This window comes from Phascolarctos cinereus, unplaced genomic scaffold (assembly GCF_003287225.1).
Source record: "Phascolarctos cinereus isolate Bilbo 61053 unplaced genomic scaffold, phaCin_HiC Scaffold_726;HRSCAF=1367, whole genome shotgun sequence".
Classification (NCBI taxonomy): domain Eukaryota; kingdom Metazoa; phylum Chordata; class Mammalia; order Diprotodontia; family Phascolarctidae; genus Phascolarctos; species Phascolarctos cinereus.
In genome coordinates this window covers 37400087-37544265 of record NW_027556098.1, presented here as the reverse complement: position 1 = coordinate 37544265, position 144179 = coordinate 37400087, and the positions used below count along the sequence as shown (strand labels likewise).

Here is a 144179-nt window from a genome sequence, read left to right as displayed (position 1 = left end):
TCAAAGCTCCCACATCCAAATCCTCCAAGAAAAATATGAATTGGTCCCTGACCATGGAAGAGCTAGAAAGGGATTTTTGAGAAGCAAGTAAGAGCAGTAGAGGAAAAATTGGGAAGAGAAATGAGAGTGATGCAAGAAAAGCATGAAAAATCATGAGTCAACAGCTTGCTAAAGGAGACCTCAAAAAATACTGAAGAAAATAACACTTAAAAAAGAAACTAGACCAAATGGCAAAAGAGGTCCAAAAAGTCAATGATGAGAAAAATGCCTTCAAAAGCAGAATTGGCCAAATGGAAAAGGAGGTCCAAAAGCTCCCTGAAGAAAATAATTTCTTAAAAATTAGAATGGAGCAAATGGAAGCTATGACTGTGAAAAATCAAGAAATCATAAAACAAAACCAAAATGAATGGAAAAATAGAAGGCAATGTGAAATATCTCATTGGAAAAAACAACTGACCTAGAAAATAGATCCAGGAGAGATAGTTTAAAAATCATTGGACTACTTAAAAGCCATGATAAAACAGAACCTAGACATCATCTTTCAAGAAATTTTTAAGGAAAACTGCCCTGATATTCTAGAACTAGATGGTAAGATATAAATTGAAAGAACACACCAATCACCTCCTGAAAGAAATCTGAAAATGAAAACTCCCAGGAGTATTATAGCCAAATTCCAGAATTCCCAAGTCAAGTAGAAAATATTGCAAGCCGGAAAGAAACAATTCAAATATGGTAGAGCCACAATCTGGATAACACAAGATTTAGTAGCTTCTATGTTAAAGCATCTTAGGGCTTAGAATATGACATTCTAGAGAGCAAAGGAACTAGGATTAAAACTAAGACTTGCCTACCCAGCAAAACTGAGTATAATACAGGAAGGGAAAAAGTGTACATTCAATAAGATAGAGGAATTTCATGCATTCTTGAGAAAAGACCAAAGCTAAATAGAAAATTTTACTTTTAAATACAAGACTCAAAAGAAGCATGAAAAGGTAAACAGGAAAGAGAAATCATAAGGGACTTACTAAAGTTAAACTGTTTACATTCCTACATGGAAAGATGATATTTGTAACTCATAAGGCCTTTCTCATTATTAGAGTAGTTAGAAGTTGTATAAATTGACAAGAGAACACAGGTGTGGGTTGAATATGAAGAGATGATATATAAAAAAATAAAAATGGGGGTGGAGCCAAGATGGCAGAGTGAAAGCAGTGACTTGCTTGAGCTGTCTCCAAAACCCCTCCAAATACCTATAAAAATGACTCAAAACAAATTCTAGAGCAGTAGAACCCACAAAAAGATAGAATGAAACAAATTTCTAGCCCAAGACAACCTGGATGGTTGATAGGAAAGATCTCTTGTGCTGGACTGGGAGAGGAGTGCAATTCAGTGTAGGCCACACAAAACAGGCCTCAGGAGATTGAATCACAGGCAGCTGTGGCACTGTCCAGACTTCTCCCAAGTCACAAATGCCAAAGATAATTTAGAAGGTCAGTGGGAAAGGTCTGTTGGACCTGAGTGAGAGAGGAGCATGGTCCAGTGTCCTGGTTCTAACTGGGGCCGCAGCAGCAGCAGCTGTGTCTGGAGCTCTCAGCCCACAGATGGTAGGGGGACTGAGCAGCTCCAGAGGGGCATTGCAGGGATCTTTCTGCTGGCACTGAAGCTGGATTCTTTTGCTTTGGCTTTGCTGGGATCTGGATCACAGTCCTGGGTGGTGGTCCTGGGGCAAGGAGAAGCTCTGGCACAGTGAAGGTTGTGGCAGCAGTGTACAGAGAATCCTCCTCACAATTCCAAGGCAGAGAAGAGTGCTTGTGGTCACTCACAGACCAGAGCACAGGCCAGGAAAGGAGTAAAAACCTCTCCTTTGATCATACCACCTTGGAAGCACTGAAAATGTACAGGTCCCTAGAAATATCTCTGAAAACAGCTGCACAAAACCCCTGAAGCTTGGGACAGTACACCCTCCACACTGGAAGCAGAGCTTTACCTTAATAAAGAATTTAGAAGTCAAATAATTGGCTGGGAACATGAGCAAACAGAGGGAAAAACTCAGACTATAGAATCTTACTTTGATGACAAAGAAGATCAAAACATACAACCAGAAGAAGACAACGAAGTCAAAGCTCCCACATCCAAAGCCTCCAAGAAAAATATGAATTGGTCCTAGGCCATGGAGGAGCTCAAAAGGGATTTTGAGAAGCAAGTAAGAGGAGTAGAAGAAAAATTGGGAAGAGAAATGAGAGGATGCAAGAAAATCATGAAAAATGAGTCAACAGCTTGCTAAAGAAAACCCCAAAATACTGAAGAAAATAACACCTTAAAAAATAGACAAATGGAAACAACACCATATAGTTAATATCAAACAATATAAGGAAAACTGGGCAAAGGGCGGGGGGTGAAGAATATTTCCTCTCTAGTGATAGAGATGGAGGCCTGTGCACTTCACTATATCAACTCCCCTAACAAGAATCTTTTGTAGCCTATAAGGAAGGTGGATGTCACCTGGTCACTTACAGTACTGTAAGAGGTTGAATAAGGTTGCCATGACCATTGTTGTAGCCGTTTCTCAATTTATCATTATACTGAAGCAGGAAGGCAAGCCAAGCCAAGCACAATTAATGATATTAGGTTATTAACCTTGCTAATACTTTTTACTCTATTTCTGTGGCTAAGAATATTCAGTTATAGTTTGCTTTCACCTGGGAAGAAATCAACATAATTTGATTTTCCTTTCTCATGGCTACATGATCTCTCCCTCCTACTATAAATCTGCTGGGTAGAGAAATGAAAGAAGCTTTCCTTCCTGAGGGTATTGATGTTTACAACTACATTGATGACATAATCCTAAAGTTGCCTGATATATTGACAGATGAAACCACAGTTGCTGAGGACCTGGATAAGATGGTGAACTTTATGAGGGATAAGGAGTGAGAAATTAACCTCAACAAAATCCCAGTCAAGTTTGGGAGAATACAGGGGATGGAAAGAAATCACGATGATTCTGGACATGGTTTAGAAAAAGCTACTGACTATAAGCAACTTACTGATAATCTGTGAATGGAAGCCTAGAGATTTTTTGGACTTTGGGAGTTCTAGCAAACCCACGTTCCCCTCTTGAGTATACAGATGCCCCCATTGACTGAGTCACCTGTGAGTCTGCCTCTTTTGAGTGGGGCCATGAACAAGTTAAGCCTTAAGCAGGCCATCCAGCAGTCTCTCTGCTAGGACCCTTATGGTTAAATCATGCAAGGACTGTGTTTTTGATAGTTCTGGGGGTTTAGTGGTGATTTTTGGTGGTCTGCGTTTTTGATAGTTCTGGGGGTTTAGTGGTGATTTTTGGTGGTCTGCCTTTGGCAGGCACCTAAGGGTACCATATCAATCAACTTTTAGTTTTTTGGAGACACAAGCCCCCCAAAGCAGCCACTTGCTTTGAAAAGCAATTAGTCTCCTGCTCTTAGACCCTAGTTGTTACTGAATGGATGACACAAGATCATACCAGCACCCAGCACCCCAAGTTGCCCATTATATATTGGGTGATATAATATGGGTTCTCAAATAAAGTGAGTATGGTGTAGGAAGTCTCTATTGATGAATGAAAATGGCTCATTCAAGATTGAGCTTATCTGAGACCCTCAGGTATTAGTGCATTTCATGAGTGGGTTGCTACTTTGCAAGAGACTGAGACCTCCAGCCTAAGTGTTGACTTTCTATCTCTTCCATTAGCCCAATGGGACCTCACTTATGAAAATTTGTTTCTGGAAGAATGCTGTCTTATCTGATTTAATGATGGCTCTGCCCATTTCAAGACAGAAAAAGAACCTAGATCTCATTTGGCATGGATCAAGTAACAAGCAATACCCTGATGGGTGGGAGTCCTGGCAACTCAACTCAATGGACTGAGCTAAATGATATGTAGACTGGCATGTGAGAGGGATGAACCAGATAAAAGGGGTGTGTGTATATGTGTGTATTGTATATATGCATGCATGTATGAAAGTGTACATGTGTGTCTATACACATATACCTATATACACACAAACATATGTATTAGATATGTGTACACACACACACACACACATACATATATATATATATATATATATATATATATATATATATATATATATATATAGGCAGACATATATACATATAGGTATATGTATGTGCATACACACATTCTACACTTGTTCCTGGGCAGTGTTTGTGTGTCTAGACAAGTAGTCTAGAGCTTAGAAGTAAGAGGACTGGAAATCAAAAATTCTCCCTTTTGAGATAGACCAATACAGATCCTCCATGGACCAATGGAGGAATTTCCCTTATTCCTCTTTCCACATACAATTGTGTAAGAGGCATTTAAATGCCAAAAGCTAAACTGAATAAACAGGATAATGCCCTACTGTAGTGGGCTTTGTGGGTAGTGGGGTGTCTGGGCTGTTCAGAGAGAACAAGTACCTCTGCTATGGGGGTTTGCAAACCCTGCTCATACACTTTTGGTGTCTACCTTTCACTCAGCTTTCACCTATGGCTTGAAGAAGCTGTAGCCTATGCAGTGACCACACCCCAGTAAACAGTCTTGGCAGATGGACTAAACCAGGGTAATTGACAAGCCTCAAACCCATCGGTGAATTAGGGGGATGTCTACCCCAAGCATGTGAAGGCTTCCCCTGTATGGGGTTGACTTCCCCAGAATGGGTGGATGATAATAATTTGTTCCAATGGCCATGAAGGCAACTGAAGCAAATGTTGTGGAACACTTAGAACTTGGTCAGGCATTGAAGACACCAAGGTTGTCCATTACATCCTGGGCCATGACTTGATGATCATCATGATACCTTGACTACTGTGGTTAGGTGGTAAACATCGAATATCTTTAACAATCTAATACTACCCTAGGAAGAGGAAGTCCTCTTCAGTTCATGGACATGTTAGTCATAAATGTGATTGGCCCTTTCGAGTCCTTCATTGTTCCACTCTGTTCATGAAATTGCCCATCTTTGGGGACCCTGTTGCTTCTGGGGGCTCTGTACAGTTTCAGGAAATAGTTCAAGTCCTTGTCAATGGACTCTTTTACCTCAGGATGTTTTGGAGAGCACCTTTCCATAGATGACTTGTAGAGCTACGAGGTGTAAATTTTGGGAGGTAAACTACTTTCTAATGACATGGGGAAGGTGAAACTTTCTCTGCATAACTGGTGATTTTGAACTTATATGTCCACTAGATATAACACACGAGTGTGTTGTTGTTATTTGTCCTTGATGTCTTGACTTGCACAAAAATTGGATTTAAGTGAGGCGGTTGCACAAAGACTCTCTTCCAGAGTCTTTGAAGACCAGTGACAAGACAAAAGTCAGGGTGATTGACAATGGACCAGGATGCAGTGGATGACCTTGGCATCTCCAATGTCTGGCCAAGCTCTAAGAGCCCCACAGTGCATGCTTTAGTTGTCTTCATCACCACTGGAACAAATTGTTCTCATCTACCCATTCTACCAGGGAAAGTCCTCACATACTGGGGGTAGACATCTCCCTAATTCACCATCAGATTTGAGGCCTGTTGGTTACCCTCAACCTGGGTTTAGTCTGTCTGTTGAAATGGTCTACCAGGGTGTGGCTGTTGTGCATGCTACAGCTTCTTGGAGCCACAGGTGAGAGGTGGGTGAATCAGGTGGACACCAAAGGTAGATGAACAGCCCTGAAAAGGGTTCAGCAAAACCTGACATGAGGCGCTAGTCCTTCTGAGCAACTTCCACGTATACACACACACAGACACACACACACACACACACACACACACACACAAATATTCATATATACATATACATATATACATATACATGTATATACACATATAATATGTATATAATATCATTTTAAAGGGTAATTTATTTCTATGTTTTCTATTTTTAAACAGAAATAGTACATATATACATGTATAGATGCTACTATAGATTATATATTTATTTATATGTTGTGTTTATATATTATGCTTATATATATTTTAACAGAAATAGTATGGTATATACACATGTGTATATTTATGTATAACTATGGGCTACAATTACTATAAGACAGGTAAAGCAATATACTTTCTAACAAATTCAGGGGTGAAATAAAGATATCTGTTGTCACTGTTTCTTTTTTTTTTAATTTTTTTTTTAAAGGCAGTTGGGGTTAAGTGACTTGCCCAGGATCACACAGCTAGTGAGTGTCAAGTGTTTGGTCTGAGGCCGAATTTGAACTCAGGTCCTCCTGACTTCAGGGCCGGTGCTCTGTCCACTGCACCACCTAACTGCTCCAAAAGTTTGCTCTTTTTTTGTTGTTTGTTTGATGAGGTAATTGTTGTTAAGTGACTTGCCCAGGGTCACACAGATAGTGTCAAGTGTCTGAGGCCAGACTTGAACTCAGATCCTCCTGACTCCAAGGCTGGAGCTTTACCCACTACGCCATTGAGCTGTCCCCTGTTGCCACTGTTTCTATTAGAGTACTAGATAAGCTGGCTACAGCCACAGGACAAGGAAGAGAAAATGAGGCAATAACTATGGGTCTACTGGCTTATTTCCTACTGCCTATAAACATGCCCATATCTCCCCTATCCTGAAAAAACCCTCACTTGATCTTTCCTTCCTTGCTGACTTTTTACCATATATTTCTTCTGCTCTTTATACCTGACTACAATACATGCCTCCACTTTCTCTCCTATCATTCTCTTCTTAATCCCTTACATCCAGCTTCCTACCTTATCATTCCACCAAAAACTGTTCTCTCCAAAGTTATTAATGATTTCTTAGTTGCCAAATCCAATGGCCTTTTCTCAATCCTCATTCTCCTTGACCTTTCTGTAGGCTTTGACACTGTTGATCATTCTTTCTTGGTACTCTCTTTTCTTTAAGTTTTTACCACTCTCTCCTGTTTCTCTTCCTACCTATCTGACTAATTCTCCTGTCTCTTTTGCTGAATCCTTTGTCCCTCAAGGTTCTATTCTGGTCCCTCTCCTCTTCTTCCTCCACTCTACTTCACTTGGTGATCACATTAGCTTTTATGGATTTAATTACCATCTCTATGCTGATGATTCTCAAATCTGCCTATTCCATCTCAAACTCTTCTGACTTCTAATCTTGTATCTCCAACTGTTTTTCAGACATCTCAAACTGGATATGCACTAGACATCCTAAACTAAATATATCTAAAATGGAAATCATTATCTTTCCACCTAAATTCTCCCCTACCCTTTACCTTTCCTCTTACAGTAGACAGCAACATCATCCTCCCAATCCATAAATTCGGCAAATAAGGAATTCATTTTGCCTTTGCAACATCTTTCCTACATGCTCTCTTCTCTCCTCTGACTGCCACCACTCTGGTTCAGGCCCTCATGACTTCATGCCTGGATTATTGCAGTAGTCTGATGGTGTGTCTGCATGCTTCAAGGTTCTCCCCACTCTATTCCATCCTCCATTCTGCCAATAAAGTGATTTTCCTAAAGCATAAGTATGATCACGTCACTCTCCTACTCAATAAACTCCAGTGGTTCCCCCATTGCCTCTAGAATCAAATCACAAAATATTCTATTTAGTATTCAAAGCCTTTCATAACCAACCCCCTCCTGCCTTTCCAGTCTTTTTATACCTTACCCCTAATCTATACTCTTCAATCCAGTGACAATGGACTCCTCACTGTTCCATAAATAAGATATTCCATCGCCCAGCTCCATTTTTCTCTGGCTTTCCCCCCATAACTGGGAAGTTGTCCTCTGCTCTGACTACTTATCTCCCTGGCTTCCTTTAAGTCCCAACTAAAATCCCATCTTTCACTGGAAAGCTTCTCCAACCTTTCTAAACTCTAATGGCTTCTCTCTTTTAGTTATTCCTATTTATCCTTTATGCAGCTTGCTTTGTATACATTTGTTTCTGTGCTATTGTCTCCCCTATTAGATTGTAAGCTTCTTGAGGGCAAGGACTGTCTTTTGCTTCTTTTTGTATCTCTAGTGCTTAGCGAAATGCCTGGCATATAGAAAACATTTAATAAATGTTTATTTATTGATGGAACAATCACCCATTTTTATAGATAATATTATGGTGTACTTAACCCTAAAGAGTAAACTAAAAAATAATTGAAACAATTAATTGCTTTAGCAAATTTGTAGGATATAAAATTATCAGCATTTCTATATGACATTAATAGAATTCATCAAGAAGAGATATAAAGAGAAATATCATTTAAAATTATTGCAGAACATAAAAAATTCTTGTGTCTGTATTCCAGGATATACACAAGAATTATATAAACACAAATAAAAATAATTGTTTGCAAAAAGACTTAAATAATTAGAAAAAAGATTTCTTCCTCATGGGAAGTATGAACTAATATAATAAAAATGACAATACTACCTAAATTAATTTACTTCTTTCATGTCATACTAATCAAACTAGCAAAAGGATTACTTTATAGAACTAGAAAAATTAATAACAAAATCCACCCTGAGGGGAATAATGGGGGCCTGCCAGTGTCAGATCTCAAACAAAGGAACTATTATTTTTTAAAATATTTTTATTCATTTTGTTAAATACTTCCTAATCACATGTGAAAAAAAAACTTCAACAATTGTATTTTAAACTTTTGAGTTCCAAATTTTCTTCCCCTCAACATGCCTTCCCCCTCCTTGAGAAAGCAAGTACTTCAATTTAGATTATACATGTGGGATCATACAAAATATATCCATATTAGCCATGTTGCAAAAAACACAAACAAAATAAATAATAATAAAATAATAAATATAACCAAGATAACAAAATAATAAATAAACATAATGAAATAAAATAAACAATAAATATAATGAAATAATAAAAATGAAGCTTTTAAAAAGTATGCTTCAATCTGTATTCAGAATTCTCAGTTCTCTCTGGAGGTGGATAGCATTTTTCATCAGGAGTCCTTTGGAATTGTTTCAGATCATTGTCTTGATCAGATTAGCTAAGAGGTGGAGCCAAGATGGCAGAGAAAAGGCAGTGACTCTCCCCAGAATCTCACCAAGCATCTAATAATGCCCTAAAACAAATTCTGGAGCAGAAGAACCCACAAAAGGGCAGGGTGAAATAATTTTCCAGCCAAAGACAACTAAGAAGGTTGGCAGCAGAGAAAATCTGCCACACCAGGGTGACAGTGGAGCATATTCCAGTGCAGGCTGCTGCTGGCACAACCTGGGCCCCAGCAAACTGGGAGCTGGCCTTGGGAGGCTTACTGAATCAGCAGCAGCAGCTGCTGCTTCCAGAACTCTCAGCCCACAGATGGTGAGGGGGTTGAACAACTGGTCAGAATTAGATTACAGGGGTCTCTTTGCAGGCACTGAGGGCAGGACTCTATTGCTTACCCTTATGAAGATCTGGGTCACAGTCCTGGGTAGCAATCCCAGGGTGAGGAGGAGTACTAGCACACCAGAGCTTGCAGCCTCAGTGGAGCAGGCACCCTCATCATAGTTCCAGGGGAGAAAAGCCTTCCTGTGGTCACTAACAGACCAGAACACAGGCCAGGAGAGTAGTAAACACACAGATCCTTAGATCATACCACCTTAGAAGAACTGAAAACTTACAGGTCCCTAGAAGTACCTCTGAAAACAGCAGCACAAAACCCTTGAAGCTTGGAATAGTGGACCCTCAGCCCTGGAAGCAGACACCCATTGTAGCAAAGAGTTAAAAGTCAATAAATGGGCTGGAAAAATGATTAAACATAGAAAAAAATTCTGACCATAGAAAGTTACTGTGGTGACAGGGAAGATCAAAAGACACACTCCAAATAAGACAACAAAGTAAAAACTCCCACATCCAAAGCCTCCAAGAAAAATATGAATTGGTCTCAAGCCATGGATGAGCTCAAAAAGGATTTTAAAAATCAAGTAAGAGAGGTAAATGAAAAATTGGTAAGAGAAATCAGAGTGATGCAAGAAAATAATGAAATAAGACTCATTGACTTGTTAAAGGAGGCACAAAAATACTGGAAAAAATAACACCTTAAAAAACAGACTAAGCCAAATGGGAAAAGAGGTACAAAAATCCAATATTTCTGATGAAAAGACCAGAGTTGAATTGAAATTTTGACTTCCAAATACAAAACTCAAGAGAAGCATAAAAAAGGTAAACAAGAAAGGGAAATCATAAGGTACTTAATAAGGTTAAACTGCTTACATTCCTACATGGGAAGATGACATATGTAACGCATAAGAAATTTCTCATCATTAGAGCAGTTAGAAAGAGTATATATAGACAGAAGGCACAGGTGTGAGTTGAATATGATGGGATGATATCCAAAAAAATAAAATTAAGGAGTGAGAAAGAGGAATATACTGGGACAAAGGGAAAGGGAGATGTAGAAGGGGATTATTATCTCCTATAAAAGAGGCAATAAACAGCTTTTACAGTAGAGGGGATGATTTTACAGTAGAGAGGAGTTGGCAGGGAACTCTTGGACCTTACTCTCATCAGAATTGACTCAGAGGGAATAACACATACACTCAATTGGGTATAGAATTCAGTCTTATTCTACATGAAAGGAGAGAGGGATAAGAGGGGGTTGGTACACACAGAAGGAAGGGTAGATTGAGGGAGGCAGTGGTTAGATCAGAGTAGCTAAGTCTTTCACTGTTGATCATCTTTACAACTTTGCTGTTACTGTGTACAGTATTGTACTGATTCTGCTCACTTTTCTTAGCTATAACCACTGTACAGAACTTTGAAAACTCGGTATTCCTCTGCAGGCAGACAAACGGAGTTTTCAGAGCCTAAATGTAGGAATATGGGGAAAATACAGTCCAGCATTATTTCTTTTGTGTGGAGAGATAGGGAAACTGAATTTAGCATGGCCGCAGCAATGTAAGCAGGGAGGTTTAAATTAATATAAAAAGACAAAAGCTGACAACATGACTTAGATTGGAGTTAAGGGAACCAGAGTATATGAAGAGAGAATTGAAGTTGGATAACAATACTTTATATACAATGCCTAAGAGGTAGGGTGGTAACTGCTTCTGCCTTCCAGGAAACTGATGAAATATATGTTCAAACTCTTTCTGGGAGACTGAGAAAAACAGTGACTTAAAGCAACCTAATTTAACTACTTTCTCATTTCCGGCCCCCACCCACCCACCCACCTGTGGTAACAGATATATACACCAAACTTTACTTGTTCTTTAAGTTTGAATAATGCATCATTAAATTAATAATTAAATGCAAGCTTCCTCTAGGTAAAATCCAATTATTCCTAACTACATGTGTTTGTGTGATTCATTATTGGTAAAGTTGAGGGAGAGAGAAAGGAGGCAATAAATGGCTCTTGGTATATGGGGATTTTGTTTTGTTATTAGGAGTTAGGTTAAAATCTTGAGGCCCAGGGGCAGCTAGGCGGCACAGTGGATAGAGCACCGGCCCTGAAGTCAAGAGGACCTGAGTTCAAATCCAGCCTCAGACCAAACACTTGACATTTACTATTTACTGTCTGTGTGACCCTGGGCAAGTCACTTAACCCCAATTGCCTAAAAAAAAAAATCTTGAGGTCCAAAGTGATAAGCTTTCTCCTAGATATGGGTTTACTTAGAAATATCAATGCTTTTCAGAACTTCACTAATGTAGTTGTCAGTTGAGAACAAATCCAAAAACCTGAAAAAGTTTTAGAAAGAATTTTATTAAGTCATTTAGCAGAGGAGAGAGAGCCAGAAAGATCTGTGGCTCCCCACTCTAAAGTTTCTGAGTTTTACATTTTACAGAGTTCAAGCAAGAGTATGAGGAAAAGTAGTTGGGTGGCCAGCATGTAGACAAGATATATATACATACATACATACACACATATGTATGTATATGTACAGATAGATTAGTATAAACATTCATTAAAATTTGATGTAGCCTAAAACTGTTTGGCTGACCCAAAACAGAAGATTTTTGGGTGCACCCAAAAAAGACCTGGGTTGGAATTAAGCATTCCTTGCACCATTCTCTGATTTCCCTGGAGTATCTTTGAGGTCAGCCTGACCTCTATGGTAAGCTTTGGATTAGACAACTCATAGATACATGAAGCTAAGTGTAAACAATATTAATAAATAGTATTTTCCCCACATGGTATCACTTTTATAATACTATCTTCTGCAACTTGTAACATGACCTGCCAGTTTTCCTGATATGTGCATGGAGGATTGTTATTGTTGTTGTTGTTGTTTTCCTTTGTTCTTGAAGAGGACCAAAATGACACACTATGTGTGAGTCAATTCATAATGTGTCCAACTGTGACTGACCAGACCAAACAGGTTTGGAATTCTCTACCACAGCATGGGCACAAATAGTCCATATGAATGTTTGAGGTTGGAGATGTCTCTAAATTTGTGCATCTCACATTTCTTTCAAGCTATTACAATTGTACTTCACTTGTAGAGCACAGTACCTTCTTTGCTGCAGGCATGCCATGCTGTTGTGATCCTGTGCCAGCATCTCCCATGTCACACAATTGATTCTAGAGTTCCTCTGAGAGACCTTACAAATATCCTTGTATTGCTTCTACCGACCACCATGTGAGCACCTTTTTTGCGTGAATTGTCTGTAAAATAGTCTTTTAGGCAAGTGTACATTTGGCATTTGGCATTCCACTGAGGAAGTCTTCTCATGCTTGGGGTAGACATCCTCCTCACTCACCAATGAGCGTGAGGGTTATCCTCCATCTGGTTTAGCCTATCTGCCAAGAGAGTTTACTGGAGCATGGCCACTGTACATACTACAGCTTCTTGGAGCCCTAGATGAGAGTTGAGTGGCATGTAGATAACAAAAGTGGATGAACAACCCTGAAAAGCGCTTTGCAAGAGCTTACATGAGAAGTGTTAGTCCTTGAACACCCATACTCCTCATACAAAAGGTTTCAACAGACAATCTCATTTGGTCTTACCTGCCAGCTTTTGAGTAGTTCACAGCAGGCTTCTGTGAACTGCTAGGTGGGAGAGGGGAAGTAGCAACCTGTATTCATCCATATAGCTGGCATATGGTTCTAAACATATAGCACTTCTATGTGAGTGTGTGTGTGTGTGTGTGTGTGTGGGTGTGTGTGTGGGTGTGTGGATGTGGGTGTGGGTGTGTGGATGTATGTTTATTCTTTCTTGATCTTAGGTGAATGGCTATCCCGAGATAGGGATACCCAGGTTACCCTAAGATGAGATAAGATGAGGAGATACATCAAAGCCACCAAAGGAACCTCAGACAAGCAGTCTGAGATGAAAGCCATAGTAGAAAAATATGAAGAGACATAGTAGCTGAGTAACCAAGGGTAAAGCAATCAATGGCCTGGTCAGCTGAAGCCTCAACCTAGTAGGAGCCAGCCCAGCTGATCAAGGAAGTTGACACCACACCAGAAAGTAAACTTGCTGGGTGCTCCTTTCTCAAAGAGAGAAAATAATTCTTATGATTGATAGTCACAAGATATCATTCATCTCTATGTTAACTACATATACATTTATACATTAAGTTTGAGACCACCAGGGACTATATGTGTACTGAGGGGATAGTGTGCCCTTAGATGGATTTTTTTTTTATTTCTATCCTCATGATGTCTTCCCAATAAGCACTATTTGTAAAAGCTAATTGATATGACCTGGTTGGGTGGTAATGGACAGCTCTCAGAAACAAAGGCTCCTGAATGACAATATTGGAAATCCTACTCAACCGCCCTCTGCCCAATTAATGCAGAGCAGAAATTGCACAAGTAATCAAAAGAGCTTGCCTGCCACATTAGCAATATTTTATAAGCTTCCCACTAGCAGACAAGGTTTAAGCCTTGTGAATCTGGACCATCCATGCTAGGGAACAGCTGAGCCACGAGTAAACCTATTGAAGTCCTTGGAATGAAACTTGCTAAACAGGATACTTTGGTCAGAAGCAATTAGCCTCAGGCAACTTGATTCCCCAGCCTTCCTCATCTCCATAATCCTTTTTCAAACAGTTCAAAATATCCTGTGGGCTCCTAAGTGAAAAGTAAAGAGGAGGCATTAATTGACTAAGGTCTGGCTAGGCAAGACTTAAAAAAGAATGGTTCCAGCAGCATTCTGAAGGTGGGACTAGCTTAAGAGAGAGTAGCTGCTTTGCCTGAGGTGTTAACTATCTCTAACTGCTCTAGACAATTCCCCCCCATCATCATAGAATTTATTCTCCCGCAGTATTTAAAAGTCAATATAAAGACATTCATAGGACTGGCATAAAGTGATTTATGTAGTGGTCACTACCAGTTTAAGAACCATAAAAGGAAAGGTGAATTTATTAAGAAATATTCTTAATGATAGGCATCAAAGGAATACCAAGGAATAAGAGAAGAGAACAATCTATACTAGATCTCTGGAAAGCACTGGAAGATTTTCACAACACGTATCTGGCACATATAGAAGATTTGAACATTGTATTGCTAAATTAAAGGCAACAGAGAAGATACTGGGGAAAGGCATCTAGAAGACAAAAGTGCACCTGAAGCTTTAGATTCCCTTAATTAGCCACTGGAAACAAATTTGGCCAGGAGATAAAGAACAAAGTAAGCAGTGTAGCAACATTGAAATACTTTGTTGGAGAGAAGTAAAGAATTCCGGGACAAAATAGAACCAGTAAAAACACACACACACACACACACACACACACACACACACACACACACACACACACACACACAAAACCCAGCAGATTGTTGAAAATTTTTGGTTGCCTACATAGCTGTAAGAAGTCCAACACAATTAAAATGTGAGCTGAATCAAACAAGAAACAGAAAAGCTAGGCACCATCACTATGAAGCCGGCGAAATAGCTATGCCAAGGGAGGTGATGGAAACTCTAGCCTTTTTGCAAAAACTTTAGACAGGATACATTACTATTGGCTCAAATGCTTTAGAGTGGTGAATAATTACTGGTGAAGCACTTTACCAACTTTCTCTTCAACGTAAACCTGAACCCAATTTTTAAACAGAAGGCATTCCATATCTTTTATCAAAGGATGAGAACACTAGCAATCCCTCCAAATATAAAGCAATAATATGGTTGTAAACTTTATACAAAGTATTCATAACTGTCACACAAAAAGATTGTAAGTACAAAAAATCAGCATGTTTCCTAAAAAGCAAAGAAGGTATGCCAAAAAGTCCTAATGGTATGAAGAGAAATTTATTACTTCATGAATTATTAAACAAGCTGCCCCCTAACTCCATATCATGTTGATTGTTTTTGTTGGTTATTTTAAAACCTTTGGCTCAATTCTGTACATATAGCTTCTTAAAATGTGGCAAATATACAAAGCAGATCCAAGTAGATAGTGAGAATGCTAGAACATTTAAAGGCCACATGGAAAAATTTCCAGTTAAAATACAATAATAATACAATAATGTCAAGAACAATTCATATAAAATGTGCCATTTTTCACAAACACTGATTAAGCCCATTATGCTTAGGGCTAGACCTAAGTCTTTAAGTTCCTTATCATCTCCTAAATAGAACTATATTGGGCAGGGACAGCTACATGGTCCAGTCCTAGAGTCAGGAGGACCTGAATTCAAATCTGGCCTCAGACACTTACACTTACTTGCTGTGTGACCCTGGGCAAATTATTTAACCCTTACTGCCTCACAAAAAAAAAAAAAGAATTATATTGGGCTTCTGCAGATACTTCATATTTCTGTCAAATCTGTAATCTTTCTCCAGTTATATTAAAATATCATTTGGATTCAGTAAGTGCAAAATCATTAATGTATACCAAGGAAAGGAAGCAACTGCTTCCATCTTGACTCTGGAGATCATATTAACCCAATAGATGAAGGTGAATAAATTCCTTGGTCTTTTCTAGGCAAATCACATAAAGCACAGCATAAAGGTATCAAATGGGTGTGAGGGGGACGGCTATACCTGTGGCTAACCACATTCAAGGATTGCCATTCTGCAATCAAAGCTGAATGACAGGACCATGTTCAAAGCAATACACACTGATACAACCTCAGGCTAAATGTAGACTTTTAGAATTGTAGATTGGACTTTAAAAGATATGAAAAGTACCCTCAGAAAATTTTATACAATATTAATAGAAAGTAGAGCCCACAACGCTATAGAAAGACAAATATTTCCACACCTAAAAGGAGGAATAGGATTGGCAGGCACTTAAAAACATATGATAAACAGGGAAAAAACCTGTAGAAATACTTTTCAAACAGTAGACATCATGTCACTGAGCAGTAGTAAAGACTCCTAACAGGTACTCTCCAAAGGGTTTGTCAGATATGACAAAAAACCATGACTGAGTCAAAGATTCTGCGATAATAAATAAAAACATTATAAGTAATGTTTATGATGTTATACCGAGAAATGAGCGAGTTGACCACCCAAGCTAATTTTAAATTGTGGATTTTATTAGCGCGCGGCTGCCAGGGATATTCACATCCAAATCAAGCAGCCCCCATCAGGGGTTGAGCTAGGGTTTATATAGGGAGTATACAGGACAGGGAGGGGGATGGATCTTTGAAGTCTGGCTGGTCAAGGACACCCTTCTCCCTCTGTGTAGATATGATAATGCTCTGCAAACTCTCCTGAGCAGCCAGATAAGGGTCTTGCTAAGGAATTTGGAGTTTTCCAGAGATATGATCTGAGGGCTAGGACCTGAGCAGCCAGATAAGGATCTTGCTGAGGCCCATGCATGAATACTGCTAGGCACAGCGTCCTTGGGCTGGGGAGTGGTTGTTAGAGATAGTGTTTCTGAGACTAGGGAGGCATTTTGGGGCAAAAGTATAAGCACAAGCACCCGAGCACCCCATCATTACAGGTCAGGGATCACACAAACCAGACCAGGTGTCCTGGTTTCTGGTATAAACATAATTATCTAAAGCCATTGTATTGCAAGTTTTCTTATCCATTTGCTTTGGAGGTATGGGCTGTGCTTAAGCCATGCAGGAGTACATTTCACTATTGTTTAGATTTAGGAGGAAAGAGGTCTGGGGCAAGATTAAGCAGCAACTTCTGCTTTCCATTGCCTAAAGGGCCCTACTACCTAAATGGTAAAATAATGTTCTGCATTACAATGATTGATGATGATCAAAATCATATAGGAACAGGATAAGTATATATCATTCTTGTCATCCTGTATGCCACTTGAATCTTACAAAATATACTTTCAATGAACCTACAGAATATGAGTTTGTATTTTAGTATTTTTATTTAACTTAAAAAAGCAGTTATTTTATGCATGTATAAAATAATCATCAGAACAGTAAGTATCAATAATAGTAATCACACAAGATAGTGACTAGTCATTGGTTCATTTTTATCTGAATTTTATTAAAAATTATTGTTACACCTGATTATCACTCTCCAAGTGACTGGATGCTCTAGCTATTCTCTAAGGGTTCCCTGACCATTATTAGGTATACAGTTTCATAGCGCAAAGATCTTCAGTTAATTGTTGCATTGATAGAAATAGTTAAACCTCTCTCTAAGGATGGTGATTTCCCAGATAGCTGTTTCCTCCCATGAAACTGACACATTTACCTTTTTGTTAAGTCACAATCTTGGAGTTGCTCCTATGCTCCCAGTAATTTCTCAAGAAGCAGAATGGCATAGATCTGAGTTCAAAGCTCTCTGATTTATACTAGCTGTAGGTTAAATCACAACTTCTTAGTCTTCCAGGAAATGTGTAAGAATATAAATTACAAATGAGTTGTTGATCTGTATCTATCATTCTCTGGGGATGCAGGTACTGAGAATAAAGGGACATGTTGAGTGAGTGGGTGAGGAGACAATAGCTTCCCCACATTCAGTGGCTCTAGGAGATCTCCAATACAGCATTCAAAAATTTGCATTACCCTGCCCTGTTCTCTCTTGAATCCCTCTTTCAAAATCTCTCCATGGTAAGTCTCAGCTCAAAGGTCTCTTAGCCAATCAAGGGTCACATTTACCTCTTAATTTGCAACACTCAATTGTCAAAGGGGTAGCTTAAGAAATGAGCTCAGATAGGGGTAGTTAGGTGGCACAGTGGACAGAGCACCAGCCCTAGAGTCAGGAGGATCTGAGTTCAAATCCAGACACTTGACATTTACTAGCTCTGTGACCCTGGACAAGTCACTTAACCCCACTGCCTAACAAAAACCAAAACAACAACAACAACAAAAAGAAATGGGCTTAGAGTTCAGAAAAGAGTGGGGTGACATTTATTATACAAAGCCTGGGCAACAGCATAAGCTGAAAAGTATTTACGTGATATACAAGTTTTATCATTGAATGCTATAGATAATACTGCTCTCTAGGAGTTAGAAATTAACTGTGCAAAGTTAAGTCAAGAAGTGAAATTTCAAGAAGTCTCTGAAAATGAAGAGAAAGGCTAGAGAGGAGCACATAGCACAGTGCCTGACACATAGGCACTATATCAATATTAGTTATTATTATTTTTAATTATTAAAGAGAACTTTCACTTTGACAGAGAAGAAAATATTCTTGAAGTGAAAAGCATGAAAAAGTGGTTTTTTTCAGTGGTTAGAATATTAGACTCGGAGTCAGAAAGACCTAAATTCAATTCTTGCCTCAGACACTTATGAACTGCATAACCCTCGGCAAATTTCTTAACCACTCAGCAATTCAGTTTCTTCATCTGTAAAATAGGGATAATAATAGTACCTACTTTATCATCGGTTGTAGTAAGTAGAAAACTAGATTATATTAAAAAATAATAGAAAAGCACTTTGAAAAACTTAAAGTACTATATAAATGCTAACTCTTACTATTATTAGAGTGCTTTCAAATCTCAGGAATTATGTGAAATAATAGGTTCTGGGCTTGGGAATGCCAAAGAATGTTTGTTGATCCTCTTCATCCCCATTCCAGGCATAGCTCAGTCACTGAGAGAAAGGAGGGGGAATGTAGAGCAAAGATAACCCACATCTCTGGATTACTTGGGAAACTGTTTCACACCCATTATACAATAGAATACAATCCAATAAACATTTATTAAATGCCTGCTATGTTCCAGGTAGCGTGCTAAACGATGGGCACACGAGTAAGACAGTTCTTGCCTTCAAGGAGCTTATGATATCTTGGGCAAAGACAACTTACAAAAGGAGCTAAAAAGCTGTTGGGGGGAGCACAAGGAGCAGGGAATGATGCTGGAGTGAAATCCAAAGAGTTCAGTTGATGGGAAATAGAGTTCGTTTATCTTGTGAACATTCTTTATATGGAGGCTTTGCAAGTTTTTTGCTCCAACCATCTAATTAGAGGACAAAGGCTATTGAGGGTCCTAATGAGGTTTGAATAGCAAATCTGAAATGTTCAACATGGTGATGAATTTCCTGGTGATGAGCTTTTCCTGGGATAGGCAGGGGCTAATGGTTAGGATGATGGTAGAGTTGAATCCAAAGTATATAGTTGATGGGAAAAAAAGAGATTAACAATAACAAATATCCACTTCCTGACACCAACTGTATTCTACACTAAACTCCTGAGATCCTGTCTGAGCTCTCTACTGCCAATTTGGGAATCCTAGTACAAATATAAAATGATTAGAAGTTTAAGGTGGCCTGTTCTGACATAGTTATAGTTATATAACTTATAGTTAACCAGCTTAAAATAAACAATATAACAAGATGTACTTATGTGACATCACTCTGTGGGATGCCAAGGCGGATATGAAAAGAGCAAAGAACAAATAACAGGTTAAGTGAAAAAGGAAGGAATGGAATTTATTGACATAAACAATAGTTAATGGGCTAGATGTCCCCAAACTCTTGGAGATTAGGCCAAGTTTGTGGCTTACTATGTACCTATCTGGCTAGGGAGAATGGGAGTCAAAAAAGCCTAAGTGATTTCTAACTGGGTGTCTCCCTTCAGGGAAAACAAAATGCAATAAGAAATGGTTCTGGTTACCATTGTGCTACCAGGGTATACAATGTGTGGGAACATCTAAGATCTAAACTTTTTCATAGGAATGTTGTAAGACCAGCTTGTAAAATTATCAATCTATACTTATGACAAAGGAGAAAGTAGTAATTTAAGGTCATTAAGGAATTGTTGAAAAGCAAAAAAAAAAATTGACAAAATCCTTTTTAAAAATTGTGACATAGTTTCAATGGCTCTACCAAATGAAATGACAGTTCCCATCAAAAATATATAATTCTCAGATAACCAGAATGTATCACCTTCCCACCTCCCCTCCCCACAAAAGGAACAACCTACTATGCTAGATGCTAGGCAAAGAAATAAGGAAAAACAGCCTCTGCCCTCAAGAAGCTTACATTTAGGGACAGCTAGATGGCACAGTGGATAGAGCTCTGGCCCTGAAGTCAGGAGGATCTGAGTTCAAATCCAACCTCAGACCAAATGCTTGACACTTACTAGCTGTGTGACCCTGGGCAAGTCACTTAACCCCAATTGCCAAAAAAAAAGCAAATAAAAAAAAGAAGCTTACATTTATAAGGGTCGAATTGAGTGCTACTTAATCAAGTCATCCCATCTCCAAAGATGCTCAATGAAACTAAATCATAGGCTTGAGACTAATTATCTTTGAAAGCCAGTAGATAAAATGAAAAGATGGCAGATAGAAAATGTGTTCCAATTGGGCAAAAGATTTCATCACAACCTCTGAACCCCACAGAATAGCACTAAGTTAGCTAGCATTGGAACAAAGTTCCACAAGTGGTAAGCAGAGCGAAAAACAGCAAACCCCTGAGGAGAAGCTGCCAAAAGTGGAAGCAGAGGCTTTGGGTTCAGCTTTGGCTTCAGAAAGACCTTGCCAACTTTGAAGGGTCCAGAGGATTTTGTACATTTTGTCCAACATCTTCATGGGACAGCAATGGCTGGAGACAGTGTTGGCATCAGGAGCCACGTGCAGACTGGATAGGGATTCATCGTGCTTAAGAGGAATTTTTGAGCACTCTACAAATAGGAGAAAAGCCCTTGCAACAACCAAGAGCCGGGAGTTACCCTTGCTACACATACGCTAAGCCTCAGCACACTTTGCTTTGGACTTTCTATGTCCTTATGATGCTGTGCCAAAGAATTCTGGACAGGAGAGAGAGGAGATGTTTTTGTACCATCTGTTCTTAAAGGGTGGAACCAAGGGTAGAGTTGCTCCTTAGTACACATACTTTATTAAATAACTATTTCCAAAATTTTCTTAAGGCTGGCTGAATAAAATGATTCTTAACTGACAAGGTTGGGAATTGAAGAATCACTCCAACTCCTTCAACGTATCCTAAGATTCTGAGAAGGAGATTTAGCCTCTTTCTTGGTCCAAAGACTTATTTGTGAAAATAGCATTTGGAATAAGAATTGTCAGAATTAATATGAGTTACACATACTTCTGGGAGATGGGCGGGCAGATATAATATTATATGTATGTATGTATATGTGTGTGCATGAGTGTGTGTGTGTGTGTGTGTGTGTGTATAAATAAGATAAGTAAATACAAGGTAATTATAAGAAGTGCAGCATACAACAAAGGAGGTGGAATCTGTTCAGAGAGTGGCTGACCAGAGGCTTAAAGCAAAATAAGTTATCCATAAGGTGGAGGAGGAAGAGGGTGTGCATTCTAAATATAACACCACAATATTGTTACCAGGCCCAGAAGGGCTAAGCATTCACCTTGTCCCTCTGATGAGAATCGTAAACCTGGACCCATGCTCACAGACTGAGTCAAATGCTAGGAGAATGTGGCACCTAAGAGAGCAGTCAGGTTCTTTTTTCTAGAATTCTCTCCCTTTTTATACCCCCCACCTTAGAGACCTAGGGAGAATCACTGAAAGTGCAGATTTAGTTCATCTCTTTACCCTCCCTATAAAAGAGAGTCAAAAAGTTTCAGCACATAATATAGATGAGGTATGTGACATAAATTTATTTTCTCTATATAATACAAATAAACTCAACTTATAACTACTATTATGCTCTCCAAGGTTAATGCTGAAAGCATTAAAACATGAAGTTGTTAGTAGGATCATTAAGTAAGCATTTAACCTTCCATTTGGCTTTGTACCCTCTGAATAACTCTCTTCTCACAAGCCAAACCAGGGATCATACACATCCTCCTACAGGTAGTTACTTTTTTCTTCCAAGAATAATTAGCCAACACAACTCTCAAACTCCCCCCAATACCATAGCTTTTGGGGCACTTAGGCGAGAGAGAGAGAGAGAGAGAGAGAGAGAGAGAGAGGAGAGAGAGAGAGAGAGAGAGACAGGCCTGAGATCAATTTGGACTATTTTATATCAAATGTGGCTCTAGCAGCCACTGATAGCAGTCACCATTTCTTCCAGGGTAGTAAATAGTGCCCCAGTCCTACCTCATGGGAAGTCAGGGGGGAGGAGGAAGGAAGAAAGGGGAAAAGAGAGAAGGGGAAGGAAGAAGGAGAAATTAATTTCAAACGACATGTTTTAGAAGAAGAAAGAACACATAACAGAGGGTAGAGCTGTTCCTTTTAAGGTATCATGAATGGATAACTCTTCTTGCCCCTGTGGGCAATTCTTTTTGAGGTAGTCCCTCTCCTTACTGCTTTCCTAAGAAAGGAGGGAAAGGAGGGGTAAGGTATTGCTATATCATTCCAAACCATTAAACCTTTTGTCAATAAGCCTATGCTCTGTGATCCACTAGAAAAGACCAGGACAAAAATTGTACGGAAGGCTCTAGGCAAGCTCCTTGAGATATAAACTAACTAAAACCATTGAGAAGTTTCTCTTACTACACCGGTTTCATAGATGGATAGCTTCTGCAAAGGCATTAAAGTGGGAAATAGGAGATTAAGATTGGAGAACACATAGTTGACTAGTTTGTGTGGAAACTCAATTATATGAAAGGAAGTAATTTGCAATAAGGCTTAAAATATAAGTTAAATCCAGCTTACACATGCCCTTAAGTGCCAGGCTAAGGGGTTTGTAGTTTATTCCACATGTAACAGGGAGTCAATATAGGTTTTTAAGCAGGGAAATTACATGATTACCTGTTCATCTTTTTTAAAAAATTAAACATTTTTATTTAAAGTTTTGAGTTACAAATTCTATCTCTCCCTCCCCTTTCTCTGAGATGATAAGCAATCAGATATATATAACTGTTCAATTAGGTAATGTATTACAATATTAATCATTTTGTACAAAAAGACCCAAATAAAAGGAAAAAATGAAAGAAAGTGAAAAACAGTATTCTTCAATCTGTACTCAAACAACATCAGTTCGTTCTCTGGAGACAGATGGTGTGCTTCATCATTAGTCCCTTAGGATTGTCTTGGATCATTGTATTGCTGAGAATAGCTAAGTCATTCATAGTTCTTCATCAAACAATATTGCTGTTACTGTGTACAATGTTGTCTTCATTCTGTTCATTTCACTATGCATTAGTTCATGCAAGCCTTTCTAAGTTTTTCTGAAATCTTCCTGTTTGCCATTTTTGTTTTTAAATTTTCACATTAGTGATGTTGTAAGTAAGAATTAAAACCAATAGGAGGAACCGCCAGAAAGAGGAAACAAAACTCAACAGAAGAAAAGAATAGCAAATAGTATGCTTTGATCTGCATTCAAACTCCATAGTTCAAGAGGCCTCTGGAGTTGTCTTAGATCCTCGTATTGATGTGAAGGGTTAAGTTTGTCAATATTAGTCATTGTACCACGTGGCTATTATTGTGTACAACATTCTCTTGGTTTTCTGCATTTCACTCAGCATCAGACCATACGAGTCTTTCCAGGTTTTTCTGAAGTCAGCCTGTGCCTCATTTCTTATAGCACAATAGTATTCCATTACATTCATATACCACAACTTGCTTAGCCATTCCGCAACTAATGGGTACCCTCTCAATTTCCAATTCTTTGCTACCACAAAAAGAGCTGCTATAAATATTTTTGCACATATGAGTCCTTTTCCCATTTGTGTGATCTCTTTGGGATATAGCCCTAGAAGTGCTATTGCTGGGTCAAAGGGTATGCACATTTTTATAGCCCTTTGGACATAGTTCCAAATTGCTCTCCAGAATGGTTGGATCATCTCACAACTCCACCAACAATGCATTAGTGTTCCAATTTTCCCATATCTTCTCCAGTATTTATCATTTTCCTCTTTTGTCATGTTAGCTAATCTGATGGGTGTGATGTGGTACCTCAGAGTTGTTTTGATTTGCATTTCTCTAAACAATAGTGATTTAGAGCATTTTTTCATATGGCTATAGATGGCTTTAATTTCTTCATCGGAGAACTACCTGTTCATATGCTTTGACTATTTGTCAATTGAGGAATAACTTGTATGTTTGTAAATTTGACTTAATTCTCTATATATTTTAGAAATTAGGCCCTTATCAGAGAGACTGGTTGTAAAAATTCTTTCCCAATTTTCTATCTTCTTTCTAATCTTAATTGTGTTGGCTTTGTTTGTGCAAAAACTTTTCAATTTAATATAATCAAAGTCACCCATTTTGCTTTTCACAATGTTCTCTATCTCCTGCTTGGTCATGAATTCGTCTGTTTTCCATAAATCTGATAGGTAAACTATTCCTTGTTCTCCCAGTTTGTTTACAGTATTAGCCTTTATATCTAAATCATGAACCCATTTTGACTTTATTTTGGTATATGGTGTAAGATTTTGATAATGCCTAGTTTCTGCCATACTCTTTTCCAGTTTTCTCAGTTTTTTTTTAAAGAGTGGGTTCTTGCCCCCAGAAGCTGGGGTCTTTGGGTTTATCAAATAATAGATTACTATAGTCATTGACTACTGTGTCTTGCATACTTAACCTATTCCACTGATCCACCACTCTATTTCTTAACCAGTACCACTGCTTGTCATTTCTAATAGCACAATAATATGCCATTACAATCATATACCATGGCTGGTTTAGTCATTCTCCAACTGATGGATATCCATTCAATTTCTAGTTCTGAGCCATCACAAAAAGAGTTATTAAAATATTTCTGTACAAATCGGTCCTTCTCGCCCCCCCCCTTTATTTTGTTTGATGCCTTTAGGATATAGACCTAGCAGTGGCATTGCTGGATCAAAGGGTATGCAGAGTTTTACAGCCATTTGGAGAGTTCCAATTTGCTCTCCAGAATGCTTGGATCAGTTTGCAACTCCCCCAATAGTGCATTAATGGCCCAATTTTCCCATATCCACTCCAACATCAAACACTTTCCTTTTTTTTCATATTAGCCAATCCGATAGATGTGAGGTGGTACCTCAGAGTTATTTTAATTTCCATTTCTCTAATCAATAGTGATTTAGAGGAGGGCTTCTTAAACTTTTTCCACTCACAACCCCTTTTAACCTTTTGGCAGCATTAGTTGGCATTGCGTAGCCTAAGGGCATGCATAGTGCAAAGTTCACATGCTTGTGTTCAGAACCAAGGCTGCAATAAAGTTGCACAATGGAACATGGGCAAGCACTGCCAGAAAACACCTCGGATTCATTATATGTTTGATTTTTAGTTAATTTTTGGTCATTACACATTCAGAAAACTTTTACTCTTGCCAAATTTTTCCTGAACCAACACTTTAAGAAGTAGGGACTTAGGAGTGGAGCCAAGATGGCAGAGTAAAAGCAGTGCCTTGCTTGGGCTCTCCCCCAAAACTCTCCAAATACCTGTAAAAAATGGCTCTAAATAAATTCTAGAGCAGCAGAACTCACAAAAAGACAGAGTGAAACAAATTCCCAGCCCAAGACCACCTGGATGGTTAATTGGAAAGGTCTATTGCGCAGGCTGGAAGAGGAGCACAGGTCAGTGTGGGCCACGCAGGCAAAGACCAGGCTTCGGTGAACCTGGAGCAGTCTTCAGGGAATTGAATCAAGGGGAACTGTGGCATTTTCCAGAGTTCTCAACCAACAAACACAAGACAACTTAGAAGGTCAGTAGAAAAGGTCTGTCGGACCTCAGTGAAAGAGGAGCTCAGTCCCAGACCCAGGCCTAGCACAGTCCTGGGACAGCGGCTTCTTCCAGGAGCTCTCAGTCCACAAATAGAGGGGAAATCCAGTGGCTGATTAGAGGGGGATTGCAGGGATCTCTTGCTTTGCTCAGGCTTGGATCTGGGTCACAGTTCTGGGTGGCAGTCCTGGGGCAAGGAGGAGCACTGGTGTGGTGAAGCTGGTGGCGGTGGTGCAGAAGGAACCCTCCTCATAGTTCCAAGGCAGAAAAGAATACTTGTGGTCACTCATAGACCAGAGCACAGACAACAAAAGGAGTAAACACCTCACTCTTGATCATACCACATTCCTTTCAGGGGAAAAAATGGACATTCAGTGAAATAGAGGACTTTCAAGCATTCTTGATGAAAAGGCCAGAGCGGAATAGAAAATTCAATTTTCAAATACAAGACTCAAGAGAAGCACAAAGAAGTAAACAGGAAAGTAAGGTTGAACTGTTTACATTCCTAGATGGAAAGATGATATTTGTAACTCATGAGACTTTTGTCAGAATTAGGGTAGTTGGAGGGGAAAAAAATATATATGTATAGACAGATAATTGGATAGATAGATAGATTAGATAGATAGATAGATAGATAGATAGATAGATAGATAGATAAATGGCACAGGGTGAATTGAAGATGAAGGGGTGATATCTGGAGAATAAAATTAAGGAGTAAGAGAGAATTATTCTGGGAGAAGAAGAAAGGGAGAGGTAGAATGGGGTAAATTATCTCACATAAAACAGACAAGAAAAAGCTTTTGCAGTGGAGGGGAAGTGAGAGAAGGTGAGAGGGAATGAGTAAATTTTATTCTCATTGGATCTGGATTAAGAAGGAAATAACATACACACTCAATTGGGTATGGAAATCTATCTTACCTACAGGAAAATAGGGGGGAAGGGGATAAGAGAGCAGAGGGGTGATAGAAGGGAGGGCAGATGGGAGGAGGCAGTAATCAGAAGCAAACATTTCTGAGGAGGTTCGGGGTTATAAGAAAGAATAGAATAAATGGGGGGGCAAGGCTGGATAGGATGAAAGGAAATATGGTTACTTTTCCAAAGTATGACTACTGTGGAAGTGTTTTGCATGACTACATATGTATAACCTGTATTGAGTTGCTTGCCTTCTCAATGAGGGTGGGTGGGGAGAGAGGAAGGGAGAAAATTTGTAATCCAAAGTGTTAAAAGTAAATGTTAAAAATTGTTTTCACGTGCAACTGGGAAATAAGGTATACAGCCAATGGGGTATAGAAATATATCCTGCCTTACGGGAAAATAGAAGGGGAAAGTGATAAGAGAAGGGGGGGATGATAGAAGGGAGGGCAGATTAGGGGAAGATATATTCAGAATGTATGTCATCTTGGGGTGGGGGGAGGGAGAAGATGGGGAGAAAATTTGAAACTTAAAATCTTGTGAAAGTGAATGTTGAAAACCAAAAATTAATTAATGAATTAATGTTTAACATAAAAAATAAGAAAGAAGTACTGATTTAGAGCATTTTTTTCATAAATTATAAATAGTTTTGATTTCTTTGTCTGAAAACTGCCTGTTCACATCCTTTGAGCATTTATCAATTGAAGCATCATTTGTATTTTTTATAAATTTGACTCAGTTCTCTATATACTTGAGAAATGAGGCCTTTATCAAAGATAATTTTTGCAAAACTTTCCCTATGTTTTCTGCTCTCCATATAATTTTGGTTGTATTGGTTTTGTTCGTGCAAAACATTTTTAATTTCATATAATCAAAATTATCTTTTTTATATGTTGTAATATTCTATTTAACTTTTGGGGTCCTAAATTCTCCTCTTATCCATAAATCTGACACATAAACTACTATTTCATGCTCTCTTAATAGGTTTATGCTGTTACCCTTTATGTGTACCCATTTATGTACCCATTCTGATCTTATCTTGGCATATAGTGTGAGATGTTGGTCTATACCTAGTTTCTGCCATAGTGTTTTCCAGTTTTCCCAGGAGTTTTTGTCAAATAATGAGCTTTTGTTCCAAAATCTTGGATCTTTGGGTTTATTATATACTAGATTAATAATGTCGTTTACTATAATGTAATTTGTACCTAATCTATTCTATAAATCCACCATCCTATTTCTTAGCCAGTACCAGATTTTTCTGATAATTACTGCTTTACAATACAGTTTATGATCTGGTATGGCTAAACCACCTTCTTTAGAATTTTTTTCGTTGATTCCCTTGATATTCTTGAGCTTTTGCTCTCCCAGATTAATTTTTATTATTTTTTCTAGCTCTATAAAATTTTTGATAGTTTGATTAGTATGATACTAAATAAATAGATTAATTTAGGTAGAATTGTCATTTTTATTAATATTGGCTCAGCCTACCCATAAGCAATTAATATTTTTCTAGTTATTTAGAACTGACTTTGTTTGAAAAGTGTTTTACAGTTGTATTCATTTAGTTCCTGGGCTTGTCTTGGCAGGAGGACTTCCAAATATTTTATATTGTCTACAGTTTTTAAAATTGAATTTCTTTTTCTATCTCTTTCTATCTGGACTTTGTTGGTAATATATAGAAATGCTGATGATTTCTGTGGGTTTATTTGGTGTCCTGCAACTTTGCTAAAGCTGTTAATCATTTCAACCAGTTTTTCAGTTGATTCTCTGGGTTTCTTTAAGTATACCATTATGTTGTCTGCAAAGAGTGAGAGTTTTGTTTCCTCGTTGCCTGTTCTAATTTCTTTAATTTATTTTTCTTCTCTTATTACCATAGCTAACATTACTACTACAGTATTAAATAATAGTGGTGATAATGGACATCCTTACTTCATCCTTGATCTTATTGGGAAGGCTTCTAGCTTATCCCTATTACAAATAATAGACATTACCTCTCCTGGATTGATTTTCCAGGTCAGTTATTTTTCTAATGAGGTATTTTACATTTTCTTCCATTTTCCTCTTCTTTTGACTTTGTTTGATTGATTCTTGATGTATCTAGAGTCCTTAGCTTCTACTTGTCCAATGCTAATTTTTATTTAATTATTTTCCTCAGTTAGCTGGTGTACCTCCTTTTCCATCTGGCTAATTGTACTTTTTTTTTAGTTTTTTTTTTTTTTAGGCATTTGGGGTTAAGTGACTTGCCCAGGTCACACAGCTAGTAAGTGTCAAGTGTTTGGTCTGAGGCCGGATTTGAACTCAGGTCTTCCTGACTTCAGGGCTGGTGCTCTATCCACTGCGCCACCTAGCTGCCCCAGGCCAATTGTACTTTTTAAGGAATTCTTTTCTTCAGTGGATTTTTGTATCTCCTTTTCCATTCGGTCAATTCTACTTTTTAAGGAGTTGTTTTCTTTTTCCAATCTATTGATTCTTTTTTTCATAATTCTCTTGCATCACTTTCATTTCTTTCCTCAGTTTTTTTCTACCTCTTTTATTTGATTTTTAAGCTCCATTTTGAGCTCTTCCATGAGTTCTTTCTGAGCTTAAGACCAATACCCATTTTTCTTTGGAGCTTTGCCTACAGTTGTTTTGACATTGTTGTCTTCTTCTGAGTTTGTTTCTTGATCTTCCTCATCATCATAATAACTTGCTATGGTCAGATTCTCTTTTTGTTGTTGTTTTCTCATCTTTTCCAGCCTTTTCCCTTACTTTTAAATTTGAACTCTGCTCTTGAAGTGGAAGGAGCACTGCATCACACTTCTCATGTCAGGGGCTGAAGGCTCAGGGTTCATTTAGGGTCACTATTTTATGGTTGTTTAGAGGTGGATTTGGGAGACTTAAAGCAATCTCCTGCTTATTCCACCATCTTGGCTCCCAGAAGTCCCAGTAATACACTTTTAAGATTAATCTGCATCATTAACATTTTCCATTACTTTCTTATGTCTAGACTAGAGGTATCAACCTTATGGCTTATAGTTGCAAGCTGCCCTCAAAATTCCCAAGTGAGAGATTAAAATGTAATTGGGAAACATTTAATGAAATAAATAAAAATATAATACAATATAGCTAAGGTTATTTAGTGGTTTCCTAAGAGTATTCACCTCATGGGAATCCATTTCTATTTCAGTTTGACATTACTGGTCTAGACCATCAAAAAAACCATAAATCAAACCCTGATTTATTGAATTTTCTAATTGTAAAAGTGTAAAAGAGCACACCAAAAATTTAAATATCCATACAATAACACAATTTAACAATTTGCTCTTATGAGCCAATTCTGAGCTGGCTACAATAACATCTCTAGTAAGACTTGGAATCTCTGGGTCAGAGTATGGACATTTTAATAATGTCATTTGCATAATTATACATTGTTTTCCAAAATTGTTTTATTGATTAATTGCAACACCAACAATGTACTAATATGTCTATCTTCCCACAACCCCTCCAACACTGACCATTCAAGTCATCTGTTATCCTTGCCAATTTTAGGATGTGAAATGACACTCCAAGGTTGTTTTTTATTTACATTACTCTTATTATTAATGATTGGAACATTCTTCATTTGGTTTTTAACAGTTTGTAATTTTTCTTTTGAGAACTATTTGTTTGTATCTTTCAGCCATTTGTCTAATAAGCAATGTCTTTTGTTTTTTATATGTGTGTAGAAAGATTGTGTATGTGTGCATGTGTGTGTGCATAAATATGGTAATTGATTGTTTATATATTTTGGTTACCAAACCCACACCACATAAATTTGACATGAAGATATTTTTTCCCATTCTACAGCTTCCCTTTTTAAATAAGATCATAAAATTTTCTATTCAGAAGCTTTTCAATTTATATCAGGTTCCTATTTTATCTTTTTTAATTGCCTCTATCGCTTGTTTGGTTAAGAAGATATCTCCCACTTTTAATGTCATGATCTTTAACATTAAGGTCATGGATCCATTTAAAACGTATTGTGGAATATGGTAGAAGGTATTGTTCTATGTTTAATTTCTTCCACACTGCTTTCCAATTTTCCAGTTAGTGAGTTGTTTCTTAAATAACTTATGTTTTCTGGTTTATTGAATACTTGGTTACGTTTCATTGTTTCTGATTTTTCATTGTCTGTGTTCCATTGATCTATTTCCTGATTTTTAACCAACACCAGATAGTTTGGATCAGTACTAGTTTATGATATAGTCTGAGGTATGGAAGTGCATATTGCCTCTTCATCTATATCCCTTTCTATTATTTCCCCTGATGTCCCAGATCTTTTATTTTTCCAAGTTAATTTTATTGAGTTCTGTAAAGCATCTTAATTCTGATTGATATGAAAAGTATAAATTTACTTTAACAATATTCATTTATTTAATTCAGATTATCAGTTAGGTTGGCATCTAATTGGACAAAATAATCCCTAATACTTTCTTTTATTTCTACTCCGTTGGATTTGAATTCATTTTTTTTACTTTTATGCTAGTAATTTGGTTTTCTTTGGTTTTCTTTTGCTTTTTTGTGAGGCTATTGGGGTTAAGTGACTTGCCCAGGGTCACACAGCTAGTAAGTGTCATGTCTGTGGTCTGAGACCAGATTTGAACTCAGGTTCTCCTGACTCAAGGGCTGGTGCTCTATCCATTGTGCCACCTAGCTGTCCCTCTTTTCTTTTTCAAAATCAAGTTTAACTGTTATATCATTTTCTTTAAGTTGGCAGTGTTTTTTTCTTATTATTGCGATATTTTTGCTTTCAATTTTGTTAATCTCTTCTTGATTTTTAGGAGTTCTACTATAGTGTCCAATTGGTGACTTTATTTTGTTGATTTTTTTAGGATTTTTTTTTATTGCTTGACTAAATTGTTGATAAGTTCTTTTTCTGCTTTATTGATTAAAGTGTTTGGAAATATAAAATTTCCTCTAATGATTACTTTGATTATATGCCTCAAATTTTAGAACATTGTCTCATTTTTGTCATTATCTTTAAATAAATTATTATTTCTATGGGTTGTTCTCTGACCCAACCATTCTTTAGCATTGCTATTCAGTCTACAATTAATTTTTAAGTATTTTTTCAATGATACCTTGTTGAATATGATGTCAATGCATTTCAGTCTGTAAAAGATTCATTTAACCTTGCTGCTTTTCTGCATTTGTTTGTGAGGTTTCTACATCCTAAGACACGTTTAATTTTTGTGAAGGTGCCACACACATCTGAGAAATACATGTTTATATTCCCATTCAACAAATTCCAGCTGTCTCTCATATCTAATTTTTCTGAAATTCTATTCAGTTCTTCCAATTTTTTTTAGATTTATACAAGTTTGAAAAGGGTGATTTGAGGTTCCTTACCATTATAGCATTGCTTCCTATTTCTTCTTATAGCTCACTTAACTTCTACTTTAAGTCTTAAGGTGTTATTGCATCAGTTGCAGAGGTGTTTAATGTTGATATTAATTCATTATCTCTGGTGCCTTTCAACAAAATATTTCTCTTTTAAACCTATTGTTTCTAATGCTTTTTTTCTGACATCATGCTTGCTACCCTAGAGATTTTTAATTCACCTAACTCATGGCAGATTTTGTTCTATCTCCTTATTTTAAACTTGTATGTAACTTTCTGCAAACAATATATTGTATTCTGCTGCCTAATCTATTCAGCTGTCATCTTTTTTTTTCTTTAGCAAAATGAAGTTTTCTTGTTTTCTTTTTCCTGAAGCTTTCTTCTTTTAATTAAATCGATTTTTCTGTTGCCTTATCTGAGATTATGATTGCTACCCATCTCTTTTAATTCAGCTATGGTTTATATTTATTTTGTCATTGTCCTTTTTTTTAAACTGAGTCAATTAACTCTTTTCTCTCATGTAGTTTTTCATTTATGATACCTTGAAATATAGCTCTGAAAAACCAAGTATTTTTAAAGCCCATTCTGATTCAAATAGAGTTACTTGACTATGCCTTTAAATCCAAATCACTCTGGCTTTCACTGACTGGCCAATAATAGGTCCAATGGGTCCTCTTAAAGAACTGATGATGAACAACGACAATTCAGTTGTCTGTAGCCTTTCATTTTAATTGTATGGATCTTTTTAAAGTGTGTTTCTTTTCCAGCCCAAGACAATTTAGGAGGTCAATGAAATGGACAATGAAAAATAATTAAATTATTCATTGTTTGTATGATTTATTTAACCCACTAATTCTTTAGGATTACATTATTTAGTTTCCCATTAATTTTAAATCTATGTTTCAATGGACTTTTATCAAATGTACTTTTTACTGCATTATGATCTGAAAAGGATGCAATTGATATGTCACTTTTCTGTATTTGATTGCGAGGTTTTTATGCTCTAATATGTGGTCAGTTCTTGTGAAGGTGCCATGCACAGTTGAGACAAAGGTATATTCTTTTCTATTCACATCTAATCTTCTCCAGAGAGCTATCATATCTAACTTTTCTAAAATTCTATTTCTTTGTAATTTTTTTTGTTTATTTTTAATTAGATTTACCTAGTTGTGAAAGGGAAAAGTTGAGGTCCCCCCCTCAGTATAGTATTTCTGTCTACTTTTTCCTGTAACTCACTTAGCTTGTTCCTTTAAGAATTTGGATGCAATACCATTTGGTACACCTATGTTTAGTATTGGTATTATTTCATTGTCTATGGTACCTTTCACCAAGACACAGTGTCCTTCTTTATCTCTTTTATTTAGATCTATTTTTGCTTTTGCTTTGTCCAAGATGATTGCTATCCCTGCTTTTTTAAACTCTGGCTAAAGTATAATAGATTCTGCTCCAGCTCCTTACCTTTACTCTGATTGTGTCTCTATGCTTCAAGTGTATTTCTAATAAACAAAATATTTTCAGATTCTGGATTAAAAACCATTCTGCTATCTGCTTCTGTTTTATGGGTGAGCTCATCCCATTCACATTCACAGTTATGATTACTAACTGCTTATTTTCCTCCATCTCATTTTTCCTCCTTTTTGTCCTTTTTGCTCTTTCCTTACACCCAGTTCCTCTTCAAAGGTGTTTTGCTTCTTACTATCATCTCCCCCAATTTATTGTAAATGCACTTCCTTTTGTACTTCTTTTATGTAAGACAATTACTCCATTATATCTCTCCCCCTTCTTCAAGTGGATCTCTCTTTCCCAAACCTTAATTTTTGTTTTGTTTTGTTTTTTAAATCATCTCATGGCACAAACACCTGCGTCTGAGGCTGGGTTTGAATGCTGGTCGAGTATGAAGAGAAAAAAGACACATTAGCAGGTGGGTGGTGCAGAGAACAGACTCTACTTATTAATCTGAGAGTTAGGGTTTTTATACTTCACTCGTGGGAACAGTACCGAGAGTAGCAAAGTCAAAGTATCAAAATTATTTTTCTCATGGGAACAGTAATCAGGGGGAGTCCCCCCTTGAACCGTTTCCTCGCCTCCTGTAATCTTCAAGGTCAAGACAGAGCAAGGGGGTTGGAGAGCCCACATTCCTGACTTAGGGAGCCATTGGATAGAGGAAAACAACAGGTAAAACCTGGATTGGCCTGAATCCTCTGACTTGTCAGTACTGGCCCTCAACAATCTCATAGTCAACACATACTTGTGTCCTCTATGTATACTCATTCTAACTGCCCTAAAAATGATAAAGTTAGGAGTTACAAATATCATCTTCACATATAGGAATGTAAACAACTTAATTTTATGGAATCCCTTATAATTTCTCTTTCATGCTTACCTTTTTCTTTTCTTTTTTTTTTGCCTCTCTTGAGTTCTATATTTGAAAGTCATATTTTCTAGATTTTTCATCAGAAATGTTTGAAAGTTATTTATTTCACTAACTATTACTTTCACACTGAAGGATTATACTAGGTAGGTTATTTTGCTAGGTAGGTTGTTCTTTGCTGTAATCCCAATTTTCAAGTCCTCTGATCCTTTAATGTAGAAGCTGCTAAATCCTAAATTATCCTGATTGTGTCTCCACATTATCTGAATTGTTTCCTTTTGACTGCTTGCAAAATTTCTCATCATCTTTGGAGCCTGGAATTTCACTATAAGATCCCTAGGAGTTTTCATTTTGGGATCTCTTTCCTGAGGTGTTCAGTTGATTTTTTTTTATTTTTGTTTTGCCCTCTGGTTCTAGCATATCATGGCAGTTTCCTCTAATAGTTTCTTGGAATATGATGTCTAAGCTGATTTTTTAATCATAGTTTCAAGTAGTTTAATAATTTTTAAATTAACTCTCCTGGCTCTATTTTCCAAGTCAGTTCTTCCAATTAGAAATTTCAATTTTTTCCTATTTTTTTCATCCTTTTGATTTTGATTGATTCTTGATTTTTCATGGAAGTCATTAGTTTTCACGTGCCCGTTTCTACTTTTTAAGGAATTATTGTCTTCACTGAGCTTTTGTTTTCCATTTGGCCAAATCTCCTTTATAAGGATTTCTTCTATTCAATGTATTCCTGTGTCTCTTTTATCATTTGGCTAATTCTATATTTTATCTTATTTTCTTCAGGGGTGTGTGTGTGTGTGTGTGTGTGTGTGTAGGCCTCTTTTGCCAAGCTATTGACTTTCTTTTCATAATTTTCTTGCATCACTTTCATTTCTTTTCCCATTTTTCCCTCAGCCTCTCTTACTTGATTTTTTAAATCACTTTTGAGTTCTTACAGAAGTTCTTTTTTGGATGTGTTTCCAATTCACATTTTCTTTGTGGTTCTGCATGTATCTGTTTTGAATTTGTTGTCTTCTGCATTAATGTCTTGGTCTTCCCTGTAACTATAGTAACTTTTTATAATTAGGTTCTTTTCTTTTCTCATTTTTCTATCTTATTTCTTGATTTTTAACTTAAAGTTAGACTCTGTTCTTAGGGTAGAGGGGGTGCTGTCCCAAGTTTCAGGGTTTTTTGTGCTGCTGTTTTTAGATTTAGTATTCAGCATGTCTAAGTTTTTATTTCTTCCATGCTGGTATGATCTAAGGAGAGGTGTGACCACTGCTCTCTTTGTCTGCACTTTGGTCTGTGACTGACCACAAGCATTCTTCTCTGCCCTGGGACTGTGACCAGGGCCTCTCCTTCCTTACAGTCCCAACTGATATCATTCTTTATGTCCCTGCTAATGTGACTCAGGTCCATGTTTTTCTGTGGCTGCAAGTGTTAGTGCTCCTTTGTTCCTTGGACCTGAGACCAGAGCCCCTGCTCCATTTTGAGCAACCACAAGCACTCTTCTCTACCCTGAAACTGTGACCAGGGTCCCTATTCCCCTGAAGCCACAAGCACTAGTAGGCTAGTGCTCTTCTTCACTCTGGGACTGTAACCCAGAAATGTGTATGGACAGTGCAAAAGGGTCTGCACCCAGTGCCAGCAATCTCCTCTCTGACCCTCTTAAAGTCTAGGAGCTGAGAGCTTCTGAAGCTGCTGCTTTCACTGATGCAGCTGCCTCCAAGGCCTGATGCTGTCTTGTCTGCTGCACTATGCTTCAGACCCAACTACCATCCTGTGAGGTAAATCTTTCTGGATGACCTCCTAAATTGTCTTGGACTGGAAAATTGTTCCAGAGAGAAGTTTTGTCTCTCTGTATCTCCAGAATTTATTTTGAAGTGTTATCTTAAAGTTTTTGGAGAGGAATTTGGTACTATTTGGGTAAGTTCCTGCCTTTACTCTGCCATTTTGATTCCATCTCCTTTCACCTCTTTCTAAAAAGGATTTCTTTCACTTTATTCATTGTCCATCTCTTTTCTTTGTTTGTTTGTTTATTTTAGAGCCCTATTCTCTGATTCTTAACTCCTATAATTATCTTATCTCTTTTTAAGCTTCATGCAAACAAATCCATTCTAGGCTCCCCTCTAGAGGTACTTTCTACCATTGGCTTGTAGGGCTTAGCCCATGCATTTCCCTTTTCCATGGTACCTTAATTCCAGAACAATACCATTTATCACAGGTCTTAGAGAGGACACTACCACTACCTCCTCTAGTGACCTATACCCTCTTTTGTTGACCTATTTTTTATTGTTACATTTGCCTGGAAATCTCCAACTGTGTCCATGCTCTCCCATTCTTCCAGGTATCTGTTGCCTGCAAGGGTTCCAACCCTCCCCCTCCCCCTGTCCCAATGTTAGACAAGTAGATTTTTCAAGCACCAAATACCCCAGGCTTCATCTCTCTTCACCCATAGAAGAATTTATTAAGATAACTCTCTTCTATCTCCACAGTAAAGCATCCTTTCTCCACCCATTTTCCTCCCACTCCCTGGCAGTGATTGGTGGGCAGGGTGTTGTCATGTTCTATCCATAATACCTCAGGCTTGCCTCTTAAGTGTTACCTCCATTAACTTTAATCTTCATCTCTATCTCCCTGTGCACATTTAGAAAGTATTATTAGTCTCTCTGCTGTAACTGTTGCTGTTGTTGTCTTTGGGTGCTGCTTTTATTCTTTCCTAGTCATAAATGGAGTGAAACGAGGCTATGTTCTTGCTCCCATGCTTTTTAGCAGGATGTTGCCAAATGCCTTCAATGAGGACGAACATGGCACCAAGGCCAGCTACCACACTGATGGGTAAATTCTTCAACTTGTAAAGGCTGCAAGCCAAGACCAAAGTGGAGGCAGTGTTGGTGCATGATTTTCTGTTTGCAGATGACTGTGCTGTCAGTGCAGCCTCTGAAGCTGAGCTGCAACAAAGTATGGATTGATTCTCTGCTGCTTGTGTTAATTTTGGCCTCGCAATTAATACCAAGAAAACACCAGTTTTCCATCAGCCACCACTACACCATCCATATATGGAACCATCAGTTACAGCAAATGGAGAAGTTTTGAATGCTGTGGATAAGTTCACTTAGGTTGGTAGTGTACTTTCCAGGGATGTACACATTGATAATGAGGTTGATGCACACATTGCCAGAGCTGGCTCAGCTCAGTTTGGGAGGCTCTGAAGGAAAGTGTGGGAGAGAAACGGTATTAGACTGACCACCAAACTGAAGGTCTACAGAGCTGTTTTGCTGACCTCATTATTGTATGCCTATAAAACCTGGACAGTATACCAGCACAATGAGAGGAAACTGAGTCACTTCCATTTGATTTGTCTTAGGAAGATTCTGAAGATCATCTAACAAGATAAGATATTAGACACTGAGGCCCTTTCTCCAACTAAACTGCTAAGCATTCAAACTCTACTTCAGAAAGTGAAACTCCAATGGGCTGAACATGTCGCTTGAGTGTTGCTAAAAAGATTATTTTATGAAGAACTCACACGGGGCAAGTGCTCACATGGTGGTCAGAAGAAGTGATACAAGGACACTCTCAAGGTGTCTCTTAAGAACTTTGGTATTGATTGTATGACAAGGGAGACACTGGCACAGGACCACTCAGTATGACATGCCTTCATCAGAGAAGGTGCTGTGCTGTATAAGCAAAACAGAATTGAAGTAATTCAAGAGAAACACAAGATGTGCAAATTTAGAGAATCCACCCCAAATGTTCACATGGACTATTTGTGCTCGACCTGTGGTAGAACATTTTGATCTCCTATTGGTCTGATCAACCACAGTGACTCTAGTATAGTGATGTCATTTTGGTGCCCTTCGAGAATGAAGGACAACAGCCAAGCAATCGATCTATTCCACTTATTTTTCCCTATTACTTTCTGAGTCTCTGACTCATTTCCATCAGATTCTGGTTTCCTTTGAGTCTGAATTTCAATGCAATTTGTGGTTAATCTGTCTAGGTCTTTGCTCCAAGTGACTTTCAGGTGGACAGAACTGGCTAATGCTGGATGCTGATTACTTTCCCTCAGACTTAGGGGAATGGCACAGCTACACTGTGTCCTATTTGCATTCCCTCTGTTCTTCAGTTCTTCTGCCCAGCACCAGCAGTTCAGAGAGCTGCCACACCGGCACAATGAGGTTGACTTTAGGAGTTTGTGTCTCTGAGCCTCTTGAAAGATTGGCAGAGGGAAGGGATATGGCATTGAGCTGTACTTGTAGTTCAGACTCGCGTCCTGCCCCTTTCCTTCTGTTCCTGGATCTCCTGTAATGATCACAGAATGTTGTGTCTCTGCACTCCATGCTGACTATGCAGCCCCAGCAAGCTTTGGTAGTGGTGCGCTGGCTATATGTCCTGGCCTGAGCAGACTTCTGCAGCCTGGCATTGGTGTATCCATAGCACTGGAAAGAGGGAAGGGAGACTGAGTCATGGGATTGGGTGTTATAGCAAGCTTAAGTGATCAGCTAGTGTATTTTCACTATTAGTAGACTCAATGGTGCTGAGTGAGCTCAGTATAGAAATAATTTCATGGCTTTTTTTTTAAACCTTCTTTTGGATTCTGGGTGTCCTAAATCATGTACACAGCTAAAGTTTCCTTTGGCACATAATTTCTATTTTGGAGAAGTCTGAGAGTTTGAGGGATTCAGAAAAAAAATGTCTTCTGTCTTGTTTATCATAGTCTGATTGATGCTTAAATTATCTTTGTTTGCCAGGTCAGTTATGTTGCCATAGGATTTCCTTATTTTTTAAAAAACAGGCTTTGTTTTATTTGTTGTCTTATTTGCTTCTATTTGGTCAATTCTAATTTTCAGTGATCTTTTTTTCTGGGTTAGGTTTTGTGCCTCTTGCTCCAAACTGTAATTCTCTTTCCAATTCTTTTTCCCTTTTTTGCTCTAATTTCATTATTAATGTCATTTTTTGCTCTTTCTTCTATAAATTCAAGTTGAACCTGTGCTTAAGTTGTGCTTTGAATAAGCTTTCTTTGGGGCTTTGTTTGTTTTGCAGTGATTCTTTTCTTTTGGATTTGAGTCTCAAGCATTGTTGTCATGATAATAGCTCTTTACGGTGGGATTCTTTTGTTTCTTTGCTTGTTCTTCCAGCTTATTTCATGATTTTATGTTAGGCCTGGCACTTCTTGGAGAAATGTCTGGGCTAAGCTTTGTCCGCTTTAATCATGCTGTTGTTTTCTTGGGGGTATTGATTACTATATTTTTTCCAGGATCACATTGATAGATCAGAATAAGGAACAGCAAACTTTCAGTGCTCTAAAAGTGGTATAGGCTATGGCAGTCTGATGACTGCCTTCCTGGTTTGAGGTCTGAAAATTTCTAACATAGGTTTGGATCTATGCCATGTTCCTCTTGGCTTGCCATTGGTTGAAAGGTCCAGGAAATTACTTCTGGACCTAGCCATTACCAGTAGTTGGAAAGTTCCCTTGGTTAGAGTGACAGAATTGTGTATTACATTTCATCTGGACTTCCTAACCAGTTTATTCTGTTACAGGCTTCAGACTAGGCTAGAAGTTGGAAATGAGACCCCACTCAGCACCTAGGGTCAAATCCACATAGGAACTGTTTACTTCTGAACTTGTTTCTCATTCAGAACACTGACTATAGCCCCTGACACTTCTCACAGTGGATTAGTTTACCCTGGATGTGTGACCCAGAACTGGATAGTGAATGACAGAGCTATCAGTTAGAAGTAGTTCCCACATCCAATCCCAAACACAAGTCTCTCTGTGTCAGAGACCTCTTTTTGTCTCTTGTGCACACCCTTGATCTTTCAGTTCCTGTGTCATGGAATGATCCATGAGGCATTCCCTCTAGTCATATTCTTTCCCCAATGTCCACAAAACTCTTTGCCTCCCTATTCTGACTTGTAAATATGACTCACTGTGATTTTTTTTTTACTATTCCCAAGTCAGGACCTATTAATGGTGCATTTTTAAGATCTGTGTGGAGGAGTGGTGTTAGGGAAGCTCACCATTACTTCTTGCTACTCTGCCATTTTGGCTATGCCCCCTCCATTGAGTGCACTGTTAATTTCAGTTAAAGGATTATTTTTTTAAATCATCAAGAAATTCATTTTGTCTAAGAATTTGTACATTTCATTTTTTAATGAGTGAGATACAAATTCTGACTTTTTTAGAGACAGAGCAATTTTAACTTCTGTGTTCCTCATTTTGAGGTTTACATAAATTTTTCCTAAGTTTGACATTCAATCCAACTTACCTGAGTGGAATGTCTGTCTTCAATGTTTGATGGTTCAGAGTCTGATTTTCTGATATTCCTTCTCATGGAATTTGCTTCCTTTTTTTGTATATATTTTTAAAAATATATTTAAAATTTTATTTTCCTTTATTTACATGTAAAAACAATTTCTAACATTCATTTTTTTTAAAATTTGGAGATTCAAATTCTCTCCCTCTCTCCTCCCCCTATCCCCTCCCTGAAATAACAAGCAATTTGATATTGGTTATACATGTGCAGTCATGCAAAACATATTTCCATATTAGTCATATTGTGAAAGAAAATACAGACCAAAAAAAAAAAGCAAGAAAAAGAAAGCTTAAAGAAAAACATGCTTGGATCTGCATTCAGACTCCATAAGTTCTTTCTCTGGGAATAGATATTATTTTCATGACACGTCCTTTGGAATTGTCTTGGATCATTTTATTGTTGAAAATAGCCAAGCCATTAACAGTTGATCAGCATACAGTGTTGCTCTTGCTTTGTACAATGTTCTCCTGTTCTCTGAACTTCACTTTGCATCAGTTCATGCAATTCTTTCCAGGTTTTTCTGAGAGCATCCTGTTCATCATATCTTATATAATATCCCATCACAATCATACCATAACTTGGTCAGCCATTCCCTAATTGATGGGCAAGTCCTCAATTACCAATTCTTGGCCACCACTAAAAGAGCTGCTGTAAATATTTGTGTATATATAGGTCCCTTTAATTTGTTTTTTTATCTCTCTGTGATACAGACCTAGTAGTGCTATTAGTTTGGTCAAAGAGTATGCATGGTTTTACAGCCTTTTGGACATAGTTTCAAATTGTTCTTCACAACAATTGCTGTCCAGATCAATTCACAACTCCACCAACAGTGCATCAGTGTCCCAATTTTCCCACATCCACTTCAACATTTATCTTTTTTTTCTATCATATTGGCCAATCTGATAAGTGTGGTGTGGTACCTAAGAGTTGTTTTAATTTCTCTAATCAATAATGATTTAGAGCATTTTTTTCATATGACTATAGATAGCTTTTATTTCTTCATTTGAAAACTGTCTGTTCATATCTTTGGACCATTTATCAATTGGGGAATGGCTCTTATTTTTATAAATTTGACTCAGTTCTCTATATATTTGAGAAATGAGGCCTTTATCAGAAAAACTTGCTATAACTTTTTCACACTTATGATTACTGATTCACAATGTCCTAAACTCTGTCCTATTTTCCCTTTATTTATTCTACTCTTTCTCTCCTTTTACTCTATTCATCCTCAAAAGCATTCTGCTTCTGTCACCTATCCCAATCTACCCTCCTATCAACCCCCCTTCTTTTCTTCTCTTCCCTTCCTACTTCCCTACTGAGTAATATAGATTGCTATACCCAACTGAGTGCGTACATTGTTCTCTGTTTGAACACACCTTTTAAGGTTCAAGAGCTCCTCCTATCTCCCCTATCTCCACCCCATAAAAGCCCTTTTCCACCTATTTTATGTGAAATGATGCACCCTGTTCTATCTCTCCCTTTCCCCTTCTTCCAGTGCATTCCTCTTTCTCACCCCTTAATTGTACTTTTTTAGATATCATCCCATCATATTCAACTCACACCCATGTCCTCTGTCTATGTATATTCCTTCTAACTATCTGAATAATGAGAAAGTTCTTAGGAGCTACATGTATCATCTTCCCATATAGGAATGTAAACAGTTTAGCCTTATCGAATCCCTTATGATTTCTCATTCCTGTTTGTCTTTTTTATACTTCTTTTGAGTCTTATATACAAAAGTCAAATTTTGTATTCAACTCTGGGCTTTTCCTCAGGAATGCTTGAAAGACCTCTATTTCATTGAATGCACTAAATATTTATTTTCCCCCTGAAGGATTATACTAAGTTTTGCTGGGTAAGGGATTCTTGGTTGTAATTCTAGCTCCTTTGTCCTCTGGAACATCATATTCCTCTGATATAGAAGCTGCTAAATCTTATGTTTTCCTGACTGTAGCTCCATGATATTTGAATTGTTTCTTTCTGGCTGCTTGTAGTATTTCTCCTCAACCTTATATAGGCTCTGCCTATAATGTTCCATTTACATTTTAGGATCTCGTTCAGGAGGTGATCAGTAGATTCCTTCAATTTCCATTTTATCTCCTGGTTCTAGAATATTAAGGCAGTTTTTCTTGATAATTTCTTGAAAGAGATGACATCTAGGCTCTTTTTTTAAAATCATGGCTTTCAGGTAGCCCAACAATTAATAAAGTATCTCTCCTTGATCTATTATCCAGGTCAGCTATTTTCCCAGTGAGACATTTAACATTATCTTCTATTTTTTCATGCTTTTGATTCTGTTTTATTGTTTCTTGATGTCCCAAAAACTCATTAGCTTCCACTTGCCCAATCCTAATTTTTAAGAAATTATTCTCTTTAGTGAGTTTTTGTACCTCCTTTTCTATTTGGCCAATTCTACTTTTTAAAGCCTTTTTTCTCTTCATGAATTTTTGTGTATCTTTTTCCATTTGGCCAATTCTGCTTTCCATGCATTCTTCTCTTCATTGGATTTTTGTGTTGATTGGATTTTTGGCTCATTCTGTTTTTTAAGGTGTTATTTTCTCCAGTATTTTTTTTGTGCCTTCTTTACCAAGCTGTTGACTCTTTTTGCATAATTTTCTTGCATCACTGTCATTTTCCCCCAATTTTTCTTCAAACTCTTTTATTTGATTTTAAACTCCTTTTTGAGCCCTTCCAGGAATTCGTTTGACTCCTGAGATAAATTCACATTTTTCTTTAAGGCAACAGCAGCAAGAATGGCCTGAAGCTTGGAACACTGCCTGCTAGCTAGGAGTCTCTGAACTCACAGGGTTGTGGGAATTCCCAAGCAGTTAAGAATAATTTTAAATATCTGCTCACAGACAAGCCTTATCTGAGTCCTGATGCTTTATTCTTCAAGAAATGATTGTTCTCTTTTTCAAGGATCACAGGGACAATTGAGCCAAGGAGATACAAACTTTCAGCAGGCCCCACGTGATCAGATCAAAAGGCATAGTCTGATTAATACTCTCCTAGGTAGCACAGATAGGACTTGCTACTAGGAGGCACACAAGTAGACACTAGTTGATTCTATTTTCTTCCAGCTGGCTGGAAGCCCCAATAATTTTAGAGTGACCACACTGCTAACCTAGGTCTGTTTGGGCTGTACACTGAGGCCCTAAACAAATATGGCTACACTGCTGGCTTAGCTCTCATCTGTACCTAGGATTGGTCCTTAATCTATTTTATGGAACACTAGGCTTCACAGCTGAATTCAGAATATACTCTGGGTGAATCACTATACTGGTTCGCCTAGTCATTTTTTGAGCTCTGGGAGACCTCATGCTACTGGGCCTGAATCCAAAGCTAAGACCACTCTGAGTGACAATGAACTGATGCCCTAGCTCTCTTCAGGACCCCAGGCTCAGTCTGGGTGACCCTGTAAAGGACTCATCCAACACTTTACATGTTACCTCATTTGATCCTTATAACAAGCATAGGAGGTATGTGCTATTATCCCCATTTTATTGAATAGAAAACTGAGGCACAGACAGATTAAATGACTTAGGGCAAGTGCTAGAGAATGTCTGAACCGGGTCTTAAACACAGGTTTTCCTGATTCAAGTTCTGTAGTCTCTTCATTGTGCCACCTAGCCTTAAAAGAGCACACTTCAACATTTAGACATTCAATACATCAACAGATACAAAATCTTACAAAACCATTCATTGAATTAGCATTTAAATGCTTACAATTGTGCATGTCATTTTGTAATGAAGGCTGGGGACCCAAAGAAAGACCAAAACAGTACCAGTTCTCTGGGAGCTAACATTCTAATCAGGAGACAACACACCAACAAAGATGTACAAACAAGACATAGGTAGAATAAATTGGAGGTCATGTCAGAGGCAAGGCACTAGCATTGAAAAGGAAGAAAAAGGGGTTTATTGTAGAAGGTGGGGTTTTAATTGAGACCTGAAGAAATCCAGGGAACCCAGGAAGTGATGAAGGAAAATGTTCCAGGTATGTGTTCCAGTGAAAACACACATAGTTGGAAGATGCAGTGCCATGCGTGAGGAATATAAAGGAGGCCAGTGTCTCTGTGATATAGAGTATGCATAGGGAATAAAGTGTAGGAAGATTTGGAAGGTGGGGAGGGGCTAGGTTATGAAGGGCTTTAAAAACCAAAGTATTTCTATTTGATTCTGGAGGTAACAGAGAACTACTGGGGTTTATTGAATGGAGAAGAAGAGGGTAACAGGATCAGAACAGCACTTTAAGAAAATTACTTTGATATCTGGGCAGAGGATGACCTGGCATAGTGATAGACGAGGCAAGGAGAGACTATTGCAATAATCCAAACAAGAGATGATGAGGGTCTGTACTTAACTAGCCCTTTCTTTTATGTCCACAATCACTATGCTGTCAGGGTAAAACCCAAAAAGAAAAAGGCGGTCCCTTCTCCACTCTCCATGGGACAAGGAAGAGAGAAACATAGTCTTTAGTCACTCATTTCAAAGATTTACTGACCAGACCACTCCTCCTAGCTTTGTGACTGATCACTTCTGCTGTAGCTTTGATAGAGTCTCCCTCTTTTGCTCCACTCCATGCCATCAAGGGATGGGAGACCAAGAGACTGCCCAGAGTTTGTTGTGTCAAACTAAAGCTACAAGTCATTCAGAAGTCAGTATGTTTCCCCAGAAGTGGCCAGGGTGAAAGTTCAGCCCTTTATGAGGCTGGTAGATGGTAAGCACTGGCCCCTGAGCCAAAGAGGCCTAAATTCAAATCTGTCCTCAGATGCTTACTATCTGTGTGATCCTGGGCAAGTCACTTAACCTCTATGTTCCTCAGTTTCCCCTCATCTGTAAAGTGGGGATAATGAGCCCCTACCTCACAAGATTATTTTTAAATGTTTATAAAGTGTTTCTCAGACTTTAAGGGCTAATTCTCCTCCTCCTTCTCCCTCACAATCCAGCTTTCAGTCTCATCATGCAACTGAAACTGTCTATGAGATTATCAGTGACTAATTAATTCCCAAATCCAATGGATTTCTCCTAGTCTTTATCTTTCTTGACCTGTCAGCAATATTTCACATTGTTTACTACTCCTTCCCCATGGGTAATCTTTCCTCCCTGGGGTTTTAAGGACAATACACCCTCCTGTTTCTTCTACTACCTGTCTGACCACTCCCAAGTGGTTTTATTTTTAATGAATAATGCCCAACGGGTAGACCCTCTTTTTTCTCTAAACCCTCTCACCTGAGATAAGTTAATCTCATCAGCTCATGTGGGTTCAGCTATCACCTCTATAAAGATGATTCCATCTACAAACATATGCACAAAGTTCTTCTCTGAAATCTAGCCGTATATCATAACTATTAAACATTTCCAACTAGTTGTCTCATAAGCAGCTAAACTCAGCATATCTATAACAGAACTTATTATCTCCTGTCAAACATACAAACTCTCCCTTCTTCCAATGTTTCTATTTCTGTTTCAGGGACTCAGGTTCCAGGCTTACAACTGGGAAGTTAGCTTCGATTCTTCCCTCTCTTTCACTCTTCACATAGTCTGTATTAAGGAAAATAGGCAATAGCTTTATTGTTCCCAGTGCCCTGCAGTACAGAAAGGCTCAGGAGCTGTATGTGCTTGTCATAAACCTAGAGCTAATTACTTAGAGGATAGAAAGAATGGCTCAAAACTGATTGTCTTGCTGATGAGATGAATTATAACATATTTTGAGATGTACTGTGCCTATTAAGTTTCTCAGGCATACAAATCTTGTGAAGTTGTTAGTGGGTCTACTCATACTTTGACATCCACAAAGGTGTTGGACAACATAAAGATGCCAACCAAACTCAATGATAAAGTCTCCTTTATCAAGGATGAATAAGTTTTTATGTCTGAGGAATAGTAGATATACCATCAACTAAAATGTACTAAGGAAACATTGCTGTCATATAATTCAAATGATATAAATATGTGTATTTGATAACTTCCCAAGACTGTTTCGTAGGGGCTTTTAAGAATAATTTAAGTATTGCTGCTGTTTAGTTACAGAGATCAGGTAAGGTGTAAAAACACTTCCTAAAATGGAAATTTTTTCATCCTTGAAATAATATTGGACTTGATAGCGAATTTTCACAATCACCTGTATTATGGCAATGACTTGGTAAGAGTAATCTACGCCGAAACTTAGTCTTTGGAGGGAAAAGGATAAGATTTTAAAATGCCCAGATAATAGAGGCTGGAGAAGTTATGTGTGGTAATATGATTTCCTGTGAATACAATTTTCTCTTTTGACTAAAATAAAATAAAATTTTGTAATTAAGTAAATCACTGAACTCAATTTGTAGAAAGAAGCTTCAGGTTTTTTTTAAAATTGAGAATATTTTTATTATTATAGCATTATCATATACACAACAGAATTATATTGGAAACATTTACAAATAGGTGGTTTCTAAGACCTCCATTACTTGCACAAAGACTTAGAACCCTCCCTCATTTTTTTAAGGAGCAAGTCATCTAGGAGAGGTTATAACTATTGCCTTGTGAACAGAGCTTTGATTAAATAACTTCAGTGGCAAGAATAGAGAATTGGAATTTGCTCTCTGAAAGTCAAAACATTTTAAATATCCTGCATAGCATATGTACTTTTTGTGCTTAAACCTAAAAAATGTGTTTCTACCCCCTTCCCCTTCTAAAAGTCACCAAAATTAAATTTGAACTCTATTTAAAAAATTAAGTTCATGGGGCAGCTAGGTGGCACAGTGGATAGAGCACCAACCCTGGAGTCAGGAGGAACTGTTTTCAAATCAAGCCTCAGACACAACACTTACTAGCTGGGCAAGTCACTTAACCCCACTGCCTAGCCAAAAAAAAAAAGTTCACTAGTATTTACACCTTATTAAATTACACATAAACATGTATATTCAATATACTCTCTTAATACACTGAGTACTTTCTTGGTAGTGTGTTGGTTTTGGTTTTTGGTTTTGGGTTTTTTTTGCCTTGATAAGAAAAAAAAGAACAAGAAAAGAAAGAAAAGGAAAAGAAAAAATTTAGTAAAATGTTATGTGCCTAGTATTTTCAAGGGGCTTTTTTTTTTGGTTTTTAAAATAGACCTGATATAAATATACAAATAAAGCTGATATATCTTGAGAGAAAAATGTTTTTCAAGACATTTCAGTTTTTAGCACTAATTTTAGCATAGTTTCAAGACATTTCAATTTTTAGCACTAATTCAAAATTCCTTACAATACAAAAAACACCTACAGCACAGATTTTTGCTAAAGTGTTGTAAAAACCTGAATTATCTCCTTTGGAAGTTAAATATCACGCGGTAACGAGATCAAATAGAATTTTTTTTTCTTTCACAGGATAAAAGACTTGTGACCCGGAAAGCTAGGTAACATTTTACATAAACACTGCATGGATATAGATATAAACACCATAGTCTAACACTCCAAAAATGGTTATTACTGGAACGGAAAATCCATGAAAATCTGACTTAAATAGGAATAATTCTTAATAAATAGTATCCAAAAATACTCTACATTCTATGCTATTAGCACTGGGAATTTTAGAAGTTCAAAAAGCTTTTTTTAGCACCACTTTTTGAACAAGGGAGAAGGGGAAAAGGGATAAAAGATTTAAGAGGCAATACCGAACAAGTACCCAAGTGTATAGTCTTGTAAACACTTGTCCACTAAATGTGGAGATATTGCAGCTTTAGAAACACAAGACTCCAGAATGGGAGGATGTGTAAATCATGAAGATCCTGAATAAGATGACGTTTAATAAATTAACAACTTTTTCTACATTGTCCACTAGGCAAGAAAATGATACCATAGTCTGTACTAAGGAGAATTATTTTTCCCCTTAAAAATGAATTTTCATATTTTATTATTTTTAATGAAAAGTAAATAAAAATGTCAACTTTTTCCTCCCCTACATAAGACAGCCATTAACTGTTTTTCCTCTCCCTGACCTAATTTGGGAGAAAGGGAATTGGCACAGAATTACCAGGTATGCCTGCCATATGTATTTATGACTATCTCTATGTGTATGTATAAACATATGTACATATGTACTTATATACATTATCTATCTGTCTGTCTATCTATCTATCTATCTATCTATCTATCTATCTATCTATCTATCTATCTATGACAGTTCCAACTCCACTGAAAATATACATTTCCAGTATGTAGGGTCTAAGGTGAATCAGAAGATTTGGAACAGTAGGAGCCAACAGTCCCAAGCACCCTTTTCCCTTAAGGCCCACCAATACACAGCATATTGTATTTAGGGAAGAAGCACCAAAAGTGGATTCAGAGAGAGAAGAAAGTGACTTAGTCCAGGAAGTCTGAGAAGAAGCTGCTTTGGGGGCCCTTGGCCTCCTCAGACATTAGCTTTTTTTTTTTTTTGCTCGACATAATCTGCACTATAGCTAACCCCAACTAGTAATGGAGGCTTTTGTCTTGTGCAAAACAGAAAAATGTTTTATATCTTTTCAACAAAGGAAAACAAAGAAAACACCATTTAAATACCCACATTTCATGATGCGAAAAAAGCTAAAACAGTGGCAAATTAAATCGAACAGCTGCAGACAGCTACTAGGTGGTAGAAGTGGGTGGCATGTGACAAATTTGTTCAATCTTTTTATTCTTCCTCAACATTTCTGTGTCTGTCCCCATTTCATATGGCCACCACCTTGGCGCCTTGTCACTTCTTGCCTGGACTAGTGTAATGGCCTCCTAATTATATGTTAGGACAAAGGGTTACAGATGAAATAGGTTTGTTAATGAGTCACACTATAAACTGTAAGTCACGACAAACATCTGAATTCATTAACTGAATTGAATGAAAGAAATTATTATTGTATGCAAAATATATAGAAATGAATAACATAGTTCCAGCTCTTGAAGAATTGATAATCATTTGGGGGGGTATGAAGAGGCTGGAAGGAAAAAAAAATACAATTGGATACATAACCATAATATAAAACAGAATATAATTAACGGTCATAAAGGAAGTACAAACAGATTGTTATGAGTTTTGAAAGAACAACAAATAAGGGAAGGAAATTCAGGAAAGCCTTCTTGAATGAAAGGAGGTGGTAGCTGAACTGAGCTTTAAAGGCTAGATGGGATTTTAACAGGCAGAAATCAGCTATGATGAACAGGAACAAAGATAGAAAGAGGGAAAAAACAGGACAGGTTTGAGGAATGCCACATGGGCACATTTGGGTAAAGTACAGGATATATAAAAGGGAATAAGTAGTATAAAACAAGTTTGGAAAAGCAGAATAGGGTTAGAATAGGAAGGCCTACATTAGGAGTCATCTTAAGTCTGAACTTTTTTGTTTGTTTTGTTTTTGAGAATAACAACTTTTGCTGCTGCTATAAAAAATATTTCCCCCTCTCAATTAATTCTAAATTAACAAATTTGTCAAGAATTAAAAATAAAAGAAAGTTTACTTTTCTTTTCCAGTTTGTATAATGAATGAAGAATAAGCTATATTATGTAATATTGAAAGGCAGCCAGGAAAATCTTGGTATTTTAACTGCCTAACATTATCAGTTGCAAAGAGTGTGCCAAACTATTGATTGAGGGAATTTCCTTATCTAAGAGTTCTCTATAGCAATTAAATCATGTTTAATTTCTACACATTTCCAATATTTTAAATCTTCATGATGTTTAAAACTCCATGTTCAAAAATTCCACACTGTTCACAAGTATAATTAAAACTTTTTAATAATAATAATAACAATAACCCAACATTAGTAGCTAGCATTTATGTAGTGCTTTAATATTTACTAAGTGTTTTACAGAGCTTAATGAATTCATTTGTCACAACAACCTGAAAGGTAGGTGCTATTCCTTTTACAATTGAGGACACTGAGGTACAGAGAACTTAAGTGACTTACCCACATGTCACATATCTAGTGTCTGAATCAGAATTTTAATTCAGATCTTCCTTGCTATAAGCATTGAGATCTATCCTCTGTATAACCTAGCCATCAGCAAATTATTTGTAGCTTTTTAAATATATAACTTTTAGTATAAATATAAATGTATATATTTCAAGTTTTAGGAAAATAATTGTCTTAGTACAATATGGTGAAAGAAATCCTTAAATATTAATGATTAGCCTATAGATCTGGAGAGGTTAATCTCAATGATTTCATACAAATCTATTTCAATTAACTTTGGTAAATTTAAAAAAAATTCTTTGTTCAGGTCTCTGGCATAGCTACAGAATTAATCTGATAAAAGATACAACTTTGAAAGTTACATAATAAATGTAATTTATTGTAAATTATTGTTATTATCATTATTAATCATTATAACTTATTTGAAATTACTTGATAATTTATTTCATGTTCCTAATGGCATAATCTCTTGTCCCAAAATAAATAGGTGCCAATTTATCTTGAAATAATAATTCAATAATGATCTGAGTTGCAAAAAAAAATTATTTAGAGAGATATCAAACTTGAATAGACTGAAAAAAGATTAAGCTTACTTAATAGGGATTTGGGTTATCAAGACTAAAATCAATCCTAGCAAATTAGTTGATATGTTATATTGATACATTATAATATAAAGCTAATTTGCATATTATTTAGTAATAAAAAGATGTATATAAACCTGAGGACACATAGACTTATTCCCATAAGCCAAGAGAGCCAATAAGCAGTTTTGGGACTATCAGCTTTTCATTAGAATCTCATATGCCTCATAGATCCATAACAAAAAGGTTGAATCAGAGTATAATGACTATGAAAGATATAAGTAAGAAGAAGAAAACCTATTTATTAAGAAAAATGCATTTTTATGCTTTCTTTAGCTTTATGAATGAAAAATGTCTCTGTCCTCACAAGTATGATTTGTTGATGACAAGGAGAACTAGATAGAGAACATGGACTGATTAATACATGGTGCTTTATGCACAGAAGATATTCCATAAATATTTTCTTGATTGATTGGCTTAGTAAAAATCCATTGCCATGAACAAAGTATGTTTTTTAGCTGAGGCTGTGGTAACTCCTAACAATCGATGACAAACATATTGCTATTTCATTTGCAAGTTTTCCTCATTGAAAGCATGGAATTAAATACCAATATCTAATTGGTCATATAATACACTTAAAAATGAGTCACAAATCATAATTATTCTAACTGTGCAAAAATGCAATTTTCTTTCAAGTGTAATATAGATTAATATTTAATTTAAATACAATATTAATTTCTTTTTCTCTTCTTATACCTTCTATATTTTTTATTACATTCTCTTACTTTTCCTATGTCATCTTCTGTACTACTGTCACTAGTTTCTGGCTGCCATTTTCTTTTACTCACTGGGCAAAAGTTCCAGTCACTTGGCTGGTGAACAAATTCAAAAGAAGTTGATCTAGCATCCAAATCTGAAAGAGGGTTTGGCATGGATAATACAGAAAAGCTTGAGGCTAGTGGTGGTGTCATCTGGCATTTTGAAGGTTGTACCATCAGATTATACATAGGATATTGCTATGATTAAAAAAAGATATATGTATAAGAACAAGACAATAAATATAACAATCTATATATACTAGATTCATAAGCACTTATTAAACCAAAGTGTTTATTGGTAAACAAGGCATAGTGGCTATGAATAATAGGGAAGTTTCCAAAATAGACATAAAAGGGAATCAAAATACATGACATAACATTATAATATGGATAGTTGAGGTAGGGAGAAATCACCTTAGTTATTCATTTTAAATTAAGCTCGTTTTACAGATAAGAGATGTAAGGTTCCACTCAGCTATAAGGATCAGACCTTTAGAGTAGAGAAAAAACAAAGTGGATGAAAAACATCTACCAGTCAACCTATGATGTACAGCTGAACAGGTTCTCTCAATATATTTATCTTGGCTAGCAGCTGCAGGACAATAAGAGGAGAATATCACCCTGAATAGCATTTGAATAAATGAAAGCTTTTAATAACACCTAACTACTTATTGTTACAAACATCCTTTTATTTAATACCAATACTGTCCTTTTAATGCAATGTGACTGCAAACCATATAATGCCACAATTTAGAATTTAAAATTCCAAATGGCAATTTGGAAGAGACCCATGTTTATATTAAGTAAGCTGAAAAATGTTGCCAAGGATCACTCATACTTAGGAGACGTAGTAGAAGCAGAAGTAGCGTCAAACTCAAGTAGAAAGGAGGGTTAATCCGTGCATAAGTATCCTTTCAGACCACAAACTGACTTAGTTTTAAAATGTTGTAATTATCTATGTTGTATTGTATTTTTATTCATTTTGTTAATTATTTTGCATTTCAATTTTAATCTGGTTCAGCCTCACTTGGGAGGCCCACAGGCTATGTTTGACACCTCTGGTGCAGTGGATAGAGAGCAAGCCTCAAAACGAATATCTTGGTGTAAGTTCTGCCTCTCAAACATAGTGGCTATGTGACCCTGGACAACTAACTTAATCTATCAGTGTTCCAGATAAATCTTTAAAATTATAAGTTTCAGAGAAGGTGCCAATTTGTACTGGTAAAAGGAAGTTACCTCAACCAGGAGTTCCTTACGCTAATGAAATCATGGTACCCCTACATTAAATTATACTTCAGAAATAGTGCATATCAAAATAGAGGAAAGATACATGTGACCAGGAAAGGAAAGACAATAATCATCTATGAGCAGGCCAAGTAATAGTCAAGATATTCAAAGACTGAGTAGTAGTCCTCTAGCAGTGTAGGTAAATTTTCTAAGGACAATTCATGAGAAAATAGATAAGAACCCTGTGACAGGAATTGATTTGCATCCATAGAAGGAATACTCACACTAATGAAATCTCAAATACAAAAACAACCAATAAATCTAAAAGGTTGACCTTACAAGGTATACTTAAGCAATAACCTCTTTGTTACTAAGGGATGGTTCAGTGTGTGTAGGAGATGGGGAAGGATATATTTAGAAAACAATGTCATAAAATCGAAAGAATAAATATAAAAATAAGAGAAGATTTCAAAAGACAGAGAAAATATTTTAATCTATCCTTCCACTTAACTGTAATTTCTGTGTCTTGTTTCATTTGTAGTAACAATGTCAGGATGGATGTAGTACAATTCTTTCACTAGTATGCTCATTCACTAATTTAATGACCACAAGTTTGGACCACAAATAACTAAATTAAAGTTTACAGCATAGCTAAAAATAGTACTAATCTTTTACTTTTCTTTCCCCTTCTCTAATACTCTGCCCTATAATTGCATTAGAATAATATACAAAAAGCTTACACAACTTTTTATAATTGACAACCACAGAAAGCAAGTTATAATAGGTAAAATATAAAAAAAACATTCAGCTTATATTTTTAAGACTGCATATGCCCTACTGACCTTTACCTCTTTCTAACGACAAATTTTGATTATTAGAATTCCTCCTTGCCATCTGCTTGTTGAGATAACAGATATGTGGGGATTCAGTGTTAAGATAAAATAGTAGCATATCAACATACTATAAGAGACAAGATGAAAGTGACACACCAACTCCCTCAGAATACTTTCTAGCTTTAAAACATCTGGATTTACTCTCCAGTTTTTCTCTTCCTTCATATTTTAACTTGATATTACAAACTGCGCCAAATTCATGAAAACCAATACATAGAGAGTGGATTTGGGCATCAGGAAGACATGGGTTTCAAGTTCTGATTTTAACACATATTAGCTATATGATCATGGCCAGCCTAGTACTCTAGGTATTATCTAAGACTATAAGTTATAGAGGAATTGCTGTTGTGCATCAGGTGAAAGAAATTTTTACACTGGGATTTTCCCATCATGAAGAAACCACAAGTAAAAGCTGGTCCCTCTCCCTAACCACCACCACCACCAAAAACGACAAATTGAACTTACCATATTCTGAGAGCCAAATTCCTGAGTAAAGTTACCATCATTTGCTGTAAAGGTCTGTATGGGAAATGATCTCGACAAAAAGTCTTCATTTCTATTAAAAGAAGTATGAACACTGAAATCTAGAGATTTGTACATGAAACATAAATACACATATGCGAGGGCACATGTGCACACATGCACACACACACACACACACATATACACACACACACACACAAACACACACACCCTATTGCTTCTAGGAAGCAGCATATGCCAGAAAAGTAAAACCACCACCACAACAACCTTGACTACCTTTGGACCGCAGTAGAGGTCTCAGGATCTTTTGGAATAGTAATGCTTCTAGCCCACTGTCCCCAGTCATCTTCTTGGGAAGCAATACCTTTGGAGATATAGTCTTACAACTTCCTGCAGATGCTAAAACCGTATCTATTGAAGACCCAGAAAAGAAAATTCTTGCCACTAAAGTCTGTGGCACTGTCAAGTTGCTCAACATGGGAAACTGATACGATTTTATGAGAAGTTACATTAAAGAAGAGGCACTAGCCTCTGTTTCACTATTGCACCTTAAGGAAATGGGACTTTCCCATTTAACTTGCAGCTAAAATCTTGTGTGTTATCACCCATATTAGAATATTAACTCCTTGAGAGCATGGACTGTTTCAGTTTTCCAAGTGCATCTCCAAGGCAAAGACCTGTGTTTAAATCCAGGTTCAACCTCTTACTGCTATGTGACTCTGTGCAAATCATTTAACTTCTGTCTGCTTCCTCAAATGCAAAATGGAAACAATAATAATATATACCTCTCCAGGTTGTATGAATTAAATAATATTTGTAAAAGGCTTAGCATGGTGTCTGGCATGTACTAGGTGCTTAATAAATGCTTATTTCCTTCCTTTCTTTTTGCTCTAAGACCTATTTGTCTAATGTGTTCCTGAATTGTATAGCTTTCCTCCCCCTTTCTTCTACTTCTTATTTTCCAAAAAGCACTAAAATTTCTACTTCAATTGTTCACATGACAGTGGTAGCAGATGCTCTAATGGGTGGAGAAGGGAAGGGGACAAGAAGAACCAGGGTCTGCATTGGCTATTTGTATGGATGGATCAGATACTATCTAAATCTAAACAATAAAAGGCTTATCACTAATTGTAGGAAATACAGATTTACTAGAAATGTAGGATTAGAAAAATCATTAAAATATTCAAAGAATTGGAAAATAGAATTATGAGACAGTCTTGGAAGATAGATCATAATGCATCAATCTCAGGATTACTAATATTCTAGAAAATTAATGAAAAAAGGAATCTGAACATTATACCTCAAGAAATTATCAAAGAATACTTCATAGAGTTTAAATAAGCAATAGAACACAAATAGATTATTCCTTGGTTACTTCAATTTTTATAATTAGCAATTGGGAAAAAATACACATCAACTGCCTGAAGACTGAAATTACTTATTAGGTGGTTACTCAGGGTCATGGTAGATTTCTCAAGGAAAATAAAGGGATGAGCTATGAATACAAAATTTTCTACCCAGAAAACTTCAGTTTTCCTAAAGAATAAAAAGTGTATATATATACAAAATGATCAGAATTGCTTAAATTTCCCTCATGTGACCAAAAGCAGCTATTGATCACTGCAATAGCCTGCTGATGAATCTGCCTGCCTTAAGTCTTTCCTTATTATTTATTCTCCATTTAGCCACTAAAGTGATTTTCCTAGAACACAGGTCTGATCATGTCAAACCCTCCCACCCCACCTTCCTCAATAAACTCCAGTGCTTCTACCTATTACCTCCAGAACTAAATACAAAATGCTCTGTTTGGCGTTCATAGCCTAGACCTCTCCTACCTTTCCAGACTTCTTACACTTTATTCCCCAACTCCTCTTTGATCAAATGACACTGGCCTCCTATGTGTTCCACAAAAACACTCCATCTCTGTGTTCTAGGCATTTTCTCTGGCTGTCAACCATGCTTGGAATGCTACTCTACTTCCCCCCTGACTACTGACTTCCCTGGCTCCCTTTAAGTTTCAACTAAAATTCCACCTGCTGGCCCATTTCCAGTCATTCTGATCCATATCTGGCCCCTGGACACAGACAGCTCTGGAGGAGAAAGTGAGGCTGGTGACTTTGCACAGCCCTCCTCACTCAAATCAAAGTCAACTGCAAGTCATGTCATCCTCTCCCTGATGTCATAGTCCTCTTTGAGAACAGAGGACAAACCACAAAAAATCTAAACAAAAGTGATAGCTGCCTATGTAAAGCTTGATAATATTTTCTTTTTAGAGTTTCCTTCGGTAGTTATCATAATTAGATTTCAGTGTGATTTTTCTCTGAACCCCACACCCCTAAAAGGATGATCTTAGAGATTAAGTAGATATATCTCTGCTTCAGATCAGATGACTAAAAATAGTGCAACTTATAAGTCCAGTCTACCAATCTTTAACCCAGTAATGTGGTTATAAAAAAGAACATAAAATATTGAATGTATTATCACTTACGGTTGAAAATGACAAAGTTTATATTTCTTTTAAAATATTCTATTTTCATTGCTCTTTGATTATAAAAGTTCTACCTTACTTTATTCCTGAATTTGGTAGCAAAGCTTTATACCTTTTACACATGCACATGTACACACACATAGAAATGTATTATGCACATACATATCAGATGTATTATGCATATCTGTATGTGCATAAAGAAACATATATTTATATTTTAAGCTCCCATTTTCATTGGAATAAGTGTACCTCTATCAAATATTATTTCTACAAACTACTTCATTACCTGTATATTTGTGAATTTGTATTAATATAGTTCTCAGCAACTTGGTTATTCAACTCAGCTGAATGGGAACTCCCTACAAAAAAAAAAAAGATTATATTAGTTTTAATTTCCTAACTGCTTTTTTTCTAATTTATCACTAAATCTAATCAAGTGACAGAAAGTTATGATTAAAAACAGATACATGAAATATATGTCTATAACCTCCAATGAAAGGATAGTATAGAGTTCTTCCAACAAACACACATATACACACACATATTCACGATTCCTACTGAATTATAAGTACTATATTTTCAGTGTGACTGTATTTCATAAAAAAATGCATAAGTAAGTACAGGGCTATAAAAATGATATTATTTACATCTTTAAACTATCAGTATTACTCTCCCTTTAAACCTGCAATGATATAGAAAATGCAACCCTCCGCGAGGGAATGAAAGAGAAGGATGGGGTATAATATACATGTCGGGTAAATCTTTAGGTACATTGATCAGCTATATGGCATACAGAAACCATCTGCGGGGCTCTTTAAAAAACATGCCACAGATTACTCCCAAAGAGAGCACCTGTTTAGCTAATTTTCCACTTGCTAGAAATAAATTGAGACAAGAAGTTCTCCCAAGAAAGCAACGTTTCTAGCACAAAAGGGAAAATCAAACAATAGGAAATATAAACCACTGGTTTATATTCTTTGACATATTAAGAGCGGATTACAAATACTTATTGCAGAGATAGGTAGCTCTAGAAAACTCCAAAACATATAGCACTATTGTTGCAAGGCTCTCCAAGCCCTAAGAGGTATGGTGTCCCTATGCATCAGGGCACACCAGTATTGATGAAAACAGGTGATAGTTAAAACCATTGACAACTGCAAACATGAGAGGAAGCCTGGGTATCATAAGCATGGCATATCTCAGTAAGGTATTCAGTACAATTGTTTTAGTCATTCCAGTCCCTTTTGTGGATGACAAGTACACTGATGATCCTGCTATTCTTAGAAGTTTTTCTTAATGGCCTATAGATTTGGCTATAGGATGGCTTTTACTAGGCAGGAAACCACAGCAAAGAGGCCAAATATTTCATAATCAACAATGTACAAGGGAACTAAAAACTTGCAATTCTAATATTAAATTTTTATTTATTTAATATTTAATCTACTTAATAAATTCAAATAGTAAAAATCCCCTAGACCCATGGACCTGGATCATTCATAAGCCTCAATTAAATGGAATGACAGTATATCATTATTTAAACAAAATGGTAAAGCTGAGAGGACACCAAAAGATCATCTCATCCAAATGTTTCATGTAATAGATGAAGAAACCAGGCTACAAAGGGGTTTAGTGATCCATTCACACAATAAGCTTGTGGCATAGCCAGGACTATAGCTCAACCCATTATTCTTTAGGTCTTGTCTCAGTAAATTTGGTGGAACATTTAGGATCATCTGTTTGACTTATGTATTAATAACAAAATAAAACAGAAGTACCACATTTAAATTGTCATAATGTGAACTCAAGAAGTATAGGACTTACCAAATCTATACTGCACATTAATTGGTCTACCATACAAACGAATTCCATTTAACAAAGCTATAGCATAGGATACTGATTCTTGATGTTTAAAACAGACAAATCCAAAAGGTCTGGGTCTTCCTTCTTTGTCCTTACATATGGTCACTCTGGTTAATGGTCCAGCCTGCAAGGAACTTAAACGTTATTTTGTCAAAAATCTCAAAAGTTGTTCTTTACTCATCTGCCAGCTTGGTAATTATAAATCATGATCTCAGAGATAACTAATAATAGATACATATAAATTCATATATCTAAATATTCTTGATATCCTGTGTTTTAGTAATGTATTACACTAATGCAAACTTGTCTTGTGGTTTTCTGGGGAAACAAGGAATCATTTACAGGATTTAACATAATATACCACTATTATTTTACTGAGGCATCTCATAACACGTACTCTTAAATACTAATAAGAAAGGCATCTCATATTTGAAACCATTTAGAGAATTTCTGCCTTTAAAAAGTATATTTATTTGTATAAATATTAACACATAATCTTTGTTATGTAATATAATGAGTACTTTAGAAGAACATCAACAACAGTGAATGGTTTAATTCATAATAGTTTAAATATGTCTCATATTTTAAATGGCAAACTCTTTTTAAATAACATTATTACATGTTCCAGATGGAAATCTAAAATACATGGTCAATGGTTATAACTTTAAAACCAGATCAGTTTCTAAACATTACATTTAACACTTTTACATCAGAGGTGTCAAACTCACAGCAGAATAATGCCTGAACCAGATTAAAATGTAATTGGGAAATGTTTAACAACATAAATAAAAATGCAGTACAACAAAAGGTTAATTTTGGCTTTAGATGACATAGCACTCTTACCAAAATTGGAAAAGAAGTGAATAGAACAAGTGACAAATATCAATTTATTTCCCCCCTTATATACACTGCCAACATTCAATGAAAAAAAAAAAGCTTCAGGTCTCAGAGAACCACATTTACATAAAAGGGACTTTGAATTTGGAAGTGTAAAATAATTTGAGAAAACCTTAACTATAGAATTTCACATTTGCAAGAAATTGGGTAGTACTATCTTCATATCAACAAGAGTCCCCTCTAACATATATGAAACATGTTCACTCGGTTTTTGCTTGAAAGCCTGTTGTGAAAGGGAAGCCAATACCTACTGAGGCATTTCAATTTCTTCTGCATAGCTCTAATTGTTCAGAAATTTTTCTTTACCTCAACTCTACTACCATCCCTACATCAATTTATGGATTTGCAACTTTGACAGATTTCTCCTTGTTATGTCATCTGTAGCAAAGTAAAATTAGTGCTTTTCCTTCTTCCACTTGAGATTTTTTCAAATACTTGAACAAAGTTATTGAGTGACCTCCAAGTCTTCACTTTTCCAGGCTACATATAACCAGTTCCTTCAACTGATCTTCAAGTGTTTGACCCTGAGCACTTTCATCCTTGCTTTGTCAAACAAGTTGTTCAAATTTCTGTAAAACTGTTATCTACATCATTCCAACAATATGGTTCATCAATCAATCAATAAACATTTATTGATATTTATTACCCTTGGCCTAATTAGTGCCAGACACTGTGCTAAGCACTAGGAATACAAAAAGATAAAAAAGACATTCCTTGCCCTCAAGGAGCTTATAATTTAAAGGAGAAAACAAAATACAGACAAATGTAAACAAAGCAAGTATATATAGTGTAAATAGGAAATCATTGAAAGAGGGAAGGCACTAAAATTAAGGGAGGTTGGAGAAGGCTTCCTATCATTGGTGGGATATTAGTTGGGATAATAAACATTGTCAACAATGTGCTAGTCACTGTGGATGCAAATACAAGAGAGCTAGAGATACACATATAAAAGCAAAACAATCCCAGAACTCAAGGTGTTTATATTTTACTGGAGGAGCTGACATTTCCAAGTTGATGTCCCATAGACATCTTAAAATATCCAAATCAAATTCATCTGTCTCGTCCATCTGTTCCAATACTTCTAATATTCTCTACTTCTATGAAAGGACTGTAGTCACCCAGGTTCACAACCTCAGAGTTATTCACCATTCATTCTATTCCATTCTCTAGATCCAGTCAGTTGGCAAATCTTGTCCTTTCTACCCACACATTTCACATATATTCTCTCTATTCATGCAGCTATCATCTTCATTCAGGCAGATTATAGCAATAGACTCCTATTAGGTCTCTGTGCTTCAAATCCCTTTAATCTATCCTCCAAGGAACTATGAAAATAATTTTTCAAAAGGATAAATAGACTATATTACTCCCTTATCCAAAAAGTTAAAGTATAGTGTGTCTGTGTGTGTGTGTGTGTGTGTGTGCGTGTGTGTGTGTGTGTGTAGTCTATAAGGTAATATACAAATTCCTTTGTTTAGCATTTAAGATCCTGAATAATCTGGCTCTAGACTGTCAGAGTACAGATTCTTCACTATTCTAGCCAAACTAACCTATTTTCACATTCCCTATACATGAAATTCCATTTCTTACCTCCACACTTTTGCAAAGACCTCTAAACCTTTTTGAATGCTTAGCTTTCTTAAATGCTCAGTTTACATACACCAATTTTTGTATGAGACCTTTCCTTTTTTTTTTTTACTTCACCCCTAAAATTACATTGTACATATATCTGTTATTATCCTTATACCTATTGGTTGATCAGAATAGAATATTAGTTCTTCAAGACTATTTTTCATTGTTGACAATTCACTCCTATCACTTAGTCAGTGTCTGGCACAAAATGGATATTAAAAAAAAATTTCCTTTTGTTTCTTTATCTGTGTGTCAGGCTTTGAAAGAGGCACATTGAAGTCTTTCAGCATTATCTTTACAATTCAGCTCCTTTCTTTATGAATATAGATACTATGATATATATGATAATGGCGTATATTTTTAATATTGATGTTGGTTTACTATCTATAGTTCTTTAAGGTATAATAGTTTTCCTTTTTATTTGTTATTGTAAAAAAAAGTTATTCTTTTACTGTTAGCATTATAAAAACACTTTAAAAAATTTACCTGAAACATGGTTAATTTTTTCCACTCTTGTTTTCATTTTTTATGCATCATATCATTTTAGGTGCACTTTTATATACAACAGATTAGTTTTCATTCCTTATCCATTGTTATTTTTCTCTGTTAATAAGTTGTTTAATAAGTTCACACGTAAAGTTATCATTATTGGCCTCCTGCTTTCCTCCATTTATTTTTTATATTGCTTTTTTGTTCCTTTTCATATTAAATCTTTCAGATGCCACTCTCTTCTCATAGGCTCTCAACCTTTTCTTTGCTTCATTTTGCTTACCCAAAATCACATTGTTTCATTTAATTTTTCATTTTTAGTGATCTATTTCTCTCCCTCTCTTATATCTTCTCTTTTTCTCCTCAATTAAGAAATTAATGGGAAATCATTTTTTCTTCCCATTTCTTTTTTTAATAATTTCATTTTACTGAACCTTATCTAATAAATTTTTGCTTTCTTTTAATAATTTCTCAGTCTGTAATTATTTCTAGTCTGTTTTAAATTTTATTTGATTTGTGAGTTATATCCTTATCTATTCTGTTTTCCTCAAAGGGTTGAAGCTTCTGAATTACCACATTGGAGCTCCCTCTTTTATTCAGAAAGTTTTTATTCCAACTCATTTGGTCGTGTCAAACTTCCTGACCCCTTTTGGGGTTTTCTTGGCAAAGATACTAAAGTAGTTGGCATTTCCTTCTCCAGATCATTTTACAGATGAGGAAACTGAAGCAAACAAGGTTAAGTGACTTGCCCAGGGTCACACAGTTAGTAACTATCTGAAATTAGATTTGAGAAAGATGAGTCTTCCTGACCATAGGCCCTGTACTATTTACTGTGGCATTTAGCTATTCAATTTCTATATTATTGCATATGTAAAACTTTTTTCTTTTTTTAATGTTGTGACTCTGACTACAGAAGGTGATGGAAATTATCCTTATCCCAAATTGTGGGGCCCAGCCAATCTCTCTCTGCCCATGATCAACTTACTTCAGAGGTCAAATCATCTTGTCACTGGCTCTACCTCCCTCTCTTTTTTGCTCTTTCCAGCTTCTCCCTAATACTCTGAAAGGTATAGTCAAATACATTACTATGGCTTCCCAAAAGGGCATGTAATTGAACTGCTCTATTATTCCATTCACTCTTCCTGCAACTACACAGAACAAAACATTCTCCAAGGTTACCACTCTTAAATTTATGTTTTCTCCCCCTTAAAAATATAAGACTATTTGGGGTAAAGACTGTCTTGCTTTTGTATTCATAGCCCTGCAACTTAACACAGTGCCTGCCACATAGTGAGTGCTTAATAAATGCTTTTTCGTCCATTCAGCTCATCATTCTCTCAGAGAAGGTGACCTCCCAGTGCATAAACTACCCCCATATTAAAACCACCTGTCTATCTCTATAGACACCTCTAGGTATATGAGAACTTCTACAGCTGCAGCTCCCTGCCCGAAGATCAGACCCCGGTCCCAGTCCACACACCCTCCCTCAACTGCCACCCCCTATCTATTCCTTGCCATGAAAGTATAAGAAGTCATTCTTTGGCCTTGGATTTAGCAGGAATGTATCAACCATTCTCCTCTCTTCCCTCCTGACCTCTCCCCTTTTATTTAACATTCCACCATGGTGATTCCCTTTCACAAAAGACACTGATGCACTTTTATGACTTCATGCTGCATCAGTTCAATTCTTCCACTTCACTTATGATTCTTTAAGTTGACCTTATGCTTAGGACCCTTAAGTCATTTTTATCCACTGACAGTTTCTTTTTATTCTTTCCTTTTATCCTATAGATCAATCTTTCTTTTTAATGAATAGCTTCTAAAAATAAATTTACCTTTTTGGAATTGTATTTGTTTATCTTTCTTGTACTTCTATTGTTTGAAGTGCTTACATCTCAAGAATTCAGCTTCGTGTCTTTTTTTTATTCAGAAATACATCATATACTTTTGTTTAAATACATCCTTTTTCATTGGCTATTAGGCTGAAATTTGTAGGGCATGACATTTTTGAGTTGCAGTTTGATCTTTAAACATACACACGTTTGATTTCTTCTAACTGTGGAATAAATTTGTTATTCAATTTTTATTTCCTTCACATTGAATGATCCATCTCCTTGCTGCTTGTAAAATATGTTATCATCAAAACTACTAAATTTAACTACTCTATATCTGAGAATTGGAAAGACTTTTTTTTCCCAGAGTAATATATGGATTCTCTCAAGGGACGCTTTGTTTTCTGTACACAGAAATTCTGTAGTTTTCTTTTGTGATTCCTTGCATTGCAGTATTCAAATTTTTTAAAAAATTGCTGAGTTGTAGGATCCTTATCTCTGTATACTCTATCCTGAAAGTTAGTTATTTTAGATTGCCTAGAGTTCACATGTTCTTTTAACATCATCTCTTTCCTTCCCTTGTGCCAAAATGTCCTGCGTTTTAGTATTTTGATATTATAAAACTTTGAATTTCTTTGTTACAACTGCACTTCCTTAGAGATTCATCATCATAGATTTATTTTTTCTATTTTTTGATCCTACATTGAGAACTCTTAATTTCTTGTCCAAATTCATTCCTAATTTCTACTTTTGTGAAATTTTATTTTTCTTTCAAACCACTTTGGAGTTTCTTCTTATGATCTCTAGAGTCCCCCAGTTTCCTGCCCTTTATCTGGAAATAATGATTCATTTTCCTTCATATTATTAAGAGACTTTAAGATTTTCTTTGATGTTTTACCAATTGTTCATCCTGTTTTCTAGAACCTTTCCTGCCTTTTCTGCTTGTGTGGTACACTCTTATTCAGGCTTTTTCTCTTGATAGAGTGGTGTTTTAGCCTATTTTCTGCATTCTCAGTCATTCACCCTCTGGACTCCTCGCTTTGACCATGAAGCAAGCCCTTGAAATCAGGCTGCAGGACTGCCTCCAGCCTTGTCTCTAGGTTGCCTTCCAGACTTTCCTTACATATTACACATTATTTCCCTTCACATACTCAGTATTACAGGAAAACTGGCCTATTTGTTATTCCTCCCATAACATTCCACCTCCCATATCCACACTTTGTACAGACTGTCTTGGATGTATGCAATAGACTCCTACTTAACCACTGCCTCTCAGAAGGCCTAGTCTCCTTCAAAGCTCAGCTCCAACCTCCTATAGAAGGCCTTTTCTGTTCCCTCCAATCCATCATGATCCATCCCCGAAGTCCTTTATATTTCCTTTGTATATATTTTGTATTTCTAGATGTCCCTAGTAGAATGTAAGCTCCTTGAGGGAAAGGACTGTTTAGTTTTGTCTTTATGGCTCCTACATGTAGCTGAACATTAACTCCATGATAGTGAATTCTTTAAAACATGTTCCACCACTAATATCACTGAAATAATTTCTCTGAGATCCACTGGGACCTTTCTTTCTCATTTCTCCTTTCCTACCTTTCCATTCCCTAAGCTTCAAATATGCTTTGGTTATCCAAAAACAAAATTCCCCACAAAATCTCTCTCTTGACACTGCCATACCTTAAATCTTAATGCTATCATTCCCTCTCTTCCTCTTTATTGTAAAAGTTCTACTACCCAAATATCTTATACTTACTGCCTCCACTTCATCATCCTCCAACTTACTCAACCCCATTGTACTCTTTTTTGCTTTTACTACTCTCCTGAACTTGCTTTGCTCTTTCAAAGGTCATTAATTATTTCCTTGTTGCCAAATCCACTGGCTTTTCCCAAAAGAAGGTAGGGGGTGACATCTTTAGATATGATGAAAAAGTTCATAATCTGAAACTGAAAGAGAGGAAAGACAAAGTAAAGAAAGTTAGGAAGTGATTTTAAATGAAAATGTTAGTTCAAAATCAATTTTTCTTCGGGTTTCTTGATTATCATACAGCCCAAATTCTTCATCATTTCCCTTAATGTTTGCATAGCAAGTGTCTATGCAATAAACTGCCAATATAAGGCTGTCTGTGAAAAAATAAAGGTCTGCTCCAATTTTATTTAAATAACTTTATAGTGTCAACATCCTCTGAAAGACTGACTGGCTTTAGAGCTGGAAGATAGCATGGAGTTCATCCAGTCTCACTATTTTGTTTAATAATTTAAAAAAACTGAATTACAGACTATTTGAAATAAATTATCTCCTGTCCAACACTATTGTCATGGCCTTTTTTGCAAATTATTTCTTTGGGTATATTTATATTGGCACTCTTCATTTTCACTGTGCATTGATATGCTCAATTTGGCTTGCTAGTAATATGTTAAATTAAAAAGGTTTTCTGTTGTTCAAACCCACAGCAGGAGTCTTAAGAAAAAAAAAAACCTAGTAAGCTGAAGACTAATTGATATTCCCATCAATGCTTGCCTAGACTGGCTCATGTCATCAAGACCTCCTGTTTTCATACACTTAAAAAAAGATAAAGATGATGATGAAATTTTAGTTCCTTCTTTTGGAGGTAAGACAAATCATTGAATTTGGAGCTCAAGACCTTGGCTGGCGTCTCAACTCTGAGACATCCCCCTCTCTCAGCATTCATTTCCTCATCTCTGGAATTGGATTAGCTTTGAATCTATGATCCAATGATTATATGAGTGGTCTTTTTTGGTTTTGTGTGTGTGTGTGTGCTGGGTTTTTGTTGTTGTTGTTGTTGTTGTTTTAAATTTGTTTTTCTTTTTGGTTTTTTGTTTGTTTGTTTGTTTTTTGTGCTAAAAGAAAAAAACTTGACTTAATTTAGCCCGGAGAAGAACATGATACAGGTTTATAGATTTAGAACTGGAAGGGAACTCAGAAGTCATTAACTTCAATATCCTAATCTTATACAAGACGAAACCAAGGCCCCAAAATATTAAATGACTCACCATAAGTCACACAGGAAGTAAAAGGCAGAAGTAGCATTAAAACTCATATCCTCTGATTCCAACATGATACAATTGAAAGAGCTAGCTTCAAATCCTGCCTCTGACGCTTACTACCAACGTGACCTTGAGAAAAATCACTTTACTGGGCCTCAGTTTCCTCATTTGTAAAGTGAGGATGTTTCATTAGGTGATCTTTACAGTCTCTTCCAGTTCTACATGATCCCTTTACTTTTGAGATGCCTATGAACCTGCCTTACACTCAAGTTCAACCCTTTACACCTGGCCCTAAATTCCTGAGGCTAGGGCTATAGAGATTGCACTTTGAAAATAGAAGCGGGAGGAATAGGAAGTCAGCAAAACAGAGGAAGCGGTATTTTATCCTCTGGGCTGGGAAAGCCCAGGCCAGCTGGGCCAGGCCCGCAGGCCTTGTCCGCACCTTCTCCGGAAACGCCTAGGGGAAAAAAGGCTTGTTACCTGCAGGAACAGCTCATAGAGGATCTCCTCTCGCACCCTAGTCTCTAAATTCCCCACGAATACCGTCCGGTCCGCAGCCTTCTCACGGGTGTCCGACATTGCTCACTGACCCGCAGCTCCTTTCGCTTCGCCGCCTGCGCTTCAAGCCACCGCACAAGGTGCCGGCAAAGCCTCCGCCTCCTCTAACCCGTCACCATAGCGATGGGGCCGCGCCTCCCAGGGACTGGCCAGGGCTCCCACCAATCCGCTTCCCCTCCCGGCTTTAGCGCTCCAGCAGGCTGGAAGCTAAAGGATGCTGAGCCAGGGTGATAGAGATGAAAGGGTAAAATGGAAGGACACCTGGTTCTGTTTCATTATTTTATGTACCCACTGTATTTATAATACACTATTGGATACTTATTTAGGATAGAAGCTGCAAGATTTCAAACAGTAGATTCAGAAAAAGCTAGATATCAGGGTAGAGGCTTATTTGCAGTAGAATAAAGATGGGACTCCAAGCGAGCACCTAAATATTTAAAAATCAACTTCATTATTAGTGCGTTGTATTACGGACTAACTAACTCATAGGACTGTTGTGAGGATGACATGAAAAGATACTTTTTGTAATGGGAAACAGCTATAACTGGGGCGGCTAGGTAGTGCAGTGGGTAGAGCATCAGCCCTGGAGTCAGGAACACCTGAGTTCAAATGTGACCTTTGACCAGACACTTGACACTTACCAGCTGTGTGACCCAAACCTCACAGTTTGGATTTTTTATTATGATTAATAATTTTATTAAGAGGATTTGTTCTGTGAAGTTTGGATTCAGTCAAAGGGCTGCACTTGAGGAGCTAGAGGGGGGTCACATGTAACCTCGAGGCTGCAGGTTTCCAACTACTGAACTAGGTTCTTCTGGTTAAAAAAAAAGAGAGAGAAAAGAGAAAAAAGGGGGAAAAGCAGGAGCTGGCTATACAAATATGATGCAGTCATAAGCAGCATCATATATAACCAGATTCCTGCTCTAGCTAATATGATTCCTGAATGTCAATCTTCAAATTATTTGATTCCCAGATGATAAAAGGGGATTCCTTCACTTTTTAGTAACTGAAGCATCTTAGTGTGCTTGGCATCCTCTGGAGATACCAATTATTATAGATCCTCAAGAAGGAAAGCATCAGGAAAAAAAAATCTGTTGTCAAAGTACTGCATACAATCTTTGTACATCTGTAATATTTTAAAATAATACTTTTGAAAGAAACATTAGAAAATAGATAAACATTTTTTAGGATGGTGGAGGGTCTGGACCAAGGATTTAATCAATCAGAGGTGCTCCAAGTATGGAAACTTCATCCAATGGTGTGTATTTGCAATCCTTCTCTAAAATACAGACTTACCTGGGAAACTGAGAGATAAAACTAGCCCATAATCACACAGCTTGTATGTGTTGAATAAAATGCTCCACTTCTTCTAAACCTATTCTTTGTGCTCTAAGTGACTATGCCTTGTACACTTTGTGTTGAATAGCTTTATACTCCATGCTTTTTCTTTTTAGAGATACTAGATTGAATCAAAGCTGAGCTTTAAGTAATCTTTCCTATGGGTCCTGGGTATGGCTGAACAGCGCTTAAAAAGAACCAGGATGTTCAAGAAACAGCCTAACTCCTTTCTCTAGATGCTAGATTCTCTAGAATTGAGCCCAGGCAATGTGCCTGTGCTTGAGTCCAGAGCTAAGAGAGTCCCCTTCATAAAGGGAAAAAGGATGAGTGCCTCAGCTCCCCAGGTCCAGAAACAATTGTTGTTATACATATTAGATAATTTAAATTAAGCCCTCACTCAGGTAAGGCATTCCTTTTACTTTTTTGCAATTGCCTTTCTATAGTATTCAGCATAGCAGCAGGGAAAACAACAGAAAGAAATTATATTATCAAAGTACCTCACACACCTTTGTACTTTTACGACATTTAAATATTTGTTACAAGGGATGGCTCACTGGATGGGGAAGGTGGAAAAGGATATATTCAAAAATGAAATTTATATTCTTCTTATGCTCTTCTTTTCTTTCCTCAAACTTCAGACACAATTCCTAACCCTCTCCTACACATATCTCAGCAGAAGTCCTCTCCTCATACAAAACTGAGAAATACAGGTTTAAGACCGCCCAAGATAGAAGATCAGAGGAAATAGTGCAGGCCAACACACTTTCACAACTACTCTCTAAAGACAAGGAAAACACACCAAACACAATCTTGATAGGGAATCCAAGGAAAAATCAGTGAGTCATCTTTTCAGCCTTGGTCAGCTTAGAGAGATGGAGAGAGAGACATCTATAGACACGAAAGATGGGGTCCTCCTGTCAGAGTACTCCATGGAGCTTGCCAGTTCAAAAATTGAACTGGAGCTCAGGACTGTGTACTAAGACAAGAAAGGTTGTGAGATATAGCACAGAGGTTCCTAAAGCTGGGTAAAGAACAGGACCAGGTGCCAACTGGAAGCTCTGACTCATACCCCAGAGTTGGGTCACAAATCAAGTGACCACTGAGGTCTAGACCTGTTCCTGTATATTGTGCAAAGGGTAAGAACAAAACTGACATTCAGCCCTGTGCTCGATCTGAAGCCTACTATGGAATAACCAGGGCAGGGAGCTCAGACCAAGGGAAAGCCTGTTGTGAACTTGCACCTTTCAGCTGGTTGTTTGTTGGTAGACAGGTCCACTAGCAGTCAGCTAGAACGTTAAACAGGGCCAAACACACAGTTGTGTTCCACAAACCCAAATTGATGTCAGCATCTTGCAAAGATCAGGCCAGGGCAGTAATCAGACCACTTTGGATCTACTGAAAGTTTTTAGATTACTAGCCTGAGCTTCCCCTGAAATCCTTGAAGAAGACAAGATTAAATACTCAGAGAAAACAGCAGCAGAACCCATTGCAAAATATTAATAGATACAGAAAAAGGGTTTCACAGCATACAAGACCCTTTCCTGTTAAAAACAAAACAAAACTAGAAAACTTAGGGATAAATGAATCTTTCCTTGAGATAAGTAGACTCTATCTAAAATCAAGTACCAGAATTATATGTAATGAAGATAGTCTAGAGTCCTTTTCAGTAAGATTAAGAGTAAAGCAAGCATGTCTAAAGAAATGGCAAATATCTGAACAAGACAAGAAAAAGAAATTGAGAGCATAAGTAAAGGCAAAGAGAAAATACAATCAATACTTGTTGCAGATGACATGATGTTTTGCTTAGAAAACACTACAAGTTAATTGAAACAATAACTTCAGCAATGTTGTAGCATATAAAATAAACCCACATAAATAATTAGCTTTTCTGTATATTACCAACAAAACTCAGCATTAAGATAAAAGTATTTCATTAAAATAACTTCAGAATGTGTAAAATACATGGGAGTCAACACCTGACAGGATATATAGAAACTCTATGAATATAAATATAAAACACTCTTTACACAAATAAGGATAGATCTAAATCATCAGAAGAATATTCATCGCTCACAGGTAGACTGAGCCCATCAAAATTAGTTTACTTTCCAATTCCATAACAAACTACTAAAACATTCTTTTATAGACCTAGAAAAAATAATAGCAAAATTAATCCAAAGGAAAATAATCTCAAGGGAAATGATGGAAAAAAATAGTGGAAGAAAGATGGCCTATCAGTCTGAGACCTAAAACTATACTTTGTTATTATCTAACCATCTGAGTCATGTCTGACTCTTTGCGACACCAGTTGGAGTTTTCTTGGCAAAGATACCAAAGTAGTTTGCCATTTACTTTTTCTAGCTCATTTTACAGATAAGGAAACTAAGGCAAACAGGTCAAGTGATTTGCCCAGGGTTAAACAGCCAGTAAATGCCTGAGAGCGGATTTGAACTCAGGTCTTCCTGACTCCAGGGCTGACACTCTATCCATTGTGCCACCTAGCTGCACCTTGCCTTCACATTCTTTGACACTGATTAACAAATAGGCCAATGAGTAAAACAGATGAAGTACAAGGTATATCAAAGTAGATAAGTGCAGTAGCCCAATGTTTGATAAATCTAAATAGCACAGCTACTCACGAGAGAGAGAGAGAGAGAGAGAGAGAGAGAGAGAGAGAGAGAGAGAGAGAGAGAGAGAGAGAGAGAAACCTACTTTGAAAAACTTGGTGTGAACCAATATTTTACACTATGTAGCAAGATAAGCTCCACGATTCAGACACAAAGGGTGGTGTCATAAATAAGTTAGAGGAGCAAAGAGCAAAGAAGAAAGTACATTTTAAATATGTGGATAGGGAAAGAATTAACAATGAGACAAGCAATAGAGAAAATCACAGAATATAAAATGGATAATTTTAGTTATATAAAATTTAAAAGTTTTTGTACAAACAAAACTTATACAGCTAAAATTAAAAGAGTAGCAAGCCAAATCAACAAGAATTTATTAAATACTATGTGGCAGGTATTACACTAAATGCCAGGGATATAAAGAAGGGTAAAAACAGTGCTTGCCCTGAAAGAATGCATAATGCAAAGAGGAGACAACATATAGACAACTACATGCAAACATGATACATGCAAGATAAATTGGAATTAACTGCAGAAGCAATAAGAAACCCCAGGAAGGGGTTCTTATAAAAGGTCAGAATTCAGCTGAAGAAGGAAAACAGGGAAGCCAGGAGGCAGAGATGCAGGAGGAGGAGCATTCCAGGTATAGAGAACACCACTAAAAATGCCAATGGTGGGAGATGGAGTGTATTGTACAAGGAATAGCAAGGAGGTCGTTGTCACTGTATCTCAGAGAGTACATGTAAGGAAATAAGTATAAGAACAGAAAAGTAGGAAGGAACTAGGTTATCAAGGGTTTTAAAAGCCAAAAAGAGAATTTTATATTTAATTAGACTCTCTATTACCTCCAGGAGGTAAGCAATTCAGGAAAAAAAATATATTTTAATATGAGGGCTGATAAAGGCCTCATTTCCAAGATATATAGAAAATTGCTTCAAATTTATAAGAATAAGCCATTTTCCCAATTGATAAATGTTCAAAGTATGTAAACAAGAAGTTTTCAGAGGAAGACACTCAAACTATTATTAGTCTTAGGAAAAAATGCTACAAGCTACTAATAATAAGAGAAATGAAAATAAAAACAACCTTGAGGTTTTTATCTCATGCCCATTTTATTGGCAAAGTTGACCCAAAAGAAGGAAAAATTAAAGACTTTAGAACACTGATCCACACAATGACCAACCATAATTCCAGAGGGCCTATGATGAAACATACTACTCACATTCTAATGGAGAGGTTATAGACTCAGGGTGAAGATTGAAGCATTTGTTTTTGGGAAATGGCCAAATTGTTTTGCTTGACCATGTATTTCTTCCAAGATTTTTTATTTATGTATTTTTAATAGGGGAGGGGATATGAGAGACAGAGTGAAATTTAATTTTTATAATTAAAATGCAATTTACATCATTTTTAAAGTGAATGTTATTCATTATGAGCTCTCTTTTCTGCCTTACTCTGTATTTAAGAACAACTTGATATCATCTCCCATTCTTTCTTCCATCTGATGAAGAGATGGCCTCAATGCAGCCAGCCTCTTAATTGATAGCCCTTCTCCCAATCCTGGAACAGATTCCTCCCATATTCTCTCTTACTCTGCTTCTCTATCTCTGTCTCTGTCTCTCTATCTGTCTGTCTGTCTCTCTTTCTCACTACCACTAGCAACAACTGTCAGCCAAAAGACAGCAATACACAGGTGGGAGATGAAACTAGAAATCTAGTAGAGGTAACAGCAAAGAACCAGACAAAAGGAATGATGGCTCTCACTTGGTGACAGACTGCCTACAGGAGAATTAGTGCTTCTTTTCTGTGGCTACATGACAACATAGGAGGGTATATGAAAGGAGGGTAGGGTGGGAAGCAGGGAGATTGAGAAGAGTGTACTTCTCCAAGGTCAAATCAAGGGCTAGCACTGGAGGAAAGGTAGCTTCTGTTGTCTCAGAATGAGAAGAGCCTGCAGGAGAGTGGGTGAAGAGGAGGGGGAGGAAATTGAAATGGGGATGGGAAAGGAAGGAAGCCTTACTCTGGAGGTAGAGGAGGAGTCCAGTAATGAATTCTCCTATGTAGGAAGAGAAACGGTCAGTGAATAGAGATGAGCTTCTTACACTAAACAAGGTGTGGAGTATTTCATACTTGAAAAATCTACTTATTCTACATCAGGAGAGGGGGGAGTTGGAACCCATGCAGGCATCTGGTACCTGGAAGAGTGGGAAAGCATGGACATAGGCAGGAGTTCAACAGGTAAATGTAGGGGAAAAGTTCAATAAGAGAGGCTATAGATCAGTTGGAGGTGGGGGGAGGTGTGAGATACCACGGAATAATGTTCTCTTTAACACCTGCAATAATTGGTGTTATTCTGAAAGTGACGTATGATGGAAAGGGGGAATCTATAGGATATACCCTACCAGCCAGTGGCAGAAAGCACTAAAAGTGGAGACCCTAGAGTGGAAAACCTTGGAAACATTGATCGCATGAAGAATAGACTGAAGAGAGACCATATAATTATGGGAATCAATCAGAGAATTAGAGTCTAAACAAAAAGAGATGAATAATGAAGAGTGAGAGAAATCCTCTCAGTACACAACTGAAATTTAAAAACTAAAGAGCAGAATTAGCTAGGAGAGGATGAGGCTTTCTGCTTGACTAAGAGCAAGGAAGAGGGGGAAGGAATATATAACCAGAGAAAAACAGCAGAGAAAAAGGAACTCATAAGCAAAACCCTAAAGGGAAAGAAGTAACACCTGAGAAGAGGAGCTCAAAGGCGAAGGGAAAAAAGTCAATGGGGACAGCACTACCTTAAATTATTGAAGGAACTGAAGGAACATAATACTATGTTTATGGCAAAAAGGGGGGGATCATAACTTGAAAAAATTCTAGAGTCAGGTGAAAATATAAACCAGAAAGAAATATAAACCCTCTCTTAATTTTAAGTGTGGGTGATTTAAACAATCCAATAAAATGAAAAGATGTGATTTTACTACTTTTTCTTGTTTTTATCAAAGTATTTAATTCTCCCACTTTTCCCCCTTTCACCTAGTCAAGTAAAATCTTCTTCTTTCTTCTGCTCCTTATCAGTTTGTTTTTTATTAGCTTTTAAAATTTCATTTTCTGTGCTTTTTTAAATCCTCTCAGTTTTATTTTATATATGCCTTTGTTTTATTTTTTGTTTGTTTCTTGTAAGTAATAGACTTTTTTTGTTTTCTTATCCAATTCTCCACAGGAATTCCTTCCCCGAATGTTGGTTGTGAGAGCAGGACTGATTATCTACTGGTCATTACAACTACTGCCACCTGAGTTCCCAGGTCTTCTGTGCCTAATGTGCAGACCACTTAAATTATAAATTACTGATGTTGATAAAAGTCCATTTTTCTCTCCACTTCCTTTTTCACACTCTAATGAATATGAAGGAAAATAGCAAAATAGATAAAGGTTATGATGGAGAGAAATACTTAATTAACAGCCGTAATAGACCTGTAGTGAGGAAGACCTAAATCCAAATCTAGCTGTAGACACTTATGAGCTAAATGATTCTGGGTTACCTAATCTTTCTCAGCCTCAGTTTCCTCATTTATAAAATAGTTGTAATAATAGTGCCTGCTTCCAGGGGTTGTTATGAGGATAGGATGAAATAATATTTGGAAAGTGTTTTGCAAACCTTAAAGCACTATCCAAATGCTAATTACCAATATTAAATTTCTTAATTGTAAGTTATTCTCTCAGTAATGACTCACAAGCCTCTCAAGGTAATACTTTTTTACAATCTTTCCTGTTAGAAAGATGACAATGGTCTGAGCATCTTAGTAACTAATCTTCACTCTACTTTTTACTAGCAGAATTTCTGTAAAATGTTTGGATAGGCTTTTCTCTCCCTGTCTATAAAATGAAAAAGAATAGACAATGATATCCACATTCTCATATCTAAAACTTAATATGCGCATTGCAGTTTTCCTCTTTCCTTCCTCTCTCCACAGTAGTTATTGTACACCTGGGCTTTAGGGGTGGTGAGGGAGAGTCCTTATCCATTTCCTCTCTTCTCATTACTTCCCTTAAGAGAATTGGGATTTGCTTTGTGTCTTCAGTATTTATTGTAAATAGGGCAATTGGAATTAAGTTTGTGTCTGAACATATTGCAAATGTTTAACTACATATCCATTAATGATTATAAAACTTTACTCTTGCTGTCTATTTGTCTGTCTCTTTTGACCTGGTAATGATTGTAGCTTGATAATTACACATGACAATCTTCGTGTTCCAAGGCAGAAAGAAGCAATTCAAGCAGACGAATCTGCAGCACTCCCACTCAGTAGTTTATCTATTGAACAACCATGCTGTTTCCTGATGCAGACCACATAAACCTGTGAATACTAACAAATCCATCAGTAGTGACTATAAAAAATAATCATTGATTATTATATATAGTGCATATATTGGAAATGGTAGTCACATAGGGATTAGCAATTTGAATACAGAGTGAAAACAAATGAAACTACCAATCCTTAAAATTTCTGTAGCATTTACCTAGGATCAGGGAACTTAGAAAGAATGTTAGAAATTACGTAGACCCCCCCTAATTATACAAATTATACTTGAAAGGAAATTGACTTCTTATGGTAGCACAGGTGGTGGAAGCAATATTTAAACCTAGGTCTGCTTCAGTCTAATCAGTCAATGAACAGCATTTATTTCTGACCACTGCCACCCCCAATCTGCCCTCCTTTCTATCAGTCTCTCTCTTCCCCCCACCCTTTTTTAACCTCTTTCCCTCTAAGTCCCTATAGGCTAAGATAGACTTCAATACCCAACTGATTGTGTATGTCATTCCCTCTTTGAGCCAATTACAGTGAGAGTAGGGTTCAAGTGATGCCTCCCACCCTCTCTCCCATCTTCACCTCTGCTGTAATATGTCTTTTGTGCTTCTTCATGTGAGATAATTTACTCCATTCTACCTCTCCCTTCCTTGTGTACCCAGTGTACTCCTCTTTCTCATCCCTTAATTATTTTTATATTGTTTCCTCAAATTCACCTTATACCTATACCCATGTATACTCCTTCTGAGCCTGGCTATGACATCTTGTCATACAATTGGCTGCTTACGACTCATACTCAAATTAAGCAGAACGAATGCTGCTTTTGGTCTTTCTCCTCACACAGTAAACTCTATTGATAAGGGCAGGTGTAAAACTACTTTTTCCTAATTCTAGCCTCATTTTTTCATTGTGATATACATTGGAGATAAACCCTATTGGTGACTTTTGACTAAGTGATATAAGCTAGTATACTGCTACTATACTAAGGGATTATTTTGAATTGTCATTTGAATCACAAATAACAGAGACCATGAGACCTTATAATTTATGGGGTATATAGTTTATGGGAGATCATACAACACCCTTTCATTATGTTAATATGATAATAATATCCTTATAAAGGGGAATTAATGTGAGATGTGAATTGGTGGGAGATGTGATTTAATAAGAGATGTGACACAATTTTCAAAAGGGGGGTTAAGAATTTTACATGTAAAAATAGCATTGATAATTGTGAAGAAGGTAAAATTATTCTCTTATTTGAAGCATTTACCTGAAAATTTTAAGAGAGACAAAGACTCATTTTCCGATTCAGGCCCTCATGATATAACAATTGAAATTCTCTGAAGTTTTAGGTGAGTTATGTGATGATTCTTCTTATAGCTCTATTTTACTATTTGATTTAATTTTAGTTTGAGTATAGTATTAACCTCCCTCTTTTTATGAAGAGTGCCCTAAATGAGGCCTAAATTAAGCCCTAAATGAACATAGATAGACAGTTTCTTAAATCTAGGTTGTCTATAGATTTGGTGAATAGATAGATTAAGAAGATTTTATCATTTAGCAGCATATAATTTAAAAGAATAAAGTAATCATGTTTATGAGGTTTTTCAAAAGGTTAAATTTTCCTTTCTAGCACAAAGAGAGATTGGCCAGAGTTCATGTCCCCCTTTTTGGCAGCTGGAGAAAAAGTTAACCTGAGGTTAAGTGCCTCTTTCCAGTCTGAGTCAACTCCTTTTTTTCTTAAATGAGAATCTAACTTGAGTAATGGAATATTCTAAGGATGATGGGGTGTGACTGCCAACCATAGCCACAAGTTGTTCTTTCCCAGTATACTTTAGGTACTGCCCGCAGGGAGACTTCTGGGATGAGATTAAGAAAGTCTGTGAGAAACTAACTAGTCAGATTACGTGCCTTGTCCAACTGAATTATGTTTGAAACAAATTTTGTCACTTTCTTTATTCCTCTTTTTGTTATAAAAACCAGCTCTGTAAATCACTTTTTGTCTTTGACCTCTGAGAACCTGGGTGACCTGATTTGGTATGCTAATGTTAGCTCTACAAATTAAATCATAGATGGCTCAGTAACTTTGGCCTCAGTTTCCTTTTTTATTTCAGATAATCAATTTTAACACCACCTGGAACAGTCCAGGCTTAACTACTTCCTAGCAACTATACAGCCAATCTCCCTTTGTCATATTACACTCATCTTCACAGACAGGCTGTAAAACAGAATCTACATTAAAGTCTTCTTGAAATACCTTTGGGTATCAGCTAGAGCTACTAGTGTCCTACAAACATAGAGTTTTGTGCATGTATAAACACATTTTATGCCAGAATCTACAAGACTTTTATATTATATGTTATTGGTAGTGCATTTCTGATAGAGAAATATAGGTATAAATAAATACAGATAAAAACATGGGAAAATGATATAGTAGAAGTGTACCAGATTTGGAATCAGATTTACCATGTTCACATTCCTGATCTTCCACTTACTACTTGTGTGATTTTGCGTAATTTACTCAACCTAGATCAGGCTGTTTTTTTTTAATCTATAAAATAGAATTGGACTAGATAACTTGTAAAGTCTCTCCCAGAACTAAACTTATCACCTCAGATAGGAGCCAGATTTGAAAAACTGATTAAGAAGGTAAGATACTTGATAATAAATACTGAGTCTAGAATGAGGCAGCAAGATGAGGCAGTGGATAGAGTGCTGGAATAGGATTCAGGAAAACCTGAGTTCAAGTCTTTACAATCCTTTAAGCCATGTAAATGCTAGTTATTGTTTCTTTATCTCTGATGTTAACAAAAATAAGAAAGTGTCTAGTAGTTTATCTTTTAAAATAATCCCAGGGTTTAAGATTAGTGATAAACATGAGAACTATCCTACAGGGACAAAGTGGAGGAGGTGAATTTTGCATCAGAGGAGGGCGATTTTACAATCAGAATAAGCACACACAGTTCTTCTGAATTCTACTATGCTTTTTCACTGTGCTGAATACCAGATGTGCCATAAGCTTCCAACATACTCAATCCTTGACTATTTTTGACATTCCATTCACTGAGGGTACAAGAAATAATTCAATTAGTTTCTATTTTTCTAAATCCTACATATCTGGCAAAGAATATGGCTTTGCAAAATGTTTGTGAACCACAAATTAAACTAAGGGAACAGAAAGTACCTCAACTTCTTAAGCAAAGGGGGAGGAGACTAGAGGGCAAAAAGTCAAACAACATTTCAGGGTTTTTTTTTTCTTACATGACAACCATTTCCTGCCACTCACTTTGCCTTTTTGAGAGAAATGTGACTCTCATGCCAGGGAAGAAGGTTGATCCATGAAGGAACATTTTTCCTTTATGAAACTGGATGCTTATTTTACTTTTCACCAATTCCAAATGTTGAAGTTATACATCTTGCTCAGTCTGATGTGCTGGACGAGTTCTGGTAAGGTATCTATTGGCAATTTATTTATACTTACACACACACTCAACATTTACGTAAAAAATGAGTTATCTATAATGTTTAGATAAAAGTAGTGAAAATGGTGGAAAATCTTCATATTTATCACTATTAAATTGCTGAATATAAATTTGGTTGCTATAACAAGAATCCATTTTACCATGAATTTAGACTTTAATGTTTTATTTCTTTTCCAGCATGAATCTTTAATGGAATGTATGTTTCTGTTAAACACCACAAAATACTGACCTTATGGTAAAGAAAAGTTACAAATTTAAGAGTTCTGACCATGAATAATTTTCATGTGAGTGATTGTGGTAGTCGGACACTTAGATGTATGATAAAATGTATTTTTTTCACAAGGATATAATCAACTTTCTAAAAATATGATCTACTTTTTTTATTCTTGTGTTTAAAATTTTAGGCATCGCTCACTCCCAATGAATGTTTGAATCTTATGGGATTTTTTTCATATTTTTTCACAATTATAAACTAAATGTTCTCTTTATCCACTGGCTTTTTTTTTATATTTTGCTCTTGGTTACTGTTCTTTGACTATTGCACATGTCTGACATCTCAAAGTGAAAAAATTTAACTTTCTCTTCTTATATGAAATTTCAATATACATGTCAAAATGTTAGCTATGATAATCAGGACTTCCTGATGTAACACCAGCTAAATACTAGTACCGAGTTTCTAATGTAACTGGTGGCAGTTGATGAAACAGTTTCATTCTAGCAAAATGGTAAATGAAACATAGTAACAGATGTTTTAAATATTAACAGTAACAATTAGGAACCAGTAGTGAGTGACATTTAATCACTACTCAGAGGATTAGCATTGTGAACAGCAAAAGATCACAGACAATTTTGGGGGATGGGAGGGATTAGTGTTCTAAAAAACAGAAGATAAGTCAACAGCTAATAATTCAAGGGAAAGAAATTAACAAGCCAGTCCACCTCCCCTCCTTCCCTCATCTTCTCTCTCCTTTATATTCAATATAATAATTGTAGTTAATATTTAAATAGTGCTTTACCAAAGTGCTCTCCCATGTAATACTTACAATGACCCTGTGAAGTAAATGATATTAGGATGAGGAATTGAGGCTAACAGAGGTTAAGTGACTTGCCCAGATTAAGACAGCAAGTGCCTGAAAGTAGGGTTATGTATATTTACTTACATCCTCTGGGAAAGAATCTCAGCTCTACACTTTACATTACCTTTGGAGAAAGACTCAATATTAACAATATTATAAACACAATCACTTATCAATTTAAACAAACATTTATTAAATGTCTATTATGTGCAAGGCACTGGTGCTGTGTATGGACCACACTCCTTGCAAAACAACAGAAAACAAACAAGGAATGTGCATTCTACTGGGGAGGTATGACATGTGCAAAGCTCAGTGAATACAAGATGTTTTGAGGAGAAAGAAAGTATAGACAGCTAAGAGTATGAGGCAAGGCTTCACTGAGGATGTGACAACAGAAATGAAGTAAACAATTCTCAGAGATAGAAAGGTAGGTTAGTATTATATAGGAAGGATGAGGCAGTTTGCAAATTTGAGGAGGCAAGCTATGGTATGCCAGTGGAAAAATAGGACATTTTAGCTGACACGAAACACAAGAAAGGGAGTTAGTATGAGTAAAGGTAGATTTGAACTAGACAGTGGAGAACCTTAAATGCCTAGTTAAGGAGCTTTTATTTTATTCTAAAGACAATAGGGGGCCTTTTGTGGCTTTTCAGGGCATAAAGTAGGAGGAATATATGGTTAGATTTGCATATTAGGAAGACTGGAAGCAAGAGAGATTAATTAGGAAACTACTGAAGCATTTCAACATAGATATGTTGAAGACTTGAAAGAAATGTGAACTGGGAAGTTATAGAATTAATGATTAAAAATCTTGCGTGTCTTGTGTATTTTTCTGCGATGATGATTAAGTTTAAAGTTGTTTACTCTGCTTTGGAAATGCCTTAAAATGAGACAATTAGACACAGTCCGACTTATCCTTATTAGTTATTGCTATGGGCATTGCAAAGTCAGAACAAGAAGTCTAAATTCCTATCTGTTCACTGCCTACCTTGTTTTGTTGTCCTGTAAGTTTTGTCTATTTTAAACACGTATTTTATACTTGTGTTACAGTTTTAGGGATAGAGTATTTTAAATATTTATTTACTCATTCTACTACCTGTATGCATGGTGCAGAAGCACTGTTTTAGAGGGCAGATATGATTTGTATAACTATTCTAAAATTGAGTAAGAAATATTGTTGTAGATACAATGGCACCATTTCACTGAGGAAACACTCAAGAGTTTTCAGGAATAAACATAGATGTCTGGGACAAGAATGGCTTAGATTTTGTAGGATGGGAGACTAACTGAGGAGGACTTCTCCATACATACACACACGTGTGTTATATATACATATATGTATGTATACGTATTATGAATAGGGGATGGGGGAACATATAGGTATGTGAATATATGCTCCAGAAACAAAGACTAAAAAAGAAAGAGAAAATGTTCAGCAAAAGTACATAGACATTTTTTTATGCATTCTGGGAAGATGGTGGAGTAAGTCATAAATTTCCAGGCTCTCCAGATTTTGTCCACAAATGACAGAAAATCACCGCAAAATGAATTTAGAGCAGAAAAAAATAAAGGGGTAAAGCAATTGTCCTCCTAAGACATCTTAAGAAGACCTCAGAAAAGACTCCAGGGCTGAAGTTTGGTCTGAGTGAAGTGTTAACATTTGTAGGCCGACTCCATTGAACAACAAATAGTGGACCCTGTGAGAAGCAGACTAGGCCTCAAAAAATTTCACCTCAACTTTCACATCATTCACTGCCTTTAGAAATTTCATCTCAGGAACTTTCACCTCACGAAATTTTACCTTACAAACTTTCATCTAAAGAACAGTAGAGAGGCAGATAGGTGGTGCAGTGGATAGAACACCAGTCCTGGAGTCAGGAGGACCTGAGTTCAAATCTGGTCTCAGACACATAATACTCACTAGGTGTGTGACTCTGGCTAAGTCATTTAACTCCAACTGCCTCACAAAAAAAAAAAAAGAACAGCAGGGGTTGAGTGAGGGGAGATTGAGGGGACCCCCTGCTATTTCCAGGAGTCAGGTCTAGTGGTGCTAACCAGACATAATCCCAGACTGTGGCTATGGGCAACAAGGAGCAAGCACAAGCCTGATGAGTGTGGGACCACAGGGAGCAAGAACATTTTTGGAACAGCATGGCTGGGGCTTAGGGGAGGAAGAGAAGAGTCCCTGAGGTTGAGCCCCTGAACAGAATTCAGAACACAACAATTGAAGGACCTGAAGCCTAGGGCATAATAATAACATTAAGCTGCTAAAAAAAAATAAAATAAGACAAAATAAAAATGAATAAGCAAAGGAAAAAGTAACCTGACCATTGATAGCTATTTTGATATAAAAGAAGATCTGGGTTCACATTCAAAGGCAGATAGTGAGGTTTAAAAAAAAAAGCCATTCCTACCCTAAAGAGTAATGTCAAAGGGTCACAAGACCAAAAAGAAATCTTGGAAGAACTTAAAAAGGAATTCAAAAATCAAATAAGAGAAAATGAGGAAAAAACTAGAAAAAAGTAAAAGCAGCCCAAGAAAATTATGAAAAGAAAGTTACCCAATTTAAAAAAGAGATACAAACTCTTAAGGAAGAAAATAACTCCTTGAAAACTAGAATTTGGCAAGTGGAATCAAATGATGCAATGAGACACCAAGGTATAATAGAACTAGAGAAAATAGAAGAGAATCTGAAACATCTCACTAGAAAAACAACTGATCCAGAGAACAGATCAAGGGGAGACAATATAAGAATTGTTAGACTATCTGAAAATTATGATAAAAAAAATCTGGAGATAATATTTCAAGAAATTATTAAGGAAAATTGTCCTGAAGTTCTAGAACAAGAAAGTAAAGTAGAAATAGAAAAAAAAATCCACTGATAACCACCTGAAAGAGATTCTAGGAAGAAAATTTACCGGAACATCATCTCTGTGTTTCAAAATTCCCATGCTAAAGAGAAACTATTGCAAGCAATAAGGGGAAAAAAAACTATTTAAAACTGTTGGGGAAAAAAAAATCAGGATTTCACAAGACATAGCAGCTTCTACACTAAAAGACTGTAGGTCTCGGAACATTATATTTTGAAGAGCAAAGGAGCTGAGGTTGCATTCAAGAATAACTTATCCGACAAAGTTGAGTATAACCCTGAATGAAAAAAAAATTTATATTTGATAAACTAAAAGCTTTCAGGTATTTGTAACAAAAAGATCAGAACTCAATGGAAATTTTGATATAAAAGATCCATAAAAAATATAAGGAAATCATTAAAGGCTAATTATAAGGGACTGATTAAGGTCAAACTATTTATTTATGATATATGAAAATGCTGTTAATATTAGCAATTAATAGTATTCTTAAAACTGTTATTACTAAGAGAGTTTGAAAGAAAGATTGAGGCTAGGGGCAGCTAAGTGGTGCAGTGGAAAAAGCACCAGCCTTGGATTCAGGAGGACCTGAATTCAAATCTGGCCTCAGACACATAACAATTACTAGTTGTGTGATCCCAGGCAAGTCACTTAACCCCATTGCCTAGCCAAAAAAAAAAAAAAAAAGGAAAGAAAGAAAGATTGAGGCTGAGTTGTATATGATGGGGTGATACTAAGAAACAAAATTGGGTAGGAAAGGTTAAAAGGAGAAATTATCTTATAAAAACAGAGTGTAAAAGGAAGAACTAATACAGAAGAACCAGGTGAGAGAGGGCTGGTAATATTGGAAGCTTACTCTCATCTGGTTTGAAGAGGAAACAACATATACATCTGAAGATTTTTAGAACTCTTCTGAACTTCTAGAGAGGTGAGAAAACTAGGGGATAGAGTTGGGGAGGGACTTGTATAGGAATGTATAGATTAAGATTAAGCAGGTAGCATGAATAGATAAGGAAGGGACTTTTAGAGGAATGGATAAAATAAAGACTAAGAGAGTAAGGGGAGAAGATAAGGTAATAAGGATAGGGTGAAAAGAGAAGCTGAGAAGGAAAATAGTGAATAAATACAAGATGAAAAGAAATTCACAAATCATAATTATAACTTTGAATGTTAATGGGATGAACTCACCCATAAAACAAAAACAGATAGCAGAATGGATTAAAAATCAGAATCCAACAATACATTTTTTATAAGAAACATATTTAAAAATATGAGATACACACAGAGTTAAAATGGAGGGTTAGAATAGAATTTATTATGATTCAGCTGATGCAAAAAAGGCAAGGGTAGCAATTATGATCTCAGACAAAGTTATGGCTAAAATAGATCTAATTAAAAGATATAAACAAGGTAACTGCATTTTGATAAAAATTACCATAGACAATAAAGCAATATCAATACTCAACCTATATGCACCAAATACTGTAGCATCTAAATTTTTAAAAGAAAAATTAAATTAATTATAGGTGGAGATAAATAATAGTACTATAACAGTAGGAGACTTTAATCTTCCCCTTGCAGAACTAGATAAATTTGAAAAAAAAGAAGAAAGAAGTTAAGGAAATTAATATAAAAATTATATTTAATAAGGGACCAAGTAAATATACATTAAAAGATAATTGGGTATTAAGCAACCTAATCTTAAAGAATGAGTGGGTTAAAGGGCAAATCATAGAAACAATAATTTCATTAAAGAGAAAGACAATATTGAGACAACATATCATAACCTAAGGGATACAGCAATAGCACTGATTAGAGGAAAATTTGTATCTTCCTGTCCTAACATCAATAAAATAGAGAAAGAGCAGACTAATGAATTGGGTATGTAATTTTAAAAACTAGAAAAATAACAAATTAAAAATCTCCAATTTAATACTAAATTGTAAAGCCTACAAATTAAAGGTGAGATTAATAAAAATGAAAGTAAAAAAATGAATTAATAAATAAAACTAGGAGTTGGTTTTATGAAAAAACAAATAAAATAGATGAACAATTGGTTAATTTGATTTTAAAAAAGAGAAGAAAATCAAATCACTAATATTAAAAAATGGAAAGGGTGAATATATCACCAATGCAGATGAAATTAAAGCAATTATAAGGAGTTATTTTGCCAGTAATATTGGCAAATTATATGCCAATAAATTTAACAATTTAAGTGAAATGAAAGAATATTTACAAAAATATAAATTGTCTAGATTAGCAGAAGAGTAAATAGAATATCTAAATAACCTATTTTAGAAAAAAGAAATTGAACGGGGCATAAAAGAGCTTCCAAGAGAAATGCACCAGGACCAGAAGGATTTACAAGTGAATGCTATCAACTATTTAATAATCAACTAATTCCAATATTAAAAAAATTATTTGCAATAATAGGTGAAGGGATTCTATCAAACTCTTTTTATGAAACAAATGTGATACTGATAACTAAATCAGGAGAGGTAAAAACAGAAAAAGAAAATTATAGACCAATTTCATTAATGAATATGGATGAAAAAATCCTAAATAAAATACTAGCTAAAAGATTACAACAATTTTATTACAAAAATTATACATTATGATTTAGTGCTATTTATACCAGGATTGCAGGGATGGTTTAACATAAGGAAATCCATTAGCATAATTTATTACATCAATAATAAAATTTTTTTTAATCGTGTGATTATATCAATAGATGCAGAAAAAGTTTTTGGTAACGTTGAACACTCATTTCTATTTAAAAAAAACTCTTGAAAGTATTGGTATAAATGGATTTTTCCTTAAATTGATGAAAAGCATTTATCTAAAACCATTAATGACAAATGTCAGAGAGGATGTTGACAAATTGAGACACCAATTCATTGTTGGTGGAATTGTAAAATGATCCAACCACTTTGAAGAGCAATCTGGAATTATGCTCAAAGAGTTATTAAACAACCTTTACCCTCCGATCCAGTAATACCCCTATTTGGTCTATTTTCAAAGATGATTAGGGAAAAAGGAAAAGAACTCATATGCTCTAAAATGTGTATAGCAGCTCTCTTTATGGTGGCAAAGAACTGGAAATTTCAGGGATGCCCATCAATTGGGGAATAGCTGAACAAGTTGTGGTATATGGTTGTGATGGAATACTACTGTGCTACAAGAAATGATGAGCTCAATGATTTTAGAAAAACAAGGAAAGATTTGTGTGAAATAATCAGCAGTGGAATGAGTAGAACCAAAAGAATGTTGTATATAGTAATAGCAATATTGTTTTAAGAATGACTTTGAGCAAATAAGTTCTTTTGTCTGTTATAAATACCCCAATTTACTATAAAAGACATATGAAGAAAGATGCTATTTGCATCTGGAGAAAGAACTGATAAATAGAAGTATATATAGAATAATTTTACACATGCACATGCACACACACACACACACACCTATTTGTGTCTTATGGTAGCCATCTCTGGGCGGGGGGGGGAGAAAAAAAGGAATTTACATGATAATTTTGTAATATATTTGCAAGAAATAGCAAGTTGTGTATAGTAGATTTGCAGTTTCATGTACAATCATCTTTCTATTGTACTATGTTACAGAATGCTTGTTTTATTTCATAAATTAAAACATATTTTAAAGTACTTATACATTTGTACACATGCACGCACACACACACACACACACACACACACACGGATATGTACTTTTGCCAAAATTCTTCTTTTTCTTTTTTCTTCATTTCTGGGGAGGGGAAAATGAAGATGAGGTAAAAAAAAAAAAGTTAATAAAAGTTTGAAAACCATTTGCATAATTACTCAACTTTCCCCGAGGACTCTGTCCTAGCCCCTCATCCCCTCCCTCATACATACATGTAGATACATACGTATGTGTTCAATCATCATTTCTTTTTCAGATGACTCCCAAATCTACAAATCTTAACTTAATATCTCTCCTTATCTCCAGGCCCACATCAACTATTTACCATGGGGTATCTTCATCTCTATGTCCTAAAAATATCCGAAAATCAGAATCTAGGAGTGTGCTGGAGCCAGCTCAAATCAGCTCTCCATTTGTTTGTTAATTTTTGATTGTTAAATTTTTAACATGTGTATTTATGGGAAATCAATGAATATTACAAATTAAGGCTTGATTTTTTTTTTTGCTGATTTACTTGGCCTAATAAGGTGATGGAAAAATATTTAAAATGAAGATTAAAGTTAAAAGTATACGTATGTATATGTGTGTGTGTGTGTGTGTGTGTGTGTGTGTATAGATATAGATATAGTGGAAGAGTATATAGATATGTGTGTATATATATATATGTATTTAAATATTTAAACTGAAAATTATATGCAGAAAATATTTAAAATGCAGATTAAGCTTAAAAGTGTATCAGGGCATACATGTACATGAGTGTGCGTGTGTGTGTACATGTGTGTGTGTGTGTGTGTGTATTCAGGAAGTCAGTTTTTAAAAATTTTCCAGCATACATCTGAATATACCCCAAATAGAACATATCTTTTCCCCAAAATCATCCTTTTTCCTGACTCCTTCCATCCTTCCAGAGCAATCTTCACCACTTCTCCCTGCCTCTTTACTTGAAGTTACCACCCTATTCTAGCTCCTCATCATCCATGGCCTATGCTATTGAATTTACCTCCTACATAGCGTCACTTCCTCCAGTTTCTCTCCTCTTCAATCCACCATTCACAGAACTGTGAAACTGATATTCCTACAGCACAGATTTCAACATGCCACTTCCCACTCAGAAGCCTAGGTAGCTCCTTATTGCCTGTAGAGTAAAGCAAAGTATCAAACATGAGTCCATCCTATCTTTCCAGACTGATTTCACATTTTTCCCCCTTATACAGTCTATGTTCATGCAAAACTGGCCTACTTACTGTTCCTTATACACATTTGGGCTACCTAGATGGCTTAGTGGATAGAGTGCTGGGCCCGGAGTAATACTACTGGGTGTTGGGATTGTTCTTTTGTTAAGTGCAACTTTATACAGCAACACAGATACCTTGGTGTTTCCTAGATATGAGATAGGATTTGTGTCATAAACAAAGATTTGCTAGATAATCTACACTGTTTTTCCTCCTGAAGCCCTAAAATATTATCAACCCCAGAGTTTTGAAACACCAGCCTAACAAGGATATACATTTTCACATAATCCTGATAACCTGAGTCACCTTTGACCAACTTATGACAGCTTTCACCTTAGTTCTAATCTTCACTGATCCTAATAACCTGTGACAATTTATGTTTGAGGTAGATGCCTTTTGCTGGGCAATAGTGTTTATCTACTTTTAGAGCCAGGGGCCTCTTATGACTCTGTATACCATTTGTAGGCAGTTTTGACCCCTTCAGACTTTCCCTGGTAGCTGTCTACTGCTAGCATAGATGTGTGGGGAAGGAACTGTAAAGGTAAAAACTGGAATGCAACTAAAATAATTAGAAAACCAGTAAATTAAAAATCTCTAATTAAATATCAAAATAGAAATACTGAAAATCCAAGTAAAGATGAACAAATTAGTAACCTACCAAGACATACACAAAAGCTATATGAACATAATTACAAAATATTTTTATACAGATTTAAATATTTGGAGAAATATTAATTGCTCATGGGTAGGCTGAGCCAATATAATAAAAATTAAATACCATCTAAATTAATTTACTTATTCAGTGCCATACCAAGAGATCACTGAAAGATTACTTTATGGAAGTAGGAAAAAAAATAAAATTCACCTGGAGGAACAGAAGGTAAAGAATATCAAGGGAAGCAATGAAAAAAATAGGAAGGAAGGGAACCTATTAATACCTGATCTCAAACTATACTACAAAGCTATAGTCATCTAACGAATTTGGTTCTTGGAAAGAAATAAAGTATCTGACCAGTGGAACATATTTTTTTTAAAAAATAAAAGAACACATTAATAATAATAAACCCAAAGATGGGGTAGGTAGGTGGCACAGTGGATAGAGCACTGGCCCCGGATTCAGGAGGACCTGAGTTCAAATCTGGCCTCAGACACATAACACTTACTAACTGTGTGACCCTGGGCAAGTCACTTAACCCCATTGCCTTGCCCCCAAAAATCCCAAACACAATAAACCCAAAGATGCCAGGTATTGGTTCAAGAATTTACTATTCAACAAAAATTTTGGGAAAACTTAAGTGTAGTCCAGCAGCAATTGGGTATGGACCAACATCTCACACTGTATACCACAATAATCTTAAAATAGGTATATGATTTAGTAATAAAGATTGACATCATTAACAAATAAGTGGGGCATGGAAAAAGTTATCTGTCAAATTTATGAATGGGGAAAAGTTCATGCCCGAGATAATACCTCACAAGAGCTAAAATGAATAATTTGACTATATGAAATTTTAAAGGTTTTTGTATAAGCAAAAAAAATGCAGCTAAAATTAGAAGAAAAACAGGAAATGAGAAATTTTTTACAAGTTTCTATGGAAAACATCTCATTTCTAAGATGTATATATATGATAGATAGATATGGGGAATGGAGTAAAATTTACAAGAAAAAGAGCCATTCCCTAATTAATAGATCATCAAATATGAATAGGCAGTTTTCCAAGTTATAAATAGCTACATAAAAATGCTCTGAATCACTAATAACTAGGGAAATATAAATTAAAACAACTCTGAGGCATGACCTCATAACCCTCAAATTTACTAAGATGGCAAGAAAGGAAAATGGCAAATGCTGAAGGAGATATAGGAAATTGAGTATGTTAATGTACTATTGTAGGAGCTATGGAGTCCAACCATTCTGGAAAGGAACTTGAAACTATGCTGAAAAATCTGTTAAACTGCATGTTCCCTTTTATCCAGTGATATCACTGGTAGGTCTATATCTCTAAGAGATCAAAGAACACAAAAAGCATCCAAATGTACAAAAAATATTTATGCTAAAAATTAAGGGAATGCCTATCATTTGGGTAATGGCTGAACAAGTTTTGATATTCGAATATGATGGAATATTATTGTGTTTGTATTCAGTCATTTCTAGTTCTGACTGATTCTTTGTGAGCTCATTTGTAGTTTTCTTGGCAAAGATACTGGAATGGTTTGCCATTTTTATCTCCAGCTCATTTTACAGATGAGAAAATTAAGGCAAAAAGGGTTAAGTGTCTTTAACTCAGGCCTTCCTGACTCCAGTACTAATGCTGTATCTACTGTGCCACCTAGTTGCCCTACATGGGCAATATAATAATAGTATTTATCATGCCATAAGAAATGATGAAAGGATGGTTTCACAAAAACCTGGGGAGATTTGTATGAACTGCTACAGAGTAAAGTGAATAGAACCAGGAGAATAATTTTTACCTCAGATCAACAAAATGACCAACCACTATTCCAAGAACTTATGATGAAACATGCTGTCCACTTCCAGATAGAAAGCTGATGGACCAGATTTTTTAATATATTTTCTTCTCTTTTCTTCTTTGTTTTGAACATGGACAACTTGAAAATTTATTGTCTGTGATCATCTGTATTTGCAACACTTTTTTATGACTTCTCAGCGATTAAGGGAAGGGGAGTAAGGAGGGAGAGAATTTGGAACTGAAAATAAAATTGACTTTGAAAAAAGAATAATTATAGCATAGAAGTTACTTGCTGCTTCTGTGTTAGATAAAATTCACTTTCACATCCATATGAATGAGAAAATTTTGTTTCCTTTGAGAATTTTTTCATGCTCTGACTTGATAGATTCTCTATTTCCAATTATTATTAATCTGGATATTTTGTATATTTCATAACTATTCATTTATTACAATTACATTTTCAGTTTTGCTGTGATATAATTAGCTATAATAAAGTTTTATAATTAAACTTTTTCTCTCTATTGATGGTTAATCCCTCTCTTCATTTCAGTGCTTTAGTGGCCTAATTTCCCAACATCCTCTCTGTTTTCCTTTTCTGTCCTATTATCCAATGTGAGAGGTGAGGGGTGGTACCTCAGAGTTGTTTTAATTTGCATTTCTCTAATCAATAATTACTTTAACTGAAAACTGCCTATTCATATCTTTTGACCATTTATCAATTGGGGAATGGCTCTTATTTTTTTTTATAAGTTTGACTCAGTCCTCTATATATTTGAGAACTGTGGCCTTTATCAGATATTTGCTGTAGATATGATTACTAACTGTATTTCCCTCCATCCTATTTCCTTCTCTGTTTATCCTACCCTCTCCTTTCACCTTGTCCATCCTCAGAAGTGCTTTGCTTCTGACAACTGCCTTCCCCAATCTGCCCTCTTTGCCATCAGTTTCCCCTTTCTCTTTTCCTCATCCCCTTCTACTTTCCTGTAGGGTAAGATATATTTCAATACCCAACTAAGTGTGTTTGTTATTCTCTCTTTGAGCCAATTCCAATGAAAGTTAAGGTTCAAGTGTTTCTGCTCACCTCCCTCATCTTCACCTCCACTGTAAAAGTTCATCCAGGCCTCTTTTATGAGATAATTCTCCCATTCTTCCTCTCCATTACCCTTCTCCAAGTACATCCATTACCCTTTCGTTTTTATATCATCCCATCATATTCAACTTATACTTGTGCCTTCTATGTATATTTATTCCTACTGCCCTAATAATAATAGAGTACTTAAGAAGTTACAAATATCTTCTCATGTAGGATTGTAAATAGTTTAACCTTATTGAATCCCTTATGATTTCTTTTTCCTGCTCACTTTTTTATGCTTCTTTTGCATCTTATATTTGAAAATCAGATTTTCTGATCAGCTCTGGTCTTTTCATCATGAATGTTTGAAAGTCCTCTATTTCATCAAATATCCATTTTCTTCAATATTTCTTTGTGTCTCCTTTACCAAGCTATTGACTTTTTTTTCATGTTTTTCTTGCATCACTGTCATTTTTTCCCAATTTTTCCTCTACCTCTCTTTGATTTTTAAACTTCTTTTTGAGCTTTTTTAGGAATTCTTTTTGGGTCTGTGACTAATTCATATTTTTCTTTGAGGCTTTGAATATAACAGCTTTGAGTTTGTTGTCTTCTTCTGAGTTTGTATTTTGATATTCCCTGTCACTACAATAACTTTCTATGGTCAGGATCTTTGTTGTTATTGTTTGCTCATTTTCCCAGGCTATTTCTTGACTTTTAGCTTTGTATTAAAGTTGGGCTCTGTTCCTGGAGTGGAAGGGGCATTGTCCCAGGCTTCAAGTTTTTGTGCAGCTGTTTTCAAAATTGGTTTTGGAGGCCTTGTAAGCTTTCAGTTCTTCCAAGGTGATATGATCTAAGGAGAGATATTTTCTTCTCTCCTGTCCTGTGTTCTAGTCTGTGAGCAACCACAAGCACTCTTTTTTCCTCACTGGAACTGTGACCAGGGTTCCTGCTTCTCTGCAACTTCAAGCTCTGGTGTGCTAGTGCTCTTCTTCACCCTAGGACTGTGACCCAGAACTATGACGTGCATCTGAGCATGAGTAATATAACTGAATGCTGCCCCCAGTGCCAGCAAATGGGCCCTTGTAATCTCCTCCTGATCATTTATCCAATCCCTTACCATCTATGGGCTGAGAGCTCTGGAAGCAGTGGCTGCCTCTGCTGATTCAGTTTCCCCTAATGTCTGCTGCTAGTTTCCTATGGCACAGCCTGTACTGGTGCAGCCTGAGTTGAACTGTGCTCCACTCTCACTCTAGTTTCCTACTGACCTTCTAAGTTGTCTTGGGATGGAAAATTGTGTCACCTCATTGTTTGTGGACTTTGCCACCCCAGAATTCACTTTGAGGCGTTATTTAAAGTTGTTTGGAGAGAGATTGGGAGCACTTAGGTAAGTCCCTGACTTTTCTCTGCCATTGTAGCTCCACCCCTCCATATTCCAATTTTGAAAAATCCCTTTCAAAATGATAACTAATAATCCTGAGAATTCCCACCTGGAGTTTACTATGTTATCTACTTTTTCCTAGCAAGTTGCAATTTATTTTCTTTGACATAGTAGCTCTGAAGCTTGGAAACCTCATTTCTTGGTAAGTTAAACCTGAGATTCCTTTCTACTGGCATCTCATGGATTCTAATAATTTCTACTCAGTCCTCTGGTTTAGCACTTCCAAAACTTTTCTTTTATGATTTCCTTAAACATGATATTCAAAATTTTGTTTCATCATGTTTTTTTTTTCTGGAAACCCAATGATTTGTCAGTTATCTAAAATCTGTTAACTTCAGGTCAACTTTTTTTAAGTACAGATGTCACATAGATTCTTCTAATTTGACTATTGTTAGACTTTGCCCTAATTTTTTATGTCAATTCATTCTTAATGTTGTGTGTTCAATTTTTAATTTGTCCAATTTTACTTCAGTTATTGAATTTGTATCTTATGTTCTAATATCAGCTTACCTTTTCAGTTTTCATCGAGTTCTAATTTACCCTGTAATTTCTTTTGCAATTTTATTAAGATTTTAAACCATTCCTAGAGTTCTTTTGTACATTTCATTGTCTTTTCTGGAATACTAATTTTAGTTCTTTTTTATTAATTTATTTTGATTTAACAATAATCACCTTCATAACCTTTTGAGTTTTAATTTTTTTCTCTCCCTCTCCCTGCCTCTCTCCCCAAAATGGCATGCAATCTGATATAGACTATATATATACATTCCTATTAAACATATTTTCACATTAGTCATGTTGTAAGGAAGAATTAGAACCAATAGAAATAATCACAAGAAAGAGGAAACAAAACAAAACAGAAGAAAAAAGAGCAAATAGTATGCTTCAATCTGCATTCAAACTCCATAGTTCTTTCTTTGAATGTGGATAGCATTTTCCATCTTGAGACTTTTGGAAATGTCTTAGATCCTTGCATTGCTGGGAAGAGCCAAGCCTATCAAAGTCAGTCATCACACAATGTGGCTGTTACTGTGCACAAGGTTCCCTTGGCTCTGCTCACTGTACTCAGCATCAGACCATACAAGTCTTTCCAGGTTTTTCTGAAGTCAGCCTGCTCGTCATTTCTTATAGCACAATAGTATTCCATTACAATCATATACCACAACTTGTTCAGCCATTCCCCAATTGACGGGCATCCTCTCAATTTCCAATTCTTTGCCACCACAAAAAGAGCTGTTATAAGTATTTTAGTACAATTGTGCTATAAGAAATGATGAACAGGTTAACTTCAGAAAAACCTGGAAAGACTTATATGGTCTGATGCTGAGTGAAGCAAGCAGAACCAAGAGGACTTTGTACACAATAACAGACACGTTATGCAATGACTAATATTGTTAAAATGAACCCCTCTCAGCATTACGAGGATCTAAGACATCTCCAGAGGCCTCGGGATGGAAAATGATGTCCACATCCAAAGAAAGAACTGTGGAAGTCGAATCACTGTCACTTATTTTTACCTTCTGTTGAGTTTTGTTTCATCTTTCTGATGGTTCCTCCTATTGGTTTTAATTTTTACTTACAACTTCACTAACGTGAAAATATGTTTAATAGGAATGTAAATGTAAAGCCTATATCAGATTGTGTGCTGTCTTGGGGAGGGTGGGGGGAGGAAGGAGGAGAAAAATTTTCAACTCAAAAGCTTATGGAAGTGATTGTTGATGAATCAAAATAAATTAATAAAATTTAAAAATAAATAAATAAATATTTTAGTACATGTGGGTCCTTTCCCCATTTTAATGATCTCTTTGGGATACAGCCCTAGAAGTGGTATTGCTGGGTAAAAGGGTATGCACATTTTTATAGCCCTTTGGGCATAGTTCCAAATTGCTCTCCAAAATGGTTGAATCATTTCACAACTCCACCAACGATGATTTAGTGTCCTGATGTTCTCACATCTTCTCCAATATTCATCATTTTCCCGTTTTATCACTTTGGCCAATCTGATAGGTGTGATGTGGTACCTCAGAGTTGTTTTGATTTGCATTTCTCTAATCAATAGTGATTTAGAGCATTTTTTCATATGACTATAGATGGCTTTAATTTCTCCATCTGAGAACTGCCTGTTTATATCCTTTGACCATTTATCAATTGAGGAACTAATTTTAGTTCTTGTGGAAATATCCTCTTCTTATAGAAATTTCTTCTGGCATACTTCTACCCCATAATACTTCTTAATTATATTAGGAACTGTTCTTTGTGTACTCATTTCAATAGCCTTTGCTGTAGAGATTTCCTTGTGGAGAGCCTATGGATTTATCCTTTTCCCTTTATTTATTTGCTGTTTTTCTTTTACTTAATTTAATATATTTGCAGCTAGTCTCCTGGAATAATGGGCACTTTGGTGTGTAAAAATCCTTTTGCTCAGATATCTTAAGTTCTTTACCTGAATATGGAGGTCTGAACTTCATGATGGTGGCATAAGTCTAGAGCGCCTCTACTAGACCCTAGTTTAAATGTGCTTCACCAGAGCGAAACATTTTCTTATGTACAGGCTCAAATATGAGGCCTTTCTGTATTCATTATTATGTGTGGTAAACATTTTCTTTGATCCATTCTTTGTTAACACAATGCCTGCAAGGAAAATAAGGACCTACATAATAACTAAGAACAATTTAAATGTACATACTGTCTGTGCTATTCTGAGTTTGGTATAAGCCAAAGAATATAAATTATTGAGAATCTTCAAAGATTAAAATTTATTAAATCAGTGGTGTATACTACAAAAGGAATTAAAATGAATAATTGATGTATTTTTCATTAAGAGCCTGTTTTTAAATTTGTAGACTCCTGGAGAACAACTACAATTAAAAGACATTTCCATCCACTTTCTGCTTGATTTTGATGTTTTGTATTTCAGGTAAAGGAACAGGATGCCTTAAGTTCAGTGATCTGAGTTTAGGAGATGCCTTCATTGATTTGTTTAAGCCAAGACTAAAATCAACAATGATAATGTACACAAAACCACTCACTAATTGTGGGGAACCTGTGTTTGAACAGAATCACATACTCAATTCTAATTTCAACGTAACTAAGAAAACTGTCTGGATTATTCATGGATACAGACCAACAGGCTCACCCCCGAGCTGGCTTTTCACCTTTCTTGAACGTTTGTTGAAAAAAGAAGATGTGAATGTAATTGTAGTAGACTGGAACCGGGGTGCTACAACTTTGATTTATCAAAGAGCTGTTCAAAACACCAGAAAAGTTGCCGTATTTTTAAAGGAACGTATTGATAAAATGTTGGTAAGTTTGCATTTGGAATGCATGACACACATTATAAAATATGATGGCATTTGTAACTATGTGTGTGTGTGTGTTATGTGAAAAAGCAATGAAGTCATCATGACTACATAGAAGTTTTTCGTACCCAAAAGGTTTGGAGATGAATACACTGCTTGTACACAGCAAACTCTCTAAATCTCTCTAAAAGCATAATCATATATGAAATTCTGAATTAGGTCACAGGGATGAACTAAAATAAATTTGCATTTAAAATCTTATATTTGTAATGCTGAAATAATTTAAAATTTTAGCAGCCTTCTTTCTAGGAGTTCATTTTCTTCTTATTGTTAAATCTTATGTTCTTATGATATGTGTATTTGTGTTCATTTCATTTAATGTACTAGGTTAACATCATGCTTCTTGAGGGTAGAGGAGCCATAATTTGTAATGTTTTAAAATAATTCTGAATTACATTTGCATAGTATTTTGTAGTATCCATTTGTAGTGCAGGGAGAACTGTGAATAAAGAACTTTTACATGGATCTGGAATACTGTGGGTCTTGTTTACAATATTCTCATAGAACGAGAGGCAGAAATGAAAATTCTCATATAGATAATGAAGCCCTGATTCATGCCACGCAGGTCATAAGCTACACTGAACAGTTAACATGATAAGCTCTGTTGTGTTGTTGTTACATTTGTCTTTCATTCTCAGTGACATCAGGGAGATGATGACATGACTTGCAATTTACTTTAATTTGAGTAGGGAGGGCTGTGCAAGGTCACCAGCCTCACTTTCTTCTTCAGTGCTATCTGGATGCAGTGGCCAGATATTCATTAGGACAACTGGAGATGGCCCAAGATGCAATAGAAGACCCTGGCCCTTTTAAGCTAAGGTCAAGCAGGTTCAAGCAGGTTCAAGCAGGTTCAAGCAAGTTAGAGCAGGAAGGAGCCAAAAGAGATCTACCCTTAAAAGCTTGGGTTCAAGCAACATTGTTGGTTAAGCTCCATTCAACTCCATACCCTTATAGGAATGTGCTTTGTTCCTCCAGATATAAGCCAAGGAACAATTCCCTCTTCATTTCTCATGGAGAGAAAGAAAGAGGAGAACCCTGAGAAGAAGAAAGAAGCTGGGCACAGAAAGGAAGACAAGCCAATAGAGCTTTGGAGAATAGCTATGGGAAAATCACAGTCTTTTTCATAGTAGGACTACCTATCCTCAGCATTTGAAATCTGGGGAAACATTGTGTTGTAGTGTGACAAGGTTAATTCTTGCCATTTTCTCTGATGACCTAGCCACATACATTTTATTCCTCTTTGGGTTCTCTTATATCCTATAGAATTTGAGGAGTCTCTCTTCTCTGCCATTGACTTGAGTCACCAAAGATTGATTTATTTCTGAGACAGAACAAGAAGAAATTCGCCAACTCCCCCTCTCACACATAATCCTTCCTAATAGCACCTCAGCCTCTGGGGAATTGAGGGGAATTACACACAGTTTAGCTCAGTTCCTATATACATAGTTTTAGTCCAAAGCCCTGTTGGGCTAGTGTCCCAGACCCTTGCTGTTTGAGATTTCCCTGCTGAGTTGGACGCAATACAGGCTTAAATTGCTGGACTCTTGGATTCCATGATTTAATATCCTGGGTCAGAGGTTCAGCTCTCAATATCTAGAATAGAAAAATATGAAAGAAAAAAATCAAAGGCTCAGGTTTTTTTCTTGGGGCCACTTAGGCTAAGGTGGAGAGTTGGAGAGGTGACCTTCAGGGCCCTTCTCTCTTATCATACAGACTCATCAATTGATAAGTGGAGTCCTTCACCCTCAGACACAAATGCAGGAAAAGTATGATGGTGCTCATTCAGTCAGTTTTAAAGAGATAGACATTTCTGTCCACATAATCAAAGGAATAAGGCTGTTTCCAAACAAGTGATAAGGCCAAAAAAGAATGTCTATCCATGTTCCAGTCCTCTAATGTACCTGAAGCAGGTTCTGTAGCATTTTCTACATAAGTAACATTATGCTAAGTTACATAGGCCTGCACCAAGCCCCATTACACTCTCCCTAGTTTGCAAAATTTATCATTGCAGTCAAACAGGAACAGGTGAATTTTTAATGCATTGTCCACATCCCCAATCCAGAATAGTCATCTGGAATCACTGGAGAGGTATAAATATCATCCTTTCCCTTGTAGAGGAGAGAGTCTCAAAACAGTCAATGTATCATGGTCTTACAGATGAAATCACATAACCTTAATCTCATATATACAAGCAGAAATGACACATCCCCAAACACAAAGTTTTGCAAACTCATCGGAAAGGAGTCATTTCAAAAAGTTTACCAGGATTACTGCTTGCTTGGTACTCAACATATACATTATTTGGTGCTCAAATAGGCTTCCTCAACCAACAAGCAAAAAAAAAAGGGGGGATGGTGTGGGGAGAAAAAAAACAAAAGAAAAGAAAATTGACTTCCTGCCTCAGATGGAAACTTGGTTCATACAAACCTTTACAGACTGATAGGAAGTCTCCACATAGGGATATAGAACCTAATTAAGGGATTCAACCTAGCCAAACTTCATTCCCTTTCAAACCCTTCTTCTGATTTTCTGGACTTCAAAACTATATCTCTGCTGATACATCATCTTGAAACTTCCCTCAGCACCTAGGGCCTTCTTCCCATGGAGTATCCAATGACCCATCTGGCCTTCTTACCCCTCCTCACCCCTTTCTTCCATTGATGAGTTGTTATACTGATTATTAAGGGAGTTTCTGACTTCAACAATGTGATATAGCATGAAACCAAGGCCTCAGATATCTATATCTACTCCTGCCATGTTCAGAATCTATTTGTAGTCAGGTGGCTACTGAAGCTGGCCTGTTCTTAACCTCAGTTTTTACCACTGTCTTGATGCCAGTTGGGTGGGGTTCTGCCCAGAAGGTGAGATCTAATAATTCCCAAAGTGGTTCGGTTATAGATCCAGTCTATAAAACCCAATAATTTTAGGCATTTCATTATCTCCCTTGCAGACATTCATTAGAGAACCAGTTGCAATGGGAGCTCAGCTTTATGGGGTTATATGTGCGTAAATAGCTATCTTAACCACCTAAAAATGGATCTTCCCATCTGCAGCTTCTAACTGATTTAACTGGCTTTGCAAAAGTAAGTCTTCTTTGAATTCCCTCATCATATGCATCTCTGCCATAAGCAGGGGCTCTGCCATAGCTCCATGATACCATGCCATCATTGTCCATTGTTGTAGTAATTCATTGGGTTTCTGTTTAAATTTCTCCTGCAATAGTAGTAAAAATCTATCCATTTTAGATGTTACTAATGGAAGAAGTCATGCACACCCTGGAATGTAGTATTAGGGTAAGCCCCAAGTTTCTTCATTCCCTCTTCCATTCTTTCCTCTAATAGTCCTAATCTCTGAGATTAAACACATTTTCCAGCAGGGTCTCTGGGTTGTAGACACCAGTGCTGCAAACAACATTTACTTACCACATACTACCTCTACCCTTCTTAACTCTTTTTGGTTGTGCTGTTAATAAGTCCCTGAGCCTTTCCTCTGCCTTGAGTGGGTGATGCTTAAAAATCAAGAACTTTGTTCTTAATTGCTGGTATCTAATATGCATACTTCAGTTTCATTTTTATTAAGTTCTTGATCCAGTCTTTCTAAGACCATTATTATAACCACAGAATATTCTCTCTGGCAGTGTCTTTATTTTCCATGCCAACCTCTTTTATCATCCCCTAGGGCTAATTCCTTTGGGTCATTGGTACCCACTGTTCCCTTGACAGAGCTCTCTATGTACCCAAAATAATATGGGAAGTTCACTCAAGCGGATGAAGACCATAGGGTGTGAGTAATTGTGTGATAGTCAAGAAATAAAGGATCTGTGTTATATGGTACAAGACAAGCTGAGTCCATGAAAACACATGAGTTCTTCCCCACTAGAGTTTTGTGGCTTATTTACACAACTGTTCTCAACTGCATAGTACAGTAGATAGAGCACTGGACTTGGAAGCAGAAAGATTCGTCTTCATGAATTCAAATCTGGCCTCAGATACTTACTAGCTGTGTGACCTTGAGCAAGTTACTTAACCCAGTTTTCCTCAGTTCCTCATCTGTAAAATGAACTGGAGAAACAAATGGCAAACCACTTCAGTATCTTTTCCAAGAAAACCCCAAATGGAATCACAAGGAGTGGGAAACAGCTCAACAACAACAAATATCATTTTATACCTCCAAATAAATTTGGATCCCTTCCAGATTCTTATGACCTTAGTTCAACTTTGCATATTTCCTTGTGTTCTATAGCTAACTACAAGAAGCCTAAAAATAGGTATATTTTTTGTTTATCTTGGATCCTAATTTAAAATTAAAAAATTCTGCTAATGTCAAAATTTAATGCTGTTGCTTTTTTTTATATTAGAGTGCAAGCAAAAACTTGACAGAGTCATAATGGAGATAATGCAGGAAAAGAAGAAGATGATTTGGGTACAAGTTATTTGAAAATACAGAAAGGCAGTAGTTCTAAAATGATGTCTAACATCTTTTTTATCTTTTCTTATATATTTTAATAAAGTTAATAATTATCTTAAGCATTCATTTTTTTTAAAATTTGAGTTCCAAATTTTCTCCTTCCCTCTAGACCCTCTCCCACTGATTGAGAAAGCAAGCAATATGATTTATAGATGTGAAGTCATACAAAATATATTTCCATATTAGCCTTGTTGAAAAAAAAAACAAGAAAATAAAGAAAGTAAAAAACAGCATACTTCAATCTGCACTCAGAGTTCATTAGTTCTCTTGCTGCAGCTGGACAGTATTTGTCATCATCAGTCCTTTGGAATTTTCTTGGATCATTTTTATGAGAGTAGCTAAATCTTTACTTGTTTATTATCATTGCTGTTACTGTGTAGAATGTTTTCATGGTTCTGATCACTTCATGTTGGTTCATAGAGATCATATAGTTCACATAGGTCTTCCCATGTTTTTCTGAAACCATTCCCCCTCATCATTTCTTATGGCACAGTAGTATTCTATACAATTATATAATACAACTTGTTCAGCCATTACAATAATTTTCAATTTTTTTGCCACCACAAAAAGCAATGCTATGAATATTTTTGCACCTATAGATCCTTTTCCATTTTCTTAGATCTCTTTGGAGTACAGACCTACTAGTGGTGTAATCAGGTCAAAGATTTGCAGTTTCACAGCCTTTTGAATATAGTTCCAAACTGTTCTGAAGAATGGTTGAATCAGTTCACAATTCCACCAATATTATATTAATGAAGCTATTTTCCACATCGCCTCCAGAATTTGTAAATTTCCTTTCCTATCATGTTAGCCAATCTGATGGTTTTGAGGTAGTACTTCAGAGTTGATTTAATTTGCATTTCTTTAATTATTAGTTACTAGTAGAGCATTTTATCATATGACTATTGAAATCTTTGATTTCTTCTTCTTAAAATGTCCTGTTCATATTCTTTGACCGTTTATTGGGAAATGGCTCCATACATACATACATATATATATATATATATATATATATATATATATATATATATATATATATATATATATATAATATGTAATTGATTAAATTCCCTATATACTTGAGAAATGAGGCCTTGATCATAGATACTTGCTAAAAAAAATTCACCAGTGCCTGCTTTCTTTTTAATTTTGACTGAATTGATTTTGTTTGTGCAAAACTTTTTAAATTTCATATAACAAAAATTATCCATTTTACTTCCCATGCTCTTCACTATCTCTTGTTTGGCCATAAATTCTTCTCTCATCCTAGATCAGACAGGTAAAATTTTCCATGCTCACCTAATTTGCTTATGATATTACCCTGTATGTCTAACTTATGTACCCATTGTATCTTTATCTTAGTATATGATGTGAGATTTTGGTCTCTGCCTAGTTTCTGCCTGATTGCTTTCCAGATTTCCCAGAATTTTTTTTGTCATATAGTGAGTTCTTGCCCCTGAAGCTTTCATCTTTGTGTTTATCAAACACTAAATTACTATGTTCATTTGTTACTATATGTTGTGTACCTAATCTATTCCCCTGATCCACCTCTCTATTTGTTGGATAGTATCACATTAGTTTTGATGATTATTGCTTTATAATGTAGTTTGAAATCTACTACTACTAGGCCTCCTTCCTTCACTTACCCCCCCCCAGCTGATTCCCTTAATATTCTTAAGTGTTTGTTATTTTTTTCTACCTCTAAAAGTAATTCCTTGGAAGTTTGGTTTTTACGTATCAAAACCATATTTCTGTTATAGAAAGAATTTGGTAGGATTCCTTCTTTACTTATTTTTTCAAATAGTTTACATTGTATTAGACGTAATTGTTTTTAAAATGTTTGGTAGAATTCATTTGTAAATCCATCTGGTCCTCAGCTTTTTTCCCCTTTATGAAGCTCACTTATATATTTAAGGGTTTTTTTTTTCCTTATGAAGCTCACTTTTTCAATTTCTTCTTGTAAGATAGAGTTATTTAAGTATTCTATTTCCTCTTCTGTTCATCTAAGCAGTTGATATTTTTGTAAATATTAATCAATTTCACTCAGATTGTCAATTTTATTAGCATATTATTGGGCAAGATAGCTCCTAATAATTTCTTTAATTTCATTTTCATTGGTGACACATTTACCCTTTTCATTTTTCATCCCAGTAATTTGGTTATCTCCTGTCTTTTCTTAAATCAAATTAACCAATGGTTTATCTAATAAATTTCCTCAAAAGTCCAGGTCCTAGTTTTATTAGTTCAATGTCATTTTTTTACTTTCATTTAATCTTTCTTTTGATTTTTCAGTATTTCTATTTTTGTACATTAATTGAGGATTTTAAATTTGTTCTTTGGCTAGTTTTTTTTTTTTAGTTGCACATCAATTCATTGATCTGTTCTTTCTCTTTGGCTGCATCCACAAATTTTAGTGTGTTATCCCATTGTTGCCATTATCTTTGATGAATTTTTATTGTTTCTATGATTTTTTAATCTACTTCTTTAGAATTAGATTTTTAGTTTCCCATTAATTTTTAATCTATGCATCTATGGTCCTTTATTAAATATAATTTTATTGCACTGTGTTTAGAAAAGATTGCATTTAATATTTCTACTTTTCTGCAATTGTTTATAAGATTTTTATACTCTAAGCATGGTGAGTTGCTGTGAAAGGGCCATGTACAACTGAGAAAAAGTATACTCCTTTCTATTCCTATTCAATTTTCTCCAGAGGTCTATCATATCTAACTTTTCTAAAATATTCATCTCTTTAACTTCTTTCTTATTTGTTTTATGATTAAATTTGTCTAGCTCTGAGAGGCGAAAATCAAGGTCCACCACTAGTATAGTTGTACTATCTATTTTCCTCAATAACTCAATTAACTTTTCCTTTAAGAATTTGGATGCTATACCATTTGGTGCCTCTGTTTAATATTAATATTATTTCATTGTCTGTGGTACCTTATGGCAAATATAGTTTCTCTGATTATCTCCATTAATTGGGTCTATTTTTGCTTTTACTTTGTCTAAGATTATGATTGGTAACCCTGCTTTTTTTTTTATAAGGTGAAGCATTATAGATTCTGTTCCAGCCCCTTATTTTAAATTGGTGTGTGTCTTTCTGTTTCAAATGTGTCTCTTATAAACAAAATATTGGTGGATTCTGGTTTTTATTCCATTCGGCTATCTGCTTCCATTTTATGGATAATCTCATCTCATTCAAATTCACAGTTTGATTAACTGTGTATTTCCTTCCATTTTATTTTCTTTCGTATATCCTTCTCTCTTTCTTTACTCTGTCCATCTTCAAAAGTCTGTTTTGCTTCTGACCAATGCCTCCCTTAATCTACATTCCCTCTTATCACTACTCCTTTTTTTTATCCCCATTGACTACTACTTCTCTTGGGTAATTATAAATTATTCATATAAAATTTTATACTCTACTGAGTGAAATATATATATATATATATATATGTATATATTGTGTGTGTGTGTGTGTGTGTGTGTATATATATTTCACTCTTTGAACCAATTTGTATGAGAGTGAGGTTAAAGCATTGCCACCCCCTCCCCCACCATTTTTCCCTCTGTAAAAACTCTTCCTTTTGTATCTCTTTTATGTGAGATAACTTTTCCCATTCTCCCTTTCCTTTTCCCCTCTTTCCTAGTGCACCCTTCTTTCTCAACCCCTTTTTTGGGAGATTATCCCAAAATAATCTACTCACACATGTGTCCCCGGTCTATGTAGGCTCCTTCTAACTGCCCTAATAAATCAAAAAGTTCTTCAGAATTATATGTACCACCTTCCCAGTTAGGAATGTAAACAGCTTAACTCTATTGATTCCCATATTATTTCCCTTTCATGTTTACTTTTTTTATGCTTCTTTTGTGTATCGTGTTTGAATGCCACATTTTCTGTTCATCTCTGGTCTTTTCATCAAGAATATTTGTAAGTTCTTTATTTCATTAAATATCCATTTTTTCCTCGTGAGGATTATACTCAGTTTTGCTGGGTAGGTAATTCTTGGTGGCAGTCCTAGCTCTTCTGCTTTCCTTTTTTTCCCCATTTGCCTAATCTACTTTTTAAGGACTCATTTTTATCAGTGAAGTTTGTACCTTTTTACCATTTGACCATTTCTGCTTTGTAAGGAGTTCTTTTCCTCAGTGAGGTTTTGTACCAAACATTTGCATTTGGCTAATTTTATTTTTAAGGTATTATTTTCTTCAGTATTTTTTGTCTCTCTATTATTTTTAACCAAGCTCTTAATTATCTTTTTTGTAATTTTCTTGTATCACTCTCATTTCCTCTTTCTATAATTTTTCTTCTTGAAAAGATCAAAATTTACATTATCTCCATTTTCTACTGCATTGATTTATATCATTGTTTCTATGATGTAATAGATTTTATGCTGTATTGATTTTTATAATTGAATCTGCATCTGCCTAAAGACAACTTTCTATTTTCTTAAGTTGAGCCCAGGGATCCAGATTTCTGTCTGTGTAAAAGTTATAATTAAAAGCTGCATCTCTTATACCAGGAGCCCCTAGAATACTTCCACAACATCTATTTGTTATCTTTAAGCCTTACAAGTTAACTTAATACCATCCCCAAAAGACATGTCATCAGTCTTTACCTGTCCTTGTGGCAATTAGGGGAGTTTTATCTCTACCAAGCAGACAGCAAGTCTTATAGTTTTGATCCCCTAGCAAAGATTACAAGGTGCAGATGAGCCCCATAAAAAATTAACCTTCCTTAATTGTCAGAGAGAGGTGTGATTAGCCTCACCTTAATGCCAGTCTACTTTTCTTGGTAGGGCCAATTGTAATGTCCCAAGCCTAGAAAGACCCTTTTCTATTGTGTGTCAATGAAGAGAGTCCCTTCCTTCTCACTGGGATTGCTGGCTTTACTAAGATTGTCAGTCTGACCTGCTCTGTTAATAGTTATAAGCTTCACTGTTAACTGATTTTGCTCAGAGTCTATGCCTCAGTATACCTTTGTTATATTTACTCAAGACATTCTATCACTCTTATTTGATTTTTAAAATGATTTTTGCTCTTTTTTTTTTTACTCTCTGTAGCTGCTCTTCCAGGAGTTCTTTTGGGCTTATATCCAATCTACATTTTTCCTTTGAGACTTTGCTTGCAGCTTTTTCACTTAATTGTCTTCCCCTGAGTTTCCATCTTGATCTTCCCTGTTACAGCAGCTTTTTAGGAAAGGTTCTCATTTTGTTGTTTGCTAATTTTCCCAGCCTATTTCTTGACTTTGAACTTTGTTTTAAAATTGGGTTCTGTTCACCTGGTGCTGTTCCAAGCTTTGGGGTTGGTTTGTTTGTTTGTTTTGCTTTTGTCTTCACAGCTGCTACTGGGGGTCTCAGATTTTCAGTGCTTCCAATATAGTGTGATTGGGGGTGAAGTGTGGTCTCTGCTATGCTGGTCTGCACTCTAGTCCTTACCCATGATGGATCCCTGTTCCCTTGCAACTACAAATGCTAGCACTCCTCTCTGCCCTGGGACCAGAACCCCTGGTCCATTATGACAAGCACTTCTGTGACCTAGAAATGCAACTTGGAACTGAGTAATTGGCAATAGACTTGCCAAATAGCACGCTATCCTGCACCCAGAGATGGTAGAGACATCCCCCATAAACTCTTTCCGACCAGTTGCTCAATCCACTTACTTTCTCTGGGCAGAGAACCCCTGAAGCTTCTACCCCTGCTGTTGCAGCTGCTTCCACGGCCCACCATCGGTATTGCTCACTCATGCACTCCAGGCCAGCACTCACCCCAATGTCACATACTTCTTCTTTCACTCCCCTAAGTTGTCTTGGGCTGGGAAAAAAAAGTGTCGCTTCTACCTTTTGATGCCTATGCTTTTCTCAAATTTGATTTGACTAATTATTCTAAAGTTGCTTTGAGGAAAATGTTGAGAAATTTCAATTGGAATGTTCCTTCTACTCTACCATCTTGGCTCCCCATCCTAATACCTTTTTACAACTGGAATTGAACATAGGATTTATTGCTACTTGGAACTTGAATTTCAGTCAATCACAATGTTTATTTCAGAATCACTGTTTATAAGAATCATAACAATGTTTTTTTTAAAATTTCAGACATTTGGAGCTTCTCTTGACTCATTTCATTTTATAGGAATGAGCCTCGGGGCTCATATAAGTGGATTTGTTGGACAAATGTTTAATGGCCAACTGGGAAGAATTACAGGTAAGAGATTTAAATGGAATTCATAATATAGGTCACCTTTATTGATCAGCACTTATTGTAATTAGTGTCCGTAAGAAGTATTATTAAACAAAGGAAATTGCAGTTTAATGCCTCAACCACTTTTCTATAAGTCGTTCAATTAGGATACAAAATTAAATATTATGCAGGTCTCGATTATTTTTATTTTCTATTTGCAGAGTTGGCCCATCAAACAAATATAGTGACATCAAAAATAGAAAGAGTAATATAGTTGTAAAGCTTCATATGTAAATGTTAAAACTGTACCTGTTTGGATAATAAGGAAACTAATTTAGACCTTTTTAATAAATACATTCTTCCCACTTGCAAGAAGTATTAGCAATGAAATTAATAAAACATAAAGAAGCTATTCGTACTCATTAGTATATTACTTGAATACTTGGAGAATCTATGATTTCATTGGCATTGAAAATATTCTATTACAGCAAGGACCTGCTATTTTATTGGTGTAGAGATTCCACTTACAACAATAACAACTTCCCTAGAAGAGCAGACTATTAGATAGTTGCCTGAAGCAGTATATTAGCCCCCACAAAAATCTTTCTCTGATCCTTTATCATCATTGGAAAGTTACCATAGTTCACAAATGTGTTAGTAGAGCAAAAGCTCAGCCAGGTTCTAGAAAACCAGAAAGACTTAGCACCATATAAATGTAAGCTATTATAAGCTTGGCAATAGATTGAGGGCATACTTGGCATGGTGACTCATGAAACAGGTTAAAAATATAAAATTGCCATTATTCCTATATGCCCTCCTTTCACTTCTGTAATGAAAGAAACAGAGACATGAAAGGTGAAAAGACAGTGCTAATAATCATAATTCATAGTCAGCAAACATTTAATTATTGGTATTTTTGATGTGAGATCTTTGACAATAGTGAAGGAATAGCTCTTAGGCCTTTCCCGATCTCTCTACCTTCTATTGCCCCTACTCTTGTATTCATTTTTATACAGTCTATATTTCCTTTATGGGTTCATGCTGTCTCCCACAATAAAAATATAAGCTCTTTCAGAATAAAAACTATTTTAATTTTGTCTTTATGTCTACACTGTCTAGTATACTTCTTGGCACATTAAGTAGCTGCTTAAGAAGTGCTTATTATTAGACTGATATAAATGTTTTCTTTTTTAAAATTAATTTATTTATTTTTGGTTTTCAACATTCACTTCCACAGACTTTTGAGTTTTAAATTTTCTCCCCTTCCCATCCTTCCTCCCTCCCCAACACAGCGTGCAATCTGATGTAGACTCTACATATACATTCTTATTAAACATATTTTCACATTAGTCATTTTGTAAAGAAGAATTAAAACCAATAGGAGGAACCACAAGAAAGAAGAAACAAAACAAAACAAGAAAAAAAGAGCAAATAGTATGTTTCTATCTGCATTCAGACTCCATAGTTCTTTCTCTGGATATGGATGCATTTTCCATCATGAGACTTTTGGAGACGTCTTAGACCCTTGCATTGCTGAGAAGAGCTAAGTCTATCAAAGTTAGTCATCACACAATGTGGCTATTACTGTGTACAATGTTCTCCTGGTTCTGCTCACTTCACTCAGCATCACTCCGAACAAGTCTTTCCAGGTTTTTTTGAAGTCTGCTTGCACATCATTTCTTGCAGCACAATAGCATTCCATTACATTCATATACCACAACTTGTTCCGCCATTCCCCAATTGATGGGCATCCCCTCAATTTCCAATTCTTTGCCACCACAAAAAGAGCTGCTATAAATATTTCTGTACATGTGGGTCTTTTCCCCATTTTTATGATCTCTTTGGGTGAGATACGGCCCTAGAAGTGGTATTGCTGGGTCAAAGGATATGAATATTTTTATAGCCCTTTGGGCATAGTTCCAAATTGCTCTCCAAAATGTTTGGATCAGTTCACAACTCCACCAACGATGCAGTAGTGTTCCAATTTTCCCACATCTTCTCCAACATTTATCATTTTCCTGGTTTGTCATGTTGGCCAAGCTAATAGGTGTGATGTTGATATCAATATTTTCACTACAAATGGAAACAGGAAACATAGGAAGTTACAACTAAATGGAACAGTTCATAGGTCCTCTTATAAAATTAGAGTGTTGGTTTCCATATATACCCTAATCCAAGAAGACACTTTTGTTGGATAAGTTTTATTGGGTTAGGTTCTTGTTAAGGTCGGACTAGATGATCTTTTAAGTTATCTTCTAATTCTGATATTTTGTGACCAGTTCTTTGAAATATATGTATATGTACATGTGTGTATAATAAATTTGCCAAGAAATCAGATATGGGGGCAGCTAGGTGGCACAGTGTATAGAGCACTGGCCCTGGATTCAGGAGGACCTGAGTTCAAATCCGGCCTCAGACACTTATAGCTGTGTGACTCTGAGCAAGTCACTTAACCACATGGCCTAGCCCTCCCCCCCAAAAAAAAACCATACATGGTTATTTATTCATCCCCCAAATTATTTTTCAAAAATGAAACCCTTCAAAATAAAAAATTAAACATTGTTCCAGTCAATCATACGTTATGTTATTAAACATGAAATACTGAGAAGAGTGGTAACAAATATTGATCAAAGAATTAAATTATCAATTTATTCCTTTCCCTTTAGAGCAATTTCTTAGTAAATATTTATCCAAATTTTAAAAATAGTATTATATAGCTATAGTAGTATAATTTGTCTTAATAGATAGGTCATTTTGGAATTAGAATGACTTGAGTTCAAGTGCTACTTCTGACAGCTACTAGCTTGTGAGACCTGGAGCAAATCACTAAATCTCTCAGTCCATCAGGCAAAACCTCTAAGTTTATAAATTACAGAAGAGTTTTGGACCTTCACCAGTGTTTAGAGACTGCATACCTGTCAAGCTCCCTACATTAACAAAATCACAACTGAATAATAAAAATAGTTCAGGTATATGTTTTGACTTGCTTGCAATTAAAATTGATAGCTACAAAAATTCTTTTTGATTTTCAGGTCTTGATCCTGCAGGTCCATTTTTTTCTGGGAAACCACCACATAAGAGATTAGATTATACTGATGCACAGTTTGTTGATGTCATCCATTCTGATAGCAATGGTAATATTTCATTGTATAATTTTTGCCTTCCCTATAGAAATGGAAGCAAAAGTAGAAACTCAAAATGCAAAAATGGAACATATACCTTGAGTGGGTTAAGTGGACATGATTCTGTGATTCTGTATAAATTAAATATACTTATTTTATAATATCATGAAATTTTTAGCTTAAAGCAGAGATTTTAATTAGGACTGAAAAAAGGATGACAATAACTCAGCAAGGGAGTTTAAAGTTTCTATATTCTTGTTGCTCAGCCCACATCTCAATATTTTGTTCAGTTCTAGATATCACATTTTAGGAAGGGCATTAATAGTCTGGAGAGTGTTCAGAAAAGGATGATAAAGACAGGGAAGGGCATAAAGATCATACCATACAAACATGAATTAAACAAAAAAGATATTACTTGGAAGAAAAGACAAAGGCAACAAAAGAATTATCTTACTGTATTCAAAGGCTGTCATGCAGAGGAGGGATTAGACTTCTCCCTAAAAGGCAGAATTAGAAACAATGAGTGGAAGTTTCAGAGAGGCAGATTTAGGCTTCACTTGAATCCATAGGGAGAAAGAGGGCTTCCCCTCACTGTATCTCTTCAAGCAAAGGTTAAATGACATAACTGGGTATATGGTATAAGGGATTCCTGCGATTCTGTTAACTAGGTAAAACTGTCCCTGATAAAATCATAAGGATTGGTCATGTCCTCTCTGAAGACTGTTTATGTGTTAGCATTACCTTGAATCATGATTGGAAATAAATATTGCTTATATCACATTAGAACAAATAGTGAAAATTATATAAAGAATTGAGAAATTTGGTTGATTATTAATTCTTAATTATTCATGCCATAAAAGTATCCTTTTTATGCAATTGAAGGTATTATGTAGAGCCTTTAATTTTTTTTTATTTCCTAATATCTTTTTCATAATTTTAAATGGATCAAATTTTTCTCTATGTGGTATGTCTGGTTTTTTCCTTTAAATTTTATGACAGTGCTTTTTCTTTAGCTCTTGGAATCAAGCAACCTTTGGGACACATAGATTTTTATCCAAATGGAGGAAAAACTCAACCTGGCTGCCCAAAATCAATATTTTCAGGTAAGTCATTGTCATTTTCCCTAACAAAATAATTTTATGTTTAAATTTAGATTAAAAGTGTAATTTGAAAATATGTCGCTAGTTTATCCTAGTAGATACCATTTTGCCCAAATTTTCAGAGAATATTTCAGATTTATAACAATTGGTTATGTTAGTAGTAAAACGGGGTCTCCCATCTCATGCTACACTTGTCTCCAGGCTGATACATTCTACTTAATGATGAATGTTCTCACACCTAGACACCAGACATACCCTACAACATCCTCATTCCCTATTACCAGATTCCTTAATCTCATCCCCTTAAAACTCCCACTCAAAAATTCCAACCAAGTCCTTCCAATATGCAGAAGGAATACCTGTGGAATACCTGTTTCAAAGATAACAAACTGTTTCATCCTAAATCTTTTCCTTCCTATTCTTTCCATGTTCGGTGGTTACTGAAACCTGGCTTGATCCTGATGACACAGATTCTCTAGATACCCTTGCTAGTACTAGCTATAACTTCCCTTATTTTCCTTGGCTCACTAATCAACATGGAGCACTTGAAATACTTTTTACTCCCCACTGTCACTGTCTCCCTAACTCTGTCACCCAGTAATCTCTCCTTTGAGGTTCATGCTCTTCATCTCTACCATCCAATCAAAATCATGGTAGCTGTTGTCTGTCAACCTTCAGGTCCCTCCCCATCCTTCCTCACCAAGTTTAGAACCTGGCTCACAGTTTTTCTCTCCTGCCCAACTCCTGCCACCATACTAGGGAACTTAAGCATGCATATTGATTTTCCCTCAAACTCCCTAACTACTCAGCTCCTCAACCTAATCATTTTCCACAAGCATCTCTTCCATCCCATATCACCTGCATACAAAGACGCTCATACCTTTGATCTTGACATGCTCACAAATACAACACCTCCATGTTCTAGAAGTTTGAAATCTCCTTAACTGACCATAATCTGTTGGCTTTCTACCTCTCCCTCTCTGCCTTCCCTTACCAAACCCTACTCTTCATTCACACTGTAACCTCAAATCCCTTGCCCTCTCAGTTTTCTCCCAGGCCATCTTTCCTGCACTAACCATTCTCTCCTCTTTTTCCTATATTGAACCCTTGGTGAACCAATTCAACTCTATAGGGTGTTCTAGTATTGAGACCATAGACCCCTTTTCATTTCACCAATTTCGCTCTGTCTAGCTTCACACTTGACTGACTCCTACCATTCATTTCCTTCACTCCTACTACTGAATAAAGATGGAAAATAATGACCTAACTATATTGATTGGGTCCATTACAAATTTATGTTACACAATGTCAACTGGGCCCTTACTGCTGCTATGCAATCCTATTATACCTTTCTTGTTGTTAAGTCATTTCAGTAGTTTCTGACTCTTCATGACCCCATTTGGGGTTTTCGTGGCAAAGTTGTTGGAGCGATTTTCTAGTTCTTTTTCCAATGCATTTTACAGAAGAAGAAACTGAGGCAAAAAGGGTTAAATGACTTGCCAAGGTTCACACAGCTAGTAAGTGACTGAGGCTGGATTTGAACTTAGGTCTTACTGACTGCAGGCCTGACACTCTATCCACTGTGCTCTAGTACCTCACTCTCCACAGTGACTCTTCCAAACCTTTCCATCCCTCTTCAAATTTCTTATGGTTTCCCTTACCCTATTCTACCCTCTAATCTGAGAACTTTGCCTCATATTTTACAGAAAGTATTTAAACCATTTGCTATGAGTTCCTCCCTCTTCCTCATCTCATACCACACATATAAATTCTGCCATTGTCTCCTCCTTCACCTCTGTCTCAAATGATGAGGGGGCCTTATGCCTTAGCAAAACTAATCCCTCTCTCTGCTTGCTCAAGCAGTCCTTTTCTCTCCCAAGTCTATCACTTATTTCCCCCCATCTATTAGTCTATGAATATGCTCATAGTTCCCTATCCTCAAAAATCCTTTGCTTTATCCTTCTATCCTTGCTAATTGTCATCCTTTCATCTTTTCTGCTTTTTTCATCTAAACTCCTTGAAAAAAGCTATCTTTGCTCTCTCTTCCTAACCCTTTACACAATCTGACTTGACTTCACCGTAATGTAATCTATGTGGTCCTCTGTAGATCAATGGTAAGTGATAATATTATAATGGAGTTTTTCCATAATAAAGTTACTTTTAGATATTTTGTATAAGGTCCCAGATAGGCTTTGTTTTTTTGGGGGAATCTATACTATAGTAAGAAATTTAATAATTAATTAATATTTAATAATACGATAAATGATTTAATGAGAAACCTCAAGTGTATTAGAAGTACACTGTGAGACTCTTCAAAATGGTGTGATACTTGAATTGGTACTGCACAAATAACAGTGCTCTACAAGTACTCAATAAATATTTATTAAACACTTAGTACTTAATAAATATTTATTGAATGAATGAGTTGAATATCAGAATGAACTAATAAGTTTAATATTAGAATGTGACCAATATCATCATCATAATATTAGTATAAATTTATTTGTGAATTCATGACTAACCAATATACAAATATGAATATTGTACATTATTCTGGTCCTAGTAGCTAGCACTAGTTAAATGTTTATTGAATTGAATGAATATGTCCCAACCAAACAATGACCTGTTCTCCCTGTTCGTGTATAGGATCATATTCACATTCAACACTCTCATTATCAAAATGTATTATTCCCTGTTACATTCTCAGTGCACTCCAGATCCAATGTGGTACAGGGGAAAGAGTGGAGGATTTAGAGTTAGAGACTATGAGTTCAAATCCTTCCTTTAATATTTACTCACAGATAAGTAACTTTAGGAAGTCACTTAGCCTTTCTAAGCTTTAGTTTCATTATTTATAAAATGAGAGGTTTCCATTTCTTAATCTGTGATATTGACAAAACAGCAGTTGGCTAATATGGCTGTGGTAGGGGGAAGAGAGGGAAAAATAACTCATTATAGTCTTATTATGTTGCCATATCATCATGGACTGGATGAATGACAATATGCCTGTAATGAGGCCTGATTTTGGAAGTGGGAAAGAATTATTGAGATATGTTCATGTTTTCCCATACACAAACACATTTATTCCTAGAAACAAGTTCCTAATACATTTATAAAAGCATATATAAACACTCAAATGTAGATGAACTCTAATATAATAGTTATACTACTATGATAGCGTTGTGGTTTTAGTTATAAAAAGCTTAAATGTATCTATAAACATTTGTAAAATGGAATACATTTGCCATATAAATTTTTCCAGTACTAATTGTGAATATTGTATTTTGCAGGAGGATTTCTTTGTAAATGATATTTCTTTATTTGCTTAAAATATTACGATCTTAATTATAGCCAACATTTGATTATTTATGAGGGATACAATTCAGAATCGATATTTTAATTTAACTAAATACTCATTTCACTATTTTTCTTTCCATTCAGGAGCTTCATTTATTAAATGTGATCACCAAAGAGCTGTTCACTTATTCATGACATCCTTGGAAGCAAAATGTGATTTAACTGCATATCCTTGCCATTCACACAAAGATTATAGGAATGGTAAATGTACCATTTGTGAAGGGTTTAAACCAACATCATGTCCCAAACTAGGTAAGCATCATTTCACACAAATATTGTACTTTGTGATAATAGTTCATTTGTGACAATATTTTCAACAAAAATGCAGATGTATTCAGTTTTTAGCTGGCAAAAATTATGTAAAAAATATTCTTGAGATCTTTTACATGACTATATTCTGATAAACATATCTTTAGAAACACTAAATCATATTTGGAAGGAGACAGGGTTTCTAGATCCAAATGGTACATATATCATTGCTATAGTAGATTCTCATGTGAAGGCAGTTAGTTGGCATAGTGGTTAGAATGCTGGGTCTGGAATCAGTAGGCCTGAGTTCAATCTGACAGCCACCTACCAGCTTCATGACCAAACAAGTCACTTGAGTCTGCCTCCGTTTCCTCAATTGCAAAATGGTTGCTGGGTAGTCATGAGAATCAAACGAGTATATATTTGCAAAGCATTTAACATACTGCCTGGCACTTAGGCACTTAACAGATGCAATTTTCTTGCATTCGTTTTCTGCTTAGATTAATTTTTTAAAAATTGTTTTTGCTATAATTGTTGCTACTGGAGCAGAGCAGCAGCTGTTCTTCTCCTGATGCGATGCAGAGCGATGTCAGCTTTGAAACCCAGCAAGCAAATCTTACCATTTACTGATTATTTATTTGCTCAGAGTATTAAAGGATTTCTTCAAAGTAAGAGCTCTGTGAATTTTTGTTTTACATGTGAATAACCAAGACACACTCTCTCCATAGTGTTCAATGGTCAGTTTCTTTATTCTTGACGCAGTGAATTATGTATGCCCTGCCCCTGTCAATGGCTAATTCACATCCTCTGGGAAGCTGTGTCTCCAAGTGTCAGGGAGAAGGAATTTTTCTTTTTGTACCCAGTTGGTATTTGTGTTCTGTGAGGAGCTAGAAGAAATTATATGCTCGTCTTTGAGTCATGATTGTTGTTTGCACGTGTGTGTTCATTATAAAGTTAACATTCACAGCTACAGGATTTCAGTAAGTATCATCTTGGTAATTTGGGTGCTTTTTCTTATGATGCAGAGTTTAACCATGCCTGCCAAATTGGTGCACCTTTGGTTTGTGTGCTCTTTTTAATTGGCCACAGGGAAATAAGCAATGTACTGGGCATCTTTTCTAATTCTCTTGACACTGCACGTTTACTAGGGGGCAGAAAGGCTATCCATTGCATCATCCCTCACTTGCCCATAATGATACGTTATGATGATATCTTTTAACCTATTTCTGCAGCGTTCATAAGTACAACAATCTAACCACAGATGGAATAAAACCTACAATTTAAATTCCTTGTATTTTTTACTAAAATAAAATAACCACACTATAACATACAATTTAATGAAATAAAAAGTAATTTGTTTGCTCTTTGACTCCTAAATTCACATCTACTTAAAAAGACTTGTTGGATTTACAAATATGTAATATATGTATGATTATTTATATTACATAAACATATGCGTGCACATAAATACAATTGTTTAACACATTCTTTTAAAAGTCTTCAATGTTTTCTCTTAATCATGCCTTTTATGGCCCTGTAATATTCCATCATATTAATACAGGAGTATAGGGATTAGATCTGTGATTTTATTTTGATTTCTCTTAGGTGAGGAAACTCTTTTTACCAATGCAGCTTGGTACCCTCTCTGCAGTTTATAATTTTAGCATTTTCTAAAGCACAGAGAGGTTAAGTGACTTGCAGTTAAATCACTAGTTACATAGCCCGTATGTACCAGAGGCAAGACTTGAACACAAGGATTACAGCACAAGCTTTGAAACCAGCTCTCTATCCTCTAAATCATGTTTGCCTTTATAATAACATACCATAATCTACAAGAAAAGTAACTATAGATATTTTTGTATGGTTAGATACTCCTCCCCACTCCAATATCCCAGGATAATCGCAACAGTAAAATCACTAAATCAAAGAATATGACTAGTTTTGTCTATTGATTATTCTCTAAAAATTTAGGATTGTCTACAATCCCATCAGCAATGTAATTGAATGCCAGTTTCCACAAACATTAAATTCCATATTTTCTTTTATTGTAAGGTAATTTTAAAAGTATTTAAAATATTTTAACTTGGTAATCATCATCAAAAGCAAATATTCAAATAAATATTTTTAAAATATTATACATAAAGCCAAACACTCTAAATTAACTATAGTGCCTTTAAAAGTGCATATTAAGTAACAAAAGGTCCTGTTTCCATTTTCCCTTCTGATCTTTTTTTCTGTATTTTTAATTTTGACTTTAATTTTGAATACTTGTAGTTACTTACATTGTTCTGATTCTTTTCTTTTCCGTAGAATAGAAGCTCTCTGACAACAGGGATAGTTTCTTTTTTATTTTTATATACAAATGTGATGAGGCTTTACAAATAGTTGAGGACAGAAGGAAAGCAAAAGATAAAGCAGAAAGTGAAAGATATACCCAACTGAATGCAGAATTCCAGAGAATAGCAAGGAGAGACAAGAAAGTAAATGAACAGTGTAAAGAAATAGGAAAAAAAAAAGCAATACAATGGGAAAGACTAGAGATCCCTTCAAGATAATTGAGAGAGCTATAAGGGAAAGTTTCGTGAAAAAAATGGGCATGATACAAATCTCTGGCGTTTGCTTGAGGCTATAATCCCATACCTCCCTATGGCCCCAGGCCACTTCCCTCCTCCGTTCTCCTTTGGCCAGGGGTCCAAGGCATTCTATTACCTCATAGACTACTTGGCCACTCCTAGATACCTCTCATAGTCTTTCTGCATATAAGGTCATCTTGTCTCCATTAAGGTGCTTAGATTCTTATAATCTAGCCACTAGCTCACTAATGTTCAGACTTCTTAAGAGTCTGCCCATATTGGGTGTTCTAATAAACCTTGTCTTTTGCTGAAAAAAAAAATGGACATGATAAAAGACAAAAGTGGTAGGAGCTTAACAGAAGCAGAAGAAATTAAGAAGAGGTAGCAAGAATACACAAAAGAATGATGCAAGAAAGATCTTAATATCACCCATAACCACAATGATGTGGTTACTGATCTGGAGCCTGACACTGGGGAGAATGAAATCAAGGTGGCCTCAGGAAGCATTTTGCTAACAATAATGCTAGCAGAGGTGAGGAAATTATAGCTGAGCTATTTAAAATCCTAAAAGATGATGTTGTTAAAGTACTGCACTAAGTATGGCAGCAAATTTGGAAAACTAAACAGTGATTGGAAAAACTAAACTGGACTGGAAAATATCAGTTCTACAGAAGGGCAATACCAAAGTATGTTCAAATTACTGAACAACTACCCTCATTTCACACACCAAGAAGTTTATGCTTAAGATTCCGCAAGCTAAGCTTCAGAGACATATGAACCAAGAATTATGAGAAGAGCAGGCTGGTTTTTGAAAAGGCAGAAGAACTAGAAACTCTGAATTGTGGGGAAAGCAAAGGAGTTTCAAGGGGAAAAAAATCTACCTCTGCTTCATTGACTACACTAAAGCCTTTAACTATGTGGATCACAACAAAATGTGGCAAGTCCTCAAAGAGATGAGAATACCAGATTATCTTACTTGTCTCCTGAGGAACCTGTATGAGGGCCAAGAAGCAGAAGTCAAAACTAAACATGGAATGATTGATTGGTTTAACATTGGAAAAGAAGTAGGACAAGATTGTATACTGTCACCATATTTATTTAACTTGTATACAGAGTACATAATGCAAAATGCCAGCCTGGACAAATCAAAAGCCAGAATTTAGGTTGCCAGGAGAAATATCAGCAATCTCAGATATACTCTCTGAAAGAAAATGAAGAGGAATTAAGAAGCCTCTTGGGGAGGGTGAAAAAGGAGAGTGTAAAAGTTGGCTTGAAGCTTAACATCAAAAAATTAAGATCTTGCAAATGATCTCATCACTTTCTAGCAAATGGAGAAGAAATGGATGCAATGTCAAATTTTATATTCTTGGGCTCAGCCATCATTGCAGGTAGTGCCTCTAGCCATAAAATTAAAAGATACTTGCTCCTTGGAAGGAAAGCTATAGAAAATCTGGACAACATACTAAAAAGCAGGGACATCCTCTTGTCAATAAGGATCTGTATAGTTGGAGTTATGGTTTTCCCAGCAATATGTGACTGTGAGAGTTGGACTATAAGAAAAGCTGAGTACCAAATGATCAATGCTTTTGAATTGTGGTGCTGAAGAAGACTTTTGAGGGTCCCTTGGAACAGTAAGGAGATTGAATCATTCCATACTTACAGAAATTAATTCAGGTTATTCACTAAAAGGTCAAAATGGAAAAGACCCTGATGTTGGAAAAGACTGAAGGCAAGAGGAAAAGAGGACAGCAGAGAATGAGTTGGATAGATAGTGTTATGGAAACAACAAACATGAATTTGGACAGATTTCAAGAGATAGTGGAGGATAGATGGGCTTGGAATACTATGGTCCATGGGGTCACGAAGAGTTGGACCCGAACAACTGAAAAACAGCAATATCCAAGTACTTAGAAAAATGCTTACAGATAATAAGAGTTTAACAAATATTCATGGATTGATTCATTTGCTTTGCATAATTCCTTTGTGCCTTTTATATTTATTTGTATTCCTCATATTTATTATTTGTTTCTTATAAATTAATGAATGAAAAAGTATTCTTCAAATATTTCCTGAACCCTACAGGTAGAAATAGAAAAGTAAACCATTACTTCTTCTCAAGGAACTCACATTTTAACATGAGGAGCCAACATATATTAAAAAGTTTCAATTGCAAGTCATATGGAAAGGTCCTTTGGTCTTTATGGTACAGCAATTAAGCATATGGTAGTGCATCTTCTTTAACATCATTTCTATTGATAATGATGTGGAAACATTTTTTAAATTAATGAGCATTTATTAAAGGCCTCTGTATGAGGCCCTGGCCTAGATGTTATAAAAGGAAAAAATCTGCAACAGCAGCCTGACCTCAAGTAGCTTGCAATCCCTTATGGAGTCTCTGCTTCCTAACAACTGATCACTGTTAACAAAAAAAAAAAAAGAAAAGAAAGAAAGAAAAAGAAAGAAAAGAAAAGAAAAGAAAAAAGAAAGAAGAATAAAAATAAAAATATGCGACTTAGAAATTTCCTGCTTTCATTATAGTCCTGTGTTTACTCTCCTGTATGGTGTCTTTGATGTCTGATGAAGGCTAAACTCCACCTGAAAGCTTTTCCACACTCCTTACATTTATAAGGTTTCTCTCTAGTATGAGTTCTCTGATGTTGAGTAAGTGATAAGCACTGATTGAAAGCTTCCCCACATTCATTACATTCATATGGTTTCACTCCAGTGTGAATTTTCTGATGGATTATGAGGTTTTTACTCTGACTGAAGTCTTTCCCACATTCATTACACTTATAGGGTTTCTCTTCAGTATGAATTCTCTGATGGTCTGTAAGATTTGCACTGTGGTGGAAGGCTTTTCCACTTTCATTACCTTCATAAGATTTCTCTCCAGTAAGAATTCTCTGATGTTGAATAAGGGCTGAGCCGTCACTGAAGGCTCTCTCACATTGATTAAATTTATATGGCTTCTCTCCAGTATGAGTTCTCTGATGTTTTGTGAGTTTGCATTCTGACTGAAAGCTTTTCCACATTCATTACATGTATAGGGTTTCTCTCCAGTAAGAATTCTCTAATGCTGAACAAGGGATGAGCTCTGGCTGAAGGCTTTTCCACATTCATTACATTCATATGGTTTCTCTGAAGTATGACTTTTCTGATGCTGAGAAAGGGATAAGCAGTAACTGAAGCCTCTTCCACAATTGTTACAAGTATAAGGTTTTTCTCCAGCATGTATCTTATGATGTTTAAGTTGGTCTGAATTCTTTCTGTGTGTATTACATTTAAGGAGGCTTTTCCCTATAGGACCTCTCTTTTATGTAACAAAGGACTGATCTCAGGCCAAAGATCCTCCCAAGTTTGCTACCTTCATGACCTCTCTCTCCAGGGGAAAGTTTCTAAATGTGAGTGATCTTTCCATGCCTTAAATCTCTCTCTTGGTTTTCCTGCTGCTTCTCTAGTCTGCAATCACATTCCCAGGTCTCTTGAAATGTGGGGTCCTCTGGACCAATTCTTGGTAGTGTTTCCATTATTGCTTCTTTGGGTGCAGTTGAATTATCTTCAAAAAAGTCAGGATTTGGAAGTGATTCTTTGGACTTAGGTACAGTCTGGCAATCTGAACAGGTGCTTCCTGGGTCTTCTTTCCTGGGTATCCATGAGTCTTCTCCTTGCTCCAACTCAGAGTTCACATCAGGTTTAGAAACTGGAAGCCCCAGCAAAACCAGATTCCTGTACTTCTTCAACATTAGGTCCTTGTACACGTCTTTCTGAGAAAGGTCTAGTTGCCCCCATTCCTCCTGAGTGAAGTCCATGACCACATCTTTAAATGCCACAGATTCCTTCTTCTTCCAGCACTGGGGTAGAATGCTGTAGATAGCTGCCTCCTGGATGGCCCCTGGATAGAGGGGAGATGGGTGGCTTCCCTTAAACCCTGACTTCTTGGAGCAGGAGATTTAGCCACTAAGCCAGAAAATGCTCTTTTCCATAATTCTCCAGTCTCTGTATCAAAGAACCGAGAGGAGGGCTCTGGTCAACTCCCTGAGATCAAAGGATATTGACGACCGAAGAGTCCTCAGTGATCGAGTCATACCTCATTTTAGGGAAGAATCATCCGAGGGCCAAAAAGAGATCAGTGACCAGCACAAGGTCACACGACTAGCAGGGGAAAGGGGCAGAACTGGAATCCAGGTCAGTTGAGTTTGCAAACACAGCGCGCTTTGCATTTGCTTCTCTAGGCCCATAGGGTTGTGGCTCTGGGGTCTCTGTGCGGTTGCTCCAGGGAGCGAGGTCCCCCACGGGCCTGTTACTGGGGATCTGAGGGGCTGTCAGGGAGCCCCGACCCAGCCCGATGAGGCTCTGCTCCCCCACGACCCCGACAAGCTCGGGTCAAGAGCGATGTGGAAACATTTGACAGTGCCACCGATTTTGGTAGTGAGAACTTTATTTTTCTGGTCTTCAACAGATGTGGCTGCTAAGGAGTCAGGTGCTACAGCACCCACAGAGGCAATTGCCAGGTTGCATCTCCTCAAGAGTTCCTTCCGTGATGATAGCTGCTAGTCTGGGATAGTAGCAGAATGGTGATTACTTCCATGGCTCTTGAGCTTGCCTTATCTGCCTGCAACAGATGGTGAGCCATTGGTGTTAATCATGGCAAGGAAATCGGCAGTTTCTCCATAGCAATTGCTCCCTTCAGTGATGACTATGGAGCCTGGGCTAGAAGCAGGCTTGTGGTCTTGGGGGCATTGCTATTCTCAAGGCTCTTGGATCCAAGGCTCAGGACTATCACTACTGGTGTCTGAAAGGAGATGGTTGTTGAAATTGTGGCAATGATTTGATTTGCTTGGCACATGGTATTACCTCTTTCTTCATCTGTGTACTCGAGCTAGGCTGACTTGCCTTAAGAAATCATTTAGATCCAAATCTAAACTTTTATTGTAAGTATGAGCAAAGCATTAGTATCCAAGCAGTACATATTCAAGATTTCACCAGTTAGAACTTATCACTGTGATAGAAAAATATTCCATTATATTCATGTACCACAGTTGTATTTAGTCGGTTACCCCCAATTATTAAACAAATAAGTAAATTTCAATTTTTCCCAATTATTAATAAAACTGTTTTGATCCACATTTTAGAGATTTAGAGCCGGAAGGGACCTCATATACTCCAATATCCTCATTTTAGAGAGAAGAAAACTAAGCCTCAAAGATGTTAAGTAATTTGCCTAAGATTATTAAAATAATGGAAAAGTAGGACTAGAATTCAGATGTCCTGATCCTTTTTGAATCACCACATGAGAACCTGAGGAGACAAATGTGTGAATAAAATTAATATTTGGTGGATTTGGAGACTATGCTGAAAGTTGATTACAGGATTAGTACTATGAAATATTACCAATTTGCTTCATGGATTTATTCAGAATGTCAATTAGCAGAGACCTAGTCACAATATGGTAACAAGAACCTTGGCATATATACCATTGAATGAGCATGCCTCGGTCAAACTGAGACCTGTTAAAGACCTTCCCTTCAAAAGGCCCACTGCATCCTGGGCCATCTCCAGTTGTCCTGATCTATATCTGGCCACTGGACCCAGATGGTTCCAGAAAGTGAGGCTGGTGACTTTGCACAGCCCTCGCTCACTCAAATTCAATTCACTTGCATGTCATGACATCACCTCCCTGATGTCACGGTCCTCCTCAAGAATGAAGAACAAAAAGCAGCAAGCAGCAGAAGCAGTGAAGCTATATACAGAATGAGGGGCTCAGAGTATTTGGAGGAAAGAAGATTTCTTTGTGAACTACTGTCAATTCAAAAGAGAGCTGGTTTTCTATTTGAATCATTTTGTCTTCTCCTTCAAAAATTCTATCTCATGTAGTTTATTTCCATTGCAACCTTATTTAAGGTTTACATACTTCAAATTGCAGGTTATTATGTGGACCAGTGGAAAGACATTTTAACTAAAAGGCAGCCTCCTGGACTGAATGTTTATTTTGATACTGCTGACAAGGAGCCATTCTGTAGTGAGTTGTAAACTTTTTAAAAACATCTTTTATATTCATACTTTATTCTGACTACTTATTCCATTATCCTCCAAAACACAAGATCCTTTTGGAAGTGGTTGCACTCAATTGTTATTAATGTTAGATTTATAAAGATTGTATTATTATATAAAAGCAGATTAAAATTCTTTTTTAATATTTAAAGAATCTGTGACTTTATCAGCATAGGCAACCTTCTAAAAATTAATGGATGGTATTTAAGAGTTGATTCAGCTAAAAAATGCATCATCTGCTGATGAGCCTGTCAGAAATGAAGTAGGCATGCTGTGTTCATAATCAGAGCCTTTTCAATTTAGTAGTCCTTCAAGAATTAGGGTTATATTTTTGCACAGATTTTGAGAACTTAGAATGAATTCCATGTCCATCAGACACTGGAGAAAGTTGTTGAGTTGTAGAAATAGAGTTGTTTGTTTGAGGAATTTATCTTTGTTTAACAAATTCAGGCAAGTCAAAAGATTGATTTTTTGCAGTAATTTTAGGTCCAACAAATCTATTTCCTGTATAGCAATATATTTTTAACTATGCAGTTTCCTTGATTCTTCTGTACAGAAACTTCCTAAGCATAACCTTATAACTTATTGTATGATATCCTGAGTGAACAATAATCTTTGGGGAGGGTAACAAATCACTGAAATGTAAAATCAGACAGGCAGAACCATCAGTAGTAGCAGACATGATAATAATGCAGAGAGTGTAGTAACTATGAAATGATCCACCCAAGGCACTTTTGCTGCCTAAACCATAATTTTTATTAGTATGTTACATACATATTATATATAATTATATTAGAGTATTATCTTCAGCTTTACAAGCCAAGTATCATAGTGTCATAGGCTTCAGATCTCTGAGAATGTTAGAGGTAATTTAATCCAATTCCCTCATTTTACAGATGAAGAAAGAGCCAAAGGAATTAAATGATATACTCAAGGCAGATAGGAAAGTAGCAGAGTGAAGCTTTAATCCCAAGGCAACAAACTCCAAATATTACTGGTGCTTTCTCCATGCTATGTCTAGCAAACTTCTACCTCCTCCTACTTCCTCCTCCCCTTATGCTTATAATCCAGAGTCACTTTTGACATAAACAAGAACTTCCTTCTCCTGATAGCACTCCCAGTCTCACAACTCTCTACAACTCCCGGTTACTATCCTCTTATTGATGCCATATACCCATAATCTCATCATAACCTTCAGTACTAACCCTAATCACCTAGTGCATCAACCATGTTCTGTCCTCAATTTCCTCTCTTCATAATCTTGACCATATAGTTGACTGATTTAACTATTCCTTCCCCTTGCATACTTCATTTTTGTGCCCTATTGACAAATTCCAATTCTGGATTGCGCCCATCATATGTCTTCTTTACTCCTGTTTTAAAGTTGCGCTGAACCACCTTGGAGTTAGTGATACAACAATTCACTGTTCTCAATTATGCCTCCACTACTGATAGCTAATTGTTAAATATTAAATTATTAATATTAAATAATAATTATTAATTATTAAAATGCAAAGCATTTTTTACATTATCTCATCTGATCCTCAAAACAACTGTGAGATCAGTGCTACATTACAACCCTTTTATTTTTCCTGGGTCATCTTAATCATACCCCCCCAGAGTGGTATAGTGAAAAGAAGCCACAGCTGGACTTGAGACCTAGTTTTGAATACTATCTCTGATGCTTGCCAACTGTAGGGTAAGGGTCACGTTATTGCACCTATGTGAGCCTCAATTTCCTTATCTATAAAATGAGAATAATAACACTTTAATTACTTCACAGGGTAATTGTAAGAAACAATAAGACACTAAATTAAAAGCTTTGTAAACCTTAAGAACCACAGAAATTTGAGGTATTATGATTCTTTCCTATGACATACCATTCTTTCCCTGTCCCCCCTAAGCAGAGTATCTACCTTCCTATTTATTAAGAAAATAGAGTTTGTTTAACATGAGGATCTTCTTCCCCACTTAACACCTTAAATCCCTTTTATATCATCTTTCACCCTGTCCTTTTTTGCTCTAGTCTCTGCAAATGGATGATCATTCTCCATGTCGGTTATAACCCCATTTTATGACCTTGATCACAGCTTTTCTTATCTTTTCCCAGACCTTTCAATCAGTCTTTCACTCTTTCATCTTCGCTTTCTCCCTATCTCTTGAGTCCTTCCAAGCTTCCTAAAATATGCCCAGGCATCTCTCTATACAAATGAACAAGCAAGACCCTTCACTTAACACTACTATCTCTTCATTATGTATAGTTCTTAAATTTGATTTATTGAATAAAGCAAGCATTTCCATAACATAGTATATAAAAAAGATGATTGCACGTGAAACTACAAATCTATTATGTACAATTGATATTCCTTTTAAATATATAATGAAGTTATCATGTAACTTCTTTTTCCTTTTTTCTTCCCTTCCCCCCATCATGCCCTAGAGATGGCTACCATTAGACACACATACACATATGTACATACAGTTATATATGTATATGTATATATGTATATACATATGTAAAATTATTCTATACTTATAAATTCTTTCTCTGGATATAGATAGCTTCTTTCTTCATGTATCATTTATTTTTAATTTGTGCATTTATAATAGTCAAAATGACTTAGTCACTCAAATTCATTCTTAAAACAATATTGGTATTACTGTATACAATATTCTCTTGGTTCTGTTCACTATGCTCCCCACCATTTTGTTCAAGTCTTTCCATGCCTTTCTAAGGTCATTGAGCTCATCATTTCTTATAGCACAGTAATATTCCATCACAACCATGCAACCACAACTTGTTCAGACATTACCCAATTGATGGGGATGCCTGCAATTTCCAGTTCTTTGCCACCACAAAGAAAGCTACTATAAACATTCCATTCATGTTCAAAGTTATGATTACTATTTGTGAATTTTTCTCCGTTTTATTTTTACTCATTTTTTTTCCTTCTCAGCATCTTTTTACCCTATCTGGGTTACCTTATCTTCTCCTCTCACCTTCCCACTCCCCATCCCACCCACCTCTACACAAAGTTGTCTATACCCCATTCATTCATCACCTCACTTCCCAATCATTTCTTCAACATTATGGCTTATGACTTCACCATTCAAGTGAAACTATTTTCTACAAGCTTTGAAGAATCCCAACCTCTAAATGTGATGGCTTTTATTGTTTTCATATTTGGGGGGTTTGATATTGCTGAACATTCCTCTCTTCCTGGATAATCTTTTCCATCTTGGTTTTTGTGACGTTTCTCTCTCCTGGTTCTCCTCCCTCCTATTTGACTATTAATTTTTACTCTACATTTTTGGGTTATTATCCAGCCACCACTCCTAAAGTGTAAGTCGTCTCCTTTTTCTTGACTATTCTTTCTTTAATTCTGTTCAACTCAATATTATCATATGATTTCTTAAGTTAAATTGTTATCTCTAGGTAAATAACTCCCAATGCCAGATGTCTTATGCTACTCTCTCTTGAAAATGATTCCTATGTTACCTGCTTAACAGCTCCGCTTACGTATCCCATTGACATCTCAAACTCAGCATGTCTAAAACAATTCATCTTCACTGAAGCTTATGCCATATCAAAATTTCCATCTTCTTTTTGTGAGCTCTATCATCCTTCCAGTCACCCAAGTTTACAACCTTGAAATGATCTTTGCCTCTTCTTTCTCCCTTTCTAGCCCCCCATTCAATCAATTGTTAAGATTTATCAGTTCTTCCTCTACGATAGTTCTCATGTCTATCCATTCCTCTCTACTAAAAAAGGCTCATTACCTTAATCCAGGTCCCCATCACTTACTGTGATCACTAATTGGTCACTTACTTTCAGTCTCTACTATTTCTCAAACATCATTCACCTAGGTGCTAAAATCATCTTAAAGTACATGTCTGACGATATTATTTTCCTGTTCAAAATTCTTCATTGGCTCTCTGTTGCCTCTAAGATAAAACGCAAATTGTCAGCAAGGTATTTCCCACTAGAGCCTTATTTCATATTGCTCCTCATCATGCACTCTACATTCAAGATAAATTGGTTTGCTAGCTGTTAATAAAATTCAGCATCTCACCTCCAAGCCTTCACTAAATTCACGTGATATAATGTTTCCTACATGAAGTTCTTCCTCATTTATCTTTCCCCTCCAAATGATTATGCTTTCTCTCCAAACTACTTTGTATTTATTTTTGTACTCTTTATATCTCCTCAAAAGAATATGAGCTACCTTAAGATGAAGAATGTGGCATGTTTATATTCTAAGCATTTAACATTTCCTTGGGCTGGATATAAGAATTATAATTACTACTCATGATATATTCATTGTTAATGGAGAAGTATAGCATAGTTGAGGTCAGATCAAGAATTAAGATCACAGCTTTTTTATCATTCTTCCCTCTCTTCCTCCAACAATCCATTTTCAAATATCCAAGTGGTGGCTCATTTCTCTGTGATTTCTGTTCCAGCCCTTTTGGAGCTTTTCTTTTTCTTTGATATAAGAATGGAGCCAACCTAAGCCACAAGACTCATGGCTCATCAGATCAGCATAGATATAACCTCTATTAAGTTTATTTCAAAGATAAGAAACTAAGGTCCAAAAAATTATAATGATTTGATTTATGTCACAGAAGCAAATTAGTGCTAGAATTTGGATTAGAAGTGGTCTCCTTACAAAAAGTTCTTAAAGGCAAACATAATTTAAAGAAAAAACCTATAATAATATGAACAAGGGGTGGTAGAAGTAGAAGCATGAGAGAAAGTAAAAGGAGCTAGGATTATTCAGTCTGGAAAAGAAGAGTTAGAAAATAATTCCAAACATAAATGCTTTCAAATATCTCAAGTCTTCATGCAGAAATTGACAACATGAGAATTAGACAATAAATAACAAATGAGAAAATCTCACAAAACAAGAATAAAATCTGTAACATTTGCAATTTTAAACCATGAAGGTTTTATCAAAATTCAGAAAAATGAAATTTTATAATCCCAAGAGAAATTAAATTGAATAGGAAAGAATCAGATCAGAATGGATGGGACCTGATTGTATAAGATAGGATACAAAATAATTTTCTATATAAATTTTTGCTCAGTGGGCATAGCATGGAGGAAAAAAAAGGCAAAACTATTCCCATGCTGCTCATATGACTAATGATGGGCTCAATCTATATTTGCAAGAAATTCAACAAGTAGTCATATTGCATGTGCTTGAAAACCAATTGTCTTGACTTTTGTCCTGCCACTTGACTTCAATAACTCTGGAAGAGAGAGTGAGGTTGATGATTTTGCTCACTTCTGCATCACTTAAATCCAATTCTTCTACAAGTCAAGGCATCATCCCATGCTGTCACTAGTCCACTTCAAAAATGAAGGATGTGCAACATTTGTTGTGAAATGAAATTAAGTAGATCATTCTATCTTAATTCAACATCTTGTGAACTTTTGTCTTTCTTCTGTGATTATCTACAAGGATTGCCACTACATTACATGTGAACACAGACAGTGTAGACTACGAATTATTCTGATTTTTTTCTCACAGTTTTTCTTGCACAGTTAATAAGATCAAGTCACTATTAGCAAAGTGAAAATTGGGATGATTTTCAGAAAGCCATGGTTAAAATCTCTCACAAATTTGATATTGAAGGAGGTAAATAATTTCTTTGACCTAAATATTTTCTGTATAACATTTGTTATCTCCCTTAGCAAAAAGGATTTTTCTGGCAGCAGTGTTCATAATAATCTTGGTGACATGAAAATTTTCCACCTCAGTCCTATTTGTGAACTCCCTAAATGTAGTTTAATCTGTGATCTGACTTAGTTTATCTATAAAGTTTGTTTAAAGTAGGTTTATGTATGAGATTATGATTGTTTGAGTTTCTTCAACTTTTATGACATTAAAGCAAGTGTGGGATTATGAATCTTGTCTTTTCTTTAACTTTTATGGCCAAAGAGGAATGTATAAGACTGCAGTATGTAAAATAATTATTTCTTTGTTTTTGTACATAAGCTTTACCTAGATTTTTACACTTGATAATTTCTGTATTGTGGTAGAAATATTTCAGCAGCAGTTACCTACCACGTGAACTCAGAGAGAAGCTATTTCTCCCTTAAAACCTTGACTTAATCACAATATTTAGTCATAGTGTATTTTCCATTTTTCAGGAGTCTATCTCCTAAACTTAAGAATTTTAAAGGTCATATATTTTACTTTCTCTTCTGACTTGAAATTTCACAGTGCTTCAGCACCTTTAGTGCTAGACTCTTTAACTAGACACTCACTTGTTTCTGTACTTTATTTGTAGCATAATTGGTGAAGATGTTTTCTCACTATTTAGGATCAAAAGACTATAAGATAGAACATGAGAAATGAAATGCTTTAGTAAGAGGTGGCACAGTGGACAGAGTTCAAATCCAGCCTCTGAACAAACACTTGACACTTACTAGCCATGTGACCCTGGGCAAGTCACTGAACCCCAATTGCATAAAAAAGTTTTTTAAATGTGCAAAAAAAAAAAAAGGAAATGCTTTACTAAGAATCTAAGTCAATACTCCAGATATCTTCCTCTGTGTCTGTTCTATTCAATCCACTCACTGTATGTTTATACAAACAAAATAATAAGAATTTAACTTAAGGCAGGGGTAGCAATCATGATCTCAGACGAAGAAAAAGCATAAATAGACCCAATTAAAAGACAGAATCAGAGAAACTACATTTTGCTAAAAGGTTCCATAGACATTGAAGTAATATCAAAATTTTTTGCAGCAAGTTGCTCTAAGGCCTCATTGCTCAAACATATAATGAGTATAGAACTGTGTCAAATTTACAAAAATAGGAACCATTCCCCAATTGATAGTCAAAGGATATAAACAGGTAGTTTTTAGAGGAAGAAATCAAAGTTTCTATAGTCATATAAAAATGCAATTAGAGAAATGCAAATTAAGATAACTGAGATACTACCTTACAGCTTCAGAAATGACAAATGCTGGAGGGGAAAAGAGAAAAACAGGTACACTAATGAAATACTGGTGGAGTGGTGAACTGATCTAACCATTCTGAAAAGTGATTTGGAACTATGCCCAAAGGACTATAAAACTGTATACCCTTTGACCCCATGATACCACTATTAGGCCTATATCCCAAAGAAAATAAAGAAAAAAGGAAAAGACATGTATGTACAAAAACATTCATAGCAGTGCTTTTTGTGGTAGCAAAGAATTGAAAATTGAGGGGATGATTATCAGTTGGGGAATGGTTGAGCAAGTAATGACGTGTAATTGTGGTGGAGTACTATTATGCTATAAGAAAGAAAGAAGGGAGTGGTTTCAGAAAAATCCATGGCAAGACCTATATAAACTGATGCAAAATGAAATGAGAAGAACTGGGAGATCCTTGTGCACAGTAACAGCAATGTTGTAATGATGATCAACTGTGAAAGACTTGGGTACTTTGATCTAATGAAACAATGTTATCCACTTCTCCCTCCCCAAGAGAGAACTGATGAAGTCTGAGTGCTAGTGGAAATATGATTTTCTCTCTTTCTTCATTTTCTTGCTTTTTTGAAATATGGCTAATATGGAAATATGTTTCACATGCTTTCACGTGTATAGTTGATATAATATTGCTTGCCTTCTTAGTGAGTGGTGGAGGAAATGAAAGGCAGGAGAGAATTTGGAACTCAAAATTTAAAAAGAAAATAATGTTTAAAAAATAAATTAAAAATGTTTTAAATGAATTTAACTTATAACATTTAAATCCATCATTCCATTGATAATGTTGACATAAACTTGAAACTATATATTTTGTTTTTCAGTGTATCATTATATTCTTGATATTGTTATTTTGGAGAATGTTACAAGGGGAGGTTATATGAAAATAAAATTAATAGATATATATGGGAAAGTGGAAGAATCAAAAATCAAAAGGTAAGTAATATAGTTACAGAAACATGAATTTGAGATTTGGAAGGAACCTCAGTGGCTATGTAGTGTAATCCATATAGAAAGGAATTTCCACTATAATATATTTGATGTGTGATAATCTGGCTGCTACTTGAGGGAAGCTGTCACCTCTCCCTACCCTCCATTCTATTTTTGGACAGTGCTAATTGTTAGGAAGTTTTTCTTACATCAAATCTAGCTTTGCCTCTTGCAAGTTCCACCCATGATTTTTAGGGTTATTGTTCTACAGCCAAAAAAAGGTAAGTCTAATTCCTATTCAACCAAATAGCTCTTTAAGCTTTTGAGGCCGGTGTATACTTTTCCACCTGTATCTTCTCTTCTCCAAGCTAAAAATACTCATTTCTTTAAGCTGAAACTCAGATTCTAGGCCCTTTCCCTATGGTGATGCCATCCTCTGGACATTCTCCATTTCATCAATATGTAAGGAAAGTGGCACCCAGAACTGAACACAATAATCCAAATGAGGTCTGATGAAGGCATGGTAGAGCAAATTGTTACCTGAAGCTATGCCTCTCTTATTGCAGCCCAAGATCTCAGTAGTTTTGGTTGATTTTGTTTGTTTGTTTGTTTGTTTGTTTGCCTGGGATCACAATGCTGACATACTGAGCTTGCAGGCCACTAAAACTCCCATTACTTTTTCAACAGAATTATTGTTTACTGAATTAATATTTATAAAGCTTATTTTAAATACAATTTTTATTTTTATATACATTTTTATAAACCTTTACATTTTTCCCTATTGAAATTTATCTAATTAGATTCATCCCAAGAGGGGTCAAACTCACAGCTCCTTCTACAAAACTTCTTGTATGCCTGGAAGCAGATTAAAATATATTTCAGAAATGTTTAATAAAACAAATAAAATTATAACTCAACATAGATCATGTTAATCTGTGGTTTTCTAAGTCAGTGCGAGGCCAGCAGGGATATATCTCTAATGGAGTTTGACACAATTGCTCAAGATTCTTTTGCCTTTTGCCTTGGCATCCAGTGTGTCTGCTTTCCCTCCTACCTTTGTGTCAGTTGCAAATTTGGTGAATGTGCCATCTTTAACTTTTCCCAAAATGTTAAATAGGATGAGGTCAAACAAAGATTCCTGAGATCCACCAAAATCCACCAAAAACCTTTTATCATATTATTATTGAGCTATTAACTATTTTTGAATGGGCCTATCTGAAAAGTTCTGTATCTATATAATTGTATTATCACCTAATCCATAACTCTTTATCTGCTCTTGCTAAAATCTAGGTAAATTGTATCCACAGAATTCCCATCCTCTACTAATTTAGAAATCTTGTGAAAACACAGGAAAACATTGTTAGTCTATAATGACTTATAATTGATAAAACCTACTTTAACTCATCTACCATTTCCAGATGTTCTCTAACCATCTCTTTAATGATCCCTCATTGAATTTTCCCAGGAATTGAAATCAAGTTCATTGGACTATACAGATTCTATTCTCTTCCCTTTTTTGATTATTGTGTGAGCATTTATCCTTCCTCAGTCTTGTAATATCTGACATTTTCCATGATTTTGAAAAATTGACAGAGGCTCAACAGATACATCTGCCAGTTCTTTCAGGATTGGAAGATGTCAATCACCTGAGATGGGTGATTTGAATTCATCAAGGCAAATTAAAAACTCTCTTACTACCTATCTCCTAGATTATATTGAGTATCTCCTTCCTTTTAGTCATTTTTGTTCTGTCATTTATAGTGCACAGGTCATTCTCCTTGGTAGAGAAAATAGAAATAAAATCATATTTGAGCATCTCTGCCTTCTGTTTGTTGCCACTATCATCACCAAATTCAACCCAAATGAAAATTCTATCCTTTCTTTGATGTTCCTTTTCCTCACCATATAGCACAATAAAAGAAACAAAAGACCCACTTTTTTTTTTCTTACCTTAGCTTTCCTTGCTAGCCTCAGGTCATCTGAGCATTCTTGACATTGTTTTTATAGCACTATGTCATGCTCTTTATATCTATCTTCACTCTTCAGTTACTGGACTTCCTTATACAAGCTTCTGAATATACAATGCTACTTCCTGTCCTTGTTCCTTTGAATGTGGCAAAAAGTATGCAGTCATGCTTCTGATATGGATTTCACCCCCAACAAATCTTGGTGATAGCTTTGTGGTTAAGTTTGCTGCCTTGTCCTAGGACCACTTGTTCTTCTCACTACTTAGTCTTTCAGAATTTTTGTATAGATGCTTGAGGATATGATTTTACTACTGGCACCACTCCTGGATTTTAGCTCGTATAGACTTCTGTGTATCTTAATTGTTATTCTGTCTTGTTTGTAGCTACTCGCTATAGTATCTAATTTTTACAATATGCATAGGCAATCTTTCCATCCCCCTTCATTCTTTTAAAACACTGTTTTGATTAGATTATCAAGATGCTATTCAAATAAATACATTCTGATTAGCCATTGTTTGCTATATCTCTGACCAGGAATTTGTTATCCTTATATTTTAAGATATGATCTAGAAGTTCAAATCCCACTTTTAGACACAATTTTCATAACTAGCTATTCACTTTCCAAATTAATTTCCCTCTTCAATATATTTTGCCTTCAATAGGCAACAGTGGTGAAAACATGTATACTTCTATGGTCTTAAGTTTCATGCCCAAGATTTCACAATGGTTGCCAATACTTCTCAGATTCCTTCTGGGAATGTCATTTGTGCCCTGTAAATCATCAGAAATAGATAGTCTTCCATTTTGGTGGCTTTCTTCTGGAACACAGATAACTATCACTGGAATGTGGCTTAAAAATACAAGCACTGTACATGATGTAGTACTTTTCCCATTACATCATATTACCTTCTGTTTTAAATTATAAGGCAAAGATATATTCACATAGTGAAATGCTATAGCAATTTGACTGTGAAATTCAATCAACAGAGATGTATATTTCAGAAAGTTAGTGTACTCTGAATGGCAGCAGATTATTTGTCTTTAACTCAAGTATCTAATTTTGTCTTTATGAAATTCTTCTTTTAATGATATTTTGACAACTCTTAGAATTATGTATTAATTTGGATTAAGTTATGTCCACATTTTTAAAATGGAAAGAATTTCAAATGCTAAGAAAGTTGAATTCTTTTAAACAATAGAATAGAATAAAAATTCATATTATTACTATGGTAAATAGAGTATCATTTATTTCATGGAAATCTGCAATCCTAAATCCTCCTTTGATTTATTATTTTTCCATAACAAGTGACAATAAGTTAATTTACTTAACATTTTTTATGATTAAACGCTATACATAAATTTTGTCATTAGTAATAAATGTGACATTGTATCAGATTGGGGGAAGGAGGAACCATTGTATTAAATTGCTTCCTACATTTCTGTTAAAATTATGTAATTCAGTCTTTTTATCATCAGACATAAGCTGTAAAGTTTCACTCTACTTAGGTTAAAGGCTTTATTTTAGACCAAATATGATGCTGTGTTCTGTTTTCTATCTAGTTTCATGACAACACATCCTATCTACGAAGAAGTCAGTATTCTTGCTGGATTTTACTATGACTTTAAAGATATTTCAAAAATCGTTTTGACATATTCTCAAAAGAATTCAAAACTTAAGTATCCTAAACACAAACACAAGATTCACCATATCAAATTAAGATCACTTACAAATCCAGAAAGGTAAAGTATATAATGTGTATTGTGGTTTTTTTGTTTGGAGAATTTATTTTTAAATATGGGGGACCTAGCAATCCATTCACTTAAAAAAATGGTGAAAAATTATTTGTTTACTATACTACATGTCTGGCCAAGAATCTGTCATCTCAGGGCAGCTAGGTGGCTCAGTGGATAGAGCACTAGCCCTGAATTCAGGAGGACCTGAGTTCAATCTGGTCTCAGACACCTCACACTTACTAGCTGTGTGACCCTGCTGGGCAAGTCACTTAACCCCATTGCCTAGCCAAAAAAAAAAAATCTATCATCTTTATGTTTTAATATGTGGTCCAGAAGTTCAAGTCCCATTCTTAGACACAAGCTGCACAACCAGCTATTCACTTCCCAAATTAATTTTCCTGTTCTGTATCTTTTGCTTTTGATAGGCAACAGTGAAGAAAATGTAACTATTTTCCCATATATTTCCCAAACTAACATTTGCATTCTGAATTATCTGATTTGGTAGCTTACCCATCCTCTGCATGTTATGCTATGGAAACCTTCTATTGGAGTGCCATATGTGTCACAGGGGAAGACTTTGTAGAAATTGAAAAGCTTAGTGCTTTAAATTATGACTATACTTATACATTATCTACACCATTAAGGAAAACAAATGAAAAGTCATCCTTTACATGTTAAACCAGGACAAATATACTTTGCTTTACATGGTAGATACATTCCATGAAACTTTTATCTAAATCAATGTTTCATAAATTAAATAATTTTAAATCCAATATGGAGTCGTATATTTTTTCAGTACTTACGTTTAAATTGTGCTTTTACAGTTAATAAACATTTTACAAACACTTTCATTTGAACATCACAAAACTCTGAAATATGTAGACTCATTGTCTCTATTTTATGGGTGAAGAAACTGGTGCCTGAAAGATTAATGGCTTGCCCAAGTTAGTAAGTGGTATATTCAGAACTAGACCTAGGTCTTCTCAAGTTCAGTGAAGACTGAGTGTTGAACACTTTTTAAATTTACCTGTTTTGAATTTGAATTGTGGTTAGAAAAGGAGATGAGTCTAGCTAATTTCCTGTATCACATTCTGATCTTCACAGAAACAATTATTCAGATACTTGAAGAAAAAGTGGACTTTGCCTGAATATTAAATATTTCCTCAATGTTACACCTCATTTCTTGTTGTGTAGATCTCCCCCTACCAAAATTTGGAAGTCAAAAAGGGACTTGAGCAGGGTTTTAATGATGGATAGAATTCCAATATATATACAAAAAGAGATCTTTTAATAGAAGGTAGTGATATGTACAACAAAAAGAAGGGAAAAAATTAAATATTTTAGGATTCAATTATCATACCAGTTTGGTGGAACAGTGGGATTAAGCAGCAGCATGGTGGGAGAAAAGACAGGAAAGTACATTGCCAGATTGTAAAGAACATTAAATTCCAGACTGAGGAATATGGATTTTCAAGGGTTTCCCATAAGAAATATGGGGGGGGGGATGAGTTAAGAGTAGGAAAAGAAAAGAAAAATTAAGTAAGAGAATGACATGATCAAGTAGCACGGGGCATTTTTACTTAAAACTATTACCACCACTAATATTATTACTTACACTACTACCATTACCTGAATTTCCATAGTACTTCAAAGTTTGCAAAGGGCTTTCTTTACATGATTTCATTTGTTAACATGTAATGGAAAGAGCTCTGGATTTTGAATTTTCAAGAAACAAACCATGTTCAAATTCTGATGTTGACACTTATGAACCCTGTGGCCTTGAGCAAGTCACTTAAATCTGTGGCCTTTGGTGTCTTTATATATAAAATGAAGGAGCTGAAATAGGTGGCTCCTAAGGTACTTTCCAACTATAAATATATGCTACCGTGAAAACAGACAAAAGCTTGTAGTTGGAAATGAAGCATCAGGTGTGAGAAACAGTAAAAAGGACATTTTGAGTGTGAAGCAGAGTAATATGTAATATCTCTGGAAAGGTAGGTTGTGAACAAGTTGTGAAGGGTCTTAAATGCTGAACAAAATAATTTTTTGTTTGTTCCTATAAATAATGAGACACTGGACTTATTAAGAAGGAGTGTGACATGGTCAGAATTGCATTTTAGTTAAATCATTTTGATAGCTATGTTGGAAATGGATTACAGTGAGATTAGATAAGGCACAGTAACCAATTAGAAAGCTATTGCAATAGTTTAAGTGAGATATGTCAAAGGCCTTAACTATGCTGGAGGCTGTATGGAGGGAAAGGGAAAGATGTGAGCAACGCAGAAGTAAAGCTTTTATTTAATTGCTATCTCTTGCTTTATTATTTCTAGGTATTCATGCAATCCTTGTACAAAATATTTTTTTTTCCTTTCAGTATTTTTTCCTAGATGGCATTTTGTGGGTGGTACAGTAATAGAGCACCAGACCAGGAGTCAGGAAGACACGAGTTCAAATTTGGCCTCAGACATTTACTAGCTGTATGACCCTGGGCAAATCACTTACCCCCTGTTGCCTCAGTTTCCTCATCTGTAAAATGAGCTGGAGAAGAAAATGAGAAACCACTCTAGTATCTTTGCCAAGAAAACCCCCGACACAATTGAAACAACTGAATAACAATGAAAATAACAGTTAATATTTTCATTACATAGTTCAAAATATTGGTATAAGAAGACTACTTTGGAAATAGTGGTAATTATTATCACAGTATTTAAAAAATAAAAACACCACTGTGACAGGAAGTGCAGGATGAAATGGAATAGGAAGAGACATCAGTCCGGAAAGCCAATTATAAAGTTATTGAAATAATAGAGGTATCAGGTAACAAGAACCTAGTATGAACAGTAGTAAATTTTAGAAAGGAAGGAGCAGATGTTAAATATACTGTAAAGGAAGAATTGACAGGTAGTGAGACAATGGAAAGAATGAAGATTTGGAGCTTGTAGCTAAAATGTCAGATCTGTTCTTTATTATCTTATGACTTTGGACTTGATGTTTCCCTACGTATAAAATTAAGAGGTTGGACTAGCCACCACTAAGGCCCAATTTAGATATACAGCCTACAAACTTAATTGGTGTGTCTTAGTGATTAATTGGATGTACGGAAGAGGAGGGAAAGAAACTATCAAGATGTATGTATTAGAATGCAATAGGAATGAATCCTTTTAAAAATTTAGTTGTGAAATTCTGTAAGATTTTATAAGGATGCTTATACTTGCCAGGTTTTTTAAATTGGTTTATAATATTCAAAAGCTACTTTGATTAGAGATGCAATGTTTTATTTGTTTCATATTTTATTTTTCCTAATTACATGAAAACAATTTTAAACATTTGGTTTTTTTTTTAATTTTGAGTTCCAAATTCTGTCCCTCCCTTCCCTGCTCCCTTATTGAGAAAGCAAGCAACTTGATATAGGTTATACAGGTGCAGTGATACAAAACATATTTCCATATTAGTCATGTTGTGAAAGAAAACAGACCAAAAAAAAACCCTCAAGAAAAAGAAAGTTTAAAAAAAAAACATGCTTACTGCATCCAGACTCCATCAATTCTTTCTCTGGAGATGGATAGTATTTTTCATCTTAAGCCCATTGGGATTGACTTGGATCATTGTATTGCTTAGAATAACTAAATCATTCACAGTTGAACATCATATAATATTGCTATTACTGTGTAAAATGTTCTGCTGATTCTGTTCCTCTCACTTTGAGTCAGTTTATGTAAGTCTCTCCAGATTTTTCTGGAGCATCCTGCTCATCGTTTCATATAGTACAATAGTATTCCTCCACAATCATATATCACCATTCCCTAGCCATTCCCCAACTGGTGGGCATCCCCTCCTTCCCAGTTCTTTGCCACCACTAAAATAGCTGCTATAAACATTTGCATACATATAGATTCTTTTTTGTTTTTTTTATCTCTTTGAGATACAAACCTAGTAGTGGCATTGCTGGGTCAATGGGTATACGTGGTTTTATAATCCTTTGGTCATAATTTTTGCTCTCCCGAATGGTTGAATCAGTTCACAACAGTGTATTAGCAGATCATTTTTCCCACATCCGCTTCAACTCTTGTCATTTTTCTTTTATGTCGTGTTAGCCAACATGATGGTATGTAATTTGCATTTCTTTAATCAATGGTGATTTAGAGCATTCTTTCATATGACTACAGATAGCTTTGGTTACTGTATCTGAAAACTGCCTGTTCATATCCTTTATCAATTGGGGAATTACTCTTATTTTTATGAATTTGACTCAATTGTCTATATATTTGAGAAATGTGATCTTTATCAAATCTTCCCATACGCTGCAAAAGCTCTTTTGTATCTATTTATGTGAAATAATTTACCGCCATTTATCTCTCCCTTTCCCAGTGCATTCCTCCTTCTCACTATTTTTTTTTAGATATCATCCCATCATATTTATCTTACACCAGTGCCCTCTAAGCACACTCCTTCTGACTATCTTAATGATGACAAAGTTCTTAGTAGTTACAAGTATCATCTTCCTATTTTGGAATGTAAACAACTTAACCTTATTGAATCCTTCATGATTTCTCTTTCCTATTTACCTTTTTATGCTTCTCTTGAGTCTTGTATTTGAAAGTCAAATTTTCTATTCAGCTCTGGTCTTTTCATCAGGAATGCTTGAAAGTCCTCTGTTTCCTTGAATATCGATTTCTACTCCCGATGGATTATGCTCAATTTTAGCTTCAGATTATCAAATTCCAAGCCCTCCAATCTTTTATTGTAGAAGCTACTAAATCTTGTGTTATTGAACTGTAGCTCTGTGATATTTGAATTGTTTCTTTTTGTTTGAAATATTTTCTCCTTGACCTGGGAGCTCTGGATTTGGCTATAATATTTGGCTATAATATTCCTGGGAGTTTTCATTTTGAGATCTTTATTTTTGAGAACCTTATTCAATTGATTGGTGAATTCTTTCAATTTCTATTTTACCCTCCAGTTCTACAATATCAGGGCAGTTTTCCTTGATTATTTCTTGAAACGTCTCATCTAATCTTTTTGTTGTTGTTGTTATCATGGCTTTTAGGTAGTCCAGCAATTCTTAAATCATCTTTCCTTGATCTATTTTCCAGGTCAGTTGTTTTTCCAATGAGATATTTTACATTTTATTCTTTTTATTCATTCTTTTGATTTTATTTATTGTCTCTTGATGACTTATGGAGTCATTAGCTTCCACTTGCCTAATTCTAATTTTTAAGGAATTATTTTCTTCAATGATGTTTTATAGTTCCTTTTCCATTTTGCGAATTCTACTTTTTAAAAAGTTCATTTTTCTATTTGATCAATTCTACTTCTTATGGAGTTCTCTTCAGTGGATTTTTGTGCTTCTTTTATCATTTGGCCTATCTGAGCTTTGAAGGCATCATTTTCCTCAGTATTTTTTTGTGCTTCCTTTACCAAGCTGTTGGATCTTTTTCATGATTTTCTTGCATCACTGTCATTTTCCCAAAAACTTATCCTGTACCTCTCTTAATTAATTTTTAACTCCTTTTTGAGCTTTTCCAGGAATTCTTTTTGGGCCTGAGACTAATTCATATTTTTCTTTGAGGCTTTGGATGTAACAGCTTTGATTATGTCATTTTCTTTTGAGTTTGTGTTTTGATCTTCCCTGTCAATATAGTAACTTTCCATGGTTGGGATATTTTTTGTTGTTTGCTCACTTTCCAGACTATTTCTTGACTTTTAGTTTTATATTAAACTTGGATTCTGCTCCTGGGGCGGAGGGGGCAATGTACCAAGCTTAGGTGTTTTGTGCAGCTGTTTTCAGAAGTAGTTCTAGGGGGTCTGTAAGTTTTCTTTTCTTTCAAGGTGGTATGAACTATGGAGAGCTGTCTTTACTACTTTCCTGGCCTGTGCTCTGATCTTTGAGTGACCATGAGCACTCTTTTCCTCCCTAGAACTGTGACCAAGGTTTCGGCTCTCCCATTCCCACAAGCTCTGGTGTGTTAGTACTCCTCCTCACCCAGGGACTGTGATCCAGGACTGAGACTTGGACCCCACTATAGGCAATACAACAGAGTCCAGCACCAAGTCCTAGCAAAGGGACCCCTGTAATCTCCTTCTAACAAGTTGTCACACCCCCTTACCATCTGCGTGCTGAGATCTCTAGAAGCTGTCAGTTCAGTTGCCCCCATTTCTTGCTGCTGGCTTGTGCCTGGTGTAGCCCACTGTTGACTTGCCTGGGCATTGCCTGCTCTGGACTGAGCTCCATTCTTATGCCAGTACAACACATATTTCCTGTTGAGCTTCTAAGTTTTATTGGGCTGGAAAATTGTTTCACCCCATCTTTATGTGGGTTCTGCAACTCCAGAATTCATTCTGAGGCATTATTTGGAGGGGAATTTGAGAGAGCTCAGATAAGTCCCTGCATTTTCTCCACCATCTTGGGGAGATGCAAAATTAACCGTGAAAACCAATGATAAAATAATAATTTAGGATTAATTCATGCACAGGTAAATATAATACTAATAAGTTTTATAGTGCTTCAAGATTTAGAATTTTCTGAGGTAGGTAAATATTAAAAACATATTTTGTGGAGAAGTGACTCACTCAACTTCTAGCACTAGCATTACTAGCAACAACTTCTGAGCAATTGCCACTAATAGGCAAACATACGCAGGAGTCCTAGAAGTAGTATCAACCCCTAGAGCAACAGTTCTGTTTCTAGTACAGTCCCCAGCCATCATCGAGGGAGGTAGCTCCTGTGGAGAAGAGGCTAACTACTATGCACATAGCAGGCAAAACTGATGCTGAAAAGTACCCTAATGGAAAGACATGAGAGAGCAGTGCCAGCAAAGTCAAACCACTGCTGCCACCTTAACTACCATCTCCTCTCAGACCATTATGGAGACAGCTCAGGGCTCTGAAATCAAGAGCCTTGGTAATGGCAATGCTTTGAACCCAGTAGCATCAGCCATTATCCTGGGAAGCATCCCATATGTTAATGTCTTGAGACTGTTCCTGCAGACTTAGCTACTAAAGAATCCCAAAATAAAGTCACCAAAGCCCTTCATACTGTCAAATGGATCAACATCAGAAACTGATATGATTTTATCTGTGGAAATGACATACAAGTGGCATTACTTTCTGCTTTGCCATTGTACCCTAAGAACTATCAGACTGTTTCATTTGACCTGCAGCTGAAACCTTCCATATGTGTTATTTCTCCAATTAGAATGTGAGCCCCTTGAAAGTATCTTAATTTTCTATTTATATTCTTAGCACTTACAATAGAACTTTACACATAGTGAGTGCTTAATAATCTACTGATTGGTTGATGATTAATCTTTTCTCCCACTACCACTCTACTGAAGTTCACTCCTCCTCCAAACTGGTTCTATACATTTCTATCATACCCTAAGATTTACAAAATGCTTTATTCACCACAACTCTGTGAAGAAGGAAGCACAACCATTCTTGTCCCCTTTTATAGAGGTGGAAACTGAAACTTGAAGAGGGGAAATAAGAACGACAACACAAACCCAGGTTTTGAGCTTCAAATTCATCATTTCTACCAAACTGCTACTATAGACTTACCATATTTATATGGGGAAAATGTGAAGTCTTGCTGGTGTACTAATTCTTTTCCTTCTTTCCCTCCTTTTTTTCTCCCTCCCTTAGACCACAGCTTTGCAAGTATGATTTTGAACTGAAAGAAAATGTGGAAACAACACTCAAACCACATTGCTGTACTCCAACAGACATACAGAGAAAGTGATATTTCACAATAAATATGGAAATATTGGACTTTATATTTATTGACAAATTATGGTGATGGGGATGTATAGTAATCCTTGGCCTGTCCTGAGATTTCCGTTTCCAGAAAGAATCATTCGATATGAAATTAAAATGATCCTCTATTTTGGAGAAACATTGGGAAGTCAATGGAGAAAATAATAAAACAAAATGGAGTTTCTGAGGATAGCATGTTATTATTTAACTCACTTTTATATTATGTATTCCACAATTAAATATTGTTAATAAATAAAAATATATTTGAATAAGGAATGGAGATCTTCAGAGTTCCCTCTGAGAGAATTCATTATGTTGTCTAAATGATTCCCAGGCATTTTTAGTATCCTATTGTGGTAGAATAAATTATTGTTGTTGTTAATAATACATTTGGATAGTTTTAAGGTTTAAAAAGCACATTATTTTTTATTCCAAGATTCTGATTCTGTGAAGCCATTGGAATGAAGATTACTATAATACCAAAAATACTAGAGGGGGCTACATGTTGGTTGAGTAGGAATAGCTAAACATATTACAATTAAAAAAATATAAATGTAACTGAAAATAAAATGATTGATTTGAAGAATTCAAAGACATGGTAGGAAATATGAAATGATATATAACAAGGAAAATAATATCAATGTAATACAATGGAAAGGGCACTAAATTTGGAGGTAGGGAACCTGGGCTTACCTCCCAGGTCTGCCACTTCCTTTATATTCTCTGGACCTCAGCTTTCTCATCAATAAAACAAGGTAGTTTGATTAATTACCCCTGAAGTCCTTGCTTTTGTAAAGGCCTCCATTTAATTTTTCAATTAATAAGCAATTTTTTTCTCGTCATCCTAATTCTCCCAATTGGGGCAAGGTAGAGAGTGGAAGAAAAGAAAAACTAAACTTTCTAAAAATGTGAATAGTCAAGCAAAACAAATTTGCACATTGCCCGTGATCAAAAATTTGTCATTTTATGGGTCTTGAATACATAAACTGTAGTTGATGAAGTACTTTCCATCTCAAAGACTATGATACTATAAACCAAAAGAACACTGGTTTACAGGTGTTTGTTATTAATTTTTAATAAAAGTTAATAGCTATTAGGCTACAGAGATATTGAAACCAAAAGGAAGAAATAGTAAATATATATTTTACAGACCATAACCCATTAGAAATAGTAATCAGTCTAGGAATCACAAACAAAAGACAGAGACTCAAATAGAGATTTAACACAAAATCCTAAATTATGGGTGAGCCAAAGGACAAATCGTAGAAACAATGATTATATAAAATCAAGTGATAATGATGAAACAACATATCAGA

General features: G+C 35.9%; 2 protein-coding genes across 5 annotated transcripts; one reads left to right on the top strand and one right to left on the bottom strand.

The window, feature by feature from the left end:
- Positions 1-50556: 50556 nt before the first annotated feature.
- On the bottom strand, positions 50557-67553 carry RBM11 (RNA binding motif protein 11). The gene is made up of 5 exons (XM_020992976.2): positions 67385-67553; positions 59013-59175; positions 57478-57550; positions 54686-54776; positions 50557-52298 (listed from the first exon to the last, which is right to left on the bottom strand). The coding sequence occupies exons 1-5, from the start codon at positions 67481-67483 to the stop codon at positions 52014-52016; spliced, it is 711 nt and encodes a 236-aa protein (XP_020848635.1). The 5' UTR covers positions 67484-67553; the 3' UTR covers positions 50557-52013.
- Positions 67554-79007: 11454 nt separating this feature from the next.
- Positions 79008-143631, top strand: LIPI (lipase I). 4 transcript variants are annotated; one of them, XM_020992959.2, is made up of 10 exons: positions 79008-79178; positions 95962-96347; positions 106962-107070; positions 110079-110180; positions 111182-111271; positions 114710-114877; positions 123371-123466; positions 131305-131416; positions 134938-135117; positions 142753-143631. In XM_020992959.2, the coding sequence occupies exons 1-10, from the start codon at positions 79070-79072 to the stop codon at positions 142847-142849; spliced, it is 1449 nt and encodes a 482-aa protein (XP_020848618.1). In that variant the 5' UTR covers positions 79008-79069; the 3' UTR covers positions 142850-143631. The 4 variants fall into 4 exon arrangements, with proteins under 4 accessions (XP_020848618.1, XP_020848620.1, XP_020848619.1 ...); XM_020992961.2 differs by lacking the exon at positions 110079-110180; XM_020992960.2 differs by lacking the exon at positions 123371-123466.
- The last annotated feature ends 548 nt before the right edge of the window (positions 143632-144179 follow it).

Excerpts from the sequence above, each read along its gene's own strand:
- LIPI (XM_020992959.2), top strand. The coding sequence starts at position 79,070 with ATGAAGGAACATTTTTCCTTTATGAAACTGGATGCTTATTTTACTTTT. Across the intron at positions 107,071-110,078 it reads CCAACTGGGAAGAATTACAG|GTCTTGATCCTGCAGGTCCA; the intron begins GTAAGAGATTTA and ends TTTGATTTTCAG. Across the intron at positions 131,417-134,937 it reads GAAGAATCAAAAATCAAAAG|TTTCATGACAACACATCCTA; the intron begins GTAAGTAATATA and ends TTTTCTATCTAG.
- RBM11 (XM_020992976.2), bottom strand. The coding sequence starts at position 67,483 with ATGTCGGACACCCGTGAGAAGGCTGCGGACCGGACGGTATTCGTGGGG. Across the intron at positions 59,176-67,384 it reads TCTATGAGCTGTTCCTGCAG|GCTGGACCATTAACCAGAGT; the intron begins GTAACAAGCCTT and ends AGTTCCTTGCAG. Across the intron at positions 57,551-59,012 it reads TAATGTGCAGTATAGATTTG|GGAGTTCCCATTCAGCTGAG; the intron begins GTAAGTCCTATA and ends TTTTTTTTGTAG.